The 121,896-nt window shown below is 41.1% G+C and overlaps 2 protein-coding genes and 2 long non-coding RNA genes across 4 annotated transcripts; 2 read left to right on the plus strand and 2 right to left on the minus strand.

Moving 5' to 3' along the window:
- Window positions 1-16,397: 16,397 nt before the first annotated feature.
- Window positions 16,398-18,345, minus strand: LOC146768049 (uncharacterized). The gene is made up of 3 exons (XR_014954024.1): window positions 18,206-18,345; window positions 17,482-17,625; window positions 16,398-17,198 (listed from the first exon to the last, which is right to left on the minus strand). It is a non-coding gene; the product is annotated as an uncharacterized LOC146768049 (long non-coding RNA).
- Window positions 18,346-22,582: 4,237 nt separating this feature from the next.
- On the minus strand, window positions 22,583-26,495 carry LOC110479102 (uncharacterized). Its single transcript, XR_002466866.4, has 2 exons — window positions 26,444-26,495; window positions 22,583-25,584 (listed from the first exon to the last, which is right to left on the minus strand). It is a non-coding gene; the product is annotated as an uncharacterized LOC110479102 (long non-coding RNA).
- Window positions 26,496-26,559: 64 nt separating this feature from the next.
- On the plus strand, window positions 26,560-47,467 carry RRP15 (ribosomal RNA processing 15 homolog). Its single transcript, XM_021546148.4, has 5 exons — window positions 26,560-26,646; window positions 29,841-30,118; window positions 31,916-32,013; window positions 32,847-33,048; window positions 46,882-47,467. Exons 1-5 carry the CDS (start codon window positions 26,586-26,588, stop codon window positions 47,032-47,034), a joined length of 792 nt encoding a protein of 263 aa, XP_021401823.3. The 5' UTR covers window positions 26,560-26,585; the 3' UTR covers window positions 47,035-47,467.
- A 12,525-nt stretch (window positions 47,468-59,992) lies between these two features.
- TGFB2 (transforming growth factor beta 2) lies at window positions 59,993-120,947 on the plus strand. The gene is made up of 7 exons (XM_021546149.4): window positions 59,993-60,922; window positions 98,112-98,275; window positions 112,689-112,821; window positions 112,940-113,050; window positions 114,754-114,928; window positions 115,491-115,644; window positions 117,455-120,947. The coding sequence occupies exons 1-7, from the start codon at window positions 60,580-60,582 to the stop codon at window positions 117,611-117,613; spliced, it is 1,239 nt and encodes a 412-aa protein (XP_021401824.1). The 5' UTR covers window positions 59,993-60,579; the 3' UTR covers window positions 117,614-120,947.
- The last annotated feature ends 949 nt before the right edge of the window (window positions 120,948-121,896 follow it).

Here is a 121,896-nt window from a genome sequence, read left to right on the forward strand (position 1 = left end):
TGACATGAGGTAAAGGTTCATTCCTTCTTCTACAAATCCACTCTCAACCCAAGTATGTTCCTTATCCTATGCCTCTCTCTTCCAATAGTCATCTGCACTTACTGTGAATAACAGTTCCTGCAGCCTTCAAATCAACAGTGATTGTGTGGCAAGCCAAATTCACTTATGCAAAAATATTAGGATTTTGGGGGCTTTTTTTGTTTGGTTTTGGTTTTGGGGGATAGATACAAAAAGACATTTTTTGTAAATTCTAAAAGTGTATCTAATAAGATTGTTTTTAGCTGCCTACAGACCTAATATGATTCAGCACACCAGAAGTCCACTTCTTGGTCAGACCAGAACTAGGGTCCTTGCCCCTCAATAGTGAGAAGTTATGCCACTGTCCCAAAAGCAGACTACTCCCCTGGAAGTTCCCTAAACTTCATTCGAACTTAAATGTCAAATAAACCTGCTACTGGTATTTTGCACAGCTGTTACTATCATCACCATCTAACAAGCTGATATATGTAATTTATCACAATTTTAAAACATTTCTGTAGGAACTTCTGCTTTATATTATTGACACATCACTGGTAAAACTTGTTGCTTTCATGGTAGAATTAAGAAATGAAAACTCCAGAAACAAAAACGCAAGCATTATTTAAAACTGAAAAAAATTATTAAGAATATTGTGTTAATGCATATCTAATTGTTAAAGAAAAATAAAATGCTAAACCATAGCTTCTATGATATCTTCTTTTCCATAAGATTGCATCATATTTCATTTTACTAATTCTGAAAACAGCTAATAAAATAGGAAGCAGTTTGGGTTTTTAAAATCATCCTTCACAGTTAAATTTACTAATCCAGTTAAAACTGCTTCACTTCAAAGTCTAATGTGTAAAACATTTTTATCTCATATGCTAAGAAAGGCCAGGTTGAAGAACACTTTTGACTTACAGTCAAATTTGACCTACCAAACACACAGCTCCACTCGATGACAGCCTGGTTTGGAAGAGATTTCTATATTTTTGGAAATTTAGTGTCTCTCAAAAAATACTTTAACAATGTGTACATACCAAGTCAAATGTATATATACATTCCTGCTGGACTCAATGGGATTCAATGTATTTAAACCACTGCACCTATGGAGCATTTTGCTGGATGAGAGCTGTACAACAATATCAACATCTGGATTAAAGAATAAGCACCCATAAAATTCATATCTAAACCAAAATTTTAGTATGATTCTAACTGCTGTAAGCACTTAGATAACATTATGGACAATCACTTACATAACATACTTGAACAATCATGTATGGGGAACACATACCTGGCATTTAGGAGTAAATGTTGTTGGAATCTAGCTGACTGGGAGGGGGACATGGAAATCTGATGGACAACAAAAAATGTTAGTTTTGGAGACAGGGATCAAAAGGAAATGTGAGTGCCTCCAGAATCTGAACACTGCAGAACTCTCTCTGTAAATGGACTATCAAGACAAAGAAAACATCGTTGTCTTAAAAGTCTTAAAAGTCACTCTTCTAAAGCTGGAAGCTGTGTGGAAAAGCAACTATTTTGCCCTGTGCTCTTTCCCCATCATTTCACACACTTGTGCCTTTCAAGGCCTTCTCTTGTCAGGGAGACAAAGCCCAGAGCTGAAGGGCTCCAAGCTGAAGAGAGAAGACCCCCACGATTTCTGTGGAACTGGGCTCTGAACACTGAACACCCTCCCTTGCTGCTCTCCAGGAGGTCAGGCTTCTGGAGAAGTCAACACAACACTCAAACGCATTTGTACATTTGAGAGGTATTTTTTTAATAGTAAAATAAACAAGGAATGTGGGGGGAAAACAGAGGAAAAGCTTCCTCTCTGATCATTAGTGTACACCTACTTCTTGGCACACTATGGGAAATTAGTAGCTTTTAAGAAAGGGCTTTTAATTGCTTAATCTAAGTAATGTGGACAATGGCATACGTGTTTTATTTTAGGGTCTATCTAGCCCACTCAGAAAATGTAATGGACCTAATTTTCATTTAGTATAGGTCTGTGCAGTTCCTAAAACATCTAAATGGCTATTAATTTAATCAGGTAATTTAACTATAGCTCTAGAAAAGGCCACCAGCTAGTTGTCACGCAATGATTATGAGGATGACATTTCTATCCCATGATGCCAGAGGCAGACTTTGATACATCATTTTCTTTTTGAAGGTTAAACTCAGATAACCTGCCTTTGGCATTTAATTAGCTACATATTAAACACTCTTTTAATAATAAAATGATTAAAAATTTTATTGCTTCTCAAATGAGGCCCTTTTAGATAGATTTAATGACTTGGTTAGAGCACTGTAGTTTGTGAACCAAACCTTAGTTAGACCAGTATATAGTATAATGATATGCTTTACAGCTTGCAAAATCTGTATTTTATTCAAATGACTGCCATAATCATTTTGGGTAAAACTTATAATGCATTCTTCTGTATTTTTAAGTCTAACTGTTAAATGTCATTGAAAAGTAACTGAGAACCAACTGATTTCAGGATTTAAAGAAATGATCAAATTCAGGTAGTTACATTAAGCTGCAGCAGGATTAATGTACTGTATTTTATACAGAAATTGTTTATCCTTTTAAAAATCATTTTTTTCACAGTTCAGTATCTCTAAAAAAAACCCTCATGTTCACCTAGCAATGATAAAAAAAGCGTGAAGTGGCTGACAGTCTCCATTCTTTATTTGGTATAAAAATGTAAGCAATTTAATGAAAACTGATACCAAAAAAAGATAATATTTTTCCATTTCTGCATGGCAATAACAGTGTCATGACTGCAAAATAGCTGTAAAGATAATAATTCCATGGGCTGTGCCCACAGAGCAAATAGCACTATAAGGCAAAGCAAGTACATGGCATTTAAGAATATATATGTATATATATATATGTTTTATGTCTGTGTGCATATAGATTTCTCTCTATACTTAAACCAAAAAAGCACCTTATCTACAGATTAAGGTAATTATTAAAGCTCAAATTTTTGTGGCCAAAAGTTTGGCCTGCCAAAATCTCATCACCTTCACAGCCAGAACTAGGTCATCTCCTCACAGGCAGTTAGTTGCTGGCAGAGACACATAATGTAGGAGTCAGCCTACCATCCAGTCCCCTTAAAAGTGGTCCCTCAGGGAAGAAGTACATTGTCAGGACAGCTGGATAAAGAGGGAAGTTCATCTCCAAGTCTGTCAACCTAGCACTTTTCATGGGCATAAAAATGAAGGAGAAAAAACAAGAGCAAACCCAAGGAAGAACTGAAAAGTGATATCTTTTAAGTTGTACTGCCTTGTTTCTAAGTCTTTGAAAGATTTCTCTGCTGGAAAAAACAGTCTGTCCTCAACATCTACTCAACCCATTTGAAACAAAGCTGGAGGTTTTTTAAACCTGCACTTTAGAAGCAGGAAGGACAGATTCTTTCCTTCCCCAAGATATATTTGAGAAAGGAAAAGTGGGAGGCCATCAGGATTGTGGTTACACCCTTTTAGTTTTCAAACGCCTTCATCCCTATCCAGATGTAAATAAGGATAGTCTACAAGTTACTGCCCTTACAGACTGTACTTCCCCCTGCTCTTCCCATCTTTCTTGTGCCAGAGCAGGTACTCACCAGTGTCCTTCTTATGCAGTTTAACACCTCGGTTTGACACAAGACACCACAAATCTACAGATCAGGGCAGGGGTTTGTGCCAGGGCCACCAGCACGTCACCAGTGCCCTGAGCAGCCTCTCAGGCAGTGGGTACCTGCCTTCTGCCTCAGTGGCACATTGGCCTGGCACATCCCTGGAATTTGTAGCCACCTGGGCTGTTGGCTGACCCTGGTTGCTGCTATTGGACTCGATCTGCTCCTCTTGTTCAGGTGTGGTGGGGCTGGGAAATTTCTGCCTGAGCTTTTCTCTCTCTGTTACCATTTCCTTTGGTGGCATCAGCCCTTGGGAAGCAGCCTGCCCCCACTGCTGGTTGCTGGTATGAAATGTTGGGCTTTAGTATTGTGGGTTTTGGGGTTTTTTTGGTAGGTCTTGGTAGTGAGTTTTGTTTTGGCTTGTTTTCTTTACCAGTCTGACTCCTGGTACTGTTGAGGTTCCTGTCATGGTTTCATGCTGATGTATGGACATTCATAGCATGCACCCTCAGAGTTTTGTAAGCCAGACTTAAACATTTCAATGTTTAAGATGCCTGCATGCCAAAGTGTATGAAATCTGTAAGTGTAAGAGGTGCTCTGCACCTCACTTGGTGCTTGAAGCACCTAACCCATGACATGAGATAAAACTTTAAAGTGTTGTCCTGATAACCCAAAAGTAGTTCCATATACTGCATTTACATTTTATAACCTAGACAAAAGTGTTGCCTCAGAGGACCACCACAGAAATGTTTCTAGTAGAAATTGTAGTGATCAAAGAAAAAAAGACCAGATTATCTTGGAATCTTTACAAAGGCAAATGGAGAACATGTGAAATACCCCCATTTCACTTCACCCACATGTTAGGAAAATGCTGTTAAGCCACTGGGAAGAGCCATGTACCAAGAAGTAAAGGTTTTGGAAGCTATTTCTTCTCATATGTAGCAGATGTTGCTTCAAGAGACAGTTTATCACTGGGGGGATGACACTCACATTGCTGCCTTTGCACCACCCTTTTGTGAAGGGTGGGAGAAAAAAATCCCTCAGTTTGTCTTCAAGCAGGCATAGATTCCCTCTCCAAAAGAATGATAGTGTGGAAGAAGACAGGCCAAGGATTTTCTGAAGTACTAGATCTACAAGCGTGTCAGGACCAAAAAAATAAAGTAGTCTTTTTAGTCACTTTTTTCAGTATAATCAATTTTAAGCATGTCTTCCAACACTGCTATTCTTTCCAAGATAACTTTAGTTATCTTGTGCTTTTGCTGTGGAAGTTGAACCTTTCTTTTCAAACTGCCTAGCTCTGCAAGCTATTGTTACTTGAAAACAGAGCAATAAAACAAGCAGCAAATCTGCCTTAAAATACAAATTCCCTCTTCCAGTTATGCATGTGCCTGCTCTGGGATCATGCCCACCTTCTTCAAAAAATCCTAGGCATATCAGCTTCCATATTCTCATTTTTCTTTGTGAATAATGGCTATCCCTTTTCTTATGTTACACTTCTGTGCCCAGCTATTCAGTTTCTGCTTTTTCACATGGGAAAAAAATATGATGTTAACATCATGGGATGATGCTCCAGTGTATTATTGTGCTATGCATCTATGCTGCAGGTGAACTAGTGAGTGAAGAAGGTTCAGGCAATGCTGTCTCCTTTTACTCCTCTTTTGAAACTATGCAGAATTTTCACTCTGAGTTCTACAAAAGGACTTTCTAATGTAGTGGATTACATGACCAAGGACAAAATCTACTCTGAAATACAAATTTTTAGCCTTTCTGTGCCTCTTGCAGTGTCCATCAGGACTAGTCAATGTGAAAACAGGTCAGAAGCTGTCCTCCAGCAATGCCACCAAACTTGGCTAAAAGCCTGAGTGCAGGAAACTGCCTCCCTGCAGTGATGGTCATGTTTCACCCAATTTATTCAAATACATCAGTTATAGGTAAGCCAAAAGATTGTATTAAGCGTGCCATATTAATCAAGGTAGCCACTTGCAATGAAATAAAACTTTTTGCTTTCTCCTGGGCATGTAATCCCACTCTCCCCTACACCCTACAGAGAGTCTATTCATAATGCCAATAAACATCTAACTTGGCAAGGAGGAAGTTTTCTGATTGCACAATCAGCAGAGCTGGCTCACTCAGGGATCTGACAAGCCCCAGAGCTGGCCTAAGGGAACTAAACTGTGACTGGGACCAGGATAGTCTCCTTCAACTACAGTGAGCCTTTTGCTGTCATCAAATTATGCCCTAAATAAGAAATGAAACATAAAAACACCTCTCCAGCACTCCTTCAATAGAAAGGTAAAACACAGCTGTAATTTGTTGAGAAAAGGTAGTGATACAACTTTGTAAAAACCATAGGGTAATCACCTAGTAAGACTGTAAGCATTCCAGCATCATCACATGATACTTGGTGACACAAAGAGATTTGGACCTGTGCCTTATACTTTAACTCCAAGCTCCTGCAAAGAAGTGGCAAATTCAAAGTGGATCTAAAAACAAAATACACTGCATGCAGAAACTGCAAGAATTTCAAATATTCAAAACCATATTTCTAATTATTATTTAAAACCACCCACAAAAACAAAACCCAAAGCTCTGCATGTGAAGTTATAAGCTCATCCCATGATTAAGAACTGGCAAGTTATATATTTGTAAGAGCAAGGACATTAATAGCACTGTGCCAGCAATGATCAGAAGTACAACACTTGAGGATGATGAGATGCTTCCATACAAAAGCTTGATGCAAAATATCATGGGGTAAATTAATTTTCCCTTTGACTTCAATGGCCTTTTTGTGAGGAGTGGTGTCTGAATTTAAGAGGTAGTTTTTTTGCTAAGATAATTAGAAAAAGAAAACAAAGATATTATGATTCCCAGTTTACCTCCAAAAACCATATGAATTTGTAAAAAAAAAAATATTTGAAATCCCAGGATTGATACCCCATCATTTGCAGAAGTTTATCTGGGTTCATATTTCATTTTCTATGGCTAGAAGTATCCCCTTCCTACTCTTACAACACCTATCAGATTTTTATCTGCTTATGTTTTTTCTTTAGGAAAAAGGAAAGTAGGAAGTAGAAGGTGGTGGAAGCCACAATGAACTTGATACACTTGATACACTTATGAACAAGAAGTCCAGTGAAACGATACATATAGTTTTAGTCTTCATTTGGTACCTAGAACATAGAAAGCACACAGCTATAAAGAAAATTAGACAATTAAGAAGACATTTATATTCAGAAAGATACATAGTTTGACCAATAAAATTTTGACAATTGTTTTAAAAATATTTACTGTTTAAAAAATTAAAGTTACACTATTAGTTTAGCATCACTTTTTGTGATTTGAAATACAAGAAGTGGAGAAAAGATAGTACAAATATATTTTTACATTTAGTATTCTTTAACTCTGAAACTAGCAGTGAATTTTAGTGGTTTTCAATCTCTGGGCTTTTTTAGGTACATTTTGGCAAGCTGTTATGCAATTTGTATTGCTTTTCTTTTAGAGAATGGTTTTGTGGCCAGAGCTAGAAAGCTGCTGACTGATAGTTCTGAGCTCAGAAGACAAATACTGGTTTGGAGTTCCACGTATTTATAGCATGTAATGCTTCTGGCAGCATGAAAACAAACCAAAGAAAGAATAAGGTTCTTAAGTCTTTGTCATGTTTCAACCCCAGAGAGCACTCAAGTCTCACACAGCTGCTCACTCACTCCCCCACCAGTGGGGAGAAAATTAGAAGGGTAAAACTGAAAAATCCATGGGTTGAGATAAAGACAGTTTTAAGAGGGAAAGCAAACGAAACACAAGCAAAGAAAAAACAAGGAATGAATTCAGTGCTTCCCACAATCTGGCAGGTGTTCAGCCATGTCCATAATAGCAGGGCATACCCCATCACACTCCAAAATCACCTGAAAAACAGAGCATCCCTTTGATATGAAGTTCTGTTTCAGCCCCTGGTGGCCATAACAGCTTCTGTGAGTTAAAGGATCACCATGAAAACAGGAATCAAGATGTACTTTTTTGGCATGACTCTAACCCCAGAATTACTTTTTCTCTTCAAACTGGGTGGATAGATCCTACTAAATATTACTTTATTTCCAAATGAAAACTAGTTTATCCATAAGGATTCATATTTAAATTTGTATTACTTTTTCTAATCTGTGTATGAACTCATAATTATGTGTACAATTTGTTCCTGAACCCAAAGCCTCATGACTAGACACAATGGATCAATATACTCTTCCACCATAAGCTTTGGCCTTTGCCAGAAAACATTTGATCCTTTTGTTTTATTCCTGGCTTAGCATTCAAAATAGTAAAGAATTGATCACTTGGAAGTGTTTTAAATCATTAGGCATATTTTGACCAGACATTTATCTCATACAGAGTGATGAAAGGCCAAAGTTGACTGCTTTTGTGGCAACAGTGGCCCAGGAGCATCAAGGAAGTGATTCACTTTCTGCTGATAACTCCATTGACCAGTCTTAACATCTCTTTGCCTCCAACAGTAACTCCAAAGAGCAAAGCTTCCCATCCAGGTTACACATTCTCAGCAGGAGTCGACTGAGCTCAGCTGCTGTGCCCAACCACATGTACAGGATGCCACACTGCATCTTTACTAAAACTTCTTTGCCTGTAGGAGTCCCTGTTGCAGAAGAAAAGTTCGGTGTGTTCAGTGGAAGGGAGAATTTGCCCCACCAAGGAATAAATTACTGGTGCAGGGGGCCAAAACAGAAATTGCTGCATTTTTTTTTATATATAGAGAGAGACTTCCCACAGACATGTACAGCTCTTCCTATGTAGGGTAACATCAAGGATTCTTGCTTTTACAAAACCAAGTGAAATCCAGCTCTGCCTGAAAACTACTACCTGCAAAGCACAGGAGCTTTCCCTTCCTTATGTGAAATACATGAAACACTACTCCCTGCCCACACAACCCCAAACCCCAAAGCTAATGTTTCTCTGCACACTTGCTGCTTTGCTATCTCCCCTCAAGGGCAGAATCTCGGGGGTTTCATGTGATTTGTATGAAAATGTAATGCTTTCCAGCTCTTTCATTTATGTTATGCAAAGTCAGGATTCTCCTCTCCAGAATTTAAAGCATACCCAGTGAAACTTGACAGGTAAGGGAGGGTAGGTGGAGGAAGGTCTTAGAGGTCTGAGAAAGTGAATATAATTTACAATGCCTAAACCCATAAAACCTCATTAAATATGTAGAGACAGCACACCTAGCAGGAGAGGAAACTGGGTAGGGCTGGCCCCAAGCACAGAGGACGTGCTCTGCAGAGACTCCCCGGTGACCTTCAGTGGGGAGAGGGCTGTGAGTCAGGGAGCTTTCCTGCACACTTTCCTGCTCTGGTCTTGTGGGATGCTCTCCAGCAAGGCAAACTGCTGGGAGACTTCTCCATTCATTCCTTCCCACTTGGCAGCAGTGGATGAAGAGTGGGATCTGTGTGTAGATTTGTCCACTGTGTCACTCCTTTGCTGGCAGGGATTGCTGGGGTGAATGAGAAATCATTACCCTGTGACACTACATTTAAAATAATTTCTGTGAAGTGCCCATGATTTTTTTTTTTTTTTTCAGCAGTTTCTGCTATAGATCTGCTTATGTAGTGTTTTGAGCATATAGGTAGGGTGTAGGAAATTTAGCTCTCCTGTGAACTATGATCCACCACAGGCCAAGAAAGCCCATCATTGGGCAGAACTTACCCTTGTCTTTCATTAAATTCTTCCCCAAGTCCTCTCAAACCAATTATAAGAAAAGCATTATCAAAATGCTAAGTCCAGGAAATGTTCAATATTAACAAATAGATTTTTCAGACAAATGCTGGTTTGGCACTTTCCCAAGCATGTCACACTCAGGCTGCTCAGGCTGCAGGTGGGGCCCAATTCCACAGTCTCAGTAGGAACAGAGGGTCCTTAAAGACCCCACAGAGACAGGTAAAGAGTCAGAACCTATACTTCATGTGTTAAATTATATAACTGGTCAAAAAAATATAACTATTTCCAAAGATTTTTAAATGCCCAGTGTTCTCTAAAAGGAGGGCTAAACACATATAATTTACTATGACACCAACTGAAATCCATCTTTCTCCTTCTAGTTCTTAACCTTCTTTTTCCCCCTCTCTCTCCTTTCTCTTTCAGTGAAAAAAAAAATAACTATTCAATCTTAAGCATGGCACTCAGCCTCTCAGGTTTACTATGAATATGAAAACCAAATGCTCAAAAGAAATGTACCTGGCTCTATGCAGGTCTCTAAAACACAAGATGCAGTGAAAGAGCTGTCACAAATCTCACTGCAAGTATAAAAAAACTCTGGGGTTTTTCCTTTGCATGCTTCACATCTAATCAGTTTACAGCCTGACAGTATTCCTAGAAAACCTTCTTTCTCACTGTATAAAGGCCTGGTATTCAAGCATTTTTGAGTGATAATTCAATAGGATTAAATTACACTCATGTGACAGCTCAACCTCACTAATGAGGTACATTTCAGTAAACTGTTGACAGAACTGTCTGGAAGGCTTCTTTAATTTACCAACATGTAACAACATGGGAAAAGCATTAGTCAACTAGATGAAGATGAATAAGCACAGGGGTCTGGGGGCATTTTGCATTAACACATGACAACCTAAAAGTGTTTTTGTCATTTGCTCTTTTTAGCCCAAGGCAGTCACTGAATAACTGGTACCTGTTAGTGTGATTGACTTACCAAAGCAACAGAAGGGATTATATTTACAAATGTCTGTATGGAAAACAAGCCAGAGAAATGTCTTTCTTTTTTCTTAAAAGATAACATTTGTTCTGTGGGAAGATGTCTTACAGCTACAGGCAGGCTGAAAGAACATTTAAATCTCCTCAGCCTGCCAGCGTGCTACATCCATTATTTCATTTCAGAGGTTCTTTTAAGATTAGAATTTTTTAAAGCTTGTTTAAAATACATCATTCCATAGAGCTGTTGACTAGCAATAGTATATACAACTTTTACTAAGCAGAATATGTAAAAGGAAGAGTAAAGGATGCAGAGACAAACTCTATGGCTTCAAGTGACACAAAACTCTTCCTGTGCACCAGTTTCTGCACATATACTGCTATTAGCAGGCTTAAATAGAAGCTGAGGGGTACTTATTGAACTGATGACATCATTAAGGGAGACTTAGGGAGACTAAAATGCAAATGAAAGCAAAGACAAAATGCCAGTAATTTTAAATGTGCAGCTTCCTGTAGGTGTAAATTAGTGCAGGTGATTTTAAGGATGTGATGAAAAGTCTCTTGCCCAATGCACTCAACTAATGTATCTGCTGCATTTTTAAAACTAGGAAAGTTAAATACTTGCAAATGGCATAATATTTAAGCAAAATACATTGCACTATGACTGATGGGAAGTGGTCCACTGAAGGAAAAGTCTGCCTTTCCATTTATTCAAGTTGCCTATTCAGAGTGTATGCTTGTATGTTTGTGTGTATTTTGTTCTGTTCTTCCTTGGTATCACCTGGTGCAATGCTCACAGTTCTGTGAGTTTATGTCTTCAACAGGGACTGTCTGTTTCAAAAGAATTATAACTTTTCTTGATAGAGGGGGAAGAAAAGACAACTGAACCAGAACAGAAGTTTTCCAATGTAGTGGAAACAAGAAAAGCATCCTAAAATAAGACTGTGGTAGAGGACAGAGGGGCAGTAGGAGATCTTGTAGGCTTACCAAAAGAGAAAAATTCAAAGGCTGAATTCACTTGAATGGGGATCGGGCACCAAAACCACATAGCTGTCTGGTTATATTGAATTTGAACAATATGAAAAGAAGAGAAACAAAAGAGGCATAAATGAATCTTGCCATAAGTAAAGTTGATGAGGTTAAGTGATAGATAACCACTGAGCCTTTTAAAAGATTCATCTTTTCCCATTTGGGTTCGTGCTAGTCTGTAGCTAAGGGCTACATTAGCCTTAATTTTTTCCATCTGTACTGGCTCTACTACCTGAAGTCACCACTTCTTTCATATGTTCCTTATTAAAACCAGACTTTATCTCACCAGGGTAACCCTATTGTCTGTGATCACAAAATGAAAAATCCCAAGTTCTAACAGCAGTGAGCAGCCCTCTCTAGTCTCTTCAGCATTACAGACTGGTAAATATGACTTTTGAGAACAAAAGGGACTATGTGGGTAACACCTGGGGAGTGGCATAACTGCTGTGGTTTCATGCTGAATGTCCCTGTCACCTCCCTGGCACTGACACACCAACACCCCTGGCTCTGTACAGCAGCAGGTACACAGAACAACTCAATCACAATATTAAGGACAACCTTAAAAGTGTAGAGTAACCCACATTTTGATCCCCTCACACAAGGTACTTCCTACAAGAATAAAAACAGTGAAGGTCTGGTGCTGGCAGGTGCTTCTGTCCTCCTCTGCAGGCAATCCTCTGCATTCCTTTCCCTGTGACCCTGTCTCTTTCCAGCTGTGGTGCTGGTGTTTTGTATGGGCTGGGCTCTCCTCCACAGCAAGTAGTGGGGAGCCAAGAACTTCTGACTGCATTTGCAAAACTGTTTTGAAAATGTATGGAGAAATGTCTCAAATGACAAATATCCAGAAGAAGGAAGAGGAGAGGGGAAAAGTGATTCTCATATATAAAAGATCTCAGTTAAAATTGTTTCTGAAGAACCTTGCACCTTGCAATCCCAGTGATGGCTGATTGAAAGCACTGATGCCACAAAAGTAGAGTAGAAAAACAGATGCGTGCTGTGCTGATAATGTATCTTTTTTAACAGTCTGAGTCTCTGGGGCTGAAAAGGGCTGGTGCGTGACTTTGTCTCTTCCTTTTTTCCTCAACACAGATACAAGTGTATTTATTATGCAGCAAGCTGAAACCTTTTTGTCACAAAAAGTTAACTTTTTTCCACTGAGTTTTACTATTTCTTGGAGAATAGTCTGTTTTCATGACTGCATTGCCAGAGTAGCTCACAGTCCTGGTGCATTCATCATCACAGAATTCTTGAAGGACACTATTACCTACTCTTTGTGCATGGCAGAACCTGAGCTCAGAATCTGGTGCATTCAAATTCAGTGACTTGCCCAACATTACATAAACTTCTCTGTCACAACAAGGCCCTGAACTTGGGCCACCCAAGGTTGTCTATATGGAAAAATCAGCAATTCATAGTTTTCAGACAAACCAGCTTCTGAAAACACCTAATTCCCTTCTTAATTGCTTCTTAGGTTTACCAAATGTCCATAGCTACCACATGACACCTTGAATAAACCTTAGGATGATATTATCAGGCTTATTAATAAGTCTATTGATGGTTTTAAGTGCTTTTCCTGTTCTGCTATTTTATTATTAATCATTTTTAACTATGGTGTAATCATTAAGTGAGACTGAAAAGGCTGGTGGGTATTGGTGAGCCAGGCAAAGTCTAAGAGCCTTAACATCCAAAATACCAAGTGAAGTAATTGTCTAGCTTGTTGAAAACACAGTGATTCTTTTTTTTTTAAAGCATAAAGCCTTCCTAGCTAGTTGCCAGTATCCTTAGGAATAATTTCAACTGGTTTCCAGGGGAAACAGTCAGGAATCTTGTACATTCATTCCAGCACATGAATACCTGACCCCACACAGAAACAGAACTACAATTGTAAGGAGAGATTCTCTTTCAGAGACTAGAGGTCATAGGTTTCCTCCCTTTTCCCTTCTAGCAAAAATACTTGGAATTAGTAGGACTTAAGAAACTAGTCTGGTCCTCTGAAATGAAAAGCAGCTTTTTTCAAGTCCATCTCATGTGTTGCCAAAAATACGTAAAAAAAGGGGAAAGTTAAAACACTCGCTGCACTCTCATTTACTTTTGGATGACAGAAGGCAGCTTCAAAGCATACATGAATCTAAACCACTTTTCTGCCTTGATGAGACGGTATTTAGGGACATCCATGGGTTATGAACTATGTTGTGTTTTCTCTCACATCCCATAACTTTCTCAGGTACAACAGATGCTTCTAGGGAAGTGAGTGTAGCTGAATGAGCACAAAGCTCTAAATCCATGTAGGATTTAGGACTTACAGAGTGTAAGTACAGAGAACCACAGAATATTCTGAGCTGGAAGAGATCCACAAGAATCATCAAGTCTAACTCTTAAGTGAATGGCCCATACTGGGATAAGCCCACAACTTTAGCACTATTAGGTCTAAGTAAGCACATGACAGACATCCAGCAGAGGATTCACCACTGGGTCAAATTGACACTCCTCTGGCATGTGAACAGAATGACTAAATTTGTACTCAATACAGGGGAAGAAACTGGTCAGTGCAGAACTTGAAATAGGACATTAGGGTGCCAGAAAATCTGGTTTTGAGAGCTTCTTCCCTGACAGCACCAACAAGCATACAGGCTGAGCTTGCTGGCACTGCTCAGCTTCTCCAGTCCCCTCAGCAAACTCCACAGAGCACACAGAGCAGAGCTCAACAGCCTCCCTTGCTCCACCCTAGAAGGACAGCAAGGCATCTTCCTGACAGTTTTATTGTGCAGTTCCAGGGCTGGATCTCGGGGCAATTTTCTCTCTGTGTTGAAACATCCATGGGTTATTGATTTACTATATGCCCATCACTGTCTTGATTCTTTTATTCAGTCAAGAGTGGCACAAGTCAGTGTCCTTTTTTTCAGGACTGTAACACAAGCACTTTACAGGTGGCAATGCCTTCAGGCAGTGATATCTGCAAATCCTGCACTTTCCAGTCCACAGGCAGTGCAGGCAACTGTCTGTCAGCAATGGCAGCCAGCTCCACTCTGTCCTCCTTGGCTCCAGTTCCTGGAACACAAGTCCCACTCTTATCTCTGCTGACCAAGGGTAACCTCTGGGACAGGGGTGATGGGCTGGGCTGGAGATGCAGCACTTGCACATGAGTCAGTGGTCCAGGGTGGCTCCTGCCTGCAGGTGTGGGCCTGAACAGCAGTGGAGCAATGACCACAGGTAACGTCCACCTGGAGGCATCTCACAGCCAACAAACAACTGAGCAAATACCTCAGGTCACACCTTGTCCTTCAAAACATGTTTGTGCAGAACCACCTAACACAAGACAGGGGCATCATCCCAAAAAAGATGTGGCTGTTCTAACAAATACAATCGCAAAAAATCCACATTGCTTGTTTGCAATCCATGGCCTTGAGTTGCACCAGGAGAATAGCTGGGTGGGCAGAGTGTGGATATCCTGCTCCATCTTTCAGCTCAGGGAGAAAAGCACACCCTGAGCTGCTACTGCTGCTATTACTCTGCTCCTGCAGCTTGGAGCACTGACAATTCCAGGTCTGCTGCCCTTATCTTCTACAAGATCTGCCAGCCAAAAGATGACACACACATTTTGTTATGACAAATTGCTTAATTACAAGTTTGGCAATATGTAATACTTTGTATTTGCAGCTATTGTTAAAGCTGAAGAAAATGAAAAAAACATCCATTACCCTGAGAAAAAAGTCAACTCTTACCATAAATTTCTGATAAAGAAATGAAGTAGGTTCAAGTTTAATCACACCAGCAGTAAATCAAATATCAAATTTAAAACAACGAATTACAAAGAGCCTCCTCACAGTCACTTAGCATTGATAAATTAGTAATGTAATATTAAATTATTCATATCTTTTTTTTTCCTTAGGACTATAATGATATACTGTACACAGCACTGATAATTTACTTAGGCTGAGTCCATTCATTTAATTATGCTGCTAAACTTGGTAGGCCAATTGGTCATCATGAGAGTTTCCAGGCAAGCTAATCACAAATATATAGAACATGTCCCTTATTGTCCCCAGCGGCTAAGTGCTAAAATGCTATTTAGTGCTCAGAAGGTTAATGTCCTGCTTATGTAAATTGTCCAATTTAACATTCAGCAGCAGTATCATAAATTCTGGCTCCAGGATTTCATTAAACGTATGTTCAAACTAGTTGACCTTAAAGGTTAACAAGCACAAGTTAAACAGGACAATTATTTAACTCGCTTCTTATCAAGAGACTGAAGCGCTCTAGCCATTTAATAGTTATGCATACTTCACAATTAGAATTCTTAAAAGGTCTCTGATAAAGCGGCAGGTCATGAATTTTCATAAGGATGTCAGATAATAACTATTTATCTGCACTTGTTTTTCTTTCTTATAAACTTAAACTTTGATCTTAACATTCAATTAGAAATGATTCCACAGAGAAAGACTAGGTGACTCAAGGAGCTTGTCTTCACATTAATTTGAATCTAAATTAAGCTTTAAAAACATTGCATCCATATTGTCTCCTACAGAAATTAATTCAGAAGTTAGCGACCTATTCTTCATGCAAAAACCACTTCAGCCTTTCAGCGTTAGGCGATCTAAAACCACTGAATGCCAAATTATTACATCAGGTTAACAACTGCATTTTAATGCAAATCATAGGAACAAAACTCTCCCTATACATCATTAAATAATTTGTATCATACACAATTAACTTGCCTCATACTATGTTAACCAAAGATGAAGACAGATTAGCTGAGATCATTCCTTTTTTACACTGCCCTATTTCTCACACGGCCTCTTTTCCGGAGGCTTTGGTGAAATATGAACAGCAGCAGCCCCTGGAAGTGGCTGCCACAGCCACCATTACCTATGGCAGCGGTGATGCATTGAGAGCAGCTCCTCTGCTGACATTTCAAATCCCAAACACAACTTCTAAGTGCAACAGGATCAACTCATAGCTTCAGGGATGCATTAAAACAATAAACACACACGAGAAATCTCTGGAGCTGACAGTAACTGTATTCCAAGGAAGTCATAAGAAACCTTTTTTATTTTTTTTCCAAGCTCAAAGGTACAAGGTGATTTCACTTTCAGATAAAATAGAAACTAGAGTTTGATATTTATAAATCATGCAATTGCCACAGTATTTTAGAAAGAAAGGAAATGCAAGAGAAATTTAATGGTTATTTGAGGGAGAAAAAGTATTTTCCTTTTTCAATATGATTACGCTTTCACCTAACTCATGAGGACCTTTTGAGAAGAAAATTTTGTTCCTGAGGGTGTCTGCTTAAAATAGGATCACAGGACATTTAGATAGGGCCTAATTTTTTTTTTCAGTACTACATATAAAAAAATGCAGGTCAGTGGGAGTAAGTCCATGAAGATGGGAAATTGGCTACCCATTTTCCAGTATTCTATTTAAAAAGTTTTCTATCCTAAAAGAGATCAGAAAGCTACGCATTTTGGCAGTCAGGACAAATAGTCAAAGAATAAAGTTACGTCATCGAAGCCTTGAGGGGAATGGACTAAGACTCTGAGAGTGCTGCTACCTGCAGTACATTTAAACAGCCCAAGGAAGTGTAATATATTCTAATTTTGGGAAATTAGCAGATTACTTTGGCTTGCTTTGCCAGAGTTTTGTTTCCTAAAAGCACTGTAATTTAATGATGGCAAAGCAGTACATGATGAATACTCATTTGTCTTTCTAAAGGTTATTGAAAACCTTGCAGAAAGAAAAGAATTTTCTAGCATCCTGAAAGTGACAGCTTTTTATGACCTCATGTGTGGCTCTTTTTCCAAACTTCATCTTTTGCATTCTGGCTTCAAATTCTTCCTGAAAGAGGACATAAATAAAAATGAATGGATAATGGACTAAAAACACTTATGATCAGGTTTTCATAACGAACATTATTAATGGCTTCCTTTGCACATGCACTGACATATAGTGCAATACTCATTTCTAAAGTAAGATTTAGAGCCCTATTTGCAATAAAAAGCTAACAGATGCAAATAAAAAACGAGAGATTCCATTACATAGCTACACAGAATGGATTTCTATTAAAGATAAACAGAAACATTTTCTTCTAAAGGCAGAAAGAGCTTCATTAGAAACTCACACATGTATGTAGGATTCACATTTGTCTTCTCAGACATGGGTATGTTTCTTTTATTGCTATCAACAGTACTAAATCCTTGGGACTGGTTTTGAGTAGCAATGGACACTCTATTTTCACTCTTCCTAGAGTTGTGCATCTTCACACCTCAAAAATCAGGTTGACAGAACAGAGATCATCTCCAAACAATGCAAAAAAACCCCACCAAACCAACCAAAAAACCCCAAACCAACCCCCCCCCAAAAAAAAAAACCAAAAAAAAAACCAACAAAACCACAAAACCAACTCCAAATAAGTATATATCCTTCTGCCAGATTTCTTTCTTTCTTCCTCCCACATCATAGCACCACCACCACCTACTTATTTTTAAAGGGCAAAAATGAGACAGAAATTAAATCCAGAAAAGCAGACAGACAACTTGCAGAGTTACTATTATGTAAAACTCATCAGTCTGTCCAGTTTTTGGTTAAGATCACCACAAATCCTCTGCTCTGGCTCTTCACAAATCCAAGATTCAGGTAAATATTTTTGTCCTTATTTAGAAAGGGAAGTCATTTTTCCTGCTGCCACCATGGAACTCCAGGCAGCCCCATTCCTGCAGAACAAATGAAGATCCTGCCAGCATGGGGAGGTTCACTCAGGGAAGGGGGCTGAACAGCCCCAAGAGTTTGATTTACTCCACAGGACTTACTCCCACAACAAACCCAAGAACATTTACAGAACTCACTGCTTTTGAATTTAAAAGTAAGCTTGTTTCTCTTAATCCAAGTTCTTCCAATAATTTCCATAGATCCATTCCAAACATCCAAACTCATTGTATCAAAAGAAATACAGGGATTTCACTTGCAATAATTATTTCTGTTGGAGCTGCAGTAAAAAAATAAAAAGCTATATGAGTTTAGTTAATGTCAGCATTCAGATGAAAACTGAAAGAGTACTTCTATAACAGCTTTGTCCATTAGCAATTCCATCATTAAGGTACATCCCTAGAAGTGTACAGGCAAGAAAATGAACTTAGGAAACAATGACTAGTAATTATGGTTTTGCATTGGCTACAAAAATACAGTATGTAATTCTATTTTGCCTGGACACAGTGAGGGATCTGCTACTGAATTTGGGGAACCAGGAATGCACTTGTCTTTTACTAAAGCTGAAAGACTCCTAAAATACATTGAAAAAGAATTCCAATGTCAATTAGGAGGGTATCTGTTGTTACAACACAGGAGAACTTGATGAAGACAGATTGGATAATGAATCTCTCCAGCAAGTTTCTTAACAGAATGGGCTTCTGGCTTGCTAGAGCCACTGCTTCCGTTAACTTTAATTCAACGTGTCTAAACTCTCATTTACTGAAGAGTTTAGGTACCCCTAAATATGCCCCAGGCCTGGTAAGACTCTTGATAGATCTCAACTCATTTAAATGAATCTTAACTATTATTGTTGGTCAAGTTCTTATTCAGTTGAAGGAGTATTAATTCACTGATTTGTAGATGATTTTCACTGGGAGAAGAAGGCAGTGGAGAAGGGGGAGGAATTGATTTTCAGGAATAAATTATTTTGCAGCAATACATCTGAATACATTCATACGTTCAAAGTGTTCCTGTAACTTTTTGTCTAGGAAAGTTCAGGTTCCTAAAAGCATATCATTACTTGAAAATCTGAGAGTATGACAGGAGACCAGTTGTAAACCAATTCCCGTAGTGCTTCAGTTTTCAGGAGGAAAAGAAATAGAACTTAATAATTGTACAGAATATTTGCTGATATGAGAACTATGGTTTTTCATCAGCAATTGAGTGCAAGTAGGGCACCCCAGTAACAACTCTTGTGTCTGCAACCTCGTGTATTCAGGTAATTACACATAGGCATAGAAAGCACATTTTAAGAATTTATGGAAAGATTTTATACGCTGAAAGGTCATAGGTACAGAAGTCTTTCTGGAGAGGGGCTTCGATTTTTGAAGCTGCATTTTATTTGGTTGTTTGCTGTTTTTTTACTGACTGCTGTAGGATAACTTATGCATCAGATGGTATTGAAGGGAGGTGTATCAAAGTCTGATATTAAATGAAGTGCAAGAATTCATGCACTTGCTCAACTTGTGCAAAAAAGTTTGAAGCAAAGGTCAAGTCCTGCCAAAACCCAGCATTTTCCTGTTTTAGGGATTAAAAAAAAATAAATAATGAAAAATTTAAGCTAGTTTAATATGATTTTTCTTTGGCTCTTACACCATTGTATGAGGGTATTATCTCATCCTCCTCAATTATCCCAGTACAGATTTTGCTTTGTAGTTACAATACTGCTTTTGGCTAGCTCTTCTGCATCTCTATTTTATAATGACTTTTATGGCCAATGTGAAATCACTGCAGTGAGGCTTCAAGTGGTTTTGTGAAGCCTGTTATAATAATGAACAAAGTAATCTGGAAAATTTTACTATTTGAGGTAGTAATTAAGTGTAATTTACAAATATTTAGGTGACAAATAGATAAACCTTTCAACTAAAAATATATATAAACTTCCCTGAGATTATTCTGTAGAAGGAAATGACTCATAGTTAGTCACCTTACAGAATTATCTTTCTCTGCATTGTGTTGCTTTATTATTTGTGTCCCTGCACAACCATCAGTGCATACAAGCTAAATAATTTTTCTGGCACCCTTTTCCCACTTGGAGGTTTAATTATGACTTGGGCATTAGGCATTTTGATTTTCTTCCACTACAGACAGGCTCATGCCACAATCTCTTCAGATTCCCAGGGAGCAGGAGAAAACTTTCTGAGCTTACCTAAGCTTTTCTTATTTTTCATACATGCAAGTTTGTTCTCTTTACAAATGATTACTGAGAAATCTTAAAAAATATCAGCCATATGAACATAGCTGAAAATGATTTAAATGTAAAAAACCCCATCTCTAAAGCCTTAAAGATTTGGATACAATATTCATGAACCATCTCATTGTCCCACCTGCCCTCCTTGACAAGTCCTTAAACATTTAAAATCTACTTAGAACATAAACCCACATTTTTGGGGATAAGCTCTTTTTCTCAGTTGCTCATTGCATTTTCAAACAAATCCTGTGAAGCAGGTATTGATAAAATGGAAAAAATCTGACGTGAATTCCTAAAATTCCAGTTGATTTGTGTTTTGAACTTGATTATGTCAGGTACTGCATCACTACCATAATCCATTCCTGTGAAATATAGGAACAAGTAAGACTATTAAGGGTGAATGAAAGAATGAATGGAGTTAGGGAAGAAGAAACACAGAAAAATTTAAGATTTAGGTACGTCTTAGGTAAATTAAGTCCTTTTATCTCTTTTTAATTTTCTTATATTGATGAGGGAGAAAATAATAATTGCTCCTCAACATGACACATAAACTTATATATCTGTCAAACCAGGAAGCTGTTTTTCAAATGGCAGTGCAGCATTGGTTGATATATAATAATCACAGAATAGATTGTGCCAAATAATAGGGATAGTTTCAAATTCAAGCACTTTAAGTTTGGAAAACAGAGATTTAAGATTATCCAGCATCAGTTCATGCATACAGAGAGTGCAAACCTGTTGTGCTCAGTGGGCAAGATTTCATAATTTCTTTTTAGAATCGCTTCTCAGTCCACGATTCTGAGCTTGGGATTTTTTAAAGTACACAAGAGGTCTTGTCTTTTCTGTTTTTCATTGCTGAGGTAGCTAACAGTTGCACAAGCACTCAGCTAAGTCCATGAACATGTTTCTGTTTAAAACTACAGGCATAAAGGTTTGCAAATGGCATATTTACCACTCTGTGTCTCCCTCCTAAAAACATTAAGATTTACTGCACTGGTGTTTGTGAGGCTCAGGGATCAAATGAATTCACATGGAAAGAAATAGAAAGTTTCCACCTGACCTTGCTGGGAGCTAGACTAGAAGTTTCATGAGGTAAAACATTTGCAGAGGACCAGGTAGTACTTTATTATGATTTATTAAATGTCAGTTTATATGAGTTTTATTGAATATGAGATTAAAGCAGTAGTTATTATATGACAGCACAGTGTTCTGTGATTTACTCATGAACTGCTCTTTTTTTCTTCATCTGCAAATACCCTGTAGAGTGGAGGGGAAAACATGGCATCAGCTAAACCAAAGAAATGGAAATAAGAACAAACATGTTTAAATCTTGGGGCACTGAAGAGCTTTATCATGCTCATCTCCTATTTGGTGTTATTTATCTCTCTTAATGCAGGAATCAGGCTATATGACCTACAAAAGTGGCAAAAATTTTAAACTTTATTTACTGGCTTGGAATTCAGTCTTCATTGGAACAGAAAGGGCAAATATTTTAGGGGATACGTGTGAGTCAAGGCAATTTGTTCAGAAAGGGAAGAGAGTGGTAGCAGCCATAGGAGAAAGCTGGAAAAGAAAAAAAAAACAGCTGGAAAGATCTGAAACACTTAGTGTTCAGCTGGGATAATACGGGCTCAGATCTTAGGAAGCTGAGGATAATGGCACATGAACACAGGATGGTTGCTACAATTCTCCACTTTCATGGATGCCAGTAAGAATTTCTAACACAGAACAAGGAGCTACATTTGTAATTATCACATTATTTTTTTCATTTCTATTCTATTGAACTCAATCCAAAGGCTGGAGGAAGTAGGTATCTACATTTACTTCCACACCCATCCAATTAAGCCAAAACTGGAGTCCTATCTTAAAGGTTTTGGTGGCCTTCATCCAGGGTATTGAGAGGCTCCACTCTGGTGAAGATCACAGCTGAGAACTACAGCCTGACTGAACATTTTTAGGAAGGCTAATCCTGTCTGTCTAGGCAAGAGTTTCTTTGCACAGAACGAGACAAGTCTGTGAAGGCTTCCCCACAAGAACTAAGGGTAGTGCCAAACTTTTACTGCCTTGTTTAAGCACAAGGTATGTTACTCTGTCCTTGTTCTCCTTCATACAAACCCACTCCACATTTCCCCATGAGTCTGTGCCTTTGTTTTGAAGAACATCCTGAAAACTTCTTTCCTAGAGACAAACTGACAACAGACTTAGGCAGATGTTGGTCACTTTGTTGCTGGGATGCACAAATTCATTGTAACTCTAGAACACACCAGGACACAGCAACTCCAAAGAGAAACCAAAGGGAAGTTTTGTCTTTATTTGTTGTCTCTTAAAAAGACAGACCATGAGAGCTGGGGTTATTCAGCCTGGAAAAGAGAAGGCTCTGGGGAGACCTCTCAGTACCTAAAAAAGCTTAGGAGAAAGCTGTAGAGGAACTTCTCATAAGGGTGTGTGGTGATAGGACAAGGGATAGTGCCTTCAAACTGGCACAGGGTAGTTTTAGATGAGATTTCAGGAAGACATTCTCTGCTGTGAGGGCAGTGAGGCACTGGCACGGGTTGCCCATAGAAGTTGTAGATGCCTCATCCTTGGAAGTGCACAAGGCCAGGTTGGATGGAGCTGGCAGCAACCTGGCCCAGTGAAAGGTACCCCTGCCCATGGCAGGGATCTGGAACTGGATGACTTTCAAGGTCCTTTTGAACCAAAGCATTCTATGATTCTATGAATTTGCTGCTGTTATTTCTGTAATGAGGAATACACAGTAACTGCGTCAACTGAGCTTCATCCCAGTATTGTTGATATTTAAACTTTCAGCCAAAAAAAACAAAACAAAACAAAAAAACCCCAAAACAAGAACAAAAAACCCACCCAAAAAAAAAAAAAAAACAACCAAACAAAAAAAAACCCAAACCAAAACAAAAAAAAAAACAAATTTAAAATCTTAGGGAAAAAAAAAAAAGTTAGGATTGCAAATTCCTGCACCATCCTTTTTACACTTTTAGGTTGGGTTTTTTCCTGATGTTAGCCCTGGTGCACACACAGATAAAAGTTTTGTGCACTGTTTAATTAGCCAAGGTTTAATTATAGACCTGTACACACAGCTTGTGCCTCTGCTGCTCTTCAGCCACAGTTCCTAATGATAAACTGGGATGTAACTGCTGCTTTGTCTGGCTTGGAAAGATTCTGTAGTCTGGTTACATCTCCAGCATTCCTCAGACCACAATTTCAACACAGAAAACATTCAGACCAGAATGATGGGAGACAATGACAGTCATTTGAAATGAGGTTTGGCAACAGATTTTCTGACAAATGCTCTGGGATAATGCTCACGGAGAGAATTGTGCTCCCGGAGATGTGACTTGTTAATTCAGTCTGAGGGAAGAAGATTCAGAGCCATCATTTATTGGAACCTATTACAGGACTTAATCTGAAGATTTTGACATACTTCCAAGACAAATAGGCTACCACGAGTGAGACATGTTCAATAAGGTGTGTATTGTAGGAAATGAGGGCTGTAATTGCCATGCTGAGAGAGCTTGTTGTCTATGCAGTTTAATGACCTTCCCCTGGCAGTGTCCCTTCCCACACAATGTGATTCAGAGATGAATCATGGAAAAGGGTCTTTATCATCACCCAGCAGACTTGACCGAATGGTTACTGCTTATTATTGGTGGGCACCGTAGGATTTGAGCCCCACAGAGCAAAACATTAGGAATTACATCTCCTGTAATGCTTGGGCCTCTTCATAAAACATCATGGGGGTGTTTGTGGTTTCCTTGTTACTCTGCACATCACAGCAGTGGCCCAAGTTTTTAAGCACAAGTTTTTTCTTTGCTTGTAACAGTGAGTTAGACTGAAATTTGTGTGAGATAGCTCCATTCAGCAGCACAGATTATGACAGAAACAAGAAGTCCAATCTTGTTTGTCCTTAGAATTTAACCAAGACATACTTAGTCTTTTTAATTTTTCCTTGTGAAAAAGTTTCCCCAGTCATGTCAGAATATCTGTCACCATTTTCTGACCTCGCTCCAGCTTCTAATTTTCCAGCCTGATACTAAGGCAGGAAAAGAAATTTGCTATTTTGGCTGCAATTCACATCATATAAAAAAAAATGCAGAATGACAGACGTGCAAAGACATAGGTCACTTATTGCGCAGGGCTGCAACAACCAAAGAAATACTTACAAAAATATAGGGCGCAGAAACTAAGTAACCTTTATAACATTTTAAATCCTGAAAAACACTGAAGACTATACTACATGTAACAATTTCCCCCTGTACAACCTATATTCATAAATGTACTTTGCAATGTCCATGGTTACTTCTAGTGTGCTACTTTGGGGCTCCAAGGAATCCCTGAGCGTCTATCCCCCAGCACATTTCATTGGTACAAGAACAACAATTCTTGATTGTCACCCTGATTCTTAAGATTTTCTAAAGCCTCCTGAGTTTACATTCTGTTGGAGAACTTTCCCACACAATTTCTGTAAACAACATATTGTTTACATACTTTTATGGGGGTGGAGAAACTTGATGTACTAGTGGTTTGTCCAATGTCTTTGGAGAGGTGGCCCATTCACTCTCCAATCCAATGTCATCTTTGGGAAAGTATAAAGGTCGGAGTCAGAGAATAAACCTTCTTCTTTACCTTGCAAAGAGCAGGTGGCTCGCATTGTGCTTTCACGTGTCCTATAGTGACACTTGATAACTAATTTTTGTGGGTTTTTTAGTTTAGAGCACTTCTATGTAAGTAGTTGCCTAAGAGTTTGCTTCTTTTACAGTTCTGGTGTTCTAGATGGTGCTGTTTTCAGGATGTGCTTCTTACAGATGCACCAAATGGAGTGATTGGATGGCTGGCAGTGTTACAATCTGGCCTTAAAATCTGAGTGCCTGTTTAGTGGTTGTGAAGTGACAGAAAATTAGCATTACTAAGACTTCCCTCACCTAACCTAGAGGAAATTTTGTTTTCCTATAGGTAGTGGATGGTCTACTTTTCCAACCAGCCAGTGCTAACAGCAAATCCAACCACAAAGAGGAGTTCAGTACATAAACCAGAGTTTGGAAACATTTTCAGTCCCATCTTTTGAACCTTAAAGCAACGATAGCGCCACTATGAGAAAAATATTTCAGTACATCAACTATAGTTTGGAAACATTTCCAGCCCCATCTTTTGAGCCTTGAAGCAATGGTTGAAAGTGTGGCTAAGTTTTCTCAGGTACAGCAGCAGTGGAGCCTTCAAATTCCTCTTTGCATCAGCCTAAGCTCAGGCTGGATGTTCCACCCTGGGGAGCCTCTGTGGATGGACATGGAAATGATAAAAATAATTTATATATATATAATTATTAAAATATATATAGATATAAAATAATTATTAAAATATATAAAATATATATTATATATGTTATATATAATATATAACATATAACATCTAATATAAATATATAATATATAAAAATAATTATTAAAAATATAAAATGTTATTTATATGTAAATAAAATAAATTATATATAAAATTACTAATTATTAAAACATTATATATAATATAAAACATATATAACATATAATATCTAATATAAATATATAATGTATATAATAATTATTTAAAATATATATATTTAATTTTATTTATATATATAAATAAAATTTTATATCTATATAAAATTATAAAAAATGTCCAGATATAAAATAATTACTATATATATTACATATATTATGTTATGTACAACATATAATATATAAATATATAATATATAAAATAATTATTAAAATATATATGAAGTTTATTTATATATATATATATAAATAAAATAAATTTTCTATAGATATATAAAACATTTATTTTTATCGTTGCCACGTCCATGCACAGCGGCTCCCCAGGGTGGAAGGGGACATCCAGCCTGAGCTCCGCTGTGCTGCAGCAGCTCCCAGGGTCCTTTCCGTGCTCCGGGGGAGCGGAGCTCTCCCGGCACAGGGAGGCTCCGACGGGGCCTGCCTGGGGCTGACGCAGGGCAGCGCCTCCAGAGGCCGGGACAAAATCTCTGGGCTGGGCTGGAGGGTCGCGGCCAGTCCTGTGTGCCCTACCTACCCACGGCCCCGTTATCTCTCCCCACGGCCCCGTTATCGCTCCCCACGGCCCCGCGTGCCCTACCTACCCGGGGCCGTCCCTGCATTCCCGCTCGGCCCCGGCCCCGCCCCGGAAGCGCCGCCCGCCCGCCCGGAACCCGCGGATCCGGAACGCGGCTTGGCGGCGCGGGGGCCGGGCCGGAGCGCGGCGCGGGGCGGACCGCGGGGAAGATGGCGGCGGCCGTGGCGGGCCCACGTGGGCGCGGGGCCGCGGACACGGACACGGACAGCGGTAACGGCAGCGGGAACGGGGTGGGGCCTCTCTTCTTCTGAAGCATCGCCGGCTGCCGCTGTGCGCCGTCTCTGACCTTGGAGGCCTTTCCTGCCTGCCCGCCGGTGCGTCCTTGGCCCTTCGTGTCCCCGCTCCGGACCCCGGGCCGGGGCGGCGGCGGTCGGCGCGGGGAGCGGGAGCTGCGGCCCCGGCCCGGCCGCCTGCCGAGGCCCTTCCCAGCGGTGCCTGGTGGCTGCTCCTGCCCGCCCTGCGCTGGCCCTGGGGCTTCTCCCGCTCAGCCCGGGGAGTACCGCCAGCGGCTCCTTCATTCCCTAGGCCCTCCAAAACAGCTTTCGCTGCCCGCTTTCTTGGGAGAGAGGGGAACGACTGCAGAGCTGCACGAGTTCCGTGTCTGCGAGCCAGGATCTGCTTCTCCCCGAAGGAAACCCCTGGGACGCGCTCGTTCCAGCGATTAACCCTTAACGCACTGCTCTGCACTCCTCCTCGCCTCCTTGTGAGGGTGTACCTAACCAGTTGTGATCCCTTCTTCATTCTGTCCTGTGACTGGATTTCTTCTTTTCTTTGTTTCGGGAGGAGTCAGGGTTGTGCCCCTGTGCAGCTGTGGCTCCAGCGTTGGTTCTGTTTGGTTTGAGCGACAAAATTGAATCCAAAGGGAAGCGTTGTGTGGGAGCTTCTTTCAGAGCTCCTTGCTGAATGTTGGCTGTGTTTTAACTGTGTGTCTACACCTTGATCACTGAGCGAGTTTAAAATAGAGAAGTAGAGAAATGTGGATGTGTATTTCACAACATGCACACGCAAAAGCAATTAGAACTTTTGTTATTAAATTTGTGCCAGGTATCAGCCTTATCTATTCAGAATAGGGTCCCAGGTCCTACTTTTGATTAAGATAATCTAATTTAAATTATTTTGAAATATCTCTTCTTGATCTCATGCTGTTGATTGATACTCTGATGTACTAAAGAATAAATTATGGCTAGTAATTAATTGTTAATTTTTCTGTAACTGTTGAAAGTAAAATGTTGTTATTATTCTCCCATTTTGTTGGCAGAAGATGTTATGTAAAGGAAATGATACACGCTTTAGCAAATTTCCTTTTTATAAGTCTGATCAGTTTTTCATGGCTGACTGCAAAAGTTGGTCCTAAGCAGCGTGGGGAATTCAGGTTTGGACTTTTGGTAGTTGTCAGCTTTTGTGTGTGTGTAAAAAAGTGACAAGCAGAGGTTGACTCCTTGTTTAAAAGCTAAATAGCAACATCCTAGCACAGACAGGGCCCGGGGTGAAAACTTGCTGTTGTTTTACGTGTAGGAATGAGGATGTGGTTCCTACATGTAAAATGTGTGATGCTGCAGTTACTTCTTTGCAGGCAATGGTTTGAATTTATTTTTTATTGGAAACTCAGAATAAGGATGCAAATATCTAGAAGGATATTAAAGGATGAAAAAGATGCCATTAAGTAGTTACTGAATGTGTTGAGAAAATTTACCAATTTATAGTAAGGACTGTTGGAAAACACCCCCCTAATTTATTTTGAGTGGGGGATGACATAGCACTGTGTTTGCCTTGGTGGTAGTAAAAGTCATACTGACAGAGATAATGACCAAGTATTCAGTAATTATTTCTCTTGCACGTTTGTTTTGTAACCACGGACTCTCACTTCTTTCCATCAGGATACCTGAATGCTCCCCAAGCCTCTAAATATGCCTGGGCAGTAGAGGTGTTGCTTTAAATTGGTCAGTGCCACTGTTTTGCTGCTATGTTGTTAGGTTTTTTCTGGTTTAAACAGACACATGGAGAATGCAGAATAATGAATTAGTGTGGCAGCAGAGTGTAAGTTTATGGTTGCTTAGTTGATTAATGGGGAATATCATTAATAACTGCCTGCATGATTTTATGGAGAACAGATCTTTTGAAGCACTCCTGGCTTCATTCTCTTAATGGTTTGGTTGATAAAGGTACTTCATGGGATATAGGAGCACTTACAAAGTGAAGCATTTGGCTCAGTAGTACTGTGATTTAACATTTAAATTTTCCTTTTTTAAGTACTTTGAGAGTGGTGGATGGATGAAAGTGAATCACATGGAGAATCTGGGACTGGGTGGGATCAGAAACTAGCTTCCTTCTGTTCAGCACTTGATTTTGCAGCCTTGAAAGTTGTATATAAGATAATTAATTTAAAATTTAATGTGGCACAAATATTAATGGAATAGTAGTTAATGGTGGCAGGACTTTGATGGTGGCTCTGCTCTTGATTACATGGTGAAGTGAAATACCCCAGCATATTTTAGCACACTCTAAACCTGCAGCCCATTTCATTCATTAGTTAATCTCCTGCACTGTTAAGGACTTCTATTTTTGCAGTTTGACCCACTGAACAGTAATGAGGACTAACTCTTTGTGTATTTGTTGTGCCATCGATTTGGCTGTTTTCAGCTGTCTTAATTCCAAACTTTGGTATTGTGATTTCAGCTCCTTCTTTTATTTTGAAGGGCTCATAGGGGTAATGAAGTTTGACTGTGGGGATGTTTTATTTGTGAGACTTGAGCAGTTACTTACCCAGGAAAGCTCAGTGCCTCTCCTTTCTTTTGAGCCTGACTACTGTCTTGATGCTGTATTCCACAGAGCAGTCTCCCCTGGGTTCATTGTGCTTAGGTAATTGTATTTTTGCTGGCAGTGTTCTCTCTGAGCAGGTTTTGCTGTCATGTAAGAAATGCCCTGCAGCTTCAGTTTCATTCCTGTGGCTGTTTGCAGTCAAACACCAGATGTCACTGTTGCAGTTTCTCTGTGAGTGTGTACATACATATGCACACATATTTGTGTGGATAGGAGTTTACAAGGTACACTTTTTAAACTGGAAAATAGACACACTTTCCCCCCACAATTACAAGCCCTAAACATAAAAATATTCAATAATCTAATAATAAGTATCCAAGGCTGCCTTTTCCCTTTTGCCTAACCTCTTTCAATCACTTTATATCATCAATGAGGTAGGCAAGCACTTGCACTGCATAGTTTCTAATAAATTCAGTATAATGGTGTGTGCCTGCTAGAGGAATTAATTGTAGCAGCACATTTACAGCAGGAATACCTCTCTCTGAACTTGGAGAACATTTAATGTAGAGCAGATGGCACTAGTGAATGATTCTTACTAGAAACAATTCCTGATACTTTTTCTTGCTTTTTTTTTTTATCCCTAGGTTCTGAGTTAAGCTCAGAACTTCCAGAAGACAGTTATTCTTCAGGAGGTGAAGCCTTGGATGGTGATGATGAAGATGAAGCAGCAGCCCCTGGCAACGTGGCTGAAAAGGCAGCAACAAGCTCCAAAGATGGCCCAAGTTCAGGATGGGCAGATGCCATGGCAAAAGTGCTCAACAAAAAGATTCCACAGAATAAGTCCACCATCTTGGCCAAGAATAAAAGCCTGGAGAAGGAGAGAGAGAAAAAAAAACAGGAGAGGCAAGAAAAGAAGATGAGGGTGAGAAAAAGATGCAGTATTCCATGTGCAGTGGCTGTCAGATGGGCTACATGCAAGATAGTCTCAGAGCATTGTCCCAAATTTCTGCTGAGGCTGTCTCAGTTTTGGAGTCTCTCCTTCACAGTGATCTTGAGTAGCTTAATTTTTTTTTTACTTTCCAGTCATGCTGTAAGGTTTTTTTCCTTTACTGCTTCTTCTGGGTCATCAGGCAGGCTAAACTTTGGCAACAGGAGCATTTCATTCTGTCAGCTTAAGGTGCTTTCTTTTTTGAGGGGGTGAAAGCAGCTACTTTAAATTTGATTTTCTAATTGGTGTTGTTAATTTGGGGTGAAATTCACTTTGTTGGCATTACAAATTGAAATCGTTCTTTACCACAGAAGGTGAGAGGGAGAAAGAGAAGAAAACTGCTTCCATTTAAATTGTGCTGTGACTTCCAATGTCAAGGCCTCTAGGTTGAGTTTGCAGTAATCACTGATGTAGTTGTGCATGGTTGTTTGCTCCCCTCAATCATTTTTCTGATTGGAGTTTTCTATTACCATGTCAGTGCCCTAAATTGCTTCTTGTTCTGAAACTGATGTAAAGAAACCAAACCATGTTGGCAAGCAAGTCATTTGTTTGTGCCTTCAGTGGAACTTTTAATTCCAGGCTCTGATTGATTTACCTTCAGGCTAGAAATACATTAATAGTTCTAATGTCTCATCCTCCCAGTTTTGTTTCTGTGGGATAACCAGGTTATTCACCTGGCAGTTTGGGACATGCTGCAGTTGGCCCATGGCTTGCCTTTTAAATACAGAGAGCTTCAGTACAGCATCTGCACAGTTATGGTTGTCCTAAATACCTGCTCTCATCCAGTAAATATGTGAGAATACTGCAAAACAGAGATGGGCCACAGGTCCCCAAATTGACTTGTTTACTTAAGAAAAACTTGAAAGCAATTTGCCTTTCATTGATTTCTTGCTGATGAAAGGTAGGATAGGGCAGTTCTTTTGATCAAAGGCCAAAACATGGTCATAAACCCAGAAATTCATAGTAGTCTGCCTGGAATTATAAAGATAAGGACTCTGAAATTCCATTAGAGACTTCTTGCATAAAACAGATTTAATGGAACATCACTAGGCATAAAACACTGTTAAATTGTTCAGAGGGGAAGAAAAATTTACTCCTAAAGCAGAGGTCATGAAATACAGTGGTCTCCTATTGCAGCAGAAACAAAGCTGATGGGTTTGTGTCTGCTGGTAGGAAAAGGGGATCAATTTGGTTTTGAAATGGAGAGTCTCCAAAAAAATAGACAAAAAGCAATACTCTACACATGACTTGTTGTCTGGTGGACACTTGGTGCTCTTCCGTTAGAGTTCTGCCTGTTGCACTCTTTGCTGAGTGTCATTTTGGTCACAAAGCCATATTGGGACCAGTTCTGTAGGGGGAAGTCAAATTCCCAAGGCTCAAAATGTGGCATGCCAGTCTTGATGGACCCAGGATTTTACTATGTATAAATTTCTCTGTGATCAGCTTGTGAAGTCTGGGATTTGAAGGTGGTTTTTGAATAATTTCCTTGCTCAAGGCAGTCTGTGTGAAAGCATCTTTTTCTTAAGCTTTTGTTACTGGAAGCAGATGACTCTGAGATTTCAGTGTGGCCTCTGTTGTAAGAGACCTCTCCAGCCCTATATTGGAGCTCCTTTTACTTTCAACCAAACCGAACTTTGCAGATACTTCTTTTCCTCCTGCTACATACTCTATCAGATCATGCTGCATTCTCAAATGTCCATGTTGTTTCACATAACAATATTTATAATGCAGCTCGATAAAAAGCGGGAATGGGAAATGATGTGCCGAGTGAAGCCAGATGTTGTCAAAGACCGAGAGAAGGAAAGAAATCTTCAGAGAATTGCCACAAGGTAAAAGTTGTTCAGAATGCTTTCCTTAAATATATGTATATCAAAAAGAGGAGGAAAAGGCCTGTGCAGGTAATCTGTTTCCAATCAGATTGAACTCTTAAGAAGTGGCTAGCAGGAGCCGAGAGATTTATAGACAGGTCTGCATTGTACAGTATCAAGTTCAACAAAAGATTTCAGAAGCTTTATGAAAGAGTAAAAATTTAGATGGGAATCTAATGTTTGCTTAGCAGAAGTGCTTTGTTGGATCCCCTCATTTTGTTAATTTAATGCCTTAAAAATGCAGAACAGTTGTTTCTACTGTTCTGGTGTTTTTGCTTCTCCACAGAGGATTCACCAGATCCACAGCTGTGAAGTTCAGCTGCCTGTTCACATTGTGGTAGTTTTGTGTCACAGAACTAATTGAACAATTTGATGTGCTGCCTGTATGTCCTTATTCATTCCTCTGCCCTATCCTCCAGCTTCAACTGACATTAAGAAACTTGCCTGAATAATTTAATAACTGATTTTAGGACAAATAACGTACTCCCAAGGATGAAACGTGCTCAAGGATGAAACTGATCTTGGTGCCATGTTACCAGGCTTACTTCAGAGTCTGAATAGTAGATTTGTTTGTTATTGGTTCTTAGCAATAAGTATGAAGGAGGAGTAAAAATTGAAAGTTCTTTATGTTGTATAGTAAATATTACTTCTTAACCAAATCGAGTTCCAGATAACCATTCTGGGGAGTTAGAAGTCACCCAGCATCTGCACTGATTAGCTTTAGTAGGTGTTTCACTTCTGTAAAAGGAGCTTGAGCTAAAAGATTTGCTTTATTGTATTTTTACCTGTCCCAGAGGTGTTGTGCAATTATTCAACGCTGTCAGGACGCACCAGAAGAAAATGGAAGAGGAGGTGAAGAAAGCTGGGAGCTCTGAGAGGAAACGTGCTAAACTGATGTCTTCTGTTTCCAAGGGAGATTTCATTGATGTTCTGAGAAACATGGATGGGGCTAAAGGAGCCAAGAATCCTGCTGGAAAGGCCACTAAAAGTAAACAGGTAGGCTTCATCTGTGAGTAAAAAAACACTTACAAGGTACCTTCTCAATATAATGATTCTCTGTTAATGTGCCTGCTCTTCATAAATGTCTGACCCAAATGACAGGGATGTTTTGAGACTTGTGGAAGGGAACAAGTAGCTTTTAGCCTGTTTTTCCCTGTCTTTTGACTATCAAAGTACAAAACACTGGAAGCTCTTCTGATAAGACATGGAGACTTTTATGAAAATAACTTGGTTTAACTGTGTTTAAGAAAAGATTATGAAACACTAGATTTTATCTTGGATTTTATACCAGGTATGGAGCAAGCTGCTAGATTATGGTGGGTTGTGACATTTGGAATTTAGCCAATAATAGTTAGCTCCTTGAAATTGTTAAAGACCTGGAGGCTGTTCATCTTACACGGTGTATTAGACTGTACTACTTGTGTGTCCCCACAGTTTGGTCATGTCAAACTTGCTTCCTTTGGGTGATTATGGTGTCTGAAACGGAAGGATTTGCCATACAAAATGAATACCACAATAGAATGAAACACAGATATATTAAACCTTATATGTAGGCTTTTCTTTCCGTGATTCTCTGTGTGCATTGGGCCTGGTGTGACTTCCTTGCTTTTGTGCTGTTTTGGAAAGAAATACATTCTACTTTTTCCAAATGTGTTTGAGACACAGTGTAGTTGGACTTGTCCAACTCTTCATCAGTTCTTTCAGCTCACCAAGTAGCTCAGGGTTGAGAACAAGCTGCTCAGACACACTCTTTCTCATATTTCAGAAGCTGCACGTTTTTGAAGCGTATTTGTGTTCAGGTTTGAGCTCTGTGCTTGGTGGTGGGTGGAATACTGCAGTTGGCGCAGACACACTGCAGTTAACTAAGTGCTTTTCCGTGCCAGGAAGAAATACTTTAATCAGTTGGGAGACAGCATTTTGTCATATGTTTTTTGTTTGTGTGCACTTGGGGAACATGCTGAAACACTGCCTGGCATGGGGTGCTCATACAATTTTCATGCAAGTGCAATATTAAAGTATTTTTTAAGTTCTTTGGATAATGAGAACAATTTAGCTTGGTGCTGACACTTTATTTCTCCTTAAATAATTCCAGCTTGCTGATTTGGGTGGGGGGGCATATGTATGTGTGTGGCTCTCTTTTTTTGCTTCGTTTGTTTGTTTCTCCCTTGGAATAGCAGAATATTGGAACGATGGCAGTGCCAACTACTATTGTAGTCAGCATTGAATCAATATCTGAGCAAGAACTAGGACCTTTGGTTTGTATCACATTGTAGCAGGGCAATTTTTTAATTACTAGGTCAGAAAACACAGATTGTAAATGTTTCTATACTAAAAAACTGCAGTTTTATTTTGGCAGCATCAGTAATAGCATATTTCCATTCAAGACTGGAGATGCTTTAGATGTTGGCTGGTTAGTCTTGGGTTTGAGTATCAATGTAGGTGCTGCTTTCACATCCCTCGTGCACAAAAGCTGGGGTGGGGATCAGGGTTTTTGGTTGGGTTTTTTAATTGCATGTCTGCCTAGGCAGACCACCCCTCCTTCCTCTTTCCCTTGTTTCAGTGACTCTTTAGCCTTTGCTTCAGTGACTCTCTATTCAATTTAATACTGAACCAAACTCTTCAATAACTCCTTTTCAAGCTGTTCTTAATCTGCCTTATTTTCTCTTGAGACCATATCTTACTCATTTAGCAAGCTCTCCTCCTGGTAGTTGTTGAGGCTTGAGGTTGAGGCCAAAATCTGCTCTTCATTCTCTTTCTCAGAATTACACAAATATTTAGCCACTGAACAGTTCTGCTGGCCTCCACTGTCATATCTCTGCTTCTTGGTCTTTGAGAGTGTTTCAGTATAGGAAGCCTGGATGAGGCTTTTCAGTAGTAAATTCCTTGCCAGTGGGGTTTCAGCAGATTGTTTGTGCCATCTGAAAGCTTTTGTTTGTTTGTTCTGTGGGTTTGTTTTTAGCAGTCGAGTATAGAGTGTATTCATTTTTTAAAAAGGTGGGGGGGAGATACATTTATCTCAGCAAAAACAATGGAAGAGATGCCAATCCCAAAATCCAGGCACTCTGCCATCAATTAAAAGGCAGTCCAGAACAATAAAAACACTACCCCACCCACATAAAACAAGCAGTCAGCAAGAAAAATGGCAGAAAAAAAAAATTACCAGTGAAAGCAAACCTTTTTTGACTCAAGCCTTGTGCTGTGACATGAGACTTGACTGTATTTTGAGAATGGGTGAAAGCATTTTCTTGCTCTGCAGGAGTTCTTGAATGCAAAATTTGCTTTGTATTTTTAAAAGTTTGGCAATTTCTTTCAAGTGTCAGGGGTTGTTGAAAAAAACCCTTATAAAGCTGTGTTGATTGACTATTTAGCCAAGTATATTTATATGTGGAAAAAAAAAAAAAGAAATTAAATGCTCTGTAAAGGCCCATCTGCAGCAGTATGATTTCAAAGTAGCATGACCACTTTTTACATTTTGTTCTCTATTTCCATCAGCTTCATGTGTTCCTGGGAAGGGCAGGTAACCTGTGCCCCACTAGAACATTGTTCATAGTCTTGTTTACTTTTAGCCATTGGCCTAAATGTTACTTGGCATATACCTACCAACATAACTATGAAGGAAAGACTGTCAGGCTGTGCAAGTTTTCCTGTGCCCTTCTTGTGAAATTGTAGCCCTTCTTGGAGTTCTGTGTGCCCAGCTGGGAGTAATTATTTTTCTGAGCTGGAGCCAAAAGCTTTGCCTTTCATATCATTTGCTGTTTATCAAAGTATTTCTTAATCCTTGCTGAGCCAGCTGACTTGTGTAATATTTTTTCCTGTTTTTTTTCCAAGTTACTGTGCATGATGCTTGCCTCTGGGTAAGATCATCTAATTTCTCTCCCCTCAGCACCTTGTCTGAAGCCTTGAAATATGGGAGAAAAATGAAGTCATTAAAAAAAAAATTAAAATCCCACTTGTTTGTGTTCAGATGGGCTTTTTTTAAAGTTTTGAGGTAGGTTTTTGTTGGAATCTTTTACTGGCAGATATGAGAGCTTTCAATTTGTTCAACCCAATCCTTCCACACGAGCTTTTAATTTCAAGATGTGTTGGTCATATCTTCCTGCAAGACACTACAAGAAACTTTATTAAATTACAGGTTTAGAAAGGGTATGTATCAGAAGCGCTGTTTTTTCAGGCCTGGAGGCTGAAGGAATTTTTATGTCTGTAGAATGAATACAGAAGTTGGTAGTGGCACTAAAGGATTCCCTGTAGGAATTGATTCCTTTAGGTCCTTAATACAAGGTGCTCTTAGGAAGTACCCTTGCTTCCAGGGTTGAGTGAAGTTTGTTTTCTTAGATTTGCACAGATACCTTGGCTAATGCAGGTCTTGAAATCTTAATCGTAAGAAAACAAGGAAATTCTGAGGAAATTCAGAGTTATTTTCGTCGCTTGCTGTATGTCAGTGACAATTGCATCTTGACTTTTCTCTTGTGATTTGTGCTGGTCCCTGTCAAGCATTTTACTGCATGGTGAAACATTTTTTAGTGACACATAAACAACTGGCATGAAAGTTACAGATACTCTGTATGACAAGCATAAGCTGCATTTATTGACCTTTCATTTTTTTATTAGGACTTTGTAGCATGATTTTGCTTCAACTTGTAAGCTTTCTTAAACCAGATCTGTTGCAGAGCATTTCTGTGGTGAAAGTAAGAGCAGGATTTCCTGGTCTACTTCAGTAACCATGATCCAAATTCTGCAAGGTAATCTCTCTTTAAGCTAGGCTGACTACATGACCCGGAGGTACAATTTGCTTCCTGTGTTGTGATGGTATCTAGAAAAAAATTGGTGTGTTGGTCTCAAAATGGTACCTATTCTAAAATAAATTATTGATGGGAAGGAAGACAGGTGGAGAAGAATACAAATGCTATTTCATAGCAGCTATTGCTCATATGGGACTTAAAGTGCTTTTCCAGAAAAGTTCCTTCTACCTCAAGCATATTTTATAAATGCTCCAAGTATCTGGTAACTAATTTGTAAGGACAGTGATTAGAGTCAGACTTACTATAGTTTTTTTCTTCTGTTCAAATGACTTTCTTTTAAGCTGTAGTTTGAAGGTTGTTCAAGGGCAGGAGGAATACTATGCTTCTGACTTTGACCACTGTTCTTGCTGGGATACAAGGAGTGCCACGGGGGCTTTCATTTTTTAAGCTAAATGGGGTATAAATTGTGCTTTCCAGCTTAAAAGTCGCATCAGTTTAAAAACTAAGAGCGACTGCCTTCTTTTCCTTGCAGCTTCTTGAGTACTGACCACCAGCTTGGTCTGTTTCTTTCCAGTGCTTCTGCAGTGTAGAAATAGGCAGGGTGAAAAAAAATTGTTTTCTTTCATACAACTATTTGGAGTGACAATAGCCTGAATAGTTGCTTCAACCTGTGTTAGGAAATTGTTTCTGAAGTGTGGATGAAAGCAGAGATGACTTCTGGAAATTTGATGAGGTGTATCAACACCTCTTTTAATCTTACCAGGAAACTTCCTTAGGTGACAATGGCATTGCAAAGTAGCAGAAGTTTATTACTACAGCTGTTGTGTGCTGGTTTTACAGACCTAATTGAAGGAGTAACCAGGCATGCATGTATTCCAGCAGATTTGAGGGAGCAGCCAAGTATTAATTTATTTCAGCTGTAGCCAGAGTAGATGTATTCTCCCAGTTTTAATAAATACCTTCCCATCACATGCACAAAAACTTTCAATTTGGATTCCTTTGGATCCTGCATTTTTATCTGTTTTTCCTAACTCTTGAAGCTCACTCATATATGCTTGGAGCTGATGCTTTTAATGAAGACTTTTGGTCTGGTACCAGAAAGTTGCTGACAGCTAATTGTATGCTGTATTCTTAGGAATATCCTTAGGGATAAATGCAGTGCAGCCTACCACTAGTTTGCTGTATCCTATATTCTTTATGTTCTTTAAGGTAAAGTGTTGTTGTGCAGTACTAGAGGTTGTTGGATGGTGACGTTTTTACTTTAAATCTGTTTAAAAGTTTTATTAACTTACAGAGTTTGGGTCATCAACAGGATTGGGTTGTCAAGCTCGGTTCCCTGACTGTTGTAGTGCACATAGCAGGTAGTGCACATCTGTGCTAACATGGGAATGTAGGACTCTGTCAATATGTAAATATCAATTTAAATTTGTCAGTGTTTCAATATTTAAGTTTGATTGATCAGATGTCACGAACTTGACACTGTAAATTCAACTCCACATAAGACAATTAAGGGTAATGTGAAGGACAGTATTTTACTAGGCTTACCCTTTTTCCTGTGCTTTTATACTCAGATATCCCTTTCTGTCCTCTTTATCAGATATTTGATCAGAAATCAGGAAGGAAAGAGGCTGTGATTTTGCACTTTGCTCCCATCTACCTCTTTTTTTATCCTCTTTCTGTTCTGTGTTCCTGACAGGTTCTTTCCCCCTTCATCCGAGGGCCAGGCAAGTATCCTGTGCCTAATGCAGGAGCAGCCCTGACAGCTGTTCCCACAGAAAGGCCAGTTCCCTGTGTGTCATCATGAGTCACTCCCAGTTCAGCTGAACGCTGCCTGCTAAGATACAGATAGTGTGTGATCAGTGAGGACAGATATCTTAAGAGAATTTGGATGCTAAGTGCCTATTGCATCTACTGAGGAGATGACATGAGGTTTGGAGAGGGCCATCTTGCAGATGTTTATAACTTGTTCAGATCCAGGCAAATGTTCATGGAGATAGCAAAAGGTATGTTGCCAGCTCCAAAACAGGTCCTTAACTGATTTTTAAGTTTAAAAAGAATTAATGATGCAAGGTTTTAGTGGGTTCCTCTAGAAAATGTCTTTTTCTTCCTTAGAGCTGAAGACAAAATATTTTAAGTTTGTCTTTCTGTGAAAAGGAATGAAGTGGTTATATTTGAAACATTGCAAAATCCTTCAGCATGAAGCAGTTGAAGTTTGGCAAATTTTTAAGTGAATATAAACAGGGACTTGTGATTGAAATGTCAGGCAATTCTGAGACAACTCCATCTGTCATATTTGAGAGTAACTTGCCTTGCTATTTGTTTATTAGTGCACAGGATACTATGATGTGTTTTGTTTTCCCAGAAGATGTTGCAAGGCTTTTTTTTTTTTTTTTCAGTAAAACTATGTCTAAAACAATCACACTTGAAAAACTTGTGGCATGCATCTTTTGATCTTCTTGTGAGCATACAAAGCACAAAGAGTCAAATCCTATTAGACTTTTATCTGGTAAATCAAGTTGGAAGCCTTATAAAAGCAGCTCTCCACTCTTGGCTTTGTTCATAACTCTTTTAGGCAGGGCAGTGTACTTAGACAAACATACATCTAAACATTTCATAAAAGTTTTATAGAAAAATGTTCCTTGGAAGTAAGAAGGTTTGGGTGGAGCTTGTCTATCTGAATAAATTTGTTTCCCCCTCTGATCATTTGCTATTAGAAATTATCATGAAAAGTGATTCCTTTACTTTGAAGTTTTATTAAGGTATAAAATGTGATTTCCAGAGTGTGTGTGTTATAAATTACCTCTGTGGGTACCTACTAATCTGTTTATCTTGGTCAGTAGACTTCAGGAGTGGTGGATCAAACTGCTTCCAGCTTGCAATGGTTAGAGGGTTGCTGAGTTCAGTAATTTTATTTTCAGTATTATGGCCAGTTTTTAATGAATGTTTCTGAAATTTACTGAAAGATTAGAAAATAAACTTTTTAAAACCTGGTTAGTATTACTAATTACACTAAAACTGCCTCTTGGAAAGGTCTGATGTCTTTTGGTTTGCTGCTGAACTTTGGTCAGTGGTCTGCAGGTGGTCTGTGTTATTCTCCACTTGCAGCTATTGGGAAAATCCATATAGAAAAATAGAGATGTGAAGGTCAGAAATGCAGAGAAAGGGTGGCCGGATGTTTCAGATAAGGGATTGGGATCCTGGGTGGTTTACATCTTCCTTCATCAGGTTTCAACTGCTTTTAGAAAGCAGCCTGCGAGTGTTGAGGGATATGGTCTGTTCCTTAATGAGCTTGCCTCTCATACATGGCAATGTGAGGGGAAATTACAGGATTATAAAATCAGAGAAATTTGGATTTAGAGACCTCTAGGATATATCATAAAAACCATTGAAGTAAAAGCAAGGGCAGTGACTGTAGGGAGGTGAAATCAGACAAGCTGCTTACCAGACATGAAAACATTATTATTTCACATTTAATAATAAAATTACATAAAGGTTAGTTCCTTGTTGATTCTGTTTTGGTTTTTTTGATTCCTCACCCTCCTACCTCAAAGTTTTTTAGATACTTACACTTCTTCTGGGACACAAAAATGGAAATCCTGACTCTGGAAGAGGAAGCTTTTTACTTCCTCCACTTCCTTCTCATCAGCTGTTCTGTTAGATGATTTCTCAAGTGCTGGAAGGGATAGGCATGGTCATTACTGTAGCCTTTATTGTTTGAGACAACCTTTTGGGACTCACCCCATTATGCCTCTTGCTGAATCGTAATGAAAAACAGTGGATGATTTTAGCATTGTTTGCTGGAAATAATTTGAGTGATATTCATATTATTCAAAAAATTGCAAGCTGCTAATTTATTGTTAAAAAAAAAAATCAGAAATATTCCAAGCAGTTGCAGTTCTGCGTGTTTCCTTACTGGGCCAGCAGGCAAGCTTTTATAACAACTTGCAGAAAATTTTAGGTACCCAGCTGAGATAGTGCATAAATGTCTTTCAAAAATGTGTGACATGTGAGAAAAAAATCTGTTGTGACTGAAAATGTTCATCTAAAGTAAACTGTTGAAATACATGAGGATGTGACTTCTGAGGGATAGCACAGCAGAGGCCTTAATCTTGACTGCATACTTATTTACTAGGCACTCCTGCTGTATCTGTGTATTTTCCAGGTACACTTAGTGGTTCAGGAGCAACTTGCTCCTGGTGTAGCATGCCCATGCTATACATCATCCTCATTAAAACCTGAAGAGAGTCTTGATGCCAGTGTGGCCAAACAGGTCTTGCAGCAGCATGTGGTGGAATTCCTTGTGCAGCACAGGGGTTTCTGAGATGGCTGCTGTCCATGGCTGGAGTACAGCGCAGGCTGAAGAGTTCCAGAGCGTCCTGTGTGCAAGAAGGGCCCTGTGTTAACCTTGAATTCTTAAAATATTTTTGCTTCTCCTGACAGAAATAATAATTTATGAGGTTTCTGGTGAACCAAGCCTAAGGAAATCTGTTCTCTCATAAGCTTTTTCTAAGATTCTTCTTTGCAACTGAGCATTTAATAATGATGCTTCTGAACGTTCTTCTTTGCTTAGGCCCAAGTTTATACTTGTTTTAGAAATTCTGTAATTGAGTTCTGACCCCTCCAAAGCTGGGCCATGTTTAAGCCTCTGCATGCCAACCCAAAGCATTCCTTCTCATTCACACATCCCCAGTTGTAGTGAACCCTAGAGGAGGATGTGAGGATGGGGAGATTCCTCGTGCAGGTCGTTAAGCTCTGGGTGGTCTTCTGGCTGTGCTCAAAAGGAAAATCACTATTTGTTGTGCTTGTAGTAATAATTCCAGTGTGTTACTTTCAGAGAAGTTTGAATAGGAACAGCAGGTCTCAAAACACCCTGTAAAAAATTTTCATTCTTAGATTTATTTACTAGAATTGCCAGAGCAGATTCTAGTGTATATGAGAAAGCTTGTGATCTGAGTAAATCCCCTGTGCCACTGTTGATACCCACAGTGTAATGTCACTCCAAGTAAACCAAGAGAATTTAGTTCAGTTGCTCTAATTTCTCATTCAGAGAGAGAATGCAGATGGGTATTGAATAATTCACCCTAAGGAATAAATCATTGTGCAGAATTATACTGCAGCAGAATAGATTTCTGTTGTGCAGCTCACATGTTCTGCAAGCTTGAAAATGCTTCCCAGAGTGAGTTGCTATGAGAATTCAACTCAGAAGTTCAAGATAATAGCGGTGCAGGTTGTATTCTCAGTTTGCAGATTTGTGAGGTTTTGGGATTCTCAGTTTGTAGATTTGTGCTGTTTGGGATCAGGCTAACATAGGAACCTTTTTTAGAGTCAAGATCTTGCTGCAGTTCAAATCAGATGAAGTTGCAGGCAGCACTAATGATCAAACCCAAGTATCATTTTCCTGTTAAAAATCATTACATTTTGTTTTCTGCTTACATTTCTGCTTTAGATACTTTGGCTGCAGTTTTTTTCATTTCTTCTCAGCCTGAAGGAAATTTATTTTCTTAGCCTGTGAGCTTGTATATAGCTGAAAATTAACTTAGGAGAAATGATTATGCTGGTGTTTTTTGCTTTTCATTCCCTCCCCCTATTCTGCCAAGTGGGAGTTTTATTATTTTTATTATTATTATTGTTATTTTAAATCAAGATTTAACACAGCTCAGTGTATGCCTGTGCTGTTTGGGTTTTTTTGAGCTCAGTTTACACGGACTTGCTTGGGGATGAGAACCAGAATAGAAGCAGGCATTCAGAGCAAGATGCAGGCTGACAGAGAAGGTAATTGTCAGATGTATGTGAGAATGTGTTCTGGCAGTTACGCTTTTTAACTTCTTGGTCATGACAAAAGCTTTGCTGTGTCTCAAGGTCTTAAATGTTTGTATTGAGCAAAACAGAGGAACCTGGGGAGGCAGTTCAGATTAATTAGACACGTTAGAATTGTTTTCTCAGTGCTTAAAGTTGTTGCTTGAGAGATATTTACGTTAGAAATTCCTTCCCTGACAGGTACAAATAAACATTTATTGTAGGTGATGGTAAAGAGAGATGCCCCTGCAAGCTCTGGCATTTCATCTTATACACAGAGCAAAGGCGTGGGGGTCCAGGGTTGTAATCCCTAGGTCTGAAAAATGTTTCTTTGTTAAAACCCTGGAATTCCTGTCTTCTTCTGGACACAGCTCTCAGGGAATCTCTGTGGTGCTGTAGGTGTGTTTATTGCTTTGCAGATGAAGAAGCTGGAGTCGCTCAAGTGACCCAAGCTGGTAGACAGTGGAATGAAATGCTCTTTTGTCTGATTTCAAGGCATATGTTTTAATGCCATTACTTACCAGTAAGCACTATGGATTTTGGTCTGCTTGAGTGTAAGGTTCTGAAAAGCTCGGGCAGGTATCATCCTGCTTCAGAGGGGGCTGAGAGGATTGATCCCACACCTCAGTGTCAGTGCTGTCTGCCCCAGCTCCAGTGTTGAGTTTGGCAGGTCTCAGTTAAACATACTGTCTTGTCATTTACCAAGAGCAAATTTTGTAGCTCCAGTTTTTTGTGATGGAAAAGAAATGAACAAAAATATGGAGATTTCTAACTTGATCTTATAGCTGCTGCTGCTTGCACGAGGTTTTCATGGACCAATTCCTTTAAAAGCATCCAGGAGGCAGTTCCAGCCTGGATCCTGCAAGGGCCAGCTGCTTGTTCTAAGTGACAGAACTAAGCTTTGTTGGAACCTAGTTTGGAGCTCTTTTTTGTGGTTTTATTAGGACTTGGCCAAGAATTTTTGTTCATCTTGTCCTGGTGCAGATTTTAGGGAGCAGGTCTTCAAAGCAGAATTAGTTTAGGAAGTATGCCCCCACTACTGAGCCTTACTTGTGACAGACTAGGTAATGTTGTGATAGCCTAGCAAGTAGGCAAGGTTTTTTGTTTGTTTTTTTTTTAAATTTCTATGAATTCTTTTCAACTGGACTTTAAGTCCATCAGAGCAAGTATCAGCATTAGAGTAACCACAGTCTTTGGTCTGCCTTGTATCAGCTCATGATAACAAGTTCATCCCCAGCAATTAGTAAAGCAACAGTGACTCTTGAGGTATTTTACTAATTGGTGCCTCTCAGACCTTTTGAAAAAGGTTGCCACACCCTTCTGGCAAAGAAAACCCAATTCCAGTGTATAAAAGAGGAGAGGAAAAAAAGCAACGTGAGAATTCTTCACTCCTTGCCTTACTGAAGGATTCACATTATGTAGCATTACACTCTGTTGTTTATATAGCCTGCTTTGTTTTCATTTGGGGATGTTCAAAGAGGACTTCAGTGTTGTAGTGAAATGTGCGTGAACAGCTGACTGGGAGTTCAAAAGCATTTGTGTAGATTGAAAGTTGGTTTATTTTCCATGTGCCAAGAATCAATTTTGTTTTATTTAGATGAAACTAGATTATGGCATTGAAAACCCAACTGTATTAACATTCTTACATAAAGCAAGTTGGGAAGTGATGTTACAGTTCAGCTAATTGTTAATTATACAAATATTTTCGCTGCATATTTTCTTAAGACTTCGGGAATGTTTTGTGATGCAGTAGATTTGGAGAGTTTTTATTCTGAGGGGAAAATTAGTAGTAAATGAGTTAGGAATTAAGATACTAAATAAGGTGCTTTCTTCAGTTGGAGGCATGCTTAAAATTGATTAAATATTTGCTTTCAAGCATTTAATCTTCATCTTTGAGGCATGAACATGCTACCTCTTTTTCCTTTGGGCTTCTTGTAAAACTCTATTCAGGCCTTTGTGGTGCCTTACATAACGGGTAATGCTATGGAGGATCATCATCCCTCTTTTGTTAAAGTCCTGCTTTTGTCCTGTTGTTCACTTGACATAGCCAGAAAGAAGGGCTAATGGTTGCTGAATAGTAGATTGTGATGAATTTGAGGATTGAGCTTCTCAAACCCTGAGCCTGCAACTGTCTGCTGATAATAATCTACTCCTTCTGTGCTGTTTATAAACCAAAACAAAATAAGAAGAAGAATTGCTGTTCTGCACATCTGGGAAAAAAAGGAATTCTGTTGGGTTTATTATTGAAAACAAAAAATGTAGATTCTTTTGCAAGAAATATGGGATGTTTCCTTTTTAAGTATTTTGGATTCAACTTTGTTAAATTTCACTGCTCAAATATTGATTTATCAAAGATCTGGGATTAAAAAAGAATTTGGTGATTGTTGTGATTTTTTTCTTAAATTATTCTCTACTCTGCAAAGGCAAACAGGTACAACTGCAATACCGTTAAAAGGGAGGAAAACAGTAGTTACCCTCTCCTTGCATCCCAGAACAGACTACCTGTGTTTGCACTATCATAACAATACAGATGAATCTCATGTGAAAATTTTAAGGTCTGCCTAGGGACCTGCCTTATTTGTAGCTGTTTAATTCCAGGTAGTCGATTGCCCCTTCTGAGATGATTTTTGGTTTAACTGGGTGTTTTAAGTGGGTGTAACACTTGAAGTAAACTGCTGCAAGAGTGGTGAGTGGTTAGGAGGCACTACCCATGGGAAAAAGGGAATTGTCGGATGGGAGTAGCCATTAATGAGAGCATCTGTGAAGGCACAAAAGCAAGCCCTAAACCAAAAACCGGTGAAAACATCTTGAGGAATAGCTGTAGAGTTTCTCTTTATTTGAGCTGGGCTCTGGAAGATTCCTTTTGAGAAGAAAAATGTTAAGACTTACCCTGTTTTTGTGAGGGCAGTGTTTGAAGAAGAACTGCAGAAGTCACATGCAGCATTTCTGCTTTGATTACCTATTAAAAATACATACTTTTGTTTGGCAGATATTTTGCACTCAGATAACTTCTGATGGTGTGATAGGACATGTTTTATTTACAGTAATGGACTCGCATTCTTCATTTGTCTTTTCTCCTGCAATCAAATTCTATATGCTGCTCTATCCCAAATCTTGATTCTCACAGGCTTCAGCTTAAACATGCAGTGGTTTCACATTCCTTGATTCATGGCAGAGAAAAGGTGTGAACAGATGTCTAAGGTGATCATACATTTACTGCAGGTTTTGCATCCAGTAGGCAAATCCTGTCCACAGAGGATGCTGAGGTCCCTTCTTTGGAGCAGGAGAGTGGAGAAAGCCTCCCTGGGGTGCCAGTGTTAACTTTATTTTCAGAGACTCTGCAGAACTAAATGGCTGTTTCCAGTGCATTTGCTAATTCCATTTTGGTAGGGCAATTTTTTGCTTGTCTGCTGGACACTGAGCCATGTTGTTCCTCAGAAATGTTTCGCTGCTCGGGCGTAAACACCGAAATAAATCCTTCCTCAGTACATTGAGCAGCTTTCGGTGTTTTCCTGCGGAAAGGACGCAGGCAGAGCTTCCAGCTGCTGTTTGAAAGTGTTGCCACAGGATGGGAGTGTTGCACTGCCCAAACCTGATCTGTCACCTCCAGAACCGCGACCAAGCGCTGGTTCCAGCGCTAACCTGAAACTCACTCCCGGCCCTTCTCTTTGTTACTCGCCAGCCCGTGCAGTGGGCCCCGCGCTTATACACTTCCAAGAGGTAGGAAATTTGGAGTAAGGTGTTGTTGGCTTGCTAAGAGTAGCTCAACTTTGTTTCTTTTAGAGGCAGCTTTGTACCATATGACAAGCCCAGGTAGTGAGGTAATAATTCACATAAAGGGGATTTGGTTCACGTATCACCGAATATGTTAAATATTAAATTTGGGGGGGTTTAAGCCTTTATTAAATCCATATTTGTGTTTTAGAAATGTGCCAAGAAGTGTTCTAATGAAGCAGCACCTGGGGGTTAATAAATGATATCATGAATCCATTCTGATTGCCAAGAAAGATTTTAATAAAGGAAGCCATGCCCGGGGTTGACTGTTTCATCCATGAGGAATAATTGTTTTGTTTCCATATTTCTTCTATTGGTTGGTTAAAACAGGTTTGCATTTTAGCATCAAGTAATTTTTGATTGTTCTGCATGTTTCTGTATCATTTGCACAAAGACCTGGCCCTCAGTCTGCTGATTGTAGGAGATGTTGTTTTGATGGCAAGGACACCTTGCATCTTTTACTGCCTTCTACATTTATCTCGTTCTTCTGATCTTTCTTCTCTTCCCCTCAAACATTCAGGGTGAAGTGAAGTCTGAAGAGGGGCCAGAATGGAGTATACTGCGTGATGACTTCATGATGGGAGCATCTATGAAGGACTGGGACAAGGAAAGTGATGGAGAGGGCAACAATGAAGAAAGAGATGGTCTTAAACAAGAAGAAGACAGTGACTGAATGAAACTGAAAACCATTCAAGATAATGTTTTATCTTCTTAAGTTTGTTTGGATAAAAAGTCAGCATTCTATGAATGTACAACACTTGGAGGATACCTCTTTTAAAAAAGAAAAAAAAAAGACTTACACAACCTTGGAGTGTTTTCTCCTCCATGTCAAACTTTTATTTAATATAGTTCTATTTGCTATACTGAAATCCTGAAATATTTTCCAAAACAAGTATAATTTTCAACATATTTCCAAAACATTTTGTGCAGTCAAAATAGTGGCACTTGCCCAATGAAAGATAGATTTTGCCAAGGTCATTAAAAGTTTACACATTAGTCATGGCAATTGATGTATTAGTGTGCCTGCATTTCCAAATCGCTGCTGCACTTTGAAAAATTGTTGCAATTTGCAATAGAAATGGCTTACAATAAACACAGAAATGCTGTCACCTTGTAAAGTTATTGGACTCCTATAGAGTCTTTACTACTTTGGCCAGAAAAGGTTCTGTAGATAATGAAGGAAAGTAACCATTAATGTGATAGTTCTGGTCTTGGAACATAAGTTTGATTGGAGACAGCTCTGGAAACAGAATTGTAAAGGCAGAGATTTGACCCTACTGATAGGGTTTAGTATTTATATATGTGTGTATATATATATATATATATATATATGTATATATATATATATATATATAGTTTTTCCATTGCAAGTCTGAGATTGTATAAGCTAAGAGTCTGGTAGGAGAGGAATGGACAGTCATTGCCATTGGTTTCACTGGGAAGGGAGAGCATTTCTAAAAATACCACAGAAAATGGTGTTCATTGTTGTTTCATTTGCAGTTGTGGTGTTCTGGCCTTTTTCAGTGAGGAGCTGGAGCTCTGAGATTCATCCTGTGGGTTTAGTCAGCTCTTATGCTAATTCCTCAGGTGTGCAAAGGGTCAAACCAGAGCCCTTCCTCTTAGTGTGGGCCATAACAGTAACAAATTTGGAAGTAATCTGTCAGGATAACACAATTGCCTTTCATTAAACTGCAGCAATTTCTACTCAGTAATTGTTGGCTGCAGAAGTGCAGAAGCTAATGCACACAATAATAATATATTTTATGTAAGCATGTGCATACAGAAGGAATTGTGTGGTGATAAGGGTGTTCTAAATGAGAGGCTGGTGTTGAATTCTGCTGCCTTTGCTGTTCCAGACTGACTGTCTGATGCTGTGTCATTTGTTGAACTTTGCTATCACGTTTCCTCATTTGCTATGTGAAGAAAAAAGCCTTGGGGCCCATTAATTGATAGCTAAAATACATAGTACTGTTTTGTCCATTTCTACAGATGCCTTACAGACAAACCTTTCTTTGTACCTGCTTAAAGGCAAGATATGATTAGGAACAACTTCGAAATTTTCAGTCTTCAGCATGGAAATGTGCAGTAGGATTTCGATTTTCCTAACAAAGGCATTGTTTGAACTTTGTGTGTACTGCAGGATAAAAAATATGGGTACAAAATGGCAGAGAAACCCATCCCAACAACTGGCAATCATTGTCTTATCCCTAGCCTGTTCATCTGGTATATATTGTAGCATAATTCTTCCAGGAGAACTCCAAGCTAACAGCAGAAATGTTTAGATTTTCAAGCTGTTTTGAGTGTATTAGATATCTGAGGAGACATTCGTTTGTGGCCTGATATTTATTATCACAAATGAAGGCATACACCCAAAATACCAAGTGGCAAAACCACAGAAGTTTGACATATGGTTATCCCAGCTTCTGAAGGCTTGACGTCTGTACAGCTGTGCACTGAGAGTCACCATCTCACCAGTGCAGTGCAGAAACGTGCTGCAATGGGGCTTGAGCCCATGGAACAGCATAACATTCTAACCTGGCACTGCTCTCTCTCTCTACAGAGTTCAGCTGCTTTCTGTGGAAAAATGACATCAGCACCCTTAAATCTGCAGTTGTTCTCTAGTTTCATATCAGGAGTTTCTTTCCATAATCAAACTTCTGGAAAATAATCTTAAGTTTTCCTTAGGAACTGTGACATCATGAGGTGATTATTAAAAATTTCAGAATGCTTTCCAAATAATTTTAGAATACTTGGGTGTTTATTTGTGCATTTTTGGATTAATATTTTGAATGAAACACTGAGGTGTCTCATGTGTGCTTAAGAAAAATATGGAATCTGTCAATATTGCTAAAGGTATTTTGAGCTTCCATTTCATTTAGAGTCCATAGCCTATATGGGGAGAGCATTTATTGCCTTTTAAAAGGCATAGTACTTACATTTTTATGTATATTGAGTAGTTATTTAAATTTTATACTTTTTGCCTTGTCCTTTTTTGTGCTATATGCCGAGGAGCTCCGAGAGTTGCTAAAACTGCTAATTACATATTTTGATTTTAGGCTGCTTTATTTCACAAGTTCTGTTTTTGTTGACTAGAAGTTCAAAAGATCATCTTTGGCCCAGGCATCTTCCAGTCTCTTCTCTGGGCTGCCCCACCCCCTTTTTCAGTAATGTTCTTCCTCTTCAACAGCTACCAACAACCTTCAGCAGCTTTTCCCAGCAGAGTGCTCGCTCTGTTTTTCCTGCTCCCATGAATATCTGTGCTCAAGCAAAGCTGTGCTGCTGCCCTTCATTCCAGAGAGCATGAATCATCTCAACTTTGTATATTTCTGTACCTATCTATATAAAGCCAATAAGGATGGGGTGGTTCCAGTTTTGTTAGGCTTCAAGCCAACTCCAGAGTATGTAAAGTTTAATATTCTATGGATTGCACGCAAAGCAGGAGTTTTGCTTAATAAGAGAAGGCACAGGGTCAGCTCTTCCCCATGTCTCTTGTCCCCTGGTTTAGTTTCTCTTCACATTAATTGTGCTAACTTTTTTTCAGCAAGGAAAGCATGAGTTGGCCTATGGAAAAAAAATAACTGTCTTGACCCTGCTTTTCTTCAGCCTCCTGGTAGGGAGACACTTTGGGAGTGGTGATGGAATATCCTCGTTGTGCCTGATGCCACTATACCACAGCATCTTAACTCTGCTGAAACCTGGAGGGAAAAGCTCCCACTTCTGCAGCTGTGAGGCAGATTCTCCTGGGTTCACAAGCTGAGCAGAACAAAAGAGCTGGAAGCTGCTTCCTAGTGAAGATAGGGCGTTTTTGTCTGATTTGTTTTAAAGAGAGAAATTAATTGTTTGGAGGCCATAAAAGTTTTTTGACTATCTGATGCTTCCAGAAGAAGGTGGTCTGTAGAGCTGCATCTGTTCAGAGCTGGCTCAGTAGCTGTCTCCAGGGAGGAAGGCAGAAGTCATCTGGCACAAAACACTCTGCACAACTGAAAATGACAAGCTTCTCGTTCTTATGAAATGAGTCCTGGCACAGTTAATATACACACAGAGCAGTCATCAGTATTGTTCACTTCCAATCCCTGCAAATTGCTCAATGATTTCTTCAAGACTTGCTGAGGTAAGGAGTGAGAGGGCCAGGAGAAGGCTTGAGGTAGTGGAGGCTCAGGATCATGTTACACAGATTGGGTCCTTGTGCTAAATAAGATGTTAAACTCGGGAGTCTAAGACCTCAGACACTGGAGACTGAAGAAGTTCTTGATTAACAGATGGTGGAAGACTGTACATTTATTGCTGTTCTAAAGCTGGGGTTTCTAACCTTTTGCAGTATGTAAACCTCCAGTGTTTCACCTCTGTAAGTGATCTAGCAGATAAGGGCTTTTTCATAACCATTTTTCTTCAGAGTTTTAGCAATGGCTGATCCTTCTTAGACAAAGCATTTGTTTCCAAATGCATCTTTTTAATTGCTTTTGTGTCTTAAAGGACATGTTAAAAATGAAACTTCAGTCAAACCGAATACCTTCAACACAAAAGGTCCTTGTGTTTATGTAATGCTCCATCCCTTGAAATTACTTATTTTTGCTTTTAAATCCATGTGTTTAACCTGTTGCATACAAAATTGTTACTTAGGGTACTTTCATCAAGTTTTTGGATGTGAGCTCATGAGCACAAGCAGTTTCCAAGAGGTACTTCGGAAGGTTATTTTAGCAATACTCATAAAAAGCATTATTTCCTCACAATGCTACAGTTGGGTCAATAGCCCATTCTCTCATGCCAGTGCATGAACTTTTGGAGCATCATTTTCCAACATTTTCCTTGTGTTTCTTCACTCTGTTTTCAGTAAATGTGGTGATGTTAATTGTGAACTGCTAACCAGGATCAGACTTGCATTGAGGTTTTCATACCACTAGGATTTCTTACAGACATAGTGTTCTCAGAAGGAGCTGAATAATTAATAGAAACAGTTCACTTGCAAGATAAGCTGGTTACATTTCTTACCGAAACTGCTTGCCATAATTAAGAAATGGTTAAATATCAAACCTGCTGGTGTTATGTTAATAGTTCTTAAGGTCAATGTGTTGTAGGCATATGTGATCATAAGAAGAAGGTAACGGGGGTTGTTTGCCATAATTTTAAAATCTGAAGTACTTAAGGATTCAACTAGCTGCTTATGAGCCCATTTTAAAGTGTGTTATGAATGTAATTGTGGAGACTGTGACTTAAGGCCCATGGCTATTCAATCACTCTTGCTTTGAACTGTGCTTTTCTATCCTGATAAATGAGGACATTCTCATCTTATTCAGAACAGAAAAGCTTAAATGTGTTGCTTGATTCAAGCAACAGGATAGTGACAGGCTTTCCTGATTATGTGGATTTTGCATGGACTTTCAGTTTGAGTACAGTTTTATCTCAAGAGGATTTTCGTTGGTTTTTAAGTGACCTATAAATTGCAAGTTTTGTGGACAGTAAAGCAGCCTTTAACTTAGGGTACCCTATGTCCAGAGACAAGAGCTGGCCTGTGTCCATTTCAGGAAGGGTGCCTGAGGTCAGGCAGCTGAATGAATGAAAACTGTCACTGGAGAGTTGGTAATTGAGCCTTTGCCATACCTGCCCATGGCACCTTCCCAGTCACACCTCGCAGGGCTGCTTGGAGAAGGACAGTCAAACACACACTGCCAGTCTTTGCACCACAGGCTGTTCTGCATCCTCACTTGCAACCCCAACGAGTTTCAAAAGAGGCTCACACTGCACTGTGGTGCAATATTGCTGCAATAGTGTGGTTTTGTACAAAAGGTAACAACAGTTACCAGTGTGGTTTTGTATATGGTGGGTTTTTAGAGGAGTGAAGTATTTAAGAGAACCTGCTGAAATTTGGGACATCCGTACAAAATAAATACTTCTTAGTTAAGAAAATCTTCGTGATTAACAGAAAAAGACTGAAGGTTTTCCAGAACCTCCAGACAAGATCGTCAATTTAAGGATGCATTACTCAGCCAAAACAAGGTATCGGACCCAAGTGTGAAGATTGCTCAAATTGGGAGGATGATACATTGATACTCTTTGTTGTGGATTGTGTTAGAAAGGGACCAGTCAGCCCTTTCAACATGCTGAACATATTTCTGATGTTGTAGCACTGCAGGTCAGACCAGGATTGCCAGTGCCACTGCTGTTCTCTCCATCTGCTATGTTTTGCCTTTTTTTTTTTTTTTAACTGCTGGACTGTTATTTTTAATTTTTTTAAATTTTTTTTCATTGCCTGGAATATAAGAAGTGGAGTGCATCTTATGTAAAGAAGATAGTTCAAGTAAGAAGCTAAATATGTGTATTTCTATGTCAGTATTGTGCCTCCCAGACACAAGTCTTATTCACTTCAGTTGCTGCTGAAGCACATTGCTGGACTATCAGTCTCATGGTGAATTAATTGCTTTTAATTTCATAGGACTAAAGTGATGAGCTTGTGGACTCAGGTCTTTTATGTGAGACTCTGCTGGGTCTGATGCACATTTGCAGCCAATTTGTAGGCATTTTTACACTCTTAATTTAATTGTTGATAAGGTGGATGTTCAAATGACACTGGAATATGTGAGAGGAGGATTTCAGCTGTCAATCTTTATCCATGATGGGGAAATTTAGAGACTGGTCCATAGAGCCCAGCTGAAACCAGGGGGTAGGTTACTTTAATTGCAATCTCATCTAAAAGATCATTGATTCAGGAGAAAAAAATACTGAACATCTTTGCCATTCCACAAAGGTGGCCTGTTCAAGATCCAGCTCTAAAATAATCTAGATATGGATCAAAAGTACTAATACAGAAGTAGATCTTTCTGTTCTAATTCTAGATGGAGTCACCAAGCTCAAACCATCTGTCTGGGAGGATGTAGTTTGATCAGCCATTCAGGAATGCTTCATTCATTGATTTCAGTAGTCAGGCATAGAAAATGGGGTCAAAAACGAGTAAGGCAGAGAGGCAAAGATCTCTGCACTAATCTGATGAATGCAATGCAAAACCAAAAGCTTGGTACTTCATGAGGTCTGGTTTGGTTGTGGTTTGGTTTTGTTTCATGAAGTAATAAGAAACAATGCATTGCTTTCTGTAAGCTTTCTAGGATGTTCTTGAACATGTGTTGTTTAAAAACCATTAGGAATGAAACATTTCTGAAGCTGTGTTATCTTATTAGAGCTTTTCATCTGTGCAGACTGCATAGGCAGCTCGTGAAGAAGTCAGGAGGCCAGACTCAGAGCTATTTGATTTTTTAGCTGCAGAATATGATTTGAATATGGCATTACTGCCTGGCCCATTTTTGAAGTTGCTGTAAATTAATCTTGCTATACACAAAACGACAGTGCAATCTGGGTGCACATTCTAACTTGAATTACTTGGTTTTAATTTGTTGAATAAACTCCAGTGGATGCTCTGTTAGGAATCCAATATTTACAGATACCATTTGTGTGTTACTTAATGAGGTATAGCCCAAATCATCACCATGCAAGTCAGAAATAGAAGGCAACAGCTGTAATTCTGAGAAGGAGATGGCAGGTCATGAGTTCAGACCTTGAGATTAAAGGGATGACTTTTACCCTACTGTCTTTACTTTGTCATGCTTGCTATAAGTAGATGTCAAGGCCCTCTGGTTTATAAACCACTGAGCTTATATTTCTCTGTCTTATTTTAATTATTTTTATTTTTAGTTAGTGAATCTGATCATTTGCCTCTGCTGATATTTAAGTCTTACCGACTTAAGTGGAAACAGGATTTCCTGTGGTGATTAAAACCACAGGTGCTAGGATTAAGGAAGGCCTTTTCTTCAGTGGCATATAGACTAAAACTGGAATGATACATAGAAGATTAGTGTGGCATCCTCAAGGCTGACAAGCAGTTTTAGGAAAGCACATAAGGGGATCAAACCCTGGGAGGTGTAACCATGGGGAAATTTCTCTGGCAAAGTTTTTATGAAGACTTGAATCTGAACTTTTTCGAAGCTGAAAATGAGCTGTTGGAAGCTGAAACCTCTTTGGATGCAGCAGTGATGTGTGCAGCCTTTATGGGAAATGTGGATGTTTTCAGGATATGGGTTTAGGCTATTGATGCTTCCCTAGACCCCTAATGTCTTGCTGTACTCTGTGGAGACAGGGTGCAACTTTACTGGAGAGAAGCTCTTTTAGGAGTTGTAAAATCCCGGCCATGTAAAATGTGAAGAACAACATAGCACTGAACTACAGAGTAATAATGATGTTCCTTTCTGTTCCCTTTTTCCTCTTTTCCATAAGAATTTTTTTCCCCTTCAGATTTTAGTCATTCTGGCTTGAGGTCCAGTCTAAAGTTCCTATGTTGTTTTGGTTGGGGATTTTTTTGTGTGTTCTTTGGTAACAGTTTTTTTTTGGGGGGGGGTTGATTGCATTCTGGATATCTTTTATTAAGCTGCAGTTTTAAACAGACTATATACTGCTGTGTGGGCATTACAGCTTTGTGTTCTTACTTGATGATGGGAGATGATGCCATTTCATAAGTTCTCAGAGATGACACCTGAATGGCTTTTTGGAACAGATCCTGTTGACTACTTGTGACTGTTTCCACTGAAATTATTAAATTTATTTGTAGGAATGAGAACTTTTTAAATGTATATATTTATATATGAATGTATATATTTATAAATACACAAAATCGTATGTGTGTCTATAAATAAATATAAAAATAAAAATTTCTTATTCCTGTTTTATATTTGTTCTGTATGCATTTGAAAGAAGTTCTGGTTCACATAAATTATCTCTTACATATATATATATATCAGAAGCATACCTTTGATTTGCAAGTTGACAAGTAGTTACACATGTATATATGGGTGGCAGTCTTGCATGTCAAACAGCATGTTCTATAAAATAGCCTTTATCTTCTGGAACATGAGTGCTGCAGGAATGGGCTGTGGTTGTGTGAAATGCAATCCTGGGCCAGTGGGGCTGCTTGTGTTAGTGAGGTCAGCAGGGTTTGCTCTCAAATTCATCCAGGCGTTACAGCGCACACTAATGAAATGTGCAGCACAGAGGCATGGACTTCTACTTCACTAAGGATAATAAACAGTAAAATCTAAGGTTTTATTATAGTATATATTACAATTTTCCATTATTTGTCATCTCCTCTTTGCCTCACCTTTATTAGGTGCCACCTTGGCTCTCTGAGCTGAACCTTTATACATGTATTTTTATAAAAAGGAGAATTTAAAAGTTTTTTTTCCCCTAGCACCCGGCATCAGAATGACTGAGATTCTACACGACCAGTTACGGCTGCAGTTTTCTGTGCGTGCCACAAAGAATTAATTGTGTAATCATCCCACACTCGTCATCAGTGTGAGAATTTAGAAAAGTCACCTCTTAACTTTTAAAAGTTATTCCTCTTCCAACAACGTTCTTTAGTTTATGAAATGTGACCAGCCACCTTACTTAATGGCCTGGTCGTCAGCAGTTTTAGAAAGATTATTGCCTTTGTATTTTGCACAGCGCATTTGCGTATAACCAAAACAATCTAAAAAGAAACCACAAATTGTAAAATCCTGACCACGTAATTTCTAACTTAATAGGAAACATGAAACCTTTACATTTAGTGAAGTAACTTTCCAGGTGTCCCTGTTTTTCTAATAAACAGTCAGTGTTTATTAAAAAAAAATTAATATGTAAAAAAGACAGTATTGTATTGAATTAAAAGCACCAAAACAGATAAGTTTTGTTCTTTCCCCATATGCACACTAAGGGCCCATTCCCACTTTTTGGGTTACAAAGCTTCCACTGACAGCAGCCTCACAGGACAAGGCCATTTCATAGAGGCACAGGGAAGAGATAAATGCAGGCTGAGTTAGCCTTCAGTGTCTGATAATCCCAAGCAGCTTTTGAAACTAACAGGTAGTCATCAATAAAAGATATTGTGGAATTAATAAAAACAAAAGAGCAAGATAAAATAAAAAGCCATAATAGGGATAACAGTCAGGAAAATTAACAGTAGGATGTAGAAGCAGAATTACCTTTGTAAAAGGTCATGTTATAGTTGAATTCTGTGGTACAAAACATTATCCAGCATTGTCGAATGCCTGCAGTTTGGTTTTGCCATTTCTGCCAATTTTTGATAGCCTCTTCCATGTGTTCCTCACTTTAGCAAGGTAAAAAATGACACCTGTTTGAGTCTAGTTTGCAGGATTTCTGTGGCAGAAAAAGCCTCCTTAAATGTGCAAGGGGGAGATTTTAGAACTAAGACCAGATCTATCATGATGTATATGTTCCAGGTATTTTCCATTTACATTACATAATGGAAAGTCGATGTTTATGAATGTGGATGTGTATTTGAATGATTTGGCTAGCAGGTAGGTGTCCCTTCCTGGAGCAAACTGGAGCAGCTCAGGCATGTGTGGTGGGCTTCTGCAGCTGCTGGGGATTTAGCCCAAGTGGCCAGGGCTTTTGGAATGGAGTATGCATGCCCAGGAAGTTCTGCGTGGCAAAAACATCACCATGGTGACATTGGGAAGTTTTAGGGAATCCAGCTTTGCTGCAGTCGTAAGGCAAAATGGAGACATGCACCTGGGTAAGCCTGACAGCCTATGTCACACTAAAAGGGTCAGAAAAGAAGCAAAGGGATTTGCCCCAGGATTTATCTTCAGTATTTTCTTTTTTCCTAGATGTTCTAAATGACACTGTGGAATCATTGCCAAATCAGAAGGAATCTCAGCAACTTTTAAAATCTAGTCGGACTGGTTTGCTGTCAGCCTGGCTGGATCTCTGGCAGCTTACAAGGAGGGTTTCTCTGGAGCTTGGACCTCCTGCAGCTCTGTGGGCGGTGTGGCCAGCTGGGCACTGGACACATGGGGTTTGAGGGCCTCCAGCATCCCTAAGGCTTCAGGGTTTGTGAAAGACACTGCAAAGTTTGGGTTGTTTGGGTTTTTGTTTTCTCCCCCACCAGTAATAAACTTTGAAGGGTCAAAACTCTTTGTAATCTGGCAGGTTGTGTCTGCAGAGGGATCCTGAGATACGGGGGTGAGTTCTCTGCCTGAGGAGAATGTCCAGCACTGTCCCTGTCACTGCTCTGAAGCCCTTGAGGCGAGTGGCACTCACAGCCAAGTGTTACAGGGCTGCAGTTGCTGTATGAGGAATTTTTCATGGTTTCAGCTGTAGCTTTTGGAGGAAATAATTTAATAACCCTTTTCTTTAGAAGTATTTGTGGTTGAGGTGCCTCATGTAACAGAGCTGATTCCTCAGCTGGCGAGCAGTGGAGCTGTGAGATGTAACAGCTCGAGGAACTGTCCCCTTGGTTTTGTACAGGTGTGCTGCAGAAGTGAAACCAGCTGAGTCTACATGTTGAGCTTGCTTGTTTATTTGAGTAATTCTGGAAACGTTGCCATTCCTGACACTGCAGCTGTGTTTTTGAGGTCAGTAGGAACAGGACATTGACATGTACAGCAGTAAAAGAGTGATGTTGTGGCAGAGAGGTTTAATCTGGCCTTGCAGGAATTCATGGATTTAAGTGGAAAGCACTATTAACTCTTGCATCATGAGGATGCAATCTTGGTTGCACGTAGGGCTGTACATACCCACATGCTGGTAAAAAATGAAGTTTACTCTTAGAGCCTGTGTGTGTACATATACCTGTCAAAATACATTTTCGTAGCTCCTCCATCTCTCAGGGAACGTCACCATCGCTGGTACCCACAGCAGTCCGACGTTAGCTGGCCGTGTTGGCACAAGATTCCCCGGCAGCAGAGCCCTGCCAAGGCAAACAGCGTGTGGCAGTTCCGTGCTGCTGGGTGCCTCCATCACCCCAGCACACAGCCACAGCTGCTCACAGGAAGCACTTTTCCTCGCTGGGAAGGAAAAACTCGCATTTAATTTGGGGACTGGCATTCTCCAGCTTTGGAAAACGTTTGAAAATTTTGCAGAAAGAAGATCGTTCCACGGGTGTGGTCAGCTGGAGGAAGCCTTCGGTGGTGTTTGGCTGGTTTGTGTTTTATGTGATTCTCAGTGTGCTTCCAGGTCCCAGTCATGCTACCTCCTTTCTCCTGTGTGTGTTTACCTGTAATACCACTGGCAATGGCTGGGCTCTTCTTGGGGATACCTATGGTCCTTTGAGTACCTCTTGTGCATCTTTCTTCATCTCTGAAAATAGAGGTTCTTCAAAAACTGCCTTGCCCCACTTTCTGATGTTACTGGAAAGTTCTGGCAAGTAAAACCTGTGATAACTCAATTCAAAAGGGAATATAGAACTAAAATGGCTGAGAGTGGAGAAAAAGGCTACTTGATCAACTTTTTAAAGTTAATGTACAGTGATGATAAATGAACTGTAAAGGAAAAGCTTTATGGCATTAAGTTGAGGGATGCCTAGTAGACTGTGGAGTGATTTCCCTGGGGCAGAGTACGGTATGGTTGGAGGCTGTGATGTTTGTTGGCCAGAAGAGGCAGCGGAAAAATTGAATTACAGGCATAGCCAGAGCATTTGGGGCTTGAGAGTTTCTGTCAAGTGCAGATGAGGATGTATTTGCACGCTTCTGACAGGAGAGGAGACCTCGGCAAAGGAGCAAATCCTCCTCATCTGTCGTCTCTCTCTCTTAGCCGGTAGTACCGATTACCGAGGTATCCGGGACAGAGAGAATTGCCCAAAACACACTTGGAAGTGAAACTGAGGGGCAGTGCCGAGAAGCGTTCTGTGACAGAGCAGCGGGCAGAGCTGCCCCGCAACCTTGAACAGGAACGCGTCAGAGCGGTGCCAAGAGGCGTGTAATTCTTCCTCTAACGCCAGATTGCTATTTGGCCCAATTACTGTAATAATAGGTGCAAGAAGCACTAATACCTTTATTTAAAAAAGAAGTAAAATAAAAGCCCGGCAGCGCTTGCTTTTTCTTCTCGGCTCGGGGCTGCCTCGCCTCTCCTTGCCCCGGGCTGAGGCACCTCGGCAGCGGCGAGTCCGTCGCCGGTGGCGCGGAGGGGAATAAATAGCCGGGCGGCGGCGCGGAGCCCTCCGCTCCCGCAGCCCCTCCACGTCACTTCGCAGCGAGCCGAGCACGTGGGGCGGGGAGATCGTATAAATCTCCCTCTCCCTGCGCGGCCGTGATGTTATCTGCTGGCACCCGTCCCCTCCGCGCAGGGAGAGCCGAGGGGCCGGGGGCGGCAGGCGGGGGGCGCCGGGCGGAGCGCTAGAGCCGCCGGGGACGGGGCCAGCCCCAGCCCCGCGGGGGAGGCCGGCGGGCGGGGAGAGCGGCGCTGCGCTGCGGCCAGCCCCGGGCGGCCGGCTCCGCGCCTGCGACCCGCGGGAGGCTGCCGGGGCGCGGCGGCGCTGCCTGGCTGACTGCGGCGCGGGCTCGGCGTTTCGGAAGGAGGAGGAAGAGAGGAGGGAGCTGGGAAGAGCTGTGCGGCGCGCAGCGGCCCGGGCGGGGGTGGGTCGGTGCATGCGGCGCGGGGCGCACGCAGCAGCCTGCGGGACGCGGCCGGACGGGGGATCGCCGCTCGCCGCGGCCACCGGGCGCCGCCGCGGGGCCGGAGCCGCCGCCTGCCGCTGCCGCCGCGCCCGGGCCGGGGCTCGGCGCCGCCGGGCGCACACGTGCGCGGCTCTCGGTGCCCGCCCGCGCCGCCGCGGGGGCTGAGCGCCGCCGGCCGCGGGGCGGTGCCGCTGCCCGCCGGGAGCCGTCGGGCGCCGCGGGCGCACGGCGGGGCTGAGCGCCGCGCCGGCAGCCTCTCTCTGCCGGCTGCGGCAGCGCCCTGTGATACCCAGCACTGCGCCTTCTCGCCCTCCTTCTTTTTTTTTGGTTTTTTTTCCTTCCCCGTTTCTCCCCCCTCCACCCTTCAGATTTTTGTTTTACAGCGCGCTGAGAGCAGCCTCTCTGCCATTTACTTGATTTGCAGGTTTATTGTATCTATTTGGGGGCTTTTTTCCTCCTCCTTTTTTGCTGTCCGGCTCACTCCATCCCCGAATTTTAGTTAGTTGTAGCAACTTGCTTTTTCTTTTTCTTTTTTTTTTTTCTTATTATTATTGCTGGTGTTTTTTTTCACTAGCGCCTCCCGTGCGTTTTCCGATTGCGAGTTGCCCTCGCAGCTCGGTTTTTAAGAGCATTTTGTCTGCAGATCTCCCCTTTGTTTGCACAGATCCCCTTTTTATTTTTTGAAATTTTTTTTTTCTTGTTGTCGTTCGTTGTTAAAGTCACTTTTTTTTTTTTTTTTTTTTTTTTTGGTGGGGGGGGGGCGCTATATTTAAACACTTAAAATGCACTGCTATCTCCTGAGCGTGCTCCTCACCGTGGATCTGGCCACCGTGGCTCTCAGCCTGTCTACCTGCAGCACCCTCGACATGGATCAGTTTATGCGCAAGAGGATCGAGGCAATCCGGGGGCAGATCTTGAGCAAACTGAAGCTCACCAGTCCCCCGGACGAGTACCCCGAGCCCGAGGAGGTGCCCCCGGAGGTCATCTCCATCTACAACAGCACCAGGGACCTGCTGCAGGAAAAAGCCAACCACAGAGCCGCCACTTGCGAGAGGGAGAGGAGCGACGAGGAGTATTATGCCAAAGAAGTTTACAAAATAGACATGCAGCCTTTTTACCCCGAAAGTAAGTCTTCTGTGTTTGTGCATGTGTGCGTAATTTCGCCCCCGAGGCTTAGCGGTGCTCAGCACCTTTCAATAGCACCCCCAAGCATCGTACTCTGCCTTCCTCGCTCGGCTCGCTTGTCATCCTCAGCATCGCTTAGGTGAAGGCTTCTAGGGTTTAATTTAGGTGACGGGGTATCCATATGACTGGGTGGGTATGTTTTGGGCGATCACCTGTTGCCCCAGACGCGCGAGGTTTCCAGACCCCTCTGCAGTGACCCAGGGATTCCTCAGGGTGCCTCTGCTGCCACCACCACGGACCTGAGCAGAGCTGCCCTCTCCCGGAATCCCACCCCCTCTCCCGGGATCCCACTCCCACCCCAGCGCCGGCTGTACTCCCCGGCAGCGCCGTGTACAGCCTCCAGAAAGAGCCAATATCTTTCCACTGCTCTTGTTTCCCTTGGAGTGTCTGGAACGGGCAGGTTTCCATCTCTCCATAACTGAAAAGAAAAGGAGGTCTTAAAAAAAAAAACCAAAAAAAGTTGCCAGCTCGTCTTGTCTGTGTCCCTTTAGAACATTGTCCCGCAGGCTGCTGTTCGCATTGGTGCTCAGAGAGGACGGAGACGTCCTCCCTCCTCTTCCCACTTTTAACTAGCCTCCCCTTTCGGTTCGTGGGCACTTTTCATTTCAGGTGCAGAAAAACTTTTCCCTTCTGGGTAGCCTCGGTTCTTGGAACCTGTCTCAGCCCGTCTGCCTTTTGCTGTTTTTAACGACCTTCTGGTGATCCATGCCACGTTTTGCACAAAAAAAAAAGAAGGAAAAAAAAAAAAAAAGAGGGTATAAATGTTCTGTGCTTACCAAATCCACTTAGAGTGATTAATAATCTTAACGACGTGCCTTTTTGTTTTGGTAGTGAGGCTTAAGTGCATAGAAAAAAAAAAAAAAAGAAAAAGCACCGCACTGCCTTAAAAGAATCTAGATCATCATCATGCCGAGGAAAGTGAAATACCAGAAGCAGAAAATAACTTCACCGTTCGCATAACCAAACCCTAGTCCCTAGTCATTTCACTTAGCTCGCTTCCCTCCCCCACCACTTGATGCCCTATATACTTTCTGTCTGTTTCTCAAAAGTACATAGCTCTTGCTTAAATAGATAATTCAGCCATCTTGGTAACTTTATCCTAGAGTTTCTAATTGCATTTTCCCTTTATTTATTTTTAGTTTAGCAAGTTGTAGCTTTGGGGCTTGCTCTGTCTTGCATGGGATAGTCCTAGGATGCCAGCCAAGGTATCTGAACCCCACGCTCCGTGCAGCTGCCTCCCTTTCTTCCTTTAGTCTTAAATGACAACATCAGGTACAGGACATCCTGGCAGTCAGAGCCATTTTATTATTGTAATTATAGCACCATCCTTAATAGCCATGATAAATACACTCCACCCTTGTTACCCTTGGGGAAGAAATACTTTCTTAAAAAAAAAAAAAAAAAACAACCACATATTTGGAGCCAAATGGGTATAAGCAGAGCGGTTCAGTATAATTCATAGCCATAGCAAGAACACAGAAGTCATGCTTGTCTTCCACGTTGATGTACTGTGTTATTTTGCTGGTGGTTTTGGTAGAAGTCAGCATTTCCTCTTGAGATGTGTTAGATCATACCTAGGGCAGAGGAGCAACCTATGGGCAAAGATTAGGAAGAGCTCTGGCAGTGCCTTGGCTTGGGGAGTTGGCCCTGTAGCAAAGAGTCTCTGAGAATTGTAAAGTGCATCTGTCCTGGGCACATCTGTCGCTCTCTGTGCTTCAGCAAGCTGCAAGGAACCAACAGTCCAAAATGCAGCTGCATACTTCCCAGAAAGTTAAAATATCTGTGGTGTGTGACTTGGATGGTATTGACAAAAGAGGATCTATTTTTAAAACGCTGTCAGGGGCCAGATTTGGTCTGAAGTATCGATGGAGGCTTTGCAGGAGCGAAGGAGATTGCAGGTACCTACCAACAGAGTGCATCAGACGTTTGGGATCCGCGGCCAGCCCGCAGCACATCCAGCACTACTGTGCGAGCAGGGCTGTCGCTAACATCAGAGTAAGTAGGTTAACTGTTTTTCCACTGCTCTCTAGTTATGCTGGATGGAGCGAACCTTTCCAAAAAAGACAGTAAGGAAGAAATCACTCCACCATATTTTAAAGGAAGAAATTGAAAGCACAGCTCTGGCGGCCACAGGCACTTTCTCCTAGGCATTTCAGAGTGGATTTTTGTTTAACTCTACAGTGTCTGCTGTGTTGGAGAGAGGCAGGAGGGAGAAGGGGATCAGTGTGAATGCACTGGAGGTCAAAAGCTGCTGGAAGGCAGGCATGGGAAAGATCAGTGGTTCAGTTTTTACCACAAGTTGTTAACGTTCAGAAACTGACTACAACCCAAGTATTACAAATATGCTCTAATTATACTCATAGTCAGCAATATATCACTACAGATCGCTGATAGGTCTTCGTGGGGCATTTTGTAAAGTTCAGACTAAATATTTTTAGCAATGAGGAGATTTAAAAGGAAAACTATAAGAGATATTGTATATACCCTAAGGCATATTTTGTCTTAAATATTATCCTTGGCCAACTGTACTGTATAAATACAGTAAATATGAATAGAACTGGCAAGATGCCAATCTCCTGGGATGAATTTTAGTCAAGAAGGTATTTATGGGATATAAATAATACTGTGTCAACATTTAAAGAAGGGATCTGATTAGTTTTGAAATTATTCATATTAATCTTTTCACATGCTGTTAATTTAAGGCTCAAACTAAAGTTGTGCTAAGGTTTACTGACAGTTTGCATTGAGGAATTAAGGGGGTATCTGGCTTGAGAGTCCACTTGAGGTTACGGACATACAGAGATATAGGTGGAAATTTAGTGAGTCAGGGACTGCCGACCCAAAAGAAACAGATGCGAAGAAGAAATACTACAGAGATGTTTGGAAAAAACAGAGAGCTTTTGTCTGTCAGGCATGCCTTGTGCTCAGGACAGTATGCATGTGTATGAGTCTGAATCTCTCCTAAGTCCAGGTGGCAGTCAGAATTTCAGGTTTTCCAGAGCAGTTTGAAGAAGAAGGTTGGATATGATGTTCTCTGAGCACAACATCAGAGAGTTCTTGGGAATTTTGTGCCTAGGCAAAGTTACCTGAGTAAATGCTTAAAACTGGTTACTGTGAATCCTGGATCACATTAGAAGCTTGTTACTTACCAGTTGTTTGTTGAATATCTAGGGCCTGATACTTAAGCTAGGTGATGACTGACTAAACAGAAATTTAATGCCAAAACAATTAAGGATTGTGAATTATAATGCTAATGAACAACTGGCATACTTGAGAAAAACAGGCAACACATGTATTTGGAGGCAAAGGCCTATTCTGTCATCTTCATTCGAAGTAGTTTTTACCATAGCCAGTGAACTGGTTTGCAGTGATAGCTTAAGGCCAATGAAGGTAAATTTTTAAGTTTTCTGAATTCTTGAAGATAGGTTTATAAGTACTAATTAGCCTAAGAAAACACAGTTCTTCTGGGTTTAGGCCTGGTTCTTCATGAGTTTTAAGCTGCCTTAGTGTGAAGGAGCCTCCATGGGGTCCATCCTGCACTGGTGGTGAGGATTAATCTTCTCAGGACCTCTGTCCCATGAATATTGCTTTACATAGGCCATCCTTCTGCTGAATACTTGCCCCATGAAAGACAACATTATAAGCTGGCAGGGCACAATGACATGCTTCTACTTTATCAACAAGGACTCAATTTACCAGCAGTTACACATATGTGGGTTCCTTGTCTTCAGGGTACCAGAGCTGCTCCTGCAGACGGCTCCCAGCACTGACTGCATCATTACCACAATGTTAACAGCTCACCTGTGTTTGCATTTAGCACAACACAGAGTCTAATCTGATGGGTTTTCCCGTGTTATTAATTATATGGAAACAGACTCAGAAGGAGCAACTTACTTGAAAACTTTCTAGCTATGCTGGACCTATGTTTTGCTCTGGAGCACCTCTTGGAGGAGGAGGTGTTTGCCAGGCATACTCTCTGCATTACAGACAGCACCTGAAGCAGTGTGAAGGCTTTCCCAAGGAGGGACGTGGGGGAAACAATTTCTTATTCCTTAAGGAATTACACTTAATGCAGTCTTCATAGGTGGAAACCCCCAGGAAATTGCAAATGGCTTTAGAAAGGCACAGGGTAATTTTCTAGACAGTAGTCCTCTACATACTGAGAGGGATAATAAAATAACATGCTCTGGTGCACTAATGAAGGGCAGCACCACATGTGCTTCCTGCCTGGCTTCTGAATCACCAGCCACTTCTACTGTTAGCAGGGTGCCAAGCTGGGAAGCAGGGGGAAAGGTCCAAGAGCCAGTCTGGAATGATACATGGTCCTTGATTTCCTTTCAGAGGATGAAGCCTACAGAAAAGCTAAATACCCATGACTCCCCTCTTTTTAATACTGCATGGTCAGATGAACTACAAGACAGGGCTATATTCCCAAGTCCTTTCCATAACCCTCCTGGAATTTCTGTCTTGTGTCTGTTTGAAAGAGGTACTTTTCACTGTAGTTTGGTGAGTGGGAAGGTTTGAGAGAATCGTGGAATCATTTTGGCTGTAAAAAACTTAATGTCATCTAAATACAAGTGTTAAGCTATCATTGTGAAGTTCACCACTAAGCCTTGTCCCTATGTGCCACATCCATACTTTTAAATACCTCCAGGGATGGTGACTCAACCACTTCCTGGGCAGCATGTTCCCATGGTTAAAAGCCCTTTTGGTGAATATGCAGCAGTGCCCCAGCTGCTCCCCACCCTCCAGCCATTGACAGTGTGAATGTTTTATAGTCCCAGAGACCTTTCTGGAAATGTGCCCTTGTCTTCTACTCGTGGCTAGAGATGGGCAGGGAGTGCCAGAGCTTGTGCTGCTCTCCTGGGCTGTACTTGCAGGACTAGTGTGAGTAGGAGATTGAGTGAGGAAAGCAGAGCAGCATCTTCATTAGATACTGGTTTTAGCCTTGCTCCTCTTTGGTACTCTGCATGAGAACTGTAGTGGCCATCAGGATGGCTGTGTTACTTTGAAGTTACTATTTCCAGCATTTTGCTGTCAGCTTGACATTCCTGTCTGCACCAGTGCTGAGGAAAAGGATGAATGAGGGAACTGGCTGTCATTCTCAGTGAGCTTCTTCAGCACAGCCCTGAAACAGGCACAGAGCTTCACACACATGAAAAGGCTCATTAGCATTAAGGCTCTGTGTATGCCTAATTAGCTTCCTGAGTTGGGGCCCAATTTATGGTGCATTTGCAGGGATGAACAAAGCTAGACAGTTCAAATCCCTCTCACTGTGTTGAAATCTGTCATTGGGGCATGGGAGCCCTGTGAGAAGGAAATGCTTTACAGCATGTTTTAGAGGGGAATGAAGAAACTCTTCAGTGATCCTGAAGAAGGCTAACCCTGTTGGGCAGCTGCTTCCTTTGCCTTCGCACTGATGTGCTAGACTGCTTCTGTGTTACAGATAAAGAGAGGAACCCCAGGGTATGGTGACAAAACGAGTCATGAGTGAAGACACAAATGTTTTTGCTCCTGTTGTGAAACCACATGCAGCAGGTTTTCAAGCAGGCAGTTTTTAGCTTGAGGATGATACACTCCCCAGGTATTATTTAATGTAATAATGTGTTACGGATGTTTCTGCTGGTTTGTTTAGATAAAAGGGTTGGCTTGGTCGTTTGTTTACGGAAAGCTCGCACCCTGCCTTCCACCACAGGCTGTTGCTTGCTTCCCCTTCAGTCTGTGCTGTGGATAGTCAGTGCCTACTCCAGCATCACTCTTAGTTGGCTTCCTGTAGTAGTCAATCTGAAGCAGCAATGTTTCTTCTTAAAACATCTCCCCGGTGCTTGTCCTTGCTGTCTGTGCCATGTTAAGTGATTGCAGCTGGGCACCCGACTACAAAACACACAGCTGCAAGGTATAGGGGAGAAACTGAAAGATTTGTCAGTAACAAGACAATAAAATGTTGGGGGAAAAAGCCCTTATTGTCAAGGGTTGTGTTTTATCTCCTTCCAGTGTGACCAGTAGTGTTTGAATTTATGAATTACTCATGAGGCTGTTCACTGCTGTGGTTCTCTCAGCTCAAATGGTACAGAACTGGCTTTGCAGAAATGAAGTGCTAGATCTGGCTTTGCTAGACTTGTCTGGTCTTTACAGGTTTTTACATGTTTTTGGTGCTATGCAAGTTGGTCCACAGTAGAGAACTTGCTTCTTTGGGTAAAAGAGCATTCTTTAAAACAGCCAGGTTTTCCAAAGGGAACATAGCAGTTCATGTCACTGGGAAAGCTTCTGGCTCCTTGTGTTGGAGGCTTTGTTGGATGAGTTAGGGCAGCTGTGCAGAGAGACTGTTCGCTCACTGTGAAGAGACAGGCTCTGCTGAAATGCATCTTGTGTTGCTGTTTGGGCTCTCTGGCATCCATGTTTGGTTTCCAGGAGATGCTGGACCTCACGGGCACCCCTGCAGCAGATTTGTGGCGGAGAGTGTGGAAAGGATCTTCAGAGGATCTCTCCCTTGTCCAGGTTTTAATTTGGACAGTGACTGAGGAATGCTTCTCATTTCAAGTGTGATGCTCATTGACATATTCAGGTTCTTCATTGGAGAGCTGAGCTTTTCCCCTCTGAATCCCCCTTAGGGAGGAAGTCTCTTTTTTTGTTATATAATACTGAGTACAGTGTGCTGCTGACTTCCGGTTATTAAAAATAACTGTAAAAATTATAAAACATAAGTTGACCTCATAGCCGACCCTGCATTGAGCTGGAGGTTGGACTTCCTACATGAATTAACCTGTAATCCTTGTAATACTACATTTTAATACAAGGAAAACAGTGCATTGTATTTCAGCTTCCACAGGGTGGTCTTGATTCAAGTGTCACCACGTTTCTAAAGATATGCTGTTTTCTGCCAGTTTTGGATTTGTCCCTCTGCTGTAGCTTTCTTGCACCAAAATGTTCTGTTCTTCTCTCCTGCTGCACACAGTTTTGTTTTGCTTTTCTTGCTTGAATGTTGCTTTTCAAATAAGCGTGGTAAGTTGCATGAAAATAGACTACTGTACTGGACTTCAGCAAAAGCTGTGGCATAGTTTTAGGCAAACTGAGGAGGGGCGGGGAAGGAAAATGTTGTGATACTGACCTTTCACTTTGCTTGTTTGGCTCCTTCCCATCGTATCTAACCCACACTGCACTGACAAATACCGCATCTGTCTTGACAGGCAAGTTCACAAATAACCATTCATTCATAACTTGGAGCTGCTGTAAGACTCCTTATGGATTGCTTAATCTGACAGTTGTGCATTTGAGCAGAGACTTTGAAGCAGGCTCTGCAGAATGACCGTGAGCTCAGTCGGACTTTGTGGGAGCTCTGAGGGAGGTCTCGTGTGAAAGAGGACACTGTGCTCGAGGGTGCGTTGCGTGTGTGCACGCGTGCGCACACGCGCGTGCACACATTTCACAGCGTTAAAACATCTGTTGTTGCCAAAGCCCAAATTGGAATGTTCTGGGAAAGATAATTTAATTTTTAGCTTCTGGATTCATTTCAGTGATGGTGATTTCAACACTTCCTGGGGAGAGTCTATCGGTGGTTATGTGCATCAAATGCAGCAGTAAATCTGTCATTCTTTCCATTTCAGTTTTTCAGGCTTACAACTTCGTTATTTTTCCCTGTTTGGCTGGTGTTAGTATCCAATGTTTTCCCTGGCTTCATTTCTTTTAAACCCCTGCTTTGAATTTTAAAAGGCAAGCTAAGCTTGTTGAAGTTCCTTCTCTTACTTGTTTTTGTTTACTTACAGCATTTGCAATTCAGCAACTAGCTCAGCTGAAATAGTGACGGTAATATATCTTTACCATAGTGATGACTGAAAGATAGGAATCAGAATATGTTGGTATTCATTCCTTGGGGTGGAAAAAAAACCAATCCACAAAATCCCCCAACCCTGTGGGTGAACTTTGTAATCACAAGGCTGAAAAACTAATAAGTGTAAGCAGCACTGACTCTTTTGAAGTGGTGAGAGAGCACCTCACAATCACTTATTTGATGAAGGCTTCTGCAAGATAATACTTATTAATCCTGAGCCCACAGTTGTGCTTGCAGCTGATCTCCAGTACTCCAAATTAACAGAGCAGTCCTTGCTTATTTGGGAGGGCATAGTCCAGTATGTATAAAATTACTTCTTTTGGGCTTTGGGCAAACAGTCATAAAGATCTTGGGCTGCCAAGACGTACACTTGGAAGAACACCTGCAAAACTTCACATCTTCCAAAGAGCGTGTAAAAACAATGCTGCAACTTTAGCCTCTTCTGATGCAGCAGTGGGTTGAAACAGCACGAGTGGCAATCACAGCCTGGGGCAGGCTGCTGCTCCTTGTCCCATCTCTGCTTGGTTTCATGGGTGGCCCAGACTAGCAAAGCTGAGAGACATCTCTGCTCTCCCTGACTATGGAGGGGCAGCTCTGCCCTTTGCATCATAGTTCCTGGCCTTTGTGCTTTGAGGCTTTGGTGCAGGAATTGATCCAGCTGACTGGCGAATAGTTAAACTGAGCACTTAATGAATGCCTAGTAAGCAAGATTTATGGATCTGCCAAGGTTCAGGTCCACTGGCAGTTCATTTCTACCTTCAAATGCCTGCAGGGGATATAAGGGATATTTGCCTTCAGGGAAGCATAAATGATATATTGTATTCTCCAGCATGATAGGACATTGTAAACAGCCTGGAGATGTGTTGGATCTCTGCAGATCATTGATGTTCTCATTCTCACCCAATCTCCAAGAGATCCAACCCAGTTTTCTTGGCTGTTGCAGTTGGCTCTGGGCCTCCCTGGCAGAGCAAGGGCTTGTATGTCTTGTGCCAATCGCTGCTTTATGCTCAGATTTTTCTTGATGCACGCTTTGGAAGTGAAGTAGCCACATTTCAACACTGAGGTTTGCTGAAAGATGTCTGTAGGTTTCTCTTGTCGTGCTCGTTGCGTGTTTATCCAGCCCACGATGGCAGGCTGTTGCAGCAGACACACATCTCTAGGTCTGTGAGGGGGGAACAAGTTCCAGCTTTCTTGAAAATCAATCTGCTGTTCTGATCTGGTGGTGTGATAGGAACTGAGAGGCTCCTTGCCAGAATATACAGTGTGCAGAGCAAGGGAGCTAAATGAGCAGCTTTGGCCCAGTTTGGATGGACTCGGAACAGATTGTTGGGGGCCTGACCTTTCTCTCCCTCTTTGAATCTGGATTCCCCTGTTCCAGCTTGCATTTCTCCCTGATGCTAGGAGCCATGTATTTGGAAGTTTCACATTCCCCTTGCTAATCAGGGAAGAAAAGAGCCCCAAAAGAATCTAGAAAAAGAGATATTGATGAAGGTGGCCGTAGTCTGAGTTGTAACAATATCATCTGTCTGAAGGAGCTTGCCTCCTTCCAAGCTGCAGTCCCATTACTACATTGTATTGGGAAACCTAATTTTCTCTGGCTGGAAGTGTATTTGTTGAGGTGGAGTCTGGAAAGGAATCTGCCTCATGCACACTTGCCACCACTGGGCCAGCTATACATGTGATACAGTCAAACCTTTCCATTTCTCTGCCTTTTGAGAGTATGTTCCCCAGATTAAGGGCCCTGGGCCAAAGCCTGCTGGAAGTCTTTCCACTGGCTGCAGAAGTCTTTGGTCAGGTATTAAGTGTCATTCCTTTGTTTCAGGGAGTGGCCACATCTCCAGTATATATTGGGGTGTATTACTGTAATGTGGTGCTTTCCCCTTTATTGAGTTTCCACTGGAGACATTCTTCTGCGAAAGGCCCTGAGAAACAAAGACCATGTTGGAAAATAAGCACCTTAGTTAGCTTTATTGATGGACTACATTTGTTGGCAGATGTCATCTGGGATCAGCATATGGTGGCAATATGGCAAGAACTGCAGAATGCAAAGGAGGAATAAGTTAAAGGCCTGTACTTTTTAGGTATTCCACATCTTCCCTGGTCTAAAATAAATGACCATCTGACTGCAAAGGTCTTGGCAAATAAACATGCCGTAATATATCTTTATCATCCTCCCTACAGCAAGTTTTTGTCTAGAAGTTCATCACTCCACATCCAGAGGCTTCTTAGAAACATGTGCAAAATCAGACCTCAGCGCCCAGAGCAGGGAAGAATCTAAAGGCTTTGACTAAAAATGTGGCAAATCTCTGTGCAGTGGACTGTAAAGAAAGGTCAGGGCTAAGCCAACAAGGTGTTTTTGTATTATCAATAAAATCTTTAAAGTCAGTTCTGCATAGAGCGGGAGCCAGGAGGACCATTTCTGAAAGCCAGTTTGCTACATGATATATTCTGAGTTCAAGAAATTTGGGAACAGGAGCTGTGCTTATGGCATGAAGGTGCATGTGGTTTTACATAAAGCCTCTCTCACTTGATGTGTCTCTAAGCTCACAAAATAACGAGTTAACTGCTGAGATACATTGTTTTGCATGGATGAAGAGCTGGAGCAATTTAACTTGAGTCAGTAAAGTCACTCCAGATTTTTTCCTGTGATGTTGGAACTGGATTGCAGCAATTGTTTAGGCAAGAAGAACAGTCATTGAGGCCAGGGCTGTAAGCAGCACCTAAAGGTGTGGGTTCTTTGGCCTTTGAGAATCCCAGCCTTTTGTTCAGATGAAGACTGAGGCAGTTAAATCTGCTTTGCTGAAAAGAAATGTCCTGATTGCTGTTTTGCATCATATTTGTACTACTACTGTGCACTTCTCAAAGCCTGAAAGGACTCAACATCCAGCACAGGTTGTTGGGGTTTTGTGTGCTTCCTTTTTTTCAAAAAAGCAGAGCAAAAAGCTTGGTTGGTATTCTATCTGTGTGGTACTTCCTGTGCCCTGGTGGGATGAGATTTCATTTGATTCAGGATATGGAACCAAATGGTTTGGTTCTTGTTTATTATTAGACAACATTTTAATGTCACAGGATATAAAATGCCTTAAGAACAGCCAGACCTTCAGGCAGCTTTCTAATTGAACCTGTATGTTGCAACTGAAGGGGATGCTTATCTCAGCAAGGATGAGATGTTCTTCTCAGGATGTAACGTTTCCAGGTTTGTTCACTTATTGCTAATCAACAGCTGGTATCATACTTTAGAAAGGATAAGACTGATATTGCTCTAGGAAGCCTTGAGTTTTGATAGAATGGGCAGGTTAAAAAAACTGGAGGCCCTCATTATGGTCTTCTGATCTCTCTACCTGCATATTCCAGGCCATTGAGTTTTGAATGAATTCATTTTTGAAAGGCAGTTCACAGCACACTTGGTAAATTATTCCAGTGATTAATTACATGGACTAAAAATGGGTATCTTCATGGTTTAGGTTGTTTAGCTTCAAGTTCTAGCATTTGAATCTGGTTTAAACTTTCACTTGCTATTCTGAAGACCCACTGTCAGATCTGTGGGCTTTCTGTAGGTACCCACAGGAAAGGGAAGTTTTGGAGAGGGGAACAGATCTGGCTAAGAGTAAGCAGATGTGGCTGTTGGAGGGCACTGCAATAAGCAGCCAGGGGCTTGGCATGGGCTGCTTTATCCAATTTCAGGTGTCTTTCAGATCTGTAGACTGTGATCGAGCCACATCTCTTTAAAGTTAAGTGTGCTGTAATCCATGAGATACTTCCTAGCCTTTTCAGTTATTCTCATGGTTCCCCTCTGAAACTCCTCAGCTTTATTTATGTTCTGCTGAGACTGTGGACAACAGTATTGGACACAGTATTTCAGGAGCAGCTGTGCCATTATCAAGTTACATGCATGTTGCAAACTCCTTTAATTCAATACTACACAGTTCATGCAGCTAACTTTGGCAGTAGCTTTCCCAGGAGCTTTATAAGAAGAAGTTAAAATTAATGCTTGGGTAATTATCCACCAGGGTCTCTCCCAAGTTCTTTTCAGAGGTACTGACTATCAGATGGAGTCTCCTACTTTGTAAGTGTGTCCAGTTTCTCTGTCCTACAGCTATATTACCACACTGAAAAACATGTACATGTTGATAATTCACGATTCAAGTCACTCTCTTTTTGGTGCATCTTGTTCATTATTTACCACATCCATATCATTATTGAATCTGCAGTTGATCAGTAATGGTTTGGGTTCCTTCCAGATGATGGATAAGAATATTAGGCAGTAGAGTACAGTAAAATGGGACCTTTGTAGATGCTTTCCTCTCAATAATGGTTTGCTGTCTACCGTTGTATTTTAAGCCTCATAAAAATGCAAGGCTTTGATTAATTCACTGCCTGGCCCTGTTTGTGTCCTGTTGTTCCTGTTTCCTAATGAAGCCATTATGTAGCACCAGCTTAAATGTCTTGCAGCTACCCAAGTACATAGTATTAAAACAGTTGTCTTACCTGCCCGTGTCACTCACTAAGGTACAGACCAGTGGGATCTCTTTTCCTGGAGCTGCTGTGGATTATACTCCCTTAGTTCCCTCCCTTAGTTAGCTCATTCTCATTCTCACATTTCACATATTTTTTCTGGGATCAGTACAAGGCTGAATGTGTAAGTGCGGTATCACGGATTGCCTGTTTAGGATTGTGTATGAACATTGATATTCTGCCTCAAATCTTCAAGGTATTTTTTGGTGTTTAGGATTTATTGAAAGCTAGTTTTAATAATTTCCTTTCTTCCCTGGACACCTCTTTAAGATGTCCTTATGCAAGTTATCCAGGCTTACTTGTTTTACGGTGTTGTTTTAAGACCTCCAAAGTTGCTGCTGAAATAAAAAAAAAAATCTGTTCATCTTATACTTGCCTAGCTTTTGTATCTCCAGGAGTATATTTCATATTTCTGTACTGCTGTTTCAACAGTTATTATGTAATGGAGGAATATCACTGTTAAGCTTTAAGGATAATCGCTGCTAAGCTAAATTAAATCTCATATCTAAGTTTCTTGGCCATGGAAGTGGTCTTCCCATCTGTTTTTTTCTCATCTGTTATCTGCAGTTCTTGTTTTCTGATGTTATAGTAGTTGTCAGCAGCTATTAGTTTTAGTTTTAGGGTTTTTTGTTTATATATAGTTGTGTTCTTAAATTTTATCTCTTAGGGTGGCATTCTTATGGTTTCTTTATGGTTCACTGACAATTTTCTAACCTGAGTGGTCTTTGTTGATTGTGTATCATTTCTACTTGTCCAGCAAGCTAAGTGTCAGTCCATTATCCTGTCCTGTGTTCTCTGTAAACACTTCTGCCCAGTTGATTCAGTTCATCATTGTATCATCTTTGCATGACTGTCTCCTTCATAATACTAAACCCATATGTTCAGTTCTTTGGGATTTCCTGATTTTGTGCAGAGCATGAGTTAGTATCTTCCACCTGAGCTTTTAATCCTGCCTGTCAAGCACCTCACTTCCATCTTAAAAATAAATCAGTACTTATGTCTGGCTCTTTGAAGTTGCATAGTTGTTGAAGTGCCAGCAACCTAAAATCAGGGTTCTGTAGAGACCAGCTCATCAGAAAGACACCGTATTTCCTCAGGAAGCAGGTGTAAAGACTGGTAGAGTTTGGTGGCCCTCATGCTGGCGAAGGCACGAGAAGAGGTGCCACCCGCCGCTCCAAACTGCAGAGTGGGTGGTGATGGCTTATCTGGGGCTCGTACCATTGGCAGCTCTTCCCTCTGAGGAGCAAGGGGCCAGACACTCCAGCTGTGAGTTTAGTTCTCTTGCCAGAAACCATAATTTTGGAAGGCAAATAATATATTTGGGTTTCTTTTCCGTGTTCAATAGCACAAGACATGGGAGACCTCCAAGTCACTGACTCAGTTGGTGATTCCATGTGCAAAGTAGTTAGTGGATGTGCTCTTCCTACCCCACCCAGAGGTCTGATTCTTTAACCTATAAAGAAATTTCACTTGTACTAAAAACAGTGTAGGGGGCATAATGGATCCAAAGTCATCCTAGTAATTGCAACTTAGTAGAAGGACCTTGGCATTTGGGTTACCTGTACTTAAATAATAGGAGTTTATATGCTCATTAGCACTAAATTGGAGCTAACTCTAGCATGTATATCCATAGAGCAGTCTGGGTTGTTTCCTAGTGGTACTGTGTCAAAGAGAGTGCCCAGTTACTCTGCATTAATCCTCTCTGAGTTAGCCATGATTCCACGGTAGCAGGATTTGTGGCTAGCTGAACATGAAGCTCTGCAGATGAGTTTCTCCAGGTTTTGTTGTACTGTTCTGTCCTGTCTGTGCTGCAAATTCTAATCCTTCCATGTCCATCTCTATAGCTGTTTCTGGGCTCAGTGAGCAGACACATTTCCCATGGAGTAAATTTTAGGGATCTTCAGAAGTGGCCTGGGAGCTTCCTGGGCCAGCTGCAGTGAAGAAGCAGAGGAAGGAGTTGAAAATGGAGCATGGGCAGACAGGTGTGTGTTCCCTGCTTGCAGGCAGCCAGGGGCACTGCTAGTGGCTGCAGAGATTTCCTGAGAGAGGCTTAAAATCTCTGTGCTTTTCTGTTCCTGATTTGCACTGCACCAGGGTGTAAATCATTTTAATTGTAATTACTGTTACAAAGCAGGAAAGATTGAACAATTTTAATGTGGTTTAAAACTTTCATTTCCCTCTGTCTCTAGCATTCATCTGTTGTCTGCTGCCTTTATCTTAATCATTTAAAGATGTGTTGCCTGTGCTTTGAGTCTGTGAAGCTTGACTTCTCTGCAATGAAAAAAAAAACCCAACGTAGTTTTCTTTTGCTTTTCCTTCATAATACTTTTACTTCTTGTAAGTAAAAATAATCCTTTATTTCTTTTTTTTTTTGTTTTTTTTTTTTTTTTCTTCACAGAGTGAAAGGGTTGGACAATCCAATCTGCTTTTCTTGAAAATAACTTGCTTTCATTCCCTCCTCCAGCCAGGGAATAGTTTGGAAAGGCTGTTCTCTGGACCCTTGGCTGAGCAGGAGGAGCAGCCAGCTGTGCTGCTTGCCAGGGGAACAGGAGCTCTTCCTGGCAGAGGTGGGGCAAGAGGAACGGAGCCTGTGCCGTGGGACTTGCTTTCATCTCCTCCCCTCTCTGCAAGGCACTCCTGACATTTCCTGACCACTCTTAGATCTTCCAGTTAGAGCAGCTAACTGGAGAGACCCACTTGTATAGAAAAAAAAAAGCTATAAAGGAAGAAAATGCAGCTTGCATTTATAAACAGCAATAGATTAAAAATACTAATAAGGGAAGAAGGGTGCTCCCATGTGTCACTATTCACCTGGTGTGAGTGCCTGTTTTTTATAATCATTCACATGTATTTCTTCTATTAAAAATAAGTCTATGGTTTATCCTATTCTGTTTTATTATTTCGATTTGGATGTGCTGGAATGTTCTGATTCCCCCCTTTTTTTATATATTCTTTTTTTCCAAATTCCTTGGTGTGTTTGGATTTGTGGGTTTGCTTTTGGAGGCCCTGAGTGTTGCAGAGTATCTCAGCCCTGTTGCTGAGGTGAAATATTGGGCAGGAGTGCATTGCATTCTGGCTTTCGACTCCTGCAGACAAGTTGCTGTCAGCAACACTGCAAATGCTTTACTTCTTGGAGTATTCTCTGAAGTGAAATGTTGCAGGTTTCCTGGTAAAATCTAATTAAACTTAATTCCCTGGTCTTCTATGCTGGGGCCTTTATCAGAAATACACAAGCAAGGCTTCTCTTTTAAGCCTCTGGGAAAAAGTTTGGAAGTATCTATCCCCTTTTATGGTTTCATCACAGACATGTTTCAGAAGAGGTCCCAGTGCGAAAATGACTCCTGTGGAGAAGCCTTTCTTTTATTTGCCTCCAAGTCTGACTCGCCTAAATCTGTAACTGTTTGCTTGTCTTCTTCCTAAGGCACTTCAGTGATAGCTGGAGATGCCATGGATTCTCATGCCACCTTTTTAAGGTGATACATTCCTCTGTATCTGTGCTGGTTTAGCTTTTACCATGACCCTTAAGTGAAGCCAGCAAATAGTGAGAGGTTTGTGGCTTGGCTTGAAGTCACAGCTGAGCTACCAGTGGTGACAAAGCTCCTCACCTGAGGAGCTGATTCTGCACTTGCACCAAAAGCAGTGCAAAATCTTTTGAGCTATACGAAACCTTGCTGATGCTCCCGTGTGTTTTCAAAGGTGGAAGAAACAATTTGTTTGAGGCTTTGTTTTATCTGCTTTTGTGAAAGTCTGGTTATGGTGAAGTGAGCTTTACAAACTTCTACTTTGGATTATTGAAATTCATGATCCTGCAGTTGGACACAGAAACTGCTGATGGCTGACTTGACAAAAAGCAGTGAATGCCACCAAGAGCAAATACATCTCATGTGCTGTGCAAATGGCATTTGTTCCACCAAAATATTTCTGGTAAAAATCTGTGTCCTTGACTGGAATTTGGATGCCCCATGAGAGCTTGGGATCCTTTTGCCTTAGAGGTTTTATTACAAATACAAAAATATCCACCTTACTTTTAGCATTATGAAGCAGTGGTTGTGTTTTTGGGTATTGACAGCTAAGCAGGTGGGCATGAGCACTCTTAGTTTAGGGGCATTGGCAGATACTCTACGTTGTTTGTAACCTTTTAATTGCTTTTGACAAGGAGCTTTAAACTTTTATTGATGCCACCAAAGGAAAATATCTACGTGAAAGCAGTCTTGTTCTTCTATGCCGGAAAAAGTGAAAAATAAAGAAAGAAGTTCACTATGGATGTTACTTTTTTTTTTCCCTTTGGTGTTATTGAGAGGTGCTAAGTAAAACATCTATGGGTAGGAACAGTCCAGCTGAGGAGGCTGTAACTGCCCATGTTTAGTGAGTCAGGGCTCTCCACAGCTCCTGTAACAGAGATCCTTTTCTTTGCTCCCATTCTGGCCCTTCTGGTGCATCAGCCAACTTTCACCCCATATTGCAGCTGCTGACAGAGAGGTTTTCTGATGTGTGGAGCCAAGGGCCAACCACAATTTGTCCATGTATTTACAGGGATCATTTCACTCCTCCAGAAGCGCAGCCAAGTATTTCTTGATAGAAACATGCTGCATCCATCTAACAACACTATCCAATTGAGGCAAAGTGGAGAATGCTGTAATACTTGCATTACAGTAGTTGCTGAAGTCCCAGTGAGAGATCAGGGCCCTGGTGTGTGAGGCACTGCTGATCTCACAGTATTTTCCCCAGCCCTACAGACCTTCCCATTTAAGCTGACAAGTCAGATATTGATGCTCTGTGGTATTATCAGTTACACTGCAAAAGGCACGTGTGCTTGAAACCAGAGATTTTCATGTGATCTTAAATATTTCTTCATGTTGAGAGTGTTCATCATCTCATCCAGATTGCTTATCTAGGAAGTGATCACACATGAGAAATGGAGAAACTTCGTGTGTTCATTCACTGCTACTGGTCGTTTTTTTGTTTTGGTTTGGAGTTGGGTTTTTATTCAGGGCCAGACATTAATCTTGGCCTTACAGCCCCAATAACTATTATTTCTCATCAGCAGCATGGTGAGTCTGAAAAGAGAAATTAGAGTCAAGAGGATATTTTCCCAGAAGATTACAGCAGTTATAATGGAGGTCAAACTTTTGGCTTCAGCTGTTGGACTGTTTCACTTTAAACTTGAAATGCACATCAGTGAAAGGAGCAAGTTCAAAGTTTAGCATGAAATAATGCCAGAGACTAAGGAGAAAAAAAAGCTTATCATAGCAATTTTACAAAATTTCACCATCACTCTTCACACTGAATATAACTTTTCAAGCAATATCACAAGGAATCCCAAGATAATGAATCACCAATGGAGGAAAATGTCATGCAACACAGCATCCTAGTTTGGGGAATTCACAATCAGGGAATAGAATATCAGCTATAATTATTTACTGTGTTGTTTTAAGCACAAACTTGGTTTTAATACCAGAGAGAATTTACTCATTATACTTGCATTATTATACATGTCAAGTATCCTGGTATAAATTCCTCTAACACAAGGCTTATCTCTTTAACTTAAGGATCTGTCATGATTTATTAGTTAGTTCCAGGATAGTTGCAGCAGGCTTCCAAGTACATTACCCAGGAAACAGCATGCTTTGAAGAAACATCGTTAAATGTTTAAGTTAGCTGTTCTCTATGTGTGCAATTGGTATCCTGTAAAAATCTTTCCCACAGGAAGGGGTTTAGACGCCTGTCACTCACTCTGGATGCAGTGGGAGCTCTCTGTGCATCCCTTGTTTGTTGTCTAAAGGTTTTCAAGAACTCATCTTCCATCCTGCAGCTCAGAGCTACTCAGGATTTGTCCCTCATGAACATGGGAAATGGATCATCCTCCTGCTTTCTGTGGCAGCTGTTTAGGTAGCTGGGGGCTGTTTTTATGTAACACCCTCAGCAGTCTCTTTTTGGCTGAGCAGTCCAACTCATTCGTCCGTGTTTGATGGCTCAGCACTAATCTTATTCCTCTGCAGCACCGAGGTGGGCAGAGCTTCTGTTTTAACTGGGAGCCACTGAGAACTGCTGGCTCAGGGCAGTTTCCCAGTCCTGCAGCTTACCTACTGTCTGTTTTTGTCTAGACCCCATTTCCCTCACCTGCTGACAGGCTTGTCAGTGTCCAAACTTACTGAAGTCAAGATAAATGCCATCTGTGGTTTCTCCTCTAGTTGTAAGCCAGTCCTGAAGGCACTTCAGTTGTTTGGAGATTAATTGTTTCTGACAAGGCCGTGTGAGCAGTTATTCAACTCCTTCTTTTCTTCCAGGTGCTAACAAATTGTTTGTTTGAATATTTTTCCACTCTCATTCTGTCTTTAATTTCTCACTACCCCTTATTTCCCTTACCTCCCCTTTTATTTTATTTTATTTTATATCTTTTAATAGATAGCATAGATTGCTCCATTCAAATCTTCTGGTGCTTGACACTGTATTTAAAACTATCTTTTCCTAATTGTGAGAGTAGTGTGGCAGGTATTTTCAGATGGTTAGGTAACTGTAAAAAATGTGCAGGTGTCCGTGGTCCCTTGCATGCAAGGCTGTGCACTAGAGCTGCATTGCTTGTGTAAGAAAGGTAGAAAAAAGAGGGATTGAATGTGTGTGTCAGAAAAATTGTGCATGGATCTCTGCCTCTGATCATGGTCTGTGTCTGGGGTTTTTTTTGCACTGTGCTGTGGCCCTGATTCATCAGCTGATCTTTTAATTGGTTTGTTGCCTGCCATGTACTTGGAGAAGCAAAACAAAGTTTGGGAGTCCTGTTGAAATAGATTGCAAACAGCCATCTGTGTTGCTGGATGTATGTTAAAGTCACTTGTCAAATGTGAACAGTCAGGATTTGTCTATTTTTGTTTTCCAAGCCAACCTGAGGAATGGTGAGTAGTATCTGTAGTTTGTACAGTAGTATTCTGCAGTATCTTTTACTCCAGTGCCTACAGGATGCTATCAGCTAAGAAGATTAGAGCTCAGCTATGACTCTCCTCATCACACACTACTATTTTTTTGATTCCTTTTTTCAGATGGAGTTAGGATTTAATACCCTTTCAAAAAAATGGAAGCTATGAAAAGAATGGAGAAAACAACTTAAAAGCATTTTTTCTCAGGCCTCTCTTTTGAAATAACTGAATAAGAAATAACTTTTCCATACTCTTTTCAAGAAATCAAAATAAGGCTGTATCATCTTTCTGACTCAGTGTACAATGTTGGCTAGGTTTGCTATCCCAGAGCATACAATTGATATTTACGAGAAAAATAATTTTCTACATTCTTTGGGCTTTTGTTCTTTGGGTAGGGACTACTCAAGTTTCATGCTAGACCCTGCCCTGGTCTCCAGTGGTATTTCATCTCTTTGATTAGTAGAGATTTTCAAGCATTATTTTTTTTTTCCAGTGGCCTGTATTTGATGCCATGGATTATGTTACTTTGCACATCATGAGTTTTTCCTTTTTTACATTTCCTCTCTTCTTTTTTATTTCAAGTCTCAGTGGCTCCCTTGCTGTATCCAGGTGCCCTTCCCTCCACCCTTTGGGGTAGCTGGCAAGGAAGAAGGAGGCAATATGTATTTCCAGTGCTTTAGGGAAGTGGTGCCACAGATTAACTGGAGATGTGGTTTATCATATCTAGGTGCTATTCACCTAATCCTTACATTAGCACTTTCACAAATTATTTCCAAAATGAACTATTGAGTCTTTGTTTTCTTTCATTACACCCTGGAGCCATTGGATCTCCGTGCTTAGCTCTGATTTCTCTCCATTTTGAATCTATCCTATTGGAAGGAGATGAGAAAGGAAATATTTTGTACGTGTTTGTGATCCCTGTTAATTTCTGTAGTAAAAGACCTCACTTTTGCTTGCAGTCTGAGAGCACATTACTTTTGCTGCAGTGATGCACTGAGAGCTTGTTTATCTGCAGTACACCATCAACTCTTGTCTTGCTGTGTGCTTTCAGTTGAATAATTTTTAAATTTTTTTTGCAGTGATTTTAATATTTATGATTATTTTGTGCATTCTAGCAATATTTTTGTTTATGTAAAATAACCTATTGTTGTGTAAATTTGAAAATGGCAAAAAGTTGTTCTTTGTTGCTTGACATGACTATCAGGTGGTTAGCTGGTGGGCCATACTTCTCATTTGTATCTGTAATCCTCAGGTGCTGGTAGTACCTGTGTATCAAGAATACAGAGCCAGGACAAAGGTGTCACCTCATTATTGATGTAATTCATGAGCATTTTGAAGACAAATTCCTTCTGAAGTTTCACCTCTGAAATGTGGAGCTTTTCCTTTTGATGGAGGGTCAGCCTTGGGTTGAGGAAAGTTAGAATAGTCCTGAAGCATTCTATGTTTGTACAGATAGGTGTGATTATTTCACTGTCACCTGTTCTTTTGTATCAGTGTTGTGGAGAGCTCTGCCTCCAGGGTATGCAACCAATACTTCAAAAACACCCAACTCTACAACAAACTCTTCAGGCAGCTCCCTGTTTCACAGCCACTTTCCAGTGCTTGTTCCCTCTGAATATGATCCTTAAACTTAAGTATTATGTGTAATTTGTGTCAGTGTCATGTGTCTGGAGCAGTAAAGACTTATTTCTGGAGCTGTGCTTCTGCAGGCACAAGTCAGCTGAATACCTGCAGAGCCCCACCTGTAGGAAGCATGACTAATAATGCATGTAGAGCAGAAAATTTAAAACTTGCATGGTTTTCATGCTCCTTTGAACTAAAGTGTTTTCAAATCACTCTTTAGCTTATTCCAAGAAGCTGCTGAGGCATTCTTGTTCTGTTTTGATCCTTAAGAAATGCAGACACTGACCCTGCAGTTGCTATCCATATTCATTATCACAGTCATGGTGTTGTATGATGCAATTTGTGGAGCTCTTTCACTGAATGTGATCTCTGTCTGGAGTTTGCGTTAGTTTTGGATTCTTCTGAATCATAAATGGTCAGAACATCTTTTTCTAATATTTAGTTGGATGTCATTTTGTTAGTCTGAAACATATTCTTTTATATTTTTTGTTTCTTCGTGTGCACATGAGTGTGTCTGTTTGTATGCACGCCTCTTTCTCCAGAGAATTTTGTCTCAAACATTTACATGCGCCCAAAAAAGCAGAAACTAAAGTTGCTTGCCAATGCAAAGCAAATTTTGGGGGGTATTACTGTAAACTTTAAAAGAAAATAGGTGAACCTTTAGGTGGAGGGAGAGAGTTGAAATTAATTGAGCAAAACCTGTCATTAAAATAGGAGTCAGTAAGCCATCTGTTGTTGAGCTGGGGTGTAGTTCTGTTGTCTTGGTGGTACCAGGGACCTGCTGGAGGTGTATGTCCTGTCCCTGTCACTCTGGTACCTCTGGTACCAGCTGTCCTGCACCACAGCTCTGTTATCATGGTGCCTCCTCCAGGGTGAGGGAAAGCTCACCCAGGACAAAAGAATCAGGAACTCCTTGGTGGTGATGTCTGTCCAAAAGCCAGTTCTCTGCAGATGGATCTCAGGCAGGTGGCGGCACTCGGAGTGATTGATATTTGCAATATTTTGGGGAAAGACGTTTATCTTGCCCTTTGGAAATCCAACTGGATCAATCTAGCTGTTTTATTTGGACACAGGAAAGCCAGTCTAGCCTTGTAAACCTGAACACTCAGCTATGAATAGCACAGACGAGAGCTGAGTGCCCACTGAGATGAACTTCTGCCATTTCCTTGTGTGTTAACCTGTCACAAGGAGGGGCCACGCTATAAAATGACATTTTTGTGTTTGTAACACCCCGTGTACCTTGTGCAATGCAAAAAGAGAGTCCATACCTGCAGCAGCCCTTGCAGTAAACTGTACCCTTGCATATTCTCCTTATTCCCAACTCGTCCAATTTTCTTCCATCTCAGACACTAGAAGGTTAAAATATAAAAACTGCATATATTGTAACAAAAAAAAAACTTAATCCTTTTTCAATCTGTATGTGATTTTACTCCAGACAAGGCAACTTTCCAGATTTACATAAACCAACATTTGAAACAGAATGGTTTTAAGAAAACTGTCTAGGACATCTTACTATGTTAACTTGAAATTATTCAGAAAAAAAAAATCTCTTTTTTAAATTTTTTTTTCCTTCTTTTTTTTTTTTACCTTTTTTTTCTTTCTTTTATGGCAATAAATTTTTTAAATTTTTTAGATTTTTTTTAATTGCATCACTGTTCAGCAGTGATAAGGGGGGGCTCTCACTTGCTCAGAAAGGCCATTGTTTGCTCACTCTTCCTGTACTTGGACCAGTAGAGACTGGAGGCCACAGTTTAGACCAGACTGCAAAGAGGTGGGTTTGCTTAAACAGTAGACTATTGGAATAAAACATTTTTAGTCATAAGTATCTGGAACATTTCCAGCATTGGATTAAGAAAAGTTCAAGTTGGAACAAGAGGGTCTGAGAAGCTGTGGTCTTCCCACACCTTGCTGCTAGTCAGAATTTGTGGCATAAATGTCTGTGATGAATATTGGTGTCTTTTTAGATTCAGAGGTACTTCGTTTTTAATTCAGATTTTGAGAGGCATTTTGGTCCAAGGCTTCTGAGGATTATGTTAGCAAGGCATAACTTTCTGCCTCAAGGTCAAGCAGACCTGTAGCCTGGATGTAAATTAGTCAAGTTACACCTTGGTTTGGTTCAGAGCTTGTACCTGTTGGGTTGGCCAGCCATTGCATTCCCATGGGAGAGAAGCTGGGAATGTGGTCTCTTTCTAACTTGTGCTGACACAAAGCATCTAATCCATACAGTTAATTAGTAGAAGCAAATGTTAAATTCAGAAGAGCTCTTCCAGCCTTAGGGGGTCTTGCAGTTCTGAACAGAGCACTTGGAAGTAAGCATTAGTCAAGACTGAGCCTGTATGGACACAGCCCTAGGTTAGAAGGTGAGAAATGCTTGGAGTTCTCCTTGCCAAGCTATGCAACTTGGTGCCAATCAATAAGACTTGATTATAAAGAGGATTTGGACTTACTTCTTGCTTTGTGACTGTTCTTATTCTACAATATCAGCTGGCTCTCAGTGGTATTTTGTAAATTCTGTTATGTAATGACAGAAGTTTGCCCATGCTGGTCCTTGCTGTTGTGCAGTTCATAATGTGACAGGCAAGGATCCTGTAGGACAAAGCATGACAAGCCAGTCATTATATTTTTTCTCTTGTCTATAATTTGTGAAGGATGATAACAAAAATGTAAATGTATATTCCAGATGGAAAGGTCTCTTTGAGATGCTGCCCTTTTCAGGGACTCCAAAAAGGCATGTAGCATTCTTATCTTCTATTAATGCCATTTCTTAGAAGGCGTTTCTTAGAGGGCATTTCTTTTAACTATGGTTTTGGTTTTTAAGAGGTTGTACAGTTGTGGAATTCAGTATCTTTATTTGAATTAAATAAAGCCAGTCAAATACTGTTTGGCACTAGGCAACAAGGTACATATGAGACGCCAAGAAGAGACTGCTGAGCTCTAGATGCTTCACATTCCAGACCTGTTACCTTGCAAGTGCAATATTTACTGAATTTTATTTCAGCTGGAGATGAAGAGCAAGCCTGTGAAGGAGAATGGAGTTAGGGAGATTTTAGGCTTGCAGAAGAAAAGCTTGACTGAACTGGTACAGCATGCTAAATTCTCCCTGGATAATTGACTTACATGAAGACATGTAAGGAGCAATTACTCATGGGCAGTTTGTTCATGCTAAAATCAACATGCACTGCAGTAAAAGGAAAACAAGGAAAAGAAGGAAGGAAAAAAGAAAGGCTTACTTTAGCTGTGAATGAAAAGCACCAAGCTTTTGTGTTTGCAAACATGAAGGGATTCTGAAAGGGCAGAAGAGTGGTTCCAACACTTCTGCTCCTCTGCATGCTTTGATTGATTTCCAGATGGCTTTATCAATGCAGAGGACCTCTTTAGAGGTCCATGGTTCAACTGGTGCTTGAAATCTTGTTTAGAAATAGAGTTAGTAAATGAGCAAAGCTGAAAAACTGGAAGTCATAGACGTTCTTAATGGGTGCAAATCATAAAATCCAAAGCCTGAGTGTAAGTGAGGAAGCTTTGCAGTCACCCTGATACTGCATGTTTCAGTCCCACAGGAGTGCTGCTGGAGAATTATTTCAGACTTTTGTCTACCAAACTAAGTACCAAGGAGAAATTGGATCTAGTTCAGTTGGACTTTATTGGATTATGCCTTCATGGTATTGTAGTTGAAAAAAAGAAGGCTGTGATTCCAAATATGATGTGTAACAATTGTGCAAATTCTTTAATCCTGTTTTCCATTCATTTATGTAGTAATTAAAACCATAAACCTGGAAATTATTTTCACAGGCAGCTTTCATTTGCAGAGACCTATTTAATTTCCTATGGTTTATGACTGTATATTCAATTTTACTCTCTTTCTCTTCCGGAAGAGGGTGAAACCTGATGGTGTTACCTTCATTATCAGTCTGTGCCTTGGCTTTGTTTCTTACAAGTTTTTCAGAACATGACAGTGTAATTTTGGGGGGAAAGAGGTTTATTTAGTTTTGTTCTCCTTAGAGAGCACCACAAAATGCACTAACGAAAGAATAATCATAAGTTTAAAGAGGAAGGAAAGTTTTAAGGGACTAATTGAAGAGGGAAAATGCCTGAGTGGTTTAAAGGAATGAAGTGGTGGGAGAGCTCCAAGTGAGATGAGGCAGCAAAAGTAAAAGAGCTACCACCAACTGTGATGAATGACAGATGTGCACCTAAAAACTGTGGTTGTGGGGCTGCACAAATATGCAGATAGGAGGAGGAAAGTAAAAGTTCACAGTTTCAAAGGTACATTGCCTTACATGCAACCTGCAGCCTTAGGTAACAGGAATTGGAGCTCTAGACCCTTGGCAAAAGGATGCTGCTCTTTCTAGGTCCATCTTAAAAGGAAAAGTAGCTTAGGACAACTTGATTTATGGTATACTCTTACTCAGTAGTCATCTGTGACTGAGCAAAGACTGCTGCCCTGCTGGGTTCTGTGGGATGCACTGTTTAATTTAATCTCTGTGCAAGAGACCTGCCTTGACCAACTTCTGCCAGTTGAAACTGTACTCTCTTCCCACATTAAAACCAAAAAAAATCTGGGGAGACCGGATGATTCTATCTAGCCTGGAATATAATCCAGGCTAGATAGAATCATCTGGAGAGTGTTAGTAGGAGGTGACTGTCCACAGGCCAGCCTGAGAAGAGTGGAATGAGCAATCTCTGCAGAAGGTTGATGCTCATTTCCACCTCTCCCTGGGAGTGTGAACTGCAAGGCCACCAGCAGCATAGGGAGGAAAGCTATTACCTCCTCCTGCTCCTGCTCAGCGGAGGCCTTTCCCATGCACAGGCTGGGTAGGTTGGGAAAGCTGTAACAAAAATCACATTCCAAGTGTGAGCTGCATGGAGAATTTGGCCCTGTAGGCTCTCCTCAGTCTGAGGAGCATCACAAGGACTGGGTTCAGCCTGTGCTCCCTCACTGCTACGGGCTCTAAGGCAGGAAATCCTTTAAGCACGTGGCTGCATAAAAAGCTCACAGGGTGACTTGGAGAAGATTACGTGGCTGCATAAAAAGCTCACAGGGTGACTTGGAGAAGATTCTGTTTAGAGGGAAGCCTGTGCCTGTGCTTTTTCTCTGAAGCAGAGTGGTGGGCTTCTTTCCCTGTTACTGTGCTAAATATTCAAACTGGTTTTACCACTTAGATCACGTACATTGAATTCCAGCTGATCGAATCACCCTGCAGATGTATAAGAGGAGAAATAAAACATTGGATATGAGATCAAGAGAAGTGATACTTGGATTATGCTGTGCTAAGGTAAAGAGGCACATAAACACAGCAGCTTAAACTGAATTGTGAAATAGCCTGAGAATGTCTTTTTGCTGCCATTTCCTTGATTTCAACACTACCGAGTTTGTCATGTATGACGGCTTTGTGGTTGTTGTGACACTGTTGGAGAAATTGGATTTGGGGAAAGTTTTCTTAGTTCTTTAAATAATTCAGAATGTTTTCCAGTTCTGTTTTTTTCTCTCCAATGTAGCTTTGTTTTGCAGCAATACATTTTTTGTAAAATAGAATTTTGTATAGTTGCTTTGCCCTGGCACAATAGAATCCTTAGGACATGTCCAAGAGATTTCCTGCCATCCCTGTGGATTTCGTAACAAACCTTGTGATTAGAAGCCCTTCTATGCAGAAGATTAAAATGGAGATGGCATTCATGGGCTTAAAAGGCAGCTCAAGTCATCCAGCACAAAAGGCACAGGTCAGAGCCTGTGAGGAGCATGTTTGCTGTCAGAGTGCAGCAGCCTGAATTTACAGACAGAGACAGATGATGGGTGACCACAGCCTTAAAGGAAGTACTGAGTCCATCTCCTTAGAGAGGTTAACCTTGCAAACCCTCGTTCCTAGTACTGACAGGATTTGCCTGTGCTTCTGTCCAAGGATCAGGCTCAAACATGATTCTCCTCACTGAAGGTACTTTTAGGGGTCCCCAAAAGACCACCCTGGTCCCCAGCTCTGGGAGCACCTGACTGGGCTGGCCCTGTAGGACCAATGTCCCATGGCTCTTGTGAGTATCCTGACTCTGGGCTGGCTGACTTCTCAGCCTTGGGTGCTGCAGAGGGAGCACAGGTTTCTTACCTTCCCATGGATGGCAGGCCCCCAGGGCAGCAGGATGCTTTCCCATGCCTGTGGAAACCCTGGAGCTGAGAGGAGGGGAGAGATGCAGAGTGTGTGCTGAGCTGCATGAAGGCATGCCAAGCTCCTCTCATAGACTGACAGGGAAGATAGATTTATAACAGAATTGATTTTTTGTGTGAATTTGAGGGATTCAATAAAAGTATGTCTGAAAAAAAGCATATTTTTAAAATATAGTTCATTAGTAAAATGGCACTGTAGCAACATGGTGAAGCCAGTTTGAATCCTGCTGGCTGGGCTGTGAGTGCAAGTGAAATTCATCAGAAAGGTGTCAGGAAGAGGAAGGATTTAAAAAAATAATAAACATGTATAGACGTTCTTAAACACACACACATAAATCTAACCTTACACCTAGTCTGCTGTTGAGAAGGCCAGATGTTTTTCTTAGATAAAAATATTCAAGGTGACTCGGGTTTCCTGGTGGCTGCCAGGGGGTTTCAGGCACTGCAGTGAGCATCCCAATGTCTGTGTAAGGCAGTGGAACACACAGCAGTGCAGCTGGGCTTGTGATCATGTCTCTGCCAGCAGAGAGGTCTCTTGTTATTACAGAAGGTACCCCTTCAGTAGCATGCAGGCAGGGAGGAGTTTGGGAAATGGAAGAGAAAAAAGGTCTTTGTTACAGGGAAGACTCTTGGTCAGTCCTGTGAACAGCAGAAGGTTGGTTTGCTCTGTTTTCACTCACTGAGGTCATTGCAGCCATAAAACCTCAACTGAACTGTGCCAGCAAGTCAAGTCTTACTCTGCCCGTGAGAAAGGTTTGTGTTCCCTGGTGAGCTTTTTCTTTTTGCCCCACCTTTTTTTTTTTTTAAGATGAGATAGGCAATTGTACTTGCAATTCTTCCTTATTATTCCTAGCTGAAAGAGGAGCAGCCTTTCATGGAGAGAGATGAAAGACACTAGGAGTATTTTTCTTACATTCCAGTGTAAGTAGAATAGCGAAGTACATACCTGAGACGTTTCCAAACACAACACACATCTATTTACATATTTGATTTCAGTGGTGATACATGATAACCTGGGATTTCATTCAAAGGATCCTGATGGGGATTTGAAAGGAGTTCTTCTTCCCTGAATGTTCACAAAATAACTGCTGAAAGCTGAAGGGCCTTTTGTTGGCAGATAAATTCACAGAGAGGCTGGAGACAGTTTCCTTGTGCTGAAAATCTTCTCTGTGCTTGCAGTTGCAGGGGTAAATTCCTGGCCCTTTTGATTGTGTTGGGAATGTTTGGTCGGTGACTTCACTGGGACCAAAACTTTGCTCAGGTTTTGGCATCTTTGTAACTTGTTCTAATGCCTGTTGACAGACGCAGCAGCTTTCCTGTTAGCTTGTCATGCACCTTCCCTGCAGAAAAGGATCAGCTTCTCCTGGGAATGCTCATGTGCTTGCTGTGCTGGCACCCAGTGCAGGAGTGAGGGACACCTCTGAAGATGTGTTTTTCTCTCTCACAATTGAAATTGCAGTGTTGGAAACACAGCAGTGAGATTAGAGGGGGTTTATGTGTGAGAGAGCAAGCGATTGTGCTGTACCCTTACCCCATATGTTTTAACCTGCCACAAGATTAAGAGTTCTTTGTTGAGAAACAAAGATAGCAGTAGGGTTTGTGTTTACATTCCCTCTCTGGCTGCTTTGCATGACAGGTGATGTGTAAAGACGACTTTGAGGAGAGGAGAATTGAGGTCAGACCTTTCAGACTTCCTAAAATGCCTGGAGATTTATATATGTGAAAGACAGTCTGGAATGGAAAACTCAGCATTTGCTGCTCTCCATAATAATCCCGAGTAATTAAGTTACCCCAGTTAAGCATTGCTCAAATGGCTCAAAATTTAGACGTGAGAACAGCCCTCATGTGATGTTCCAGTGTTGTTCACATTACCCAGCCCCTGTGTTTCAGCATGGACAAGGGAAAACAAGCCAGCAGCCTGGAAAGCTTTGAAGGGAGGCAGAGAGAGCAGGGTCTGGTGAGTTATGGTGAAATTTCTTTTCAGGAAATTCCCATTCAAGCAGTCACAAAGGCAGGGGCAGAAAGTGTCTGTTGAGCCCCGTGCAGGTTTATCCATTCTCATCTACTCCAGCTTCTGCAAATAGGGAAAAGAAATACCAGGCCTGGGGCAGTATTATGGGTGCTACTTTGTGTCCAGAGGGTCTGTCCCATAGGAGAGATTCCATTATTCTTTTTAAGAAATAGGGTATTTGGGAGTGGTCACACCAAACATGCCTGGGTTGGAGTTTTGGTTTTGTGTTCCTGAAAGGGACCAAACAGTGTCCCACTTCATCTTAGCCAGTGGTTTCAGTGATTTTAACAAACTTTTGATTCTCCTCCAGCTTCAAAAGTTTGGATGCAGGCAGTTGATTTGAGAGGCTCAATGTTTATTCAGATTCTTCTAGAAGTTAATACTCAGAGAAATTTGCTTTATAGCGGAAGTGATGTTCTGGGCAGCCTTTGCTTTCTTCACAGTGGCGGAAGTAAAATGAATTTTCCTAAAGGAATTCACTCAACAAAACACATTCTCAGAAGAGGAGACTTGTAAAGGACCAGGATTGTGTCTTGGAGTTGCCTCAGGACTGCTCTGTGGTGCTAAAGTAGTTACAAGTTTTTGCAATTTCTGTGCTGGTTTACCTTACCATACATCTGTAGGTGTAAACTCATACATGCATTCTGTAGTCCTGAGTTCCAGGTGTCTTCCTGTGTGTCCCACAGGTGTCACCTTTTTGCTCTAGACATCCCACACAAACACCTGATTTCCTCCAAGTAAATTGTGTAGCTTGTCTGAAAGGACTATGTATGTTTTCCTTAAGTATTTTTCTCCCGTTGCTGAAACATTTTCAGATTTTCTAATCTTCCCTGCAGTGAGCAGTGATGGGGGACAGGTTTGTTTTTTTTTTTTTTTCTGTGGCAGCCTGCACCCACCTGAACTCTCCCTCCCCTTGCAGCAGGAGCGTGGGAGGCAGCAGTACCTCCCTGACATTCACAGGATTCTGGAGACTTTGTCTGATGCTTTCTTCTCATAGAGCAGAATGGTCCTGCAGCTTTTCTCTTTGGTATTAAATTTGACTCTCCTTTGCCTTTTGGGTGATGGAATAGCCGGGAACGTTTTCCAAAAGGGTTACATTTGGTGCATCTGCTGTAGCCCAGACTCTTGGTGTTGCACTTCATTAGAGGTAAACTAACATTTGTGATGTTGGCCTGTTTTTTATTTCCTTATGGAACCCATAAGAGAGGGAGGGGAGAAAAAGTCATCATTGATTGTTCAGGACAGATATTTTCTCTTCCTTCTTTCTGGCTGGTGTGAGTAATATGGATTTTTTCATGCTAATTGCTGTTTTGGACTGAGTGTACAAAGACTAGTAGCTTGAAAATAATTGTGAAAGGGTGGCATGCCGAGAGAGAAGGTCCAGTGGAAAAAAATATCTCAATGAGGGCTTTTTGGCTGGTAAGATTAACTTAAATCAGACAATTTAGTGATATAGCAAAATTACAGCTCTTCTTAAAATGGTCTGCATACCAAATTAACATCCAAAGCAGTCAGTTTCAGCTGCAGCATTTAAACCCACTTGAGGTCAAACTTGCAACATGATTTGACCCAGCCCAGGGAGAACAACTACCAAAAAAAAATTAAAATATGTTGAATTGTTACAGTCTTAAAACAGCAAACCAGCAATGGTAGCTTTTCTAGGCAAGGTTTGTTGCCCAATGTAAGACTCACATCCAGCTCCAGCTAATAGGGATGAAGTGACAGAAATTAAGGGAGCATGTAATAAGATACCCTTTTCTTTACATCTTTATGGTGACCCACAAAGCCAGGACTTAAAGCTGTTTTGTACAAGAATTCTATGCAGCAGCTTTGCTACACCACTAACAATTACTTGAGTTTATTTTGCTTCTTGTCTTTGTGAGAACTTTAAACCTAAACTTAAACTTAATCCTGTGATTCTTCAGGGGATAATTACAATGTTTTAGAATCCTTACTATGCCAGTTGCATTTTGACCCAAAGACAACTGCAGGATGTTTTTCACAATTACAGAATTTGAAAGTACAAAAGACAATTAAAAAGTGTTGTCAGAGATCCATCAAACTCCAGAGCAATAGGAGTACCTTGAGGGAATGAATTATTTGGGTAACTGGAAACCTGACTACCAGATTTGTTTGCTGTTGAGGTCATTGCTTTGGCTAGTCATCTTTTGATTCAGGCTTGGTGAAGCAATGAGGAAGTAGCAGCAGAACCAGAAGGCTCTTGTCAGATTTTAAGTAAGGAACACATAATTTCATAAATGTATCCTCCAAAAATTCCCTCTTTGCCTCATTGTGCCTATTTTTCAATCTAGTATGTCCTCTGGTTGTTTACTTTTCATATATTGTCACAGATATTAAATGTGTTTCAGAAGAGGAATAGCAAGTGGTTCAGCTGTGAAAAATGTGTCACAAAATTTGGTAATTAGGTAATTATTCTTTCTGAACCTACTCTGTCCCCAGTAAGTTTTTTCTGACCTCAGCAGCAGCTGGTTGATGACAGAGAAAGGTAATATCTCAGAGGCAACTTTGTAGATAAAAAGTAGAATATTGGAGTAAGTCTCTTACACTACTTCTGTACTGTCTGACTTTGAAGCCTTGCTGCAAGAGCCTGGAAGTGACACCTGGGGAAGAATGGCACAAGTGCTCCATCCAAGATCAGTGAGCAGCTAATGGAAGTGCTCATAGCTTAATGTCATGGGACAGAGGTTCAGAGCCAATGGGAAGGTGATGTATGACTGATTTACCCTTGAGGGCCAGTCCCAGTTCCTGGATATGACCTGTGGCTTCCATTACTTGGTCCCCTTGGATTGCAGAGAGGCAGTTTCCAGCAGGATTTTGCAGTCACATCAGGGTCAGGGCGGGTCAGCAGAGTGATTGTTATGGGCTTTGGGAGCCCAGATGTATTAAACAAGCTCCTAAGTTCTTGGAGATATTTTTCCCTGGAAAAGAGGAGAGGATTTGTGACTGAAGTGTGCCTGACAGGAAGGAGGGGATCCTGCTGGAAAGGTGTGCTGTCACAGCTGACAAGATGTGCATCCTTCCAGTGCATGCTGCTTCACTTACCATGTCTGCAGGTCTTTGAAGGCAGCCTGACCCAGCTCCTGGCAGGGACCCCAAAGCTGAGCAGGGAGAGAAATTCACACAGAGGGAGAAAACGATGTCACATTATGCTGCTTGTTAGGAAAAAAAACATCAAATTTGCTATCAGCGAGCTGAAATCCAAACAGCCTAAATGGTTCTAATAGTTAGAGAGGTTAGGGAAGCTTGCCAGAGGGTGGAAAGCATAACAACTGCATTTAATAACAATCAAGCTACTCTTATAAATATTTGCATGTGCTGCTTCAAAGCCTACTACATGGTCATTCATGTACTGCAGTTAGAAAGAAGAGGAGGGGAAAAAAAAAGAGAGCGAGAAGAAAAGGGCACTCCATGTTTTGTAGCTGCCATAATAAAGAATGGGCAAAGCACCAGAAAGAAAAGAAAAAGGAAAAGAAACCCTCCAAAGTTTAATAAACACAAAAGGGAATAAAAATAAATCTTTGGAGCATTTATTACAAGCCCTTGATGGAAGGATTAGATTGAAGCTCTCAGCCTTTCCAGTGTGGGTGTATGTGTGAAGGCAGCCTGTCTGGCCTCTTCCAACAAGAAAAAAGTTGTTTACATTTCCTAACTTGGGCTGTGCATGTAATTGATTTCTTTTTGTTTCAATAGCAGAAATGAAAATTCAGAGGGGGAAAAAAAAGCCTCATTTGGATACAATTGAATTTAGGTCTTTTTCCTCGCCAGAATGAAAGCTCAACTCTCAGAAGAGCTGTGTCAAACAGAGTGTTTTGTTTCTCCTAAAATGTCAGTACATGCAGTACTTGTGAGGAAAGCTGTGGAAATGCAGGGCTCAGTTCATCAGACACAACTGCACAAGGCAGAAGTGTCATCCTTTTATGCAGGTTATTCCCAATTTGGGGGAATATCTTCAGCACGAAACAAACTTCCTATCCCAGCTTTCAGTTGCAAGGTGCTTGACTGCACCTTGCTCTCCTCCCAGGTGCTCCTGGGGGCCTGTGTGCTGTTTTGGATGGTTGGTCTGAGAGTGTGTCCAGTCTCTCCCATTGGCAGCCTGGAGCAATACTGCAGACTACGTTGGGATGGGTCTCCTGCACCCCTCCCTGTCAGAGCAGGGCTGCTTTCTGTCCAGGCTGCTGGCACAGAAGCCTGGAGGATGCTGGACATTGAGCAAAGTCTGTAATAGGCACAGAAACCACAGTGTCCTGATGCACTTAATCACTCACATACCAGAGCACATTTTAACCTGCAGTTCAGACTGTCCCGTGTAAAGCAGCTGCTGAAGTTTCAGCTTGTTCAAGACAGAAAAAGAAAAAGAGTAAACCTGTGATGCTCTGTGTTCAGCAGCCTAAAGGGAGGAGGTGGATGGATGCTGCCTTCACCTTCTCCAGCTGTCTTGTGTAACTCGTCTCAACTGTGATGATTGTGATTGTGATTATTACAGCTGGAAGTCTTCAGGATTTTTTGAGGGTTGATTTAATGAGTAATTTTAAAATGATAAAAACGGAACCTTTCATTGTGTTTACTATTCTCTCTCCCACTAAAACAAAAGAAATTATGTTTTCCTAGCTACAGGAAACATATTGATTTAATTCCACTCTTTAATGATAATAGTTCAAAGAATACTTCAGGAGTCTAGTCTGCAGCAGGGTGACTGAGATTGGAGACTAACTTGGTCAGAGTCATCCTGGAGTCTGCTGGAGTCATGGGGCCAAAACCAGAGGGGAGTGCAGAGGTATCCAACTGAATCTGAATTGATAAAACTGTCAGGTTTAGGTGGAGTCACAAAGAGAGATAAATTGCAGCATCTGAGACCACTTAAAGGCTAATCAAAAAGCCTGTAGACTCCATGGGGTTCTTACTGTTCCTTTAAAGAGAGTTGCAAATCTCATTTCTCAGTCTTCATATTGATTAATTTTCACATAAACCCCAATTGTGAAGTCAGCCATTCCTTCTTTTTTTCATCTGTCCATGAATAATGCTTTTTCCTCAGCTGACTTCCAGTGGATACTGTCATGAATGATAAAGAAATCCAATTTCTCATGTGATGTTTTCTATATAAAGATGTAAAACTATCTTACAAGAGAGATGAAACTTCAGTAAGAGAAGAGTTCCTGCTTAATCATAGAGGATGTCCCATGCCTGCCTTCCAGTGGAAGGTAAATACTTGTTTGCAGTGTACAGAAATGCACATGTGCCAACACAAAAACAGGCACACTTAAAGAGTATTCATTCTCTGTCTTCCTTAGCTATGAAAGAGAGAAAAAAATATAAATGCAGGATGGCTCAGGAATATCCACTCAGATACATATTCAGAGATTTATAATATACAGTATCTAAAACAAAGAATCTGGAAAGAAGGCCTACAAATATAGCACAAGAAAGTTCTAGGAATAAGAAGCTAAATATAAACCAAGCTGACAGTTAAATAGGGCTTTTCAATTTAAAATAAAGTCAAGATGGACAGGGTTTGTCTGTGCCAGGGCAAGTGAATGGCTGCTAGTTTGGCTTGTCCACAGTGAACAAAATGGTAGGTTGATGCCTCAAACAAATGACAGGGAAGGACAACTTACAACTCATCCTGGAAGCATCAATCTTATATATACATATTATTATGCCAAATTATATTCCTAGAGGGATTAGGTTTGGCTGAAGAGCAAGTAGTAGTCTTGGAGTTTCCTACAGCAGGAAAAATAAACTGAAGATTCTATTTCTCTCTTAAAGGAGGATGTAATCTACGAACCAAGCAGCTTTTATAAGAATTTGCAAAATGTATCAAGGTCATAGTAGCATACAGTTAAGTGTTTCTCAGAAACCCTTCCTTTGGTATTTTGAGAGACTCTGGCACTGATGTGTTGCTGATGGGAAAGAGGAGCAGCTTTGGTGTAGGAGTAATTTGCATCCATTTGCCTTTGAGTTCTCACTGTGAGATTGTAGCAGTTTTCTGTCAATAAGCATGGTAGCCAAGAATAGTGACTGGGATGCGTGGGGGGGTTATTGTGCAGATGTGAAAATCTGAGGAGTTTGTTTTTTTTTTTTTTAATTAATTGGAATCATAAGGAAATCTGGAGTTTCCTCTTCATAGTTGTACCTGTTTGATCATACTGAGGGTTTGCTTTGGAAAGTACTCTTTCAGAGGATTTTTTTAAATGCTTTGGGTACTTGTCATCTCTCACAATGCATCTACAGTTGAGGCTGAGATTATTTCTTTAACATCAAAGATTTTCTCATAGCTACATTTATTAATGTAGTCAGTTTGAACACCTGTGCTTCCTCAGCTGAAAATGCCTCCCCAGCCCCCAAATGGAATTTTCTTTTTCTTTTTCTTTTTCTTTTTTTTTTAATTTATCCACTTCAGTTTTCACATTGTAAGAAAAGAAGAAACTGTTCCCTTCATTTGAACTGATATTTTTATCAGGCCTTAAAGTAATTTCATCTCCTCTCTGGAGAGTGTGAGCTTGTGTCCTTCCACTCTCTTCCCTTGTCTCCTCTCCAACAAGTTTGGGTGTCAGGCAGGAGTGCTGCAGGCAAACTTCTCCTAGGGCTGGTGCTCTGGACAGTGTGGAAGGGCTTCAGATGATGACTGAACCTGGTTTGTGCAAAACTGCCTTGCTGCTTTTCCTTAAGTCAGGATTTACCACTGGGAACGAGAAACAGTGGTTTGAAACCACACTGAGATGTCTGACACTGTGGTAGAAGACTTGAGCCCATTTTTCTGGGCTTTTTTTTCTGTTTCTTACCAAATATATAGTAAGGGGTGTTACATTTATGTCTTTTACTGCTTGCAAGGGGTCAAAATTCATGTAATACTGTTCATAGTGTCTACTGCCTGCTTGCCTTTTTGCCTTGTTTTTCCTTCCTCTTCTCTTCCAGCCCTCATCACTATAATCAGAATGACTATTTTGTTCCAAAAATACCCTTTAATAACTAGGTATAGAATAAAATCTGAAGCTGGCTAATTCATGCTCCATATTCTGAGGGGAAGTGGGTTTCAGAAAACATATAGAGCAGATGAGCTGCTGTTATTTGTTGTCTTAGCAGATCCCTGTGAACTCTCTGTGAGCCTGAAGGCATTTACCATGTGCCAGCTGCTGTTTTTTTTCTCAGTTCTTAAGTATTCAGGATTTTCCACCAGTAGGTTGAAAGAGGGGAGGTTTAAATGCACGACCTGAAATAGAGTTGAAAGTAGTTTTTAATCTCTATTAATATGGCAGTCTTATAAAAAACATGTGGAGTATATTTTCTTAATTTTTATTAAATTGTTAATAGTACTAAATTGACCATTGGAAACTGAACCACGCTTCAGGTATTGCCCTGTCTGAGGCTGTCTTATATTAAAATGTTTGAAGGAACAGTGTCGGAATCTGTGGTATTGGTGATTCTGAGATTGTAGAAAGTCTCTGTCTTTCAGCCCCGTTGCCAAAGCAGAAGCCATAATTGGTCTGTGCTGGTTTCCAGGTTGTTTATTCTGTTTATCTCTACCATGTTCTGCTGCCCTGCCCAGCTCTGTCCTGCAGGGCAGCGTGTGGGGCTCTGCCCTCAGTGGGATGTTACAAACATTAAATACCAGAAACTCCCTGGGCTGGATTTACAATAACGTGCCAATATCTGTCACCTACATTGAACAGTGTGTCCCCAGCCTGAACCAACAGAAAAATGCCAACACCACAGTGAAACATGGAGGGCAGGAAGAAGGAGAAAAAGGACAAGGCACACCCAATTTCCTCCATCTTGTCCCCTTTGGACCCCTAATCTAGAATCCTAAAATTTTACTTTTGCACCCGTGCCACGCTTAATTATTGCTCATATCAAACACTCAGAGCTGGTAATTCATCCTGTAAGATTGCAAACTCTTTTCCATGGACAGAGATCACAGCCAGTGTCTCTGGGGGCTCTGTCCAGGGGAGTTCCTGACCCCTGCCAGGGTCCCAGACCTGCCAGGGCAGCCAGAGGGAAGCCCTGGATTCCCACAGAACAGTATATTTTATCACCAAGAAAAGTAATAAAGCCCCTCTGCTTTCTTGCAGACGCCATCCCGCCGAGCTATTACAGCCTTTACTTCCGAATCGTCAGGTTTGACGTCTCGGCGATGGAGAAGAACGCCTCCAACCTGGTGAAGGCCGAGTTCAGGGTCTTCCGCCTGCAGAACACCAAGGCCCGCGTGTCGGAGCAGCGGATAGAGCTGTACCAGGTATGGAGGCACCTCCCACAGCTCTGCTCCCCCCGCCTTGCTGCTCAAAACCCGCCCAGCAGGCAGAGCAAACCGTGGGGACGAGCAGTGGGGTCCCCGCTCTGCACAGCAGCCTCCTACTTCAGTGCCTTCCCTTGAGAGGACTCGCTCAAAATCATGCCAATCTCAAATGTGTTAATTTTTCTAGCAGTTAAGCCTCAGGACTCCAGAGTTTTGAGCCAGCAGTGTGCTGAGGTGGCCCAGAGGGCAGTGACATCCTGGCTTGTATCAGCAAGCAATGACCAGCAGTGATTTTCCCTGTCTATTCAGCCCTGGTGAGGTTTCAACTCAAATCCTGTGTCCAGTTTTGGGCTCCTCACTGCAAGAAAGACATTGAGGTGTTGGAACATGTCCAGAGAAGGGCAACAAAACTGGGCAAGGGTTTAGAGAGGGAGTCTGCTGAGGATCTGGGGGTGTTTGGCCTGCAGAAAAGGAGGCCCAGGGGTTACTTTATCACTCTACAATTCCCTGAAAGGAGGGTGCAGCCAGGTTGGGATAGGCTTCTCCTGTGCAACCAGCAAAAGGACAAGAGGAAACGGTGTTGAGCTGCAGCACAGGAGGTTTGGGTTGGACATCAGGGAAGTGACTGGACATGGCACTTACTGCCATGGTCCAGTTGACATGGTGGTGTTTGGTCAAAGGTTGGACTCTGTGATCTTGGAGGTCTTTTCCAACCTTAGTGACTCTGTGATTCAGTGTTTCACAGAATATAAAAGAAAATGAGAGACCAAGACATCAAAAATGTTATGCCCAGGATCTCTGTCTCCCAACACCTGACCTGAACAGTAGTTTACATAGAGGTCAAATTCCTCTATCTGGTCCATGTTCAGGAGAAGCTTTTTAAGTCTTCTTTGTAGAAATGGAATTGAAACTGAATTGCAAAGCTAAGGAGTTTCAAACCTGGCTTCTGTATAGTAGTCTGTGGGTTGAGGCAAGGGAGTGGACAATTCAGGGATTGTGGAGTAAGAAAATGCCCCATGACTCACTCCTGAATGTTGACAAAATTTATGTCATTTAATCTTTAAGGACATTGGAGCCTTTAACTTCATTTAACATAGAGTCTGTGCATTTGTGCAAATACTGTCTAGAGCATATTTCACCTAAAGCATAGTTCTCCTCACTGAGAAACACAACAACTAAAAGGGGCCCAGCTCCCAGAAGTTTTATACTGAGTAAAACTTGCAGTTGTTCCAGCAACCTGTGACATGTTCTGCTGAAAACCCTGATGGAGAGAATACCACCTTGTAAAAGTGTGTGGAGACCCTCTCTGATTCTGTTCTGGATGCCTGCATTAGCTGTGCTTGGGCATTGTCCTGGGCTTGCAGCACTTTGGAGTCTAGCTTGGATCCAGTGTGTGCAAATTTGAGTCTTCTCCCTCACTTTGAATGTTCACCATTTCCTGCCTGGTCTGGTCAAGTGGAAGCCAAACTTGAAGCAGAGAGAGGGGACACTTTGGGTTCACTTGCTGAAGTGACAGCAAAAGCCAGTCGTAGAGGCTGACAGCAGGAAAAGTGCATTGTTCTGTTTAGATGTTGTTTAAATGTAGGAAAAACTTAATTCCCATTTGAATGTGTTCAGGTCCACAGGTGGTCACTGGCTGCTGTGACCTGACTGCCATCCTTTCCAAGAGCAGGATGGCAGAAAAGTTGAGCAGATAATGTGTTAATGGTTAAAAGAGAAAGCTAAGAACCTCTGTTGAGGGTCACTGCATTTGCCTGTATAGAACAGCCATCCCAGAGAAATACACTAAGAGTCCCAGTGATGCTGCCACAGCAGCCTGCTGAAACAATTGTATATTCTGGCTTGACCTCACTGCTCAGACACCCTAAAAGGAGTTGATAGCATCTCTGGGCTTTCTGTTGTTCTATTTTTGAGAGCTGTTAGTCAGCCACCTGAAAAGAATACAGCTGTGGTTGCCTGAGCTCAGTTCATTGCCTTTCTGTGTTTGAGGAATATGGGACACAAAGAGTTCAGCAGAGGTATGGAAGAAAGGGCCTTTGCTTGGCTGGGATTTTGCCTTGTGATGAGAAACAGCTGGGGTTTACTTGAAAGAGCCTGACTCCAGTGAGACTGTGCCCATGGAAATGATTGACACCTGCATCCAGGGCAGGTACTTGGGTCCCTGGATAAACACATGGCTGGTGACTAAGGCAGTTTCTTTTTTAGGCTGGGTGGAGCAAACTAAGTGAAGTGTTAGGTGAGTAATGAGTGCAGGTTATTGTAGGATTAGATCTTTTCTCCACCAAGTAACAGGCAAGCCAAAGGCAGCATGCCCTGTGTGTTTGTGCCAGGCATATTTTAGGCATGTTACTTTGTTCCTTTGCTTGTAGAGAGGCAAGCTGTCTCTGGATCATTTCCCTTTGGTCATGTTTGTTTCTTGCAATCTTGTATGCAGCTCTTCCTAAAACCTTGTATGGGGGTATTACAGCTCTGTGGTGGGCAGTCTGAACTGCAGGAGCTCTTCTGCCTGGAGCATGAGAGTCCCTAAATGTTGCTGCAGTTGGATGATGCTGCAGTTGCTGCAACTGGCCTATGTCACAGCACATGAGGTTAGGATGCAGTGTTCAGCAGGAAAAGCAAAAGCAGGGAGAAATTGGAGACAAGGGACCCAAGATGCCTTTGGGTCCCTCCCAGCTTGAGATATTCTATGATTCTGTGGTGTATTGTAGAACGGTGCTATAGAAAGCATTCTAAAACTTACTATATGAATTCTAGAGATTAGAAAGAAGAAAATCTATGCCAATGAAGGTGAACAGATATGGATAGGAGGCATTTGTGCCCCAGTGGTGCTGGAGGAGCTTTGGGGCTGTGTATTAATGTATTGAGAATGCAGATAGAGTTGTCTAGTGGTGAACATGGTACAAGCATGGGCAGTAGAAGGGGAGGGTCAGGAAGAGCCTCATTTCAGTGGAAGTGGGAGAGGCAACTGTCTTCTGTAAGGGCTGAAGACTTAGTCAGATACCTGACTCCAGCATGAGAAACCATGCTTGGAGAGTGAGCCCTGCAGAGGAGATTGCCGGTGGAGCTGGCATGAGCAGCTGCCACTCCTCCTCTGAGCATGAGCTTTGCTTCCTGTCTTGTGACATACGTGCTGGGCTTGCCAGGGCTGTTGTGCCCAGAAGGAACAGTGTGGTTTTTCATCTTGCATAAGCAACATTTAATTATTAGGGTTTTTTTTTTTTTTTTTCTTCTCCAACCAAGTTTCAGGTTGCCTAGTGTTTTGCTTTGTTGTGGAGCTCTTCTTGATGAGGGTTTTTGAAATTCCTCTCATACCTGCAGTTTCAAGGAATGGTTGTTCCTTTGTCCCCTTGTCTTTCTCAGGAGAAGAGGGGCAGAAGGCAGAAGCCTTCTGGGGAGAATCAGAGCTCTTGTGGTTCACTGAGATAGTCCCTGCACATGTGCACATCTTCTAATTGCCCTCCAAGAGCTTTCTGATTTAGTCCAGTGGCAGTTTAGTAGTAGCATATATACCACTGATGCAGAAGGGACCTTATTCTAAAGAACTATTTTAGGAACAGCTAGAGACAGATGTGAAGGGTAAATTGAAAAAATAAGCAAGCAGTATATAAATATTTTGTTTCTCCGCCTGATTCTTTCTTTGTGTGGTCCTCCGACCTTACAGATCTACCCCTTAAAATGAAAGAAGAAATGCAAAACTGCACCTTTTCAGCTAAGCTTTCCTCAGGCTGTACTTGGCTCCCTTTTCCAAACCACATCAGAAAGGGACTTTGTGTTTTGCTACAGCCCTTGTTTGCACTGACTCCAGGAAGGCAGTCTGGGGCTGCTTGGCACGGTGAGCCAGGGCTGTGGCCCCTTGTTCCTGGCCCCTGGCGCTGCAGCAGCAGCAGCAGGACCTTGTTCCCACCTCAGAGCCTGAGCTGGAGCAGAGAGTGCCCATCATATTTATGCTGGAAGTGAGTGGTTATGAATCTGCTTGCCAGGTTTTCTGCCATCTGGATTTCTCCAGGCAGTGAATCCTAGAGATTAATTCTCATAGAGGTGCCCTGCATGCATCCACAGAGCCAATGGGCAAGTAGTAATCCCTGTGTGTAGAAAATGTCTGTTTTCATGCAGAATACTTCTCTTGATATTTAAGGATTAGTCAGTACCATCTGTGTGTTCATGCACAGATAGGAAGTACAGTGCACATACTAAATATTAGTCTTTGGATGGAAAATAATAAAACTCACAGAAGTAGAAATTAAGATACTTTTATAAGGCTGGCATGAAAGCTTCTGTCTCTTCTTGGCTCTGGTTAAGTGAAGCTGCAGAGAATTAAATTCTTTAAAGGCACTACTTTTTCTGTTGTTTATTCTGCCCAAAAGGGAGGCTTAATTTGAAGGTTGTACTGCTGATGATCAGCATGCTGGAGAGTGGGAAGCCAAAGTGAAGGAAGGAGGCAGCGTGACCTCAGGCAAGGCGCGCTTCTCCCATCCTTTCACTGTGCCATGCTCGCTCAATGCGCTTCCCAGCGTGCACCAAGACTACAGAAAATATTAAGAGGATAAAGTGCTTTTGGGGAAGGGAGGAGGAATAATATTAAATAAACAAGTTTTAGCATCCTCCAGTGGCCTTTGCTATGTTTTTAAAGATTTATGCCAAATGCAGGCTTTATTGGAATTTGATCAGATAAAGCTCAATTGTTATGGGAATGTCTTTGTTCATCAGTTTTCTTGCCTGCTTTGAAGACTTCATCACATCTTTCTTTTATTAAGGTGCTTCTGTATTTATGAATAAAGTCCCTGCACCCTTCAAAAAAAGCCTTGTCTTTTATGAATAAGCATACCAATAAACAAATAGGTACCACTGCAAAGCAGAACTAGTGGAAGCCTTTACAGGGTGAAAAGACACCCTTCCTAGAATGCTGTGGTATTGGGTTTAAGGTATTTTTATTATGTACAGGCAGTCAAACAATAACAAATAATAATTACTTCCTGTGGAAGCGGTGCCATGTTTTGTTAACATCATAAAGCATCACAAAAAGTGCAGCTGAAGCGCTGTACTTTATTGTCATCATTATCTGAGGCTGCTATGGGTGGGATTATCTGAGAGGCTGTGATGGGAGGGGTGTACCCACAGGATGGATCAGAACAAGGGTTGGGGGAAATGAACAGTGCCAGGTTGAAGCTGGACCAGATTGCAGTGAAGAATTTGAAGCAAACAGGAGCAGACCTTTGGTCTTTCCATTTTGGGGAGGGCCCAGTCCATGTCAAGAGCTCCCATGGAATTTGTTGAAGGTCTAGGAAGAACTGTCAATCCTCTAGGTAGTGGTGAGCCCCACTTCCTCCAGGGTCTCTCTCCCTGCTTGGAGGTATGAGGAGGAAGATGCTGTGGAACATACTACCCCATTATGAGTCAGATTTAAATTTAAACCACAGATGGTTGTTCAAATACCTTCAATTCAGACAGTGTTTTGTCTTGTTTTTCAGTTGGGGAATACATTTAGAGTGAGTTACTATAGATTTGGGCCAAATCTCCGCGGTGCAAATCTGAGGCAATTTACACTGACTGCAAGAGAGATCCTTCAGGCTGATCTCCATGTAATCAGGAGCAGAGGGGCCTTGCTCTCTTTTCTTGCCAAAAAGTGCCGTCTCTAATGCCACGGAAGAAAATACCATGAAGCAGGATTTGTGGCTGTGAGCTGGCGCAGGATGTCTGTATTACAGATATCACCTGGGGCACTTGGTTATAATTGGCTGCCATCACTGTGACCCACATCTAAAGTAGTGCATTTGGATCTTACAGTTTATGTATTGCTATCCTGAAACCAGGATAAAAAACCAGGATGAAACCCTTGCATTCTGAAGGGTTATGAGGTTATGTTGAATGGCAAATGCAGAGTGTTCTTTGAAGTGCCAAACCCAGTATAAAATGTGGATGTAATAACCTTCTACTTTACCAAACTCCTTCATTTTCCTCCAGCAACAGCTCAGGACCAAAGGAAGTTAATTTGCAGTATATTTCAGTTGAATTTATGTTTTCTTCTTATTCCAGAATCCTCTTTTTCTGGTTCCAAATACTCTATGCCCTACAAAAAGATGTCAGTACATTGGAGACCATACCTAGAGTACCTTTGGCAAATACTCTGTGAGCATTAGGGGAGTATTTATGGCTGCATCATCTTCGCTGAAATTTGGGAGCATATCTCGGATGCACCTGCCTCTTGCCAGGAATAGAGCAGTTACTGAAGACAACTTGAAGGAATATATCATATTTCCATCAGCTCCTGGCAATGGCCAGTGTGTACTTCCCAGCTGGACACTGCCATGTGTAGAAATGCAGGCCACAGATGGCTGTGTTGCCATTTGTGGTGCCTGAACGTTACTGGAGACGTGGGAATGCAGGCCATGGGTCTGAAAACAAAACTAGGTTTAGGTCCTTGCTCTTTGGGCTAGCATTTGTTGGGGTAGCCAAGCCTACAGGACGCTGGGGCACGAGCAAGTTTGAACCAAGCAGCTTGGCGTGGTAGTCACTGGGCTAAGGAACATCAGGTTGGCCATGTGCTAGAGAGTCTGTTGAAAGGTGGTGTTCCTGTTCAGGGGAGGTGTAGGAAACAATGTGAAGTTTTGTTGGACAGATGCCTATGTGAAGGAGAATAGGTGATGGGAGAAAATGGAGGAGGATGGGAGTGGTTTGGGTGGAAACCTGTTGGTGGTGGGAGGAGAAAATTCTAAGGAGAGCTGTGAGACAGGCAAGAGGAAGGGAAAAAAGAGGAGGGATTTGTGGAAGAAGACAAGATCTTGGAGAAACTACTGTGTCCAAATACTCATTTAGCCAAGACAGCTGCATGCCAAAATGTTGTAGTAAAATGCACATGAAGATGAGATATGACTGTGAGGGACAGGACCAAGGAAGAGAAAAGGGCTTAGGAGACCTGTGCATAAAGGGGAGATGAACACAGGAGTACCCTGCAGGATCTGGGAGATTTGGCTAGAAGACAGGAGAACCCACTCTGTTTCTGTTGACTTTGGCTCCTCTTTCTTGATACTTTAATAAAACATAATGTGCCTTTGGCAAGTTAAAGCTAAAGGCTAGATAAGTTTACAGGATTTTTTTGTTTTGCTTCATTTTATGTAAAATCTTTCTTTGGAGCTATCTTAAAATCTCCCAAATGGCAGGAAATTGCCCTCAATATTTCAAAATCTTGCAGGAGAACGACCCCAGACCCTCCGTTCTTGTTTATTGCTTAAACAATGCAGAGTCTTCCTGCCTGCCGAAACATAAATCAGGCTGGATGGCCTCAGGGATGTGTCCCCAAGTTGCACTGCACATTGATCTTCAGTATCAGGGGGAAGGCCCTGCCTGGGGAACAAATGGTGAGGAAACCCCTTCCTGGGATCCATTCTCTTCCCAGAGCTCATCCCCTCACCGCAGGGTGATGCAGCAAGTCAGTCACAGCGATTCCATGCACACTTGACTTCCTTTCTGACCTGCTTAAGTGCTCATCTCTTTGCCTGCCTCACACTTCACCTTCTTTTACCTTTAAGTGAGCATCAGCCAGCACTGTAAGAGAATCCTTCTGCAGCTGTAGCCCATCCAGATATAAAAGTGGTTGGGTTATGTGTGCAATATGTTCTTTTTATTTGCAAGTTTGCATGAAGAACGTGTCTGGCAAGTTCTGAGCAGATGGATCAGAGACCTATGGGTTTTTTACAAACTTTGGCAAGTGCTCCGTACCTTTCTTTGTATTTTGGCAGGAGCTCTGCATCTCATATAGTAGTCTCTAAAGATTCTGCTCTCAGTTTGAGCCTGATTCGGAGACCATTGCAAGTAATGGAAAGACTTCATTGATAAGCAGGGGAACCATAAAGCCCTTTTAACTCCATTGCACTGAAGGCAGAGTCTGAATTACTCCTTTGCAGGAGTGGCTACAAGAAGAGCTTAAAAACTCACACTGAGATTTTTTTAAAAAAGCTGCTCTCTCGTGCTTAGAAGCAGCTAAGATTTTGATAGCCAGTAGATTCCCAATTATCTGGCAAAAGGTACTATATGGAAGCTTTGCACTTTGCACCATATGTTTTCACATATAATGAGTAATAAACTGGAGAGGTTTGCAGCAGAATCAAAGATTTTCTTTTCCTTGTGTCCAAAATAGGATCAAAGGCCTCAGATTAAACCAGGGAATGAGAAAGGATTGATAATTAGCATGGCCATTTGTTAACTGTAAGTTTCAGAAAGAGCTGGCTGAAGTCCCTGAGAGCTGTCCGAGGAGACCTTTGAAATCTGGAACCAGGCAGTGAGTGAATCTTTCAGTAGGGTGAATAGTATGTAAGAATTTGGAAACTCCCAGCAGCTGTGTATGCAGACCTTGGGAATCTGGTCATTCCAGTGTAAAGAGTTAGGCTGGAGTCTCCTGCAGTTTCTTCTAGTTCAGGAAAGGTCATCCTAAATAGCGGTTTTCAGCCATGGTGTGCATAGCTGAACTTATCTTTGCTCTCATGTTGACCAGCATAAAGCACCTCATTTACCACTGGATCTCATTGTTTGGGCTTAGTTACTTTAAGCTTCCAAGCACATGTCAGGTTATTTCCATTATTTTTAAAAGGGCTGTGAAGTTCCAATGGAAATCATAGATAATGACTGATAAGTAAGAGAAAGAGTAGTGAGCCTGCCAAGATGTTGTAGTACACAAGAACATCACAGGAGTCTGAAATGACAGAGAAGGGAAGGGAAGGAAGGAAGTTATCAGGGGGCCAGCAGCATCTGGAGGGAGGAGATCAGACAGTCCAGAATGAATGGAGAGGAAAGGCAGATTAATAGCAGGTTTTCACAAGATAATGCCATATTTACTGCTGTTCAGTGACTGCAGAACCCACACTGGCTGATAGCAGTGACCATTTCAAGTTCCAAGGCAATGCAGGAAATAGGATAGATATTTTTAAGTGGCCATATGATCTTATTACTATGTTTGGAAAGTTCATCAACTTGTTTTAAGAAACTGTAAGTCACCAGAAATACTTCCGAAGAGTTGGTAACCATAATTCTCAAATCCAGCCATAAAATGCTCTTGGTTTTCTTGGCTGCAGCAGATGTATGTCATTGATGCATCAGCCTGTGTATCATCACTGGTGAACCACATTCATTTTTTTGTTTGTTTGCTTGCTGAGGAGGTGGTGAATTTATTAGCCAAAACTACTCCACTGTAAATTATACTTAATTGTAATTTTTCCCATTCTTCTGCATCTGATTGTGGTGACAATAGAAGCCGAGAAGTCGTTATTGGGCAGAATACCAAATCTGAAATGAACTAAACAAGTTGCTGTTCTGGGGCTGTAGTTATTTGAAAGAACCAGTGTATCTTCATGTCAAATTTTTTCCTTTTAGCTCTGTAATGAGTCACGAAGACTGGCTGTTCTGGCGTCTGCTGTCAGTGGTTATTGTCTAGAATACATACACTAATGTGTTGATTCAGTTATCCCCTGCTTTAGCTGCATAAATATATGAGCGGGGGAGTAGGCAAAGGAAACTTTGAGCAAAATAATTATGTTTGTTTTAACAGTCGTGGGCTTAGTAGTTTTCTTGAGTTTGTTTTTGAACCAGTTTAATTACACTGACACAGAGTGCTGCTGCTCTGCTCATGTCAACTTCTGATATGCCCCATTCTTTAAAGAAGTCACATTTCTGCTAATTTTGCAAGCATTCTGCTTTGTTTGTTATCATGAATTATGTCGTGTTCTCAGTGTACTTTACAGTTTATAAACTACAGACTAAGATAATCCTTATCCTTACTTTTATACTCAGAACTGTGCGATAGTTTCTTGAGGGTATAAATATGTGTGCCTATAAATAAACAGTTTCATCCTCCAGTATTTGAACAAAGATTTCAGCTACTTGATACTTAAATTTTTGTGTCTGTTAATGCTTTCCAGTTAGTCTGAAAAATAAGGATAGCAAGTGTCAGAAGTAATTTACAAATCAGTGCTTTCTGGAAACTCCTCATTCTTCTGAAGCCAGTTTATGACAAAACTAAAATTTTTCATTGCTGAATGCCCTGGTCATAGTGATTTGGGATATGCTTTCAAGATAACATCATGGGTCAGCCTCCTCTAATGGATGAAGAGGAGCAAAGTCCCTGCCAGCCAAGCAGAGGTTCTCCCAGAGAAGACAGAGCAGAATGAAGAGTAGATTTCAACAGGATTTGTAAAAAACCAGAAATCTGGCAGGCCTTACGAGGGTGGCATGTGAGTGCTGTCATCACCAAGATCCCCGGCTGGGCTTCCTAAACATATGGAGCTGTACAAAAAAGAGCAATGCTTTGTTTGCATCTGCTTCTTCATGAGCCATTTCCTGCAATTAACTGCATTATTCATTTATTAATGTGTTTGTTTCACCTTGATCTGCTGGCAGTAGCTGCACGTATGTCATATCTAGAAACTCCTCATAGGTATTTGTAAGATGATGTTTTCACCAGGTGTTTTCAAGAAGCCTCAGAATTGAAAAAAGGGTGTATGGAGAGGTAGGTTAGCAATGGGCGTACAAAAGGTAGGTTGAAGGCAGTGTGCAAGACACTGGTGAAGAGAAGATTAAGAAGTGTTTTAGTTTATGGTTTTCCTGAGAAAGGGAGGAATTGCATACAAAAAACGGGGTAGAAAAACGTGAAATTGTTCTTAGAATTTAGGGCATTACTACTGAGTGAAAATTACTCTATGCTGGTCTAGAAGTCTGGTGGATCACCTTTTGGTAACACTTCTTCCAGTTCAGCTCATCCCTGGAGCCTGTGATTGTATGTGTACATTGCAGGCAGTGGAAGCAAGCCCAAGTGAGCAGATATCCCTGGGCAGACATCCCCGTGCCCATACCCCTGGGCAGACATCCCCATGTCCATATCCATGGGGCATCACCACGCTTGTACCCGTGGGTGTTGGGCTGTGTCCCTCCGCAGCGAGGGAGGTGGGGCTGCCTGTGTGGAAACTCTGTCTCCTGCTCATGCAAATGCTGGGATCTGTGTCTGCACGCAGTGGGTGATGCACAGGATTCCCCCACCGGAAAACCTTTGTCTTCCACATCATGGCTTGTAGTCAGTCCAAACTCTTTCTACCTCTTTTAAGAGGGAGAGTTTGGGTAAGGTGCCAGAAGGAAGTAAGAAAGGATTAAAGGGGAAGTTTAACTCAGTTGACTTTCTTCTTCTGTGAATTTTCCCCTTGCCTTCTGTTAATACTTTGAGTGCGCTGAAAACTTTTGCACAAAGGCTTTCGTTTAGCTCCTGCAGGTACAAGCTGTGCAGCAGCAGTTCTGATAAGGGTGTTTGATGTGGTTGTGATGGGCTAAGCATGAAGGTGAAGTGGTGTTTATAGGTAAGGCGAGGCAATGTTTATAGGTGAAGGTAATATCTCTTCTAAGACCAATCAGTGTAGTTGGAAGAAGTAAACAAGCTTTCAAGCACAAAAGCTGCAAGGCACAGAAAAGGCTTTTATTCTTTTTTGAAACTAAATTAGTTGATCTAGTAGGAAGAAAGGATTGGAAATGGTGAAAGAAAAGTTTTTCATTGAGGATATAGGCTTGAGGGTGTATTGGAAGGAAAAGGTGTGTTGCTGATGGGGATGGTTAAAACCAGAAATATAGGGCAAAGTAAAAAGAAGCAAACCAAAGTGGGGAAATGGCCGAGAGAACCTAAAATGCTTATTTCATGTAGTGATTCCTGGAAGACTCATTTGAAGAATATATTGTAGCTGTAAAAATTTCTGAGAGATTTCTACAAAAAGGCCCCATTGTTTACCCCCATATACAGTTCAATTGCTTCAGTGTAGATGGAAGTAAAAAGCAGTGTAGGAAAAGAAACTTAATCAGATTAATCTGTGGGAGAAAATGGATTCTGAGGATCCAGTCTAGGATTTTATCTTCCATTAGCTTTCCACCCTTTGAACAATGTAAAAGAAAAAGAAGGGAAAATTGAAATGGTGAGGCTAGAAGATCATTCTTGCTTACAAGTACTCAGGTTGTTAAGATCATAGATCACCCTAACACTATAAAGATACTTAACCCAAGAGGAGATTGAAGTTAATTTCACTAAGTGTAACACCCTTGTCACTTAACAGCCTTTTGCTTAAGAACTGCCAGTGCCTGTTTAACCATGATGTCAGTTGTGGAAATTATCTCATACTTAGTTTGTGGCTTTGTATCTCATTCTTTATAATTTTCTTCCTGAACATGCTGCATAAACAACATGGAGAGAAACTTTACTCTGAGACATTGTAGGTACCATAGGATGGATAATATCCAGCTCTTTTAATCCATGGTATCATCCTGTCCCACAGTGCCATACAGCTCAAAAACATTTTCTTGTCATTCAGCTCAACAATGGGGATGGATTTTCCTTAGACTATCGGGTACATTCAGTTATGATTTCTTGTACTTTTACAAATGCCTTTTATTCCAGGTACACTGACAGCCCTTGACTCTGTCTTTTGGTCGCAATTGGGATAAAGACTGGAATAAATACATTTATTTTTGATGCCAAGGCAGAGCCGTGTCTTCAGAATATGTCTAAGACCAATTATAGTTAACATCAGGAGATTGCTTTTGGCACATTACTTACTTTTAGTTCTTACATCACTGCCAAAACTGAGGTATGCAGTTTCTGGAGTCTTTGGAAAGATATGACTGTGCAGAAAGGAAGAGAAATGAGCCAAGTTCTTGTGTCCCATTTGCCTCACACCCCCCACCCCCCAGCCCAAACACATCCTTGCAGAATGACAGCTGCATTACATCCTCAGAAACACTTGACCTGATAAAGACCAAAGGGAAGGCAAAGTTATATTTGTACTTCTCTGGGACTTTCCCAGCATTGATTACTGATTCTCTCATCCCTCTGGCACTTCTGAGCAGTGGTAGTCCCCTTGCTGCTGCCAGACTCTCTGTAAACAGTTGCTCAGACACTTTGTTTGAAGGTTACCTCATAAAAAGGAGTCCCAATGTTCACTGTTGGAGTGCCCTTAGTTTCTACTGGGGAGCTCGGCATTGCCTACCAAGGGCCCTTAGTAATCTTCTGGACTTGAACCAACATCTTCTCATGGCTTTTTGCTAAATGTGTTGGTCAGAAAGAAGACAAAGAGCTTGTCATGTTGCTGTTCTTTTCGTAAGACAAATGTTATTGTAGGAGCCACAGTGTTGGCCTATGAGAGATCCAGCACTGCCTTGCAATAAACAGGGAGACTCTACATGCTGACTCCACATGCTGGACAGAATTGGAGCTTTTCAAGCCTGTTTAATTATGAAAAGCCTGATTTTATCGTGATGACATAGTTTCACACCTCTTTTGAAATATTTTTCTTTACATGTATTATGGGCTTTCACCATGATTTTATTACAGCAGTGCTTGCTAGATGTCAGGTTGTTCTGGGCTGAGAAAATAGGAGGAAACAATGAGACGTTGTCAGTTACTTATTTGGATATGGACTTGAGTGCTTAAAGAAAGGAAAAACCCAAACCAAAATATGAAGTCGCATGGCTGGCATGCCAAAAGTTACAAAATGATGTTATCGTGTGATATCTTGATTGGAGTTGACTTAATGTTGCATGTCATTCCAGCTCCCTGCATCACAAACCTATCAACAGAGTAACAATCAGAAATCCAGAAACCTGTTAGCAGCCAGAAGTCCAATTGTTTTTGTCCTAGAGATGGGATAAATAATAGCAGGCCATGCTTGTATATGGGAAGGCACTCACCGAATTGTTTGCCTGGAATGAGGAGGACTGTGGACACTTGAAAATCTGGTCATGCAGGGCCTGGGTTCCTTTTATTCATGTAATTTTTACTGCTTGGTCAGTAGAAGCTTGGCCGAAATATTTGACAAAAATACAAATACAGCCTGTATCAAAGTTTGGATGGAAGCAGCCTCATTTGTTGTCACAAATCTGTGCATGGCCATCTGTTTAGTGTATGATTAGTACCTGAAATCAGAGGGAAGGCTAAAAGCACGAATAAGGCAGTACCATAGGTTACTTTAAGAGGAGCAGTGTAATATCTTCAGTGTGCAGACTACATTGTACAGCCTGGACTTTGGCATCTTATGCTCTAGCTAGTGTAAGTAGTACTAAAGAAGGTAAAATAGCTTCTTTTGATGATTACTGTGATCTCTTCAGCAGCACTTGTATTAACAGGATAGGTTTTCAGGGCAGTTCTTTCTGTGTGATTTCTCTCCCTAAGGTATGTGATGGTGTGTTTTCCTTGGGAGCCTAAGCTGATTTCATTAGGGTGTTTTTGTATTGTTCTCCTTAGAAGATTCTTTCTGAAAATGTGCATGAATTTTCATCTGCTGCATAGAGGTTTCAACTGTAATTGCTTCTTGTGCTATTTTCTAATGTTACTGGTCCATTTAAAAATCAACCAGGCAGATATTAACCTGTAGGCAATCTTATTTGCTGTTTCTTGCAGGTTTTAAAATCTAAAGAATTATCATCACCAGGACAGCGCTATATTGACAGCAAAGTAGTTAAAACAAGAGCTGAAGGAGAATGGTTGTCTTTTGATGTCACTGAGACTGTACATGAATGGCTCCATCACAGAGGTGACAAAAAGTGCTCTTTGCCTTCACTCCTGCCCCAGCTGCTCCTCCATTAACTCTGGAGTATTTCAGAGTCATTTCATGTGTAAAAACCAACTCCACTCTCTTTTATATTTTGCAGACAGGAATCTTGGATTTAAGATAAGCTTACATTGTCCATGCTGTACATTTGTGCCTTCCAATAATTACATCATCCCAAATAAAAGTGAGGAGCTTGAAGCAAGATTTGCAGGTAATTAAAGAAAAAAAAATCCAGCTTTTTAAATGTTGTGGTATGTACTAATTGAGGACGGGAACAAAAAGCTGTTTCTGCCTCCTAAATGGCATTCAGCTGATTGAAAACTTGCTAATTTGAGAATTGTGATTCTCTGCTGGTAGGAAATGCTACTAAAGTTTCAAGGGTAAAACTATATCACCTGAACAATTCTAAAATCACAAGGCATGAAAAACCTGTCTCATTCCATGCATACAGCTTTGGTGTCCTCAAGAGTCTGTGTTACACAGGATATACATACAATTTTGGCTTTAGTGAAGACTCTTGCATAGTTTGCCATCCACTATTGGATAGTAATGAGAAAATAGCTCAATATTTTCAAAATAAATGTTTTGCTCTCCATTCTAATACTGTAATAAGTCAGACTTAGTTGAAAAGATTGGAATGAGAGGGCATTAAAAAATAAAAATATCTGTAGTGACAATATATGTGCTCTTTATTGACAGCAGGCAAGGTGATATAGAGTAAATATATTGAGGTTGTATAAGCTCTCTTGTATTTTTAAGCCATTAAACTTTCCGTTTCACAAAGAAAATTATATTTAATTGACTGGACTACAATTACCATCCACCAGCACACATGAATCTATAGCTATATTAGAACCAATTTTAACCTAAATTCTATTCCTGAAGTTCTCATTTATTGAACTGTATCATGATTTGGTTCACTTGTGATCCAAGTATTTGGCTATATTCCTTGTCAAGTATTAAGGTTTTCTAAGTGTTGTTTCACTGCATTGGAATTTTTTCTGTAAGTAAATACTTGTACTGTACATATGATTAAAGCCATTGTGTGCACGTAAAAAATGGTTAGTATGATGCTTGGCCACTAGAATTGCATATATTAAGAAAAGAATGGTGTATTTTATTCTGTTTAGATGGTAACATTTGGTTGGGGAGGTTAATTTTCTAAAGGATCCTAACAAAAGGCATAACGTGACTCCTGTGAAAGGCCAATACCATGAGTCTCTTGTCTGTGCTATTGCCACAGATGAGAAGCTAGTAAGGCAGTAGTGTTAAAAGTGAATACAGAATGTGGGGCCATAGATAGCCATTTCAAGAAGAAACACTTGAATCAGTGTCTTTTCCATGCCCATATAAAAGGAAGAGACTAGAGTAACTGATTAGGGAAAATTAGCAGATTTAAATAAAGTGGCAATGAAAGACAGGGCATTTACAAGTATCAGAAAGGAGCGAATGTGATGGAGGAAACAAATGGGATAGAAGAGTGGGAAATGAAGGTGAAGTATCCAGAGCATCTTTAAGTGTGTTAAAAGGTTTTAAAAGATACATAACTCTTAAAAGCTGGGAGTACTGTTCTGACTGAAGCAACAAGAGAATCACTGCTTGGTGCATTTTAAGCTAAGACACGCAAGATGCAGTGACTGAAATTACCTTCTCTGTTACTCATTTAAACATTTCTGGTAAATGTACTGAAATGCCATTAAACAGATGTGAATGTGGGAGGGTTAATACAATAGCTAACATGAGAACTGTATCTTAGGCATCTTGGGTTTAAATTTGCCCCCACTTCCCCAGTAAAAATGCCCAGCTGACACCATCATGGCCCAGTTTCTGAGAGATTTTTTTTTAAGAGATGGTTTATTTAATTTGTGAAGAAAAAGCAACACAATGTTTATCACCAAAATGTATTTTTTGAAGGTATTGATGACTACACATATTCCAGTGGTGATGTGAAAGCTTTAAAGTCCAATAGGAAAAAATACAGTGGGAAGACCCCACATCTTCTGCTAATGTTGTTACCCTCCTACAGACTTGAGTCGCAACAGCCCAGTCGGCGGAAGAAGCGTGCTCTAGATGCTGCCTATTGTTTTAGGTAACTATGCCTGCACATCCAGTATTCTTACACAGTCCTACCAGCCTGGGAGGTGTCATGCAGTTGTTTATCACGTTTCTTTGCAGTTGGCATTTATACAGAATGCAGACCCTCATTCTCAGACTCTGTGTAGCAGGTCTCTGCCCAGTGGTCTCCGATCCCACAGAGACAGGGGCAGATTGTCGTGACCTTAGAGAGCAGAAGCTCAGTTCTATCTGGGATGATTCCCAGATGTATTAGTCCCACAGTTAGAGCCAAATTATCACCTTCACTTTGTTCACCTACTCTGTAGGACCTGGATAAAAACACTTGAGTAGTCCTCCAGGGAAGCCATCAGCTTTGTCGGTGTGAGCAAGTCCTGCCATGTCCAAGCATCCTGTAATACCTGTAATTTCAGTTACAGCATAAGCTACTATTGATCTGATTTAGTTGAGAATTTTTGTAACTCAGACCTGCCCGCCTGTAAAGGATCATTCAGGGAGCAAGCAACTGGATTATTTTTATTCACAGTGTTGTCTTTGTGTCACATCTCAGACAGATGTGTTTGTATTTTATTTCCCAGGAATGTGCAGGATAATTGCTGCCTGCGTCCACTTTATATTGACTTCAAGAGGGATCTTGGCTGGAAATGGATTCATGAACCTAAAGGATACCATGCTAATTTCTGTGCAGGAGCCTGCCCATATTTATGGAGCTCAGATACTCAGCACAGCAGAGTAAGTAATGAATTTGCTAATTTTCAGCTTTTGTTTTACAACTGCAGGTTGAGCTATGTTTCTGGGAATGACATCAGCACCATTGTCCAGAGTTAGTCTCAGTAACTAAGGATGATTAAATGTGGCCCTATAGAGGGACTTGCACATGACCTCAAGCTAGTGTTGAAACAGGAGAAATGTACTAGACCAGAGATTTATTTTCTTTTATGAAAATTCATTCATTGGTATGAGCACATAACAAACCATGCTATGCTCTGGGCTAGTACATTAAATACTTCTTGTGAGTATGTAGCCTTTGGAGGTGGCTTGGAAAAGGTCTTTCAATATAGAAATGAGTGGAAGATGGGACAATGAGTTTAGTCAGCAAAGACACTGAGGGAGGCACTTTCAGAGTAACAAAAGGGCTGAGTTGTACCACCTGGTCATCACCTACTTTTATGATCTGCTATACTGACAGCTTTTACTTCAAAAGACATATTCTTTCTTACACTTCAAGATTTATATGGGAAGAAGGGACTTTGTGTATGGGATGGTGAAGAACCAAATGATAGTTGTCTGAGATGGGACTTTTTATTTTAGGGATTGGATGTGTTATTGTAGCCAACTGCCTTAGGATGAGTAGTATTCTGCTGTGAAGTGCTAATTTCCTCTCAGCTGTCACTAAGGATGTCTAGACAGTAAATGCAAGAGACAGACATTTGCATCATAGTTGTCATAAAGTAAGAATTTCACCCTCGGGTCCATACTAAGGATGATGTCTCCCCTTTTTCAAGCCTCCCTTAAAATGACAGATCAGTGTCAGCCAGCAGAGAGAACTTGCTGTGTCCAAGGGACAACTTGAGTTCTTTTTGGTTGGTAAAACCATGATAACCATGTTCTTCCTGAGCTTACAGACCCCTTTGTAGCTGTCACTGTCTGTGGCATTGTACTGTTAGCAATGTCAGCCGGCAGAGATGTAAATAAGGTGAGTATGTTTCTGTGCTGGTGTGGAGTAATGGTGTACACATTTTGGAACTGGACTTGTTTTTAAAGGAAAGAGGAAGAGTAACTGTCATGGTCACAAATACGTGGTTTGGATAATTGCCCAAGGAGCCAGAAGTTGCCTAATAAAGTAGTTAGTGTTGCTGTCCTGAACAGCTCTTCTGTCTCTCTAAGCTGCAAATGTTGTGTGGAAGTTCTAGGAAAAGGTCACTTGGTGTTTGGCTAAGGCATTAATGGCATCCTCAGGAGCACCTATGCATCATCAGTGGCTAACCCTACATACTTCCCTTGCAGAGAACCATGCATAGGAATCCATAGGTGATTACTCCATGCATCTGGCTCTTAGCAGGAGTAACTGCACCTTGAGTCCTGAAGCTTGCAGGATGGCATTAATGGACTTAATTAGCATAGCCAGAGGGTAAAAGGATTGCCTGCACTCTGAAGAGGTCTCTCTTCTCTTTGGTCACTTGTAAATCCAAAATCTGTAAATAGCAAATGGCAACCTGAAGAAACAGATAAAAACCTTTCCATTTCCTCTGTACTCATAAATAGGGTGTGCCTGTTGATTCAAGAGGCAGCACTCTAGAGGCAGACTCCAGGTACATACCTGCTTTGGGGCTTAAGACTGTATGGACAAAATGTTAGGAAATTCGAGCATATTGTGATCACTAAACTGAAGTGGAAAAGCATAAAACACCCCTAAAATCCAGGTATCTTCATATCTTTTCAGTGGGCATTCTCAGGTGCTATGGGAGGAAGTGATGCAGAAAACACTTTGCTCATTAGAGGTGGCTGCCTTAATCTCTCTTTTTTGGTTTTCTCCTTCTAGGTACTCAGCTTGTATAACACCATCAATCCAGAAGCTTCAGCCTCTCCGTGCTGTGTGTCCCAGGATTTGGAACCCCTCACCATCCTCTACTACATTGGAAAAACACCCAAAATTGAACAGCTTTCCAACATGATTGTAAAGTCTTGCAAGTGCAGCTAAAGGATATCCCTGAATCAGCATGACGTGTGTTTATAAAAAATAAAGATAACCAAGGGAAAAAAAAAAAAAAAGAAAGAGAAAGTGAGAAGGAAAGAAAGAAAAATGAAAACCCGGGTTCATCAGTATTAAAAGAAAAAAAAAGAAGAAAAAAAAGCGGTACTAGTCTGAACTGTTTGAAAGTTTGTTTTGTTGTTTTTTTTTTAAACTGGCATCTGAAGCAAAACATTGAAGGCTTTTTCCTACATTTCACCTACACATAGTGTGAGATAGACAAGAAGCAAAGTTAAAGAAAAAAAGAAACCTTTTAAAAAATAAACACTGGAAGAAATTTGTTAGTGTTACTATGTGAAAGGAAAAAAACAGGAAAATCCCATGAAGTGGAGTTGCTGTATCTGTCCCGTGCCTTACTTGATCTCTCTGTATTGTTATGCAATAGGCATCCTACCCATTCCTCTTAGCTATAGAGTTAACAGTGCATTATTTATTTGTGTGTAAAAACTATCAAATGAACATTTCTGTATCACCATTGGAAAAATGAAAACCAGCCAATGTGGACAAAGTGGAGACCAAATAAGCTGCCAGAAATACATATAAAGCCTAAAGGAACACAAGCTCAAAAGAATCAGAAAATTAATGGTTAGTTTAGTTGAATTAAAATAGAAATCAGTTATTACATTACTGACAAACTCTGCCTTTAAAATACCTTATTTTTCATGCCAGCTGCCTAGAGAGACTTCTTGTAAGGTCTCAAACCCTTGTTTTAAATATTGAATAATTTACTAATAAAGGACACTCTGTTTCAGTCTCAAAGACAAGTCTATAAGATTTTTTTTTTACTGTAAATGATTTAAAATGTCAGTTTAGTAAACCAGTGAAATATTTAACATGTACTGGTCTAATCTTCAGACCTTAATATGTTGCTGTATAGCTATGCTATGGGAATTTTTTTTGTTCTTTTGGTATATGTAACCATACCTAGAGTATTACAATAGGTGGGTAGTAAAAGCCAGCTTAATTGGAAACATATCTGTAGATCTCTATTTGTAAACTATTAAAAAATTACGTACTTTATGTGTAATGTGTAAATTTTCACCATATTTTTGTACTCTGTAATACTGTCAGCTCTCATGACTTTGAATTTGAATTTGGGGCTCTTTTTGATCACTCAGAATCATGTGTTTCCCTCTAGCTGGCCAGTATGAGTAGAGTCCCTATATTTTGACTTGCACTACAAATACATGTTTTATAATAATTGCTATACATGTGCTTTGTATATTGTTCATCATTATGACATAAGCTACCTGACTCCATTTTTTTTTCTGTTTTATAAAAAAGGATGGATTAAAGCAATCTCCCCCCCTGCTCCTCCCCTCCTCCTCCAGCTGTCCCCGTTCATAACGCTTGCGTCGCGATGCGGTTCGCATTTCTGGGCCTTCCCATTTTCCCATTTTCTTTAGGCTGTAGTAGACATTCAAACAGATGGGCAGGGAGCGAGGTGTGGAGAGATGTCCCTTGCAGAGAATGACATCCACCACTGTGCAGGAGCTGTAGGGAGCGACTGGTGGCGATGCCCCGCGCGCGGCGGGAGCGGAGCGCGCTCGGACGCGTCTGCCCGGCACATGGGAACTCGGCTCCTCTGTGGGGCTGCTCCTGCTCCTGCTGCAGGTAACAGAGGTTTGCCTTTGACTTCTGCAGGGGCACAGCAGTGCCCTTTAGGCTGTTGGGGTATATGTAAGGATTGGCAGGACCAGACCCTTGATTTTTGCAAGTTTACTAATTTTTTTCTCAATTGAGTTCACGCTAAAGCTTCTTTTGAAAAACTGAGAAAGGAACATGGGACTTCCTAGGGTTTTGCTGTTTTCATATTGTAGAGGGAGTAAAAAAAGAAACCACATCACATGCTTCATTTAAAAAAAAAAAAAACCCTACCTAAATAAGAACAAAAAGAATTCTGAAGAAAGCACAATCATTTAATTTCATGTGATGAATGCTTCTGCAGAGCAAAGCTGGAAACCTGCAGTGCAAGCATTCTACTTGGATGAGAGGGACATTTTCTGTCATTGTCCTGAGCAGTGTTGGGAGGACACTTCTGAGCTTGGTATTGTCAGTTCCAGTTTTAGGAAGTGCAGTTTCTTTGGTTTCAGCAGAATACTGGTGCAAAACTGAGGTGCCATGGTAGCTTGCACAGGCTGTTCCTCAGGACCTCTGTGGAGCCTGTGCTCATTGTCTAGATGGGAATATAGCCCCAGAAATGATGTAATCCCACCCACTGCCTCAGAAGGAGAAGGTATGTTAGACTTCTGATTTAGTGAGCTGAGGTGAACAGGTGAAGAATCTGTCCTGCTAACACTTGTTTGAGCCAGACTTAACTCCAGTGAGAAGATGCACTGAACTCAGTGAAACTCCTCAGGGTAATACATACTCTGGATTTTGCTGTATAACAGCAGAATTAGTTTTATCAGGTTCAGTATGAGAACTGTATTTTTGTTGGACAGGAGAGAAGACAAGGGTGAGCACATTTGACAAAACTTAAAAATATTTTTGCAGTTCTCTGATACAGGAATGCAGCTTTCAAACCAGTTTTGAAAAAGTGGGGTGGGAGATAGCATAGTTGTCCAACTATACTCACTGTGTGCTGGATGCAGCTGAAAATTTGGATTTGGAGTTTTTCTCTAAGCATAGAACACTATTTCTGTAAGTCATTGCCCTAAAATTGATTTTTAAAAAAATTTATAGTGTTCCTCAAAATGCACTGATAATATTTGAAATTCTCTATTTTAAAGCTCCTACAATTTATTTTTTCTTGTTCATTAGGCATGTATTTCCCTTTGATTACCAAGGGTGTTAGGCCTGATCCTACAACATGCAGAACGCATGGGTGAAATTCCCCTCTGCAGAGTGGGGTAACCTGAGTCCTTAGCACCTCTCAGGTCTATGTAAATACCCTTCAAGTGATCTTCAGATGGGTCTGCAACAGCTCAGGGACTTTCTGCTATGGGGCTTTATTTTGGTGAGGTGATTGTCACTGCCTGTGCAAAGTCCCTGAGAGCTGGTGGGAAATGTTCAGCATCTGGAAAGATCAGACCCAAGGGGCTGAGTGGGGCCGAGGGGGGATCATAGCACTTAGCTGGGTGGGGGGTAGGACAGCACTTCTGACGTTTAGCATCAATACAACTGTGTGGTTGGCATGGTTTAAAGGCAAAAAAAAAAAAAAAAAAAAAAGGAACATAAAGGACAGCTGTGTTGTACTTTGGTGATTGATTACTCTGTATTTTAACACATTGTATGTCTGTTTTTGTGGTGCTCTAGTGGTAAATAAATTATTTCGATTATATGCTGGTGTTGCTTTCGTATGGCAGTATTTTTCTGGCACAGGCAATTCCTCAACTCTGGAATGTTAAATCCCTGCAAAGCCTGATTTGGTGTGGGATTTTGGCATGTGTGACCTTGATGTGGTCCACTGCAGGCTGAGGTGAAGAACATCCATCCAGGGTGAGGGTGGATCATATCTGCTCTGGGGGTTGCTCTCCCCTCAGCCACTGTAGTGGATGTCTTGGTCTGTAGACTGCTGCTCCATGATATCAGTTTGCCAGGAGCAGCCATGTGGCACATGGAAGTGTTTTTTGGCATAAAATAGGATTCTCTAGTTTGTTGTCTATTTCCATGCACTCTGCAATATGCAATTGCATTATCTAAGCAAATAAGAATTAAGGAGCCTGGAACTGCAGCTTTTCTTTATCAGGCTCTAGTCAAATAAATAAAACTGATGGGAGGATTGACTAATTGCTTTTAAAGTTGATGGAATTATATGTGAAAATTCTTCCAGACCAGGGACTGATGAGGAGACCAGGGACTGCTCTTCCTGGTGCCTTCTCTGGCATCTAAGGAGTGCATAGCGTTTCTTGGCTTGAATGAAAGATGTTTGTACCAGATTGTTTAGGGTTATTGTGATAAATTATAACAAATGGACTCTGTGGTCTGTTAATATGTTTAAGAATGTAGCTTGGGATGAGCATTAAAAACAATTGTTGGGGCAATTCCACCATGGTTGCACTCCAGCCTTAATTGATTTCAGTGAGTTTATACAGGCATAAAACTGTAGCCCTTCAAAATTTTCCAGATGCCAATTTTTATTCTGTCTATTTTTAGCTACCCAGCTATGTGCTTTGACATGAATGTGATCTGCCAGCCTCATTCTTGCCCAAAGAAGCCCTCACATTGCCTTGAGGTGAAAATACCTTGCAGCCCTGTCTGCTGTATTTGTGAAGTCAGTGAAGAACAGG

Source organism: Lonchura striata, chromosome 3 (genome assembly GCF_050655825.1).
Source record: "Lonchura striata isolate lonStrDom1 chromosome 3, ASM5065582v1, whole genome shotgun sequence".
NCBI classification, from domain to species: domain Eukaryota; kingdom Metazoa; phylum Chordata; class Aves; order Passeriformes; family Estrildidae; genus Lonchura; species Lonchura striata.

What these genes read in the sequence shown, in the direction of transcription:
- RRP15 (XM_021546148.4), top strand. Translation starts at nt 26,586, where the DNA reads ATGGCGGCGGCCGTGGCGGGCCCACGTGGGCGCGGGGCCGCGGACACG. An exon ending in GGACACGGACACGGACAGCG is followed by an intron (nt 26,647 to 29,840) that starts GTAACGGCAGCG and finishes TTTTATCCCTAG; the next exon opens with GTTCTGAGTTAAGCTCAGAA. An exon ending in GGCAAGAAAAGAAGATGAGG is followed by an intron (nt 30,119 to 31,915) that starts GTGAGAAAAAGA and finishes TTTATAATGCAG; the next exon opens with CTCGATAAAAAGCGGGAATG.
- TGFB2 (XM_021546149.4), top strand. Translation starts at nt 60,580, where the DNA reads ATGCACTGCTATCTCCTGAGCGTGCTCCTCACCGTGGATCTGGCCACC. An exon ending in GCTTGAAGCAAGATTTGCAG is followed by an intron (nt 113,051 to 114,753) that starts GTAATTAAAGAA and finishes TATTTTTTGAAG; the next exon opens with GTATTGATGACTACACATAT. An exon ending in CAGATACTCAGCACAGCAGA is followed by an intron (nt 115,645 to 117,454) that starts GTAAGTAATGAA and finishes TTCTCCTTCTAG; the next exon opens with GTACTCAGCTTGTATAACAC.